Source organism: Mya arenaria, chromosome 17 (genome assembly GCF_026914265.1).
Source record: "Mya arenaria isolate MELC-2E11 chromosome 17, ASM2691426v1".
Taxonomy (NCBI): Eukaryota; Metazoa; Mollusca; class Bivalvia; order Myida; family Myidae; genus Mya; species Mya arenaria.
The window spans coordinates 35,836,683-35,965,115 of NC_069138.1; the positions used below are offsets into that span (position 1 = coordinate 35,836,683).

Here is a 128,433-nt window from a genome sequence, read left to right on the forward strand (position 1 = left end):
AAATCTATATTGTGCCTTTTTAATAGAAAAACAATATGCGGCATCTTTTTTTTTTGCAATACTTATGTGAAAAACTACAGAAACAAGATTTGTAGCCAAAAGTTCAAACATACGGTAAACCCTGTTTAATGGCACAGGGTAAACGCCAAAGACATAGAACACAAAAACAAAAAATCATTAACAAGAAACATAGAACATCAGCAAGTTGATATTATCCATATAAGGAAAATTATTATATAAATAAGCAAAATTTTCTTGAATTCCAGACGGCATTGTGTCCTACTCTGTACGCCAAGGTGACAAGAGAGGGGCAGATGTGGATTTCTATGACTTCACGTATGATGGAACAATCATTGGGGGGTACCTACATAACGGCCTCGGACAGCTCACTGATGGGGAAGTTGGGGATACAAACTTTCGCTTAGACCCCCAGGAGCTCGGGATAAAAGGTTACGAGTGGGTCGGATGGAAAAACGACACTTTAGAAGACCCTGGTCCGGTTTCTGTCGTGTTCAAGTTTGACACAGTGAGGAATTTCTCAACAGTGATGATGTTTTGTAATAATTATTTCACAAAGGATGTGCGTGTGTTTGATTATGCTGATATATATAGCAGTATTGGCGGGAAGTATTATTCACAAAAGATTGAGAGATTTTATTTCATAAGGGATACTGTGGTGGAATATGCGAGACAAGTCCAGATTAAGTTGGAACATATCGTGGCAAAATATATCAAAATTGACTTATACTTCGACGCAAAGTGGGTATTGATCAGCGAGGTGCAATTTGAATCAAGTGAGTATTCATTTATCTATTTTACTATCTTAAAAAACATGTATATTTTGCCAATGAATAGAAGCACATGCTCATATAACCAATGGATTACTTGACTTACAACCTCCAACAAGTGAGCAGGCTGAGCAAGGCTCCAATTTAAGTAAATAACTTGTCCATTTGAATGCAATTGTTTTTTTATTTTTTTCAACTGTATGTGAAAAAATGAACTATCTCCCCTTTAGAGCCAGCTGTGGGCAACTTTAGTGCAGAGTTACCTCCCATCACCACAGTTGCCATGTCAACAAAACATCCGTTAGGGGTTGATAAACCGAAGTGGAACAACAAGCCGCCCAATTTTGATGTAGATTCAGTGGATGGGATTAAACCTCATGTTTTTGATGCGGATAACTTGGATGGACCAAGAATACATATAGGTAATATAAATCTAAGGGCTCAAATTTAGCACTCACAATTTGTGAGTGAAAATTGGAAAATGTGAGTTGAGTTTTAAGGTATTCAACATTTTTGAGTGAAAACTCTAGAAAAATAGCAACTTTCAATTTGCTTACTGTTCTTTTTCTCGTAAACACACATCAAAAGATGACATTAGCATAAGGGTGTTATGCTTAGCACACATTGTAGACTGGTATTTTGAGTTCAGATTTTAGGCTGCAGCGTTTGACTGAAATCGTATCAATTTCGAGGCACAGTCGGTCATCATGACATTTAGCCAAAAAGTCACCTTTTTTTGCGCATGGATATTTAAAATTGACGATGCCTGATGGCGATGATTAAACAAATCCGACAACAAAGCTAAAATTAAATAAACCGTCCATAAAAACCGTAACTAAATGGGAGAGAAACTCCACATAAAATTAATTTATGATTAATGATGAGTGCATTTTGATTACATCAAAACTAAAGCAGCGATCTATAATGTGTCTCTTGTTTTTAAAATAGCCTTTGTTTCCTTAGAAATCAAACCATTAAGTAGGTTGACTATTGATTACATTATAGTTGTTCCCCTGACAATCAGTGTTATGTTGTGCTATTTTTGGTATTCGATGTCTGTTTCAGGTCAAGAAATGAACGACTTGTACCCAGGCGAGGATACATATGGAATTAACCGGATCAGCCAAGATGATGATGGTCTTCATAAAACGGAAGAGCAAAAACCTTTCGAGGAACAATACATTGGCATAATTATAGGGGCGTTAGCATTTCTGATAGTAGTTTTATTTGCCATTGTGATGTTTATTGTCATACGGCATAAGAAGCGCAAGCACAACAACAACAGACTCGGGATGAAACCAGTCGTCGACCATGTGACCATCAACATGAGTAACGTAAATGCGCTGCACGGGAAACTCGGGGGAAAGATGTCCAATGGCTCGATGTACAAGGGAGTGCCGACGGACGAGCTGGACGCCCATATTTGCAACGGTGGGGACAAAGTTTTGAAAGGCTATTCTGACCCTAAAGATTCCATTCAAGGTCGAAACCTTCCCGACCTTCCATCTAGTTCTGAGCTGCAAGGTATTGTCACTGTCAAATGCCCGCCTATCCCAAGTATTGTTTATCCAGGATGCTTGTTTGTTGTGTTGGATGTTTGTCTCCCTTGGTTTGTGTCTGTCCTGCTTCAAACAAGGTCATGTGATCATGTGACAAGTCCGGGGTTTACACACAGAACACCAGAGAGCTGAACACTCTGATAAGCGATGGTTTCCTCTTAATATCTTTTTTTACAGCACTGATATGGAAATCTGTCATAGTCCTGTAAAAAAAGAAATTGAGAAAAAAACAATATTTCGTACCAGGTTGTTGACATCTCTAATGACCTGTTTGTGAATCCTGGAGAGGTCACATGGTCATGTACACTGTTGTCTCGGTGCTTGTATATCTGTAATCAGCCATAAGTGTTGCTTATATTCTAGACTTTGCATGGCCAACCTTACCCCTCTGTAATACGCATTCCGGTCTATTTTGTTTGCCTTTATAATCATATTGGTGAACAGTTGTATCTTACACATGGGCCAGAATAGAGTTTCTTATGTTTTGACTTTATAACCTAAACCATGATGAGGAATTGCTCAATGTTCAAAATAGTTTCACACAGAAATTGTTTGAATGTATTTTTGGCAGAATAAATTAAAATGAGTATGGGTTTCAATAATTATTGCATTGTACTGTCATGCATTTAGCTCATTTATTTCGACATACATACTCCTCAGATATTTCCATCCTTTTTCTCTCTTTCCATGTCCGTAGGTGGTCCCTGACTTTCTCACATTTCAAACATTTTAACTGATTAACTTGGTGTATATTTTACCTCTGCTAGGAATGTTTTCTTATCACATTTTTTGCAAGATTTTACTTATAGATTCCAATTTTATAGACAATATTTTTTCTTGAATTATGAAATTCCTTGATTTTACGATAGGAAATGTTCTTGATAGACTGTTATGACTTTATTTCTTCCTTGGTTAATGGAATTGTTATATTGTACATGTCTTGGTATAAATGTGTTTCAGTCCAGTGCTTTCACTTTTGACAGGACAATGCTGTAAGCCATATTTTACCATTAGTCAGAAAAGTAAAGTTATGGTTTCCTCAATTTGAATTGCATGTTTGAGCTGCTTAGACATTATATTTCATCCCTTCCAACAAGCCAATCAGAGTCAAGTATTTTCTTATATTTCATTGCTTCCAACAAGTCAATCAGAGTCAAGTATTTTGTTATATTTCATCATTCCAACAGGCCAATGAGAGTCAAGTATTTTCTTATATTTCATTGTCCCAACAGGCCAATGAGAGTCAAGTATTTTCTTATATTTTATTGTCCCGACAAGCCAATGAGAGTCAAGTATTTTCTTATATTTCATTGTTTCAACAGGCCAATGAGAGTCAAGTATTTTGTTTTATTTTATTGTTCCAACAGGTCAATCAGAGTCTGTCTTTTGTTATATCTTTATAAAAGTACATGTATTACAAATTAAACTTATTGCTCACTGTCGCTCTCTTGGAATAAATTCATTTTATTGGTAAGAAATCAATAGTAAACTTTACCTCAAGCTCGATTTTGATTGAGAAAAGTATATCAGAAAAATCAATTATATTTTCTTATATATGTCTGATTGAACTTACCACTACAGGAACTCAGGGGTCATGTACTAATTCTGAGTCTGGCATAAACTAGAAGTGTTTAATTATCTGGGGCCCCCCTTGGAATTTTCCGGTGTAAAATCTGCTCTGTAACCACTCCTAGAAGCTGTTGGTATATATAAGCAAAGTTAGATGATTATCAATCATTAATACAGGTCTACTTGAACATTGTTATTACAAAAGTTCCCTGCTTTAGTCACTACAGGCTGCGAGAAAAATATGAACTTTTGTCTTTAGATCTGGTTAGGCAAATGTTTATTTTTTCTTACACCTACATGTAGTTATTGTTGTGTTAACCTGCAATTAATGTTGCTCAAGATAAACTTCTCTGTAATTATGTTTTGGTATATTATCATTTGTTAATGGTTGGTTTTAGCATCTTTTTGGGCTGCCCCCATGGACATGTCCAAAATGAATAATTCATGAAAGTCACAGATTGGTACTGACATCTTAATGGTTAATGGTTAGTTATTGTGAAGTCAACTTTCTGGTTCTCGGAATTTTTGTTCCTACACTAAATATTATGATATTAGAATGAATGAGTTTCAAGAATTGAAATGTTGGTAGTAAAAAAAAATAATGGTATCTTTGGTGAGTATTCTTAGTAAAAATCTTCTTGATTGGCCATATTTTCAATATAATTCTTCCGCTTATCCTTAGACACGCCTCAGTGAATCCATCCATTCTATTGGCCAATTAATTAGACAGTCCAATCAATACACTCAGATTTTACTCTATAATTTAAGTAAGAAATCTTCTTCATTGGCCTGTTCTCAATATAATTCTTCTCCTTATCCTTATAGACATGCCTCAATGAATCCATCCAATTGAAGTGATTAGACTGTCCAATCAATACACTTAGATTTTACTCTAAAGCTTAAGTAAAGTCTAAGTTTATTACTGAATATGGCCTCAGAGGAAGTAAATAATTGATCATTAATAAATATAATGTGTTTAATTATGGAGATATCGTGATACCTTGTAGTAATTCAAGTAGCAGAGGTCGTTGCCTCACCTTTTCTCCTCAAAGTACATCTGTTTCCAATCTAATTTATATCAATGATATAAGAGGGAGAGTGTGTAAAAATCTGTTATTATTAAGTGGCAAAATCCATGTTAACCCCATGTATTAATAATTTCTCAGTAACTCGTGGTTCAACACTGCTAAATTAATCAGCTTCCGACTGAGAGCCAGTTGGCTACAACACATCATTCTGAAATGTAAAGCATTTAGCCTGCCCGATCCCAGGCTATGTGAAATAATACTGCAGAATTTGATAGGAAATGTGGAAAATTTGTTCAGAAAATGCTCTAGAGATAATTTGTCTGATTATGTTTAACAAAGTCGTCTGGGGATGAAATCATATTTTTACTGTTCATTTTAAATGGAAATTTCTGTGATAATATCTCAGGTCTGCTACGTGATGTTTAGTACGGTCTTTGTAACATGATTCTTGTCAGTTCTCCATGTGCACAAGTTTTCCCGATACATACGCCAATAGATATTCTGTCTGGGTTCGTTTCCAACTTAAATTCTTCATATAGAAACTTCAATAAAACGTATTGATTTAATTTAGATTTTGAATCGAGATAAGATGTTTTATTTTCAGTATTTCGCCCTCCGTAATTTTATATCCGCATTTATTGCATGTGTATCTTGTCCTAATGCCAGCTCATGAATTTACTGCATCCACGTAATATAATATGAATGTTTGGAAAGTGATTGCAGATTGAAGGTAGAAGCTTTATTGCGGTACTTGTGTGCCAAATTACTGTGCACGTATTGTGATATAATTCACACCAGATATAATACTTTCATATAATGTATAATAAAGTGCATAATTCGATAAAACTAAGTGTTAACAATGTTTGCTGGGTACTTTATTACCTTCGTGTCTAGGAACAGATTTGACTTTTAACGATTTAATAATTATAATAAACTATGATTATGTTAAACAAAAAAATAACTTCCTCATGGTATTCTTAAAGTGCATAATTGGCAGTTTTAGAAGTTTATTTTTCATGAATAATGATAAACATGTACACTGTTCTCCTGTTAAATGTTTTGCAACATCATGATGAACAATGTCATAATTTTATATGATCAATTAAAATCTTTGTAACTTATTTACATAACCCGAATATTATTACAGACTGCAGGGACTACGCTGTGCCCGACGTGACCAAGTCTGCTCTGAAGGTGGCTCTACCCCCGGTGTACCCGCCCCAGGTCCCGACACTGCGGGGCGCAACCCTTAATCAGCTAGACCTTGCCCCACCCACGTATGATGCCCTGTACGCGGCCGCGGACGTTGTCAACCATCAGGGGCTTAACATTCCAAATCTACAGGTAACATTTGACACAATCACGTGGTTGGTTTCTTAGTTGGATAACTCTTATCTATTTGTCAGAAAAAAAAATACCCATACCTGGTGTATTTTCCAGGGTGCTACTGGCAACAGTGTATATTCCATACCCATATCTGGTGTATTTTTCAGGGTGCTTATTTATATACAAGCAACAGTGTATATTCTATACCCATATATGGTGTATTTTCCAGGGTGCTACAGGCAACAGTGTATATTCCATACCCAACGCGGAGCTGTTGTTGAGCATTGAGCTGTCTGTGGTCGAGTTTCCCCGGGAGAACCTCCGTTTTGTCGAGGTGCTGGGAGAGGGACAGTTTGGAGAGGTAAGGCCCTGATTTAGGAACTTGTATATAGATCAGTTATTTTAGAATTTAAATTAGACTTTAGAATATGTGTAATCGAAGTTTCCTCTGGCATAACCTCCGTTTTGTCAAGGTGCTTGGAGATGGTCAGTTAAGCAAGATGAGGCCCTGATTGGGAGATCTGTATTATCTGTAAATTATTAAAGTTGTTCAAGAAAAAAATGACATGGTGAACCTCTGCTTTGTTGAAGTGCTCGAAGAGTAACAATTTGGGGACTTGTTTGAGACCCATTATTCAGGAACCTTGACTTTGGGAAAACCTCTTATTTGTCATTTGGTGTCACAAGAACATCTGCGTCTTACTCCAGGGCAACCTGACCTTACAGATAGCTTCATATTAAGTGTGGCCATAAAGTATTTTAAGACCATATAAGTAGACATACATTTTCCAAGCTGTTTCCTGTATGGCTAGTCTGCTAAAAGCTTTTGTCACATAGGAAATAATGATGATATATTTATGTTCCGTCTGCATCTCTTTGTCTGCTGCCTGCAACCACTTGCCTCCAAGAATGCTTCTATATGTCAGATAAGTGAGCCTATGTTTTCTGGGATTTACACTGTGGCCATGTCAAATTTATCTAATGTTTTATTGCATTTTGGGACAGGCTTAAGAGGTGTTGATATTTTTTTTAATTAATACCATGAAATGCGAGCCTTTTAATTGACATATTGTTTTGGGTAAAGTCTACATCTTTTTTATGATCAGAAGTAAGAACAGGGCCCATATAAAAAAATATGTATTTACCTCTTGAGGTCTGAGCTATCTTTCACGTTTGTATTATGCATATTAGCTCTTGGGTTTGTGTATGGGCTGGAGGCCTTATATACTAGAAACGTTGAGTTTGAGTTTGAAATCCACTTCACATTGTAAAATTGCCCCAATCTCTCGAAACTCAAGTCCTTCATAACAGGATTAAGCTCTGTTCACTATTTTTGCTCTCATTTTTGTTATATTTTCTTCTTTAAGAGATTTTAGACTTTAAATACGGTAGAAATTCTCTTGTTGATAATCACATTTAACTAATTTTCATTCATCAAAATTAAATTTTAAGTACCGGTATGTAGTTTTGGCTAATTGAAATAAACTATATACTTAAGCCTTAGCTCAGAAATGTCGAGAAATTGGGTCCTGGTTAAAATCATTCTCTGTTGCAAATAACCTGTTCAACTGAATACACATGTTTGGCATATATAGTTATTTCAAAGATATTTTAAACAAATTCAATAATTTGCTTTTCTGAGCCAGTCTCAAACTCAGTAAAGATGTTAGGGGATTATAAAAGCCATGTCAACAATGATAATGCATTAATTCTCATCATTTGTGTGTTCCATGCTTTCATAAACCTTGAAAAATAATTAAGATATCAATGTGATTTACATGGCCTTAAGGGACTTAGGTTGAAAAAAATTCTTGATTGAGAAACATATGTTACACAATCTGGGTGTGACTATTGTATGGGCGGGCATGTTACACAATCTGGGTGTGACTATTGTATGGGCGGGCATGTTACACAATCTGGGTGTGACTATTGTATGGGCGGGCATGTTACACAATCTGGGTGTGACTATTGTATGGGCGGGCATGTTACACAATCTGGGTGTGACTATTGTATGGGCGGGCATGTTACACAATCTGGGTGTGACTATTGTATGGGCGGGCATGTTACACAATCTGGGTGTGACTATTGTATGGGCGGGCATGTTACACAATCTGGGTGTGACTATTGTATGGGCGGGCATGTTACACAATCTGGGTGTGACTATTGTATGGGCGGGCATGTTACACAATCCGGGTGTGACTATTGTATGGGCGGGCATGTTACACAATCCGGGTGTGACTATTGTATGGGCGGGCATGTTACACAATCTGGGTGTGACTATTGTATGGGCGGGCATGTTACACAATCTGGGTGTGACTATTGTATGGGCGGGCATGTTACACAATCTGGGTGTGACTATTGTATGGGCGGGCATGTTACACAATCCGGGTGTGACTATTGTATGGGCGGGCATGTTACACAATCTGGGTGTGACTATTGTATGGGCGGGCGTGTTACACAATCCGGGTGTGACTATTGTATGGGCGGGCGTGGGATACAATCTGGGTGTGACTATTGTATGGGCGGGCATGTTACACAATCCGGGTGTGACTATTGTATGGGCGGGCGTGGGATACAATCTGGGTGTGACTATTGTATGGGCGGGCGTGGGATACAATCTGGGTGTGACTATTGTATGGGCGGGCTTGGGATACAATCTGGGTGTGACTATTGTATGGGCGGGCGTGGGATACAATCTGGGTGTGACTATTGTATGGGCGGGCGTGGGATACAATCTGGGTGTGACTATTGTATGGGCGGGCGTGGGATACAATCTGGGTGTGACTATTGTATGGGCGGGCTTGGGATATTTCAAGGGAGCAAAAATGCATGTGCATTTTCTCTCAGCATTTTTGCTGCAAATCAAAGGACTCGCCTGATGTAAGCAATAATTTTTACTTTAAAATTTGGGTATCAACATGTGGAACATTGTTGGTATCTGTTTCACTGTAGAACAGATGCAACTCCTTTGAACAGCTCGAGGGGTGAAAGGGTTAAGATTCTTAGTGACACTGATCAAAGAAGCAGATACGATCTTGTCGCTTTCCCCCCTGAGATGCTTGCTCTTTGCTAGAGTCTGATGGTATAATTCTCAACAGTTCTTTAAGTGAAGTACATATTGCAGAAATTGTAATGTGATCTTACATTCATGAGTTTTTATTCAATACAAAAATGTTTGAAACAAGTTAAGGTAAATTCTATAGCGAGAGTGAACTCATTGTTAGAAAATTCTGTATTAATGGCAAGATTTTTTTGTAACACGACATTATTGGTCGCAAAAAATGATGATAATTATAATCAAATTCTGTAAAATGTTATACGCTAATTTAGTCGGAGGAAATGATCTCAGATATCATGGTAGGGCTGAATGCCTTGACGTCATGGATACAAGATGGGAGACCTAGACACCTCTTGACCACTCTTAGCCTCTGTGAGAATGTGAAAAACAGAATTTGAGAGTTACATAAACCATTGCTGTTACACAATCTAATTTTTTGCTTTAATAAGGGCAGTGTAAAATTATGCATTACATTACCACTGATATATCAACATGTTATTTTCAGGTTCACCTATGTGAGGCTGCAGACATTGGTGAATATCTCCATGACGACTATACAATGGCGCGCAATGCCAACAGGCCTGTCCTTGTGGCTGTGAAGATGCTGAGAAAGGGGGCAGATGATCGTGCAAGGTGAGAGTCAAATTTAGTTTGTGTTCATACTGATATAGTCTGTTTCCTTGGTAGAAACTAGTTAAGAAATCTCCCTTACCAGTAATTGAACCAAAAGAAGCTTTTGGTACTTGTTATACAAGAGAGCAACCAATAATTGTTTCAGCGTAAAGTTTTTCCCAGCAATCATCAATAGACTTACTGTTGATTTTATTCTCCAAACATTATTCACAGCCTTCAATAATGTTGATACTGATTGTATCATGCCACTTATTCGTTATTATATAATAATGAACGTTTAAAGAACATAGTCTTAAGATTGGTTGGTTTTCCTTTTATTGCTTCGATAATAGTAGTGTCTTAACTTTTATCACTGTTTCAAAGAAAGATTCTGGTTATTATCCTCATCGGCGATAGCTGTATATTTGATGGAGCAAGGCATACACTCTAGAATGCAGATAAACTGCTGTGTTTTATCATATTCTGCATAACATGCAGTCTGCTGTATCAACCCCCAAAAGTGTTGAGATGTAGTGATCATTAAAGTTTCTGGTTTTATGAGGCGTTACATTCTTCTTGGTGCATTTTGTTGCAGAAACAGGCTGGAATGATTTTCTTTGAAGTTAAAATTATGTCTACCTGGTATTGAGAATATGTTACAGTTGTTTGAGGACAGAATATAAGTATAAATATAATATCTTCTTGGCCTAGAGTGTAAGAGGTTCATCCCAACCCCAGCGTAGGTTTTTTGTGGAAACAAGGTTTGACGAATTTCCGCAGAACACCCTGCTGGAGGGTTGGTATGGAACTATCTACACGAGCAGCCATGGTAGATGCATTTTCCTCCTGTTCAGGTAAACAAGATAAAGTGAAAATTTATTCTTTCTTTGGAACTCTTTTGTGCATGATGGAAAAAAGTAGTTCCATACAGGTACTTTTTTATGGGCAAGATAAGGAATTCTAGCATGGCCAAATATACAAAGATCTACTTTTCTTGTGTAGGTAAATGACTTTTCTTGCATACCTGAAGTGTCTTTTTGGTCCAGTGACCAGTGTACAATTTATCTTTCACCGTCATGTAAGATCAGTCATGTGCAACAAAGATTCAATTTGAAATATTTTTAATTTAGAATTTTATGCATTTCAAATTATGAAATTTATTAATGGCAAGTTAAAATTAACAAATACTAGAAACACAAAATCATTCAAACTGTAAAATTTTGTTATCCCCCGCCTATGATATAGGGAGGGGGATATTGAAATGGCGTTGGGCGTCTGTCCGTCCGTCCGTCCGTCCGTCTTTCCTTCCTTCCGTCCGTCCGTCCGTCCGTCCGTCCATCACCTGCGTTTTCTCAGTAACTAGCCGGTATAATTTCATGAAACTTAAAATAAATATGAACCACTATACTGGAATGATGCCCGTCCCAAAAAAATTTGATTGGTCAATTGTCCTTGGAGTTATTGCCCTTGATTTTTTGAAAAATGCACATTCACAGCCATTTCTCAGTCACTAGCTGGCAGAATTTCATGAAACTTAAAATAAATATGAATTACTATACTGGGATGATGCCTGTTCATTTTTTTTTTGGATTGGTCAATTGTACTTGGAGTTATTGCCCTTGATTTTTTGAAAAACTCTCATTTACAGCCATTTCTCAATAACTAGTTGGTAGAAATTCTTGAAACTTGAAATAAATATGAACCAACATACTGCGATGATGCCTGTTTATTTATATTTTGGATTGTGTAATTTCTATATGAGTTATTTGCCCTTGATTTATTAAAAGATCCATGTTTGCAGCCTTTTCTATGCAACTAGCTGGTAGAATTTGATGACACTTGGAATAAATAAGAACCAACATACTGTGATGATGCCTGTCTATTTTTCTTTTGGATTGGTCAATTTTCCTTTGAGTTATTGCCCTTGATTTATTAACAAATCATTGTTTGCAGCCGTTTCTCAGTAAAACCAATGTGCTTATCTTATTCTTTCTGAGATTTTTTTTAACCATCAAGCACAAACAAGCCATTGTTGTCGGGGGATATCTTTTCACTGAAAATGCTTGTTGTTCTAAGGAGGTTCTTAACGTCAACTGTGATATCAAATCATTGCGCCTGATTACATCAGTGCACAACTGACACACATGCTTCGGTGAAATATGCAAAAACTGCTTTTTAAATGTCAATTTTGATATAAAATGAAATTTTAAAAAGTATTAGGCATGCATGTCCAGCACGGAGGGGAAAATCACACCCTTTAGCATAGCTGGTGACTGAACATGCCTTGTTACTAGCTCAGATTTTTTCATCCACATGGAAACACATGAAAGATACTTATTTTCCCAAGAGTAATGAATTCTGTACAGTATATTACTTGTCCTTCGTGTCAATATATTGGATTAAGGAAAGGATTATATCTTAATTTATATCTTATACTGTTCGCCCATAAATCCTAGCCTAAAAGATTATAAAATCATATGTTTTATTTAAACTGGCATCTGCTAATCAACTTACAGTATAACAAATAAATTTCTTGCCATGTCTCAGAGTCTTGTCTCCCATTTTAATGACGGTTTGATGTCGTTTTCTTCTAAATTCTCAGCGTTTTTCCCATGGTTAGATTAAACTCCTAGGGTGTGTTAAGTTATAGACTTTTCTTGCAATGTTGACTGAATTCCAGACTAAAACTTCCCGCTGGTATATTGTAATTGATAGCGTTTATCATTGACATGGCATTTTTGTCATGTGAATAGGTGCATGAAGAGTATACATGACAGCAGTTTCTGTTTAATATTGCTGCAGAATATAGTGAAATTGGCATAAAATATAAACATTATCTTTCTTTGAATTATAAATTAAACAAAGCTTCATCATTATAGATTGCAAATTGTGGTAGTCCAATTATTTATTATTAGCCTGTCCTTGTTTAAGATTCCATGATATTGTGTTCATTACGTCATGAAAAAACGTTATTATATTGACATTTTGCAGAGCCGACTTCCAGAAGGAGATCAAGATTATGTCGCAGTTGAAGGACGCGAATATTGTGCGTGTGCTGGGCGTGTGTGTCCGAGAGGAGCCGTTGTGTATGATCGTTGAGTACATGAAGTATGGTGACCTAAACCAGTTCCTGCTTGATCACGTCCCCGAGTCCCCCATGGCCGAGGCCACCAATGCTAAGACCCTAAGGTACAAACCAATAAATAATGAAAACCAATATATATTATACTTTTTTACCTTTTGTTGTTTTTTAAGGTTATTTAGATAGCCTTGGGGTGATCGTCTTTGTCCAATTATTTTGACAAAAATTGTTTAACACATTCAAATGAAACTTTGTACATATAATGCCAGAGACAATATACACATGCACAGCAAGATCATAACTTTGGCTATAATTATTGTCAAGTTTTGAAGAAGTCGTGCAAAAACTTACTTGGCCACATATTAATAACATGTACACATGTTTCTCGTGAAAAATGGCATGTGTGTAACAAGGCTCACTTCTCTGGTTCTGATAAAAGTCGTTGTATGCTCCTTGATAGTTTGAAAAAGTGAAGCAAATACTATAACTAGGCTATAACCTATAAACTGTTCAAGATAATAACATGATACATAACATTTCAAGGCCATCAACTCTTGCTTTAATATTTGTTGAGTTATGCCCCATATTCAACTTCAACAACAGGTGAGCAGCGCTCTTGTGAGACACTTTGATAGTCTTAATACTTGTCAAAGTCTTCTACGTCTCATATTTATTGTTCTTCTACCTTTTCCAGCTATGGTTGTCTGATCTATATGGCATCCCAGATCGCATCCGGAATGAAGTACCTTGAGTCTCTAAACATGGTTCACCGTGACCTTGCAACGCGAAACTGCCTTGTTGGTACAAACTTCACCATCAAGATATCAGACTTTGGGATGAGTCGGAGCTTATATAGTGCTGACTACTATAGAATTGAGGGACGGGCTGTGCTGCCAATAAGATGGATGGCATGGGAATCCATATTACTGGTTAGTGGTTGAACATAAGCATACACATGAAATACTATTAAAAAAATTAATGACAAATTTTAGCTGACTTTTGTATTAGCTGGTGGCATTCCTTCGACATAACACGTGCTCAAATATTCTTTTGTAGAAAGCTATATTAGTTTTTACGTTTGACACATATGCACAATTCAGTTTCATCAAAGGTATTAGATAGCAATTGTTTGATTAAATATTTCATATTTTGAGCTGCAGTGTTATCTATGTCTCTAACTACTCTTAACTACAGTCGAACCCTGTTGGCTCGAACTCGCTTGGCTTGAATTCCTTGATGACTAGAACTGAATGTTCAGAACCAAATGCTTTATACTGAATGTATTTATTCTGCTTGAACAGGGTTCGACTGTATTTGCAATAAAAGAAACATACCATTTTCTCTAAGGATGTATGTTTTATTAAATCTTTATACCTGACTTTAATCACAGGGCAAATTCACCACGAAGTCTGACGTGTGGTCATTGGGCGTGACATTATGGGAGATACTCACATTCGCTCGTGACCAGCCGTATGATACAATGAGTGACGAACAGGTCATCGAAAATGCAGGTCACTATTATAGAAATGACAATAAACAGTTGTACCTTCCCAAGCCAGGGAACTGCCCTAAGGAGATTTATGACTTAGTTCTGGAGTGCTGGAATAGGGCAGAGAGTGAGAGACCTAGTTTCCGTGAAATCCAAATGTTCCTGCAGCGAAAGAATATGGGATATAATCCAAAAGATGAGAAAATGAACCAGATCAAGGTTCCTATCTGCTGACTAGCAGCAGACAACATCGAAAGTGGTGTAATCTCTAAACAAGGAAGTGGTTTAGTCACTAACCCAGGAAGTGGTATAATCTCTAAACCTGAGGCTGGAATAGTCTCCAAGCCTTCTCATGAGAAAGCATTTAAAGATAAAAACAGGGTCAGTAAACCTGTCAATAAACAAAATTGGGATCCTTCCACTAAAGGTTCTCTGAACTGTGGTAATGATACTAACGGTAGAAACCTGGCTACTACTGTGCCGGACAAGGAAGGACCTCTAGTGCTAGAAAATAGTACCGCTAATGGCTTTAAGAGCATGGATAAACATGAAACTGACAAGGTTTCAACTTCGAAACCAGAGAGTGACCTACCTACATGTAAACGCTATGCTAGAAAAAATAATGGTGCCATGCAACACTTCACAAAAGACACAAAGACTTTACCTATGAACCAAACTTCATATGGATTTGATAGGAATGTGATTGGTGAAGTTAAGATAAGCAATGTAGTTGTGACAAAGCCAACAGTACAAATGGAGAATATTGTCACTAACATTTAGTTTGCTTTTGTGAAGTGGAATATATCTTGCTCTGTACTGACGATTACTTTAATTTAGGGAGAGATTGATTTTCCTTTTAAGTTAAGATTTCTTTATTTCTTATGCCACCATGTTGACTATTTGACAAACTGTGCTGAATAATACATGATAAACCTGCTGTGTAGGAAGCAATCATGTCGTGGTTAAACTTAAATACACAATGTCTTGAGCATGGTTATAACACCAACGTTTGTGAGAAAAAGTTCTCGTCAGTACAAAGCAATCTTCACATCTTTTCAATGTGGTGGCTTCACAGTCATGATCGATAGTTTCCCTGCATCTCTTTTTCTAGCCAAAGACTATAAATGTCAAAGAATGCAGGCCTGTCCTCTTAGGTCATTGTGTAATTAAAACACAATTTACGCAATCATCTGTAGTTTATGTACCAGTCAAATTTGATGTGTTCATCAGGTTTTGAGATGTCTGTAAATATCTCCGCAGTGCTGATTGTAATACTGTCTTGTAACTTTTGAAGACACAAATGTTGTACACATGTGATAAACTCTCATGTGTAATATGTATCTGAAGTGTTAAAATCTTTTTCATAATAGTAAAGACATTACTCAGTTTATTCAAGAAATTTTAAATTATGATGGTTATAAAAATTATAATATTTGTCTTTGTGCGTTTTTGTTTTAAAGTTCCACGTAAAATTAATTTATTTTCAAATATTAATATAATATAATAAAGTAATAATTACTATTACTATTCTTCCATTCTGCTATTGTGTGATATCTATTTGGGCTATACAGTATACTGTTTTGTAAATGTTGTTTTCTGCAGATTGTACATAAACCTGAATTGTATATATTTTTTTTATTCATCTGGGGTCATAATTGCTTATTTCTCTAGTCTGAGTTTGAGTATCAATACCGACAACTGCTAATCTGGATAGTTTTGAAATAAGTATAAGCAGAGTATTGATGATCAAAAATGCTGTATTCCATATGTTACATGTGACTAGCATCACTTTTATTTGGTAACAGTTTGTCAAATGAAATGGACTTTTTGTTCAATTTATTCATTCACTTCTCAAACTCGGATTCTGGACATTAGTAAATATGGGCCCTGGATGTGTAGCATTTTACATTCAGATTGTTAATATAGTGAATGTACTAGTTAAACAGTTTAATAGAAATGCCATCTTGTGGGAGAGATGGCTTGCTAAGGTGCCACATCTTAAAAGGTTAAACATGGTGTCTTTAGCAAATCTGTTTTTTGGCCTTGGGGTCAGTGTGGTGCAAACAATTTTAACATTTGCTATATGAAAACATATTTGATAACATTATATTTATATTTGAAAACAAAACATTCAAGATATTCAAATGAAACTTGGTACATATGTTGCCAGAGATATTACGCACATGTATGGTAAGGCCCATAATGTTTTTAATAAATGTCAAGCTATGCCCCTTTTTCAACTGAAAAAAAATATGTTGGTGTTTGCTCTGTTGCATTCTTGTTGATAAACCAAACTTAATATAACACATTTTATTTTAAAAGGATGCCCTGACTTTAAAAATAGAAACCAGATTTCAATTTTAGCATTGAATTGTTCGTGATCATAGTTTCAAAGGTTTAATATGGTACTTATGTTTTTCAGATATGTAGCGAATGTTTAGCATGCAACCTATTAAATCACATCTGTGTTAAAGTTTTGATATTTTTTCCAAGTATTTTATAATTATTCAAGAATATATGTGTTTTTTACTGTAAACCTTGATATTTATTTACTTTTTAATTTTTGGTTAAAATGAAATACCATTGTGTGTTATAACAGTTTTAGGACTTATTTCTAGTCAGTCTATAAATGTCCCATTTGAAAATATCAAGTGTGAATGGATTGTACTAACAAATGAATTATTTTATACTTTTCATTTGATTTATAAACATGTGTATTCATAGAATCATTTTAATGGATTTATGTTTCCACGAGGCAATGAAATATATATAGACCTCAAGAATGCTTGCTCATTGAATCTACATTTGTTTTTCTCTGAAGAGGATTTTTCGAATTGTTTTTTTTTTTGGCATGGTACATTTGTAGGTAGTTTTTAATAAATGTGAACAAATGTTTTCTTTTTTGTAAAAAGGTATAATGCATTTTTCTTGAGTGATAAAGATGTTGTCAAGAATAAAATGTATACTTGATAAAAAAAAAAATGACATTGAATCTCATTGTAACATGTATTGAAGGAAAAGTGAATGTTTATTAGTATTTTGTCATGTTTATATTGTTCATTCATTGTAGATCTGTATTGTATATGGATCCTGTTTTGTAAAAAGGGCTGTATTAAGGCTCTTTATTTGAATTCTTTGAACAAGTTATTATCTATTTATAAACTATTCAACAAATAAAATGACCAAACAATGATTTCTCATTTGCTTTCACTTTGTGTCTGTATCAGTCGGAGGTACTGACAGCTGTGTCAAAACTGAAAATATAGCTCAGAGGGTCTGTTTGAGTATAGGGGATCCATGCCCAAAACAGGGTGAAGTGGGTTAGATCCCTTTTGAAATTGTTTTCAAAGTCATTTACATTTATATTCATATCAAGGTACCTCCTACTGTTTTTGATGCCATTGTCCAGCATAAAACAATATTTATAACTATACAATAGTCTGAAGTTAAAACCTCTAAATCCTAATTTGAGAATTAAACATGAACTTAAGAACCCCTGATCTTTACCTTCAGGGCTTCTAAAAAAAACGGCAATTTGCCGGTCTGGACCGATTTTGACCAAGCTAGACCGATTTCAGTTTCAAAACGGTGAGAAAAAAATGTTCTCATTTTTTTTTATAATTTCTGTCCAAAACGACTAAGTCAGTAAAAATTGTAATACACAAACATTCTTGGGTCATTCACGCATTCAAAATTACCCCCAATAAAAGTGTCCTAGTTACCATCAGACCAATGTGACCAGCTGCTTTTTCCGCTACGCTGAACACTCTATAGCCTATCTGTAAGGCAAAGGTAAATTACCTTGTATTTTATGTGCATTAACATCGTAAATGATAATAATTAATAGCAACAAACATTCCCATGTTGAAGGATGATTCCTTCAACAACATAATATGCACTTTTATTAACGAGTTGTTCTGCTTATATGAGATGTGACCGTCGCACCAAGTCAAGATATGACCAAAGTGCAAACTACACAATTGTAATGGATGTTGCCGTGCATCAGTTTCACTCAGACAGACAAGAGTAAATGGTTGAATTTTTTTTTTATTACGATCATTATAAAACAAGATATTCCATTACACAAATTACCCGTTGGCATGATGTTACACGAGAGTGTGGTCACTGTATTGAGAGGAAGGCCGAAGGAAACCCACTTGTCCGCCTTGTGACAATTAACCCAACTGACCTACGCCAGGCCCAAGAATCCAACCTAGGACACCTTATTGAGAACCAAGTGTGCAGGTGCTATCCAGACAACCTTAAAGTAACTAGAGGATCTAATGTATCCTTAGCCAACTAAAAAAAAAAAAAATACTTAGTAGGACAGGCATGGCTATGGACATGCATATCTCGAAAAAATATTTGATCCAGTGTGCTATGTACAAGTTGTAGGGACTGTTCATGCACTTCTCAAAAGTTAATTAACCTTTCCTGAGTTAGTTGACAAAATGTGCTATGCACAAGATGTGGCCACCATAAATATATATATTTAAAGGTAGTTGAGCTAGTGTGCTATGTACAAGTTGTAGCAAACGTGCATGTGTGTATCTTTAAAGGTAGTTGAGCTAGTGTGCTATGTACAAGTTGTAGCAAACGTGCATGTGTGTATCTTTAAAGGTAGTTGAGCTAGTGTGCTATGTACAATTTGTAGCAAACGTGCATGTGTGTATCTTTAAAGGTAGTTGAGCTAGTGTGCTATGTACAAGTTGTAGCAAACGTGCATGTGTGTATCTTCAAAGGTAGTTGAGCTAGTGTGCTATGTACAAGTTGTAGCAAACGTGCATGTGTGTATCTTCAAAGGTAATTGACCAAGTGTGCTATGTACAAGTTGTGGCAAACGTGCATGTGTGTTTCTTTAAAGGCAGTTGACCTAGTGTGCTATGTACAAGTTGTGGTAAACGTGCATGTGTATCTTGAAAGGTAGTTGACCTAGTGTGCTATGTGTGCGTACAAGTTGTTGCACACACACATGCATATATCCAAAAATATTTACCTAGTGTTCTGTACAAGTTGTTGCAAACCTCCGTGCGTATCTCGAAAAATATTTTACCCAAAGTAATATGGAAAAGTTACAGCAAACAATGTTCGTAAGCAGTAATTGCGACCGTGACCTTGACCTGATTAAAACTTAAGGGCCAACTCAAGTACCATACTTGTTTCTAAGGCTATGAAGAGACGTCAGAGTAAATTATTCGCTTAATAATGAAACTGATTCGAAACAAAAGGAAATAGGACTTGGTACATTTTCTTTAACCCCCTGTAGACAATCTCCTGGGACGCCGTTGGTACGCGGGATTAAGTGCCTTTTTAGGACATACTCGGAACTTAAAGTGTAGGTACGCAATAAAAACGTCTACAAGATACTTGTTGATTTGAAGAATATTTCGGTTTAAGTAGGTTAAGCGGGTTTGAATTCATTCAATGTTCGGGTTACCATGCAACTGTTTAAGATGGGCAGCAAACAGGAAATGTTTAGCAATGTAATATGTATACATTCTATACGCATTGAACGTAAAAAAAACACTATACCTTTGAACCTGAGCCTTCTGAAAAGATAATTGTTCATTGTCGTAGGAGAATGAATTGCAATAAAAATACAATTTATGATTAGTTTAACTGTCTCGTGAACAGTCTATTATCTTATGTAATTTAATCGTATACAGTGGCAGATTAAATCAAATGGTAGCAGCAACAGCAGCATCACAGTACATTCTTAAACAAAACATCATATAAAGATTGAGCTTACCCAAGTAGTCATGGACGATTCTTGCCGGCCGGGTACATTTTGGCTTACGGTGACTGTCAGTTTCACACGCCTGTTATCAACAGTAACCAAAACCATAGATGTTAGCACATGTATTTGGAAAGAGATAAAACAATATCAAGGAACTGTTGTTTCGATATATCACGGTTCCGTTAGTTAAACTAGTGTTGAGAAGGTGTATAAGCGGCTTCGATCGACCACTCGCCCTGTATGGGAGAGGTCCCGGGTTTATAGCTCCGATCTGGCTGCACATTTTTCACACCATGTGACAAATGGCGTTCAATGAGTGACCATAACTATAAATGAACTCAATATTCTACCCGTGCAGTTTCGTCACCTTGGTCTCCATCATGTCAAGTCGGAATTTTTTTCAAATTTGCAACAGAGTATGCAACGGTACCGTTTCTGGCAGGTGTCGAGTGGATGGGTAAGCGTCCCGGTAGCTTAGTCAGTAGAGCACTCGACCTGTCAAGCGCACAGGCATCTGAATCATTGTTTGTCATTAAAATGTTGTTGATAACCATTTTGGGTACATACAATGAGATAAACAACACATCTGAAGATATTTAGTGTCTTTGATATACAAAAAAGAAACAAGGTATGTAACTCAAACTTACCCGATTTCACGGTAGAGTCAAGTTTTATGCAAATTTCTCAACCAACATATAAACAATCCATTTTTAAATAAGTGACATGGAAAGAAGAGTCAATTACCTTTAAAATGGTTGCGATATGTTGGTATAACTATATTGTCTTTAGACAAACAAGCATAATCCAATGTCAAATTTTCGTATTTTTCTTTAGTCGGAAAGAGTACAGCAAATTCAAATCTTCAATTTTCCCCGTGTAAACAGTACTAAACACAGACCTATTGAAGTTATTTTATGCTTCAGTGTACATTTAAATTAATTCCATTCCATAATATCACGAAAAGACTAACATCACAATGTTAGGAACAACTGTATCAGTCTTTAAACTAAATCCTCTTTAAATTTCGTAGGCAGCTGGCCATTTTACCGACAAGCGTCCAGATGATGTCATTGACATGTACATTTAACATCTTTGTACCGGCTTGAATGTGAGCCACACAAGCTTGGATGGGTCAAATACTCTTCTTTGGAGGTTGATCAGAAACATCTGAGCGCTGTCAGGAAAATGTCCGCCTCAAACAAAATTTTAAAGTGGATTTAATTTGAAGACTGATACGGTTGTTTCTTAAACTGTGGTGTTAGTCTCATTGTGATATTAAAGAATGGAATTAATTTATCTGTACACTGAAGCATAAAATAACTTACATAGGTCTGTGTTTAGTACTGTTTACACGGGGAAAATTGGAAGATTTGAATTTGCTGTACTTTCCGACTAAAGAAAAACACGAGAATTTGACATTGAATTATGCTTGTTTGTCTAAAGACAATATAGTTATACCAACATATCGCACACCATTTTAAAGGTAATTGACTCTTCTTTCCATGTCACTTATTTAAAAATGGATTGTTTATATGTTGGTTGAGAAATTTGCATAAAACTTGACTCTACCGTGAAATCGGGTACGTTTGAGTTACATACCTTGTTTCTTTTTTGTATATCAAAGACACTAAATATCTTCAGATGTGTTGTTTATCTCATTTCATATGTACCCAAAATAGTTTTAAACAACATTTTAGTGACAAACAATTATTCAGATGCCTGTGGTCAAGCGAGGGGTCCAGGTGTTTGATGAAACTAATCAGCTTAATTAATATCAAACTCCGGTAGAAAAACGAAGGCGGGACTCTTTCAGCGGCAAAGACTGCCTTTTGTTTCATTTAAAATGATGTTGTTAAAGAAAAGTTGCCTTTGTTTTAAGTCTTCATTTTAAGCAAACTATTGCCTTCCAACGTTGCATAAATGACGTAATTTATCACGTGGTATACACTCACTGTTCAATGTTCCCTAAAAATATTATTTAATAGCGAAAGGAGAGTAATACCAAAAACCAAGCTGCACAGTCTAAAGAGTGGTTGTCTCCCTTAGACTGGCATAATCACATTCAAATCACATTTCATACAATGCTTCAAACAATAACTGCATCGTATCTTTGAAGAGTTTTGCATTAGGTACTCTGAATTGTATTCCTCCGGCTGCATATAGAGTTTGGATCTCTAACCATTGAAGTACTTGGGGTTTACCTATTAGTTTATTATTATTTGTTTTATTATTAAGTTTCCTCAAGTTAATGCATACTTTGATAAGATTTTACTTAAAATTACGTTTTGTCTTTAATCAGGATAGTTGGGATAAGAGTGAGGTTTGTGCACGTAAACTGGTTTAACCCCCCAGTAAATCAACATTTTACTGACCTTTCCAAGGCGGTACCTAACAATCCTTGATAAACATACCTAGTTTTTTTTATATAGTATAAATTATTTTGTGCTGTTGTTCAATGTTTCTTGTTTGTGATTTTTTTGTTCTTTGTCTGGCGTTTACCCTGTGCCATTAAACTGGGTTAATGTTTCACTTTTGGCTACTGAGCTTGTTTCTGTAGTGTTTCACATAAGTATTTATAACGTTCACGTAAATAAATTAAGGATGCATTTTCAAGACATAAAAATCACACATACACCTAAAAGCAAACCACACAAAGAGCAAAAATGGGTTATCTATATATCTATTGATGTACTGTACGGATTCTAGTTTCAGACTGTAGTAAATACTTTGTTATAATTACTTTCCTTTTTGGCATTTTAAGTATTTGGGACACAGGACATTTTGTCATTTTAATATATCGTCGCTTGAATTCCATACTGTTCTAACAGCATCTCTTAGTGTTTTGAAAAAAAATGAGTTTAAGTTTAAAGTTATTATTACTTTTTTGTTTGTAAACGTTATTTCACAGACCATTTCAAATGCAATGTGTCGATGATAAATAAAAAAAAACTCTTTAACATGCAGTTATTTATTTTTTATAACATTGAATTTTATAAAAACGAAAATGACCACACATGTCACGCTATTGCTTAGTTCAATGATTTCCATAGTGTTCTAATTGAGATAGAACAGTTTGTGTATGTAATATTGTACATATAATATAATAATAATTCGAACTTGGTCGAGTTGCAAATAAATTGAAGATAAATAAACCAATCAATGACAAATCAACAAGAAATTAATTTAAGTATAAATCCATCAATCAATGACAAATCAACAGGAAATTAATTTAAGTAGGCGAATCAAATTTCACAACGCAAGCACACCGCCAACAAAAGCCCAAACAAAGCAACATAAAATAAAGCAAGTAAACATAAAGCAACAGACACAAAAACTAACTCATAACTGAACACTATTATTTTTCATGCTTCTACTTTATTCATGCAACGTATAATTTAATTACCTATTGCTTTTCTAAAAGTCTGCTAAATGGTAACCTGGAAATAGAACAAACTATGTTACAACAAATCCAAATATTAAATTCAACATATGTTAAGTTCAGACTTTTCTAACTCCTGTACAATAAACTTTGAAATTTTAACTTTATCAGAAATTGAATATAATATTTTTTCTAAGCGTCTGATCGCAAGTACCCCATAAGTTGCATGATATCTGAAGGTAAACCAAGTCTAAAGGACAATGCGTAACGTATCTTCCCTAGCTAGCTTGGACACGCTACCATAAATCAAACAACAAACTTATTCTCGGACTGTATTGTCCCAAAAATTAAGTATGAAATTAGTAGTATATACACGTGATTAACAATGATTGCTTACAAAACCAAATGATTGGAAATAATTATTATGGTTCAAGAATCAATGTTCAATTAACCCAAAACCAAGAACGCACAATCAGAAACACTACAACACCTATGCTATAACTTCGACAGGACCAGCATACAAAATGCTTATAAACCGATCTCACAATATATAAATGAAACCCGCAGTCCTATTTGTATAGTGTACGGGGATTCAAACCATTGACCCTGTTCCGTCTGTATTGCAATGATCAAGGCTTACTAAGAGGCCAAAAAGAGACCCCACGGATGTCCGAAACTAGAAGCTGTAGCGCAATGCTTCACTTTAATTCTCCTAGCCTCCAATAGTTCAGAACCCGCCCTAAACAGTACAAAAAGATACTTCAAAGCTCCCTATATGTTTTTTTTCTTTTCATAAACCTATTCTCGGACTGCATTGTCCCAAATATTAAGTATGAAATTAATATTATATACACGTGATTGACAATGATTGCTTACAAAACCGAATGATTAGAAATAATTGGTATGGTTCAAGAATCAACGTTCAATTATCCCAAAAGCAAGAACGAACAAACAGAAACACTAAAACACTATGCTTTATCTTACAGGCCCAGCAAACAAAACGCTTATAAATCATTCACAATATATCAGCGAAACCCACAGTCCTAAATGTATAGCCTTTACGGGGAATCAAACCATTGACCCTGTTCCGTCTGTATCACAATGATCCAGGCTTACTAAGAGGCCAAAAAGAAACCCCACGGATGTCCGAACCTGGAAACTAGAAGCTGTAGCGCAATGCTTCACTTTAATTCTCCTAGCCTCCAATAGTTCAGAACCCACCCTAAACAGTACAAAAAGATACTTCAAAGCTTCGCTATATGTTTTTTTTTCTTTTCATTTTTCTATGCATTTCGCTGATTTTATACCCCTAACATCACGTGACCTAAATGGAATGGTCCATTTTAACAAACCCTATGGGCGAAACCATTATATATAACTTACGTTACAGAGTAGGGGTGTCAAGTTTATCAAACTTACGAAAAGAAGTAAACTATTAAGAATACTACCGCTTTTGTATCAATTTGTGATTTACTAGCTAAATTTAGACATTTAATACTAAAACCATAACATCAATATTAAATATACGAAATCATCCTAAAGAAGCAATAACGACAACGGCGAAATCCGTATTTACCGTAAATAGTAAAATTCTTTATAACTTTCACTGAGACAGAATAAGTTGATTTTTTCATTCTTAAAATATGGAAAATAGACGTTTAATTAATTATCCTATGACTTAAAGCTCAAACGAAGTGTAAAAACGCAACTTACGTTTCAGACGACAATACTATGTACTTTGTACGTATAACATAAAAACATACGCCCAACTGAACTCTCCAGAAATGTTTACTTTCCGGGCTCCGGCCGTTATGATTCCAGGAACATTACAAATGTAGCCATCCTTCTTCTAAAGGAATGAGTTGAAAACTTATTTTCATCTAGACCAATTTTATTAATATTCTTCTTTAACACTGCCACATGACCAGACTTTAATAAAAATAATGGCTGATCTGGTTCTCTTTCAACATATTTCAACATATTAGTAAAAGCTCGTACTGGACATAAACTAGTATCTTTCATAAAAGATAATGGCATGACTAAAATTCTCTCTCTCTCTCTCTCTCTATCCATCTATCTAACTTTTAAGCATTTTGGAATTGTTAAAGAAATGAATCACGTGTCGTTGACACCATGATTTCATTGGCCAATTTAAGACTTAGAGCAGCTTAGAAGTTATGAGAGCAGCAGATTTTGAGATAGAACAGAAAGGAATGTAAAATAAATCTCTCAACATAATAGATAGACTGTTCTAAGTTAGACCAAATGAATGGGCTTAAAAAAACAATTGTAATGATATAAAAATCTAAAAATAACCCCAAAATCGACTTAGAACAGTATGGTATTCAAACGACGATATGTAATTGTATAACGATAAACCATTTCTATAAATAAAACTGGTATGATCAGCGCTAAGTTGCAGATTGATAACATGTACCAGTATAGAATCTTCTTTTTTCAGTCAAAGTTAAAGTAAGAGTATAACATCTAATTAAAGGGAATATAATATTCTATTTCTTGAATTCATAAGCCTTGTTTATAAACAGGACCAAAACAGAAGAACACACAAAGCCTAAACGTAGCTTCAACATAGAAAAACACATCTAAAGACGATTAATATTCCTGGAGAAGTGATAACACATCTAAAAATGATGTCGTCGTGGAAAAGTGATAACAAACCTATCTCATGAAGATATATTCCTGGAGAAGTGATAACAAACAATCATTGCACTTACATGTATTTATTGAAAGAAAGTGTATGAAGCGGGAAACGAGGGACGCTTACAAAGGTTGAGCGGCCCTATGTTTGTTTTAAATGTCGTATATATATGTTACTTCTTCGCCAAAATTGCATATATAAGCCATTACCCATTTAATGAATTTTATCACAAATATTCATAATACAACTTAATGAAACAAAGTTATGTCGATTTCTCTCTTTTCCTTTCTTAACCAATTTGGAATAATAATAATAATAATAATAATAATAATAATAATAATAATAATAATAATAATAATAATAATAATGATGATGATGATGATGATGATGATGATGATGATGATGGTGATCATAATAATAATAATAATAATAATAATAATAATAATAATAATAATAATAATAATAATAATAATAATGTAAGTTATCTCTGTATAGTTATAGTAAGTGTTTTTAATTTATATAAGTTACTTATGAATTATAGTACACATTAAGGTACATGACAATAATATATTTATACATGTATGTATTTAGAGGATAAACTATCTGCTTTGTTCTGTCTGTTCTGTTCTGTTCATTATAACACTAAAAACGGGAAAGCAATTATCTTGCTTGACTATATGAAGTTTTAAGAAATACTTAACCATTCGTACATGTCTTTCGATATACAATGGGAACCTGCCCAACACTCCATACAAAGCCAAAGTATTGGTTGACTGTTTCACATTTAATACCCATTTACAAAACTTTTTCTGGACTCTTTCTACCACGTCCGAATTTATATACCCCAAGACTTCAAAACCATAGTTAAGGACTGATAATACGTATGCATCAAAGAGATAAAACATTATATCTATTGGAACTTTAACATTACGGACTACCGCCATCAAAGAGTGAAGTGATCTCAACCCCTTTCCAGCTAAAGTGTTTGTAGCTTGCATAAATGCACCGCCACTACTAAATACAATCCCTAGATAATTAAACGAGCTAACAATTTTCACTTCCTTGTTGCCTTAAAACCATTTATCATCAATCCCTAGTCTTCCACCCTTCCTGAACACCATTACCTTAGTTTTATCTATGTTCACAGTGAGGTTCCATTTGCGACAGTATGAATGTAAACTATTTAGAGAATTCTGCAATCCAACAACCGCATCATCGGCAAAAAAGCAAATAAATTGAAATATGGTCAATGTTAATTCCAACGGTAAGGTATTCTTGTAAATGTATTTCAATATCATTAAGGAAAAAAGAAAAAAAAATCGGCGAGGTTATCTCTCCTTGAAACAGGCCAACGTCACTATTAAAAAAATCTGATGATGTTCCCAAGTGTTTTACCCATAGTTTCACTTCATTATACATTGATCTTACTAGGGACAAAACTTTACCATCGATTCCAAAAAACTTTCAAACTTTTATTTCTTATAAGCATAAGGCCCAATATAGGGCAGCATTAGCATATACACAAAAAATGTACAATATTACGTTCACGTGCTCACACATAGGGTACGACTATTTTATTTATTAGGTGTTTATTTATTTCCCAACTTAATAAATTTATACCAGAGTCTGTTTCTATCATTGCAATCGTAAGCTTTTTTATAATCAATAAAACAACAGTACAGCTTTTCACAGACGTACACATTAAATTATCGTCAATGTACGGTAAGGACTTTTGAGTTTACTTTCATGACTTCTTTTGTTAAGGAGGCGCTTTTCTATCTAAAACTCTCAGGTTCACAGTTTATGCCATACTTATATTTATATTAAATATAGATAGTTCGGTATAAACCCCTAGGGAATTAACATGTATATTTGCCGCTTGGACAAATGGTGTTTAATCACTTTTTGAGATAATAAATATATTAAACCTTGTCTTATCTAGTTGTTTCTCTCGCAGAAGCCGGCACAATAATGAATAATACTTATGTGAAAAACTACAGAAACAAGCTCGGTAGCAAAAAGTTTAAACATAAACCCGATTTAATGGCACTGAGTCAACGTCAAAGACATAGAACACACCATTTAAAAAAAAAAAACCCGCTGCTTTGCTGTATTTGTACTAGCGATATAATGTGACCACATTGGACGGTCCTAACCAGTTGGAGTAGTCCATTTTTAAGTCTTTTTCCGTAGGGGGTTCGCCTTATAATTTCATATTTTCAGAAAACAACATTATTATTATTATAAATCGCTGTTCGCATCATGATTATTATTATTCCTCCATCTTATTTCAATTTACGATCATGTTGTATCATTAGCTGTCGTTTTCCATAGATAAATTCACTATCTACACTAATTTCATACCCCATATTAAAAGTTAAACATTGAGCACATTTGAAAGATATAGTAATCCAAATAATAGTTGTTAATGAATACTTACTATTTACTATATCCGCTTATTCTCTTAAAGATTACTTGCTACTGAAATATATAACTTTTAAGAAAATTGAAAAACAGCGGTTTTCTAACTATTTAAAACGAAAGTGAAAGTGTTCAACAGCAAAATCATATGCCTTACTGTAAAAGCGGCAGCCAACAGTTTAACGACGTAGCGCTCTGCCCAATATCGATACACTACATTAGGTTAATATGTTGCTTAAGTCTGAGTAATGCAAATTGATAAGTAAAAAAGTTATACTTTGATTTCAGTTCAATAACTGCAATCAGAAAAAAACCCAAACGTAATTATGAGACGCGTTCAAACATATGTATACAACATATATAGGCATTCAAAGTTAGAAAAAACATTGACAGTTTTGAATACGATGCTTGTTTCATCCCGTCTGAGCGTCGAATGAACAATTCAATACAAATGATCCACGAGGAAACCTCATAATCTATGCACGAATAACCAAGATAATGCCTAATATTATCCTTACTTACCATGATCCTATATCACAGATATAATAAAGGTAATAATATGATAAAGTACATATATATAAGTACATATATTAGTTTACCTTCGAAAAGTTTACGTAGAAGTACATAATGTGTACTTCTTCGTATCATCACGTAGGTAAACTAATATATTAATGTTGTTTCTGTTCATTCGGAACTCCCCGGTCATTTTCCATCGTTATCAACTTCGGATGTATATGGACGGTTTACAATGTCAGAAATCTTTACATTTAACTACATTGTAAGTATAGATCGCGTAATAATTTCAATTAAGCAGTTAAACTGAATGACTTTACTCTTGTGAACTTTAATTATTTATGCAATAATCCACTGCACTGGCAATCAATTGAAATTTAGATAAACAAAATAAACGTTAAAACACAACAATAAATTAAAACTATTACTTAAAATTTTACTACTTCTACTGATGTACCGGCATACATTCGAGGTTGTTTTCGATGTAAAATGACCGAGGAGTTCCGAATGTAGTGTGTTTAATAAGGCATGTTTATACCCCTAAGTACATGCTAAGCTGGGAGATGATCGCGTGGAGGCTTTCGGGAATTAATTAATTGGCGGACATAACTATTATACAATAATTAAAGTATATGCGAGTTACATCATTATTGAGGATTGCTCCAGCAAATATGGTTTGTTTTCTATTTACGTCATAAATGCTACATCGGAAGGCAACATTTTCCTGCGAATGAAAATAAGTTTCCTTTTTATACACCATATTTTAAATGAAACACCGGACAGTTTATCCCACATCAAGAGCTCCGTGAGTTTGGTTTGTGGTCACCAAGCCGGACAAGTTGGTTTCCCCCGGGTACTCCGGTTTTCCCCACAACTCAAGACCACACACTAACGCGCAATATCGTGCCAACGAGAGTGATTAATATAATGTTGAAATACTTAGTAAGTTTAAACGAAGAGCTCCGCCATCGTGTTATTACCGGAGTTTGATTAGGTGACTAGTTTTCTCAAACATTTCGACAAACCTGTTTCCAATTGATTTAAAAACTAAACTCTCAATCAAACAATGGTATAGGACCGAAGGCGGTGCCCCGTAAACGGCGTATACTGTGCCATGTTTCATTGAAAATGGTGAAGAAATAGTAAAATTGTCATTGTTTTAAGACAAAAAGTTTTCATTCGAAGCAAAATATTGCCTTCCGACGTAGCATTTATAATGTAATTTATTACGTGGGATACACACTCTGTACATAACTGCTTAATTGAAATAACTAGGCGATGTACTTGCAGCGTAGTTAAATGTAAAAAAATCTGACATTATAAACATTGAAAAGTTCAAATAAAAAAACGTCTAAGGCGTTTCACGTATGTGACAACCATACATAATTTCCTTAAAATTAAGTCCAAGGTCCATAGATTTAAACAATAAAAAGGCTATATCACGATTCTCCTCACGTTTATCCTCATATGTTTCAGACTATTGTAACCTTTTGACTTGCGCCCCTCCGAACTGAAATGTATTCAGTTTAAAGTGTTGGCAGGGGGGGGGGGGAACTCATCCATATAAATGAGCAGTTTGGGCGTATTTTATTATTCTTTTTGAAATAAAAAGTAAACTTTGACGATTTTAAGGCGGGGTGGGGGGAGGGCGCCGGTAGCACCCCATCCTGGAGCCGCTAATGAATATTACATAAACATGGTAATTACATATAACTTCTTAAACACCATATCTAGCCAGCTTTTGTTAATTATCTGTAATTAATCTCAAAATCGCTAAGTATGTTTGATACAACAGCTTTTGAAATAATGACGTCTGTCGTTAAGCCAACCTTTTGAACCTTATATGGGAGCTGGTATATAAGGTGCCAGCATTGATGAATAAGCTTAACGGAACTTCTAGCGTAATTATTTCGGGCGTACCGGGGCGTCCATTGGTGATCACGTTTATTGGTATGTATATTAGTTAGTGTAGATTTTAACAGTAGGAAAAAATCGTCAAATGTAAATTAATCACGTGTTAGCTATTGTTGTTTATTGTTTTAATGTACTGGTTGCAAGCTGGGGTACCGAGCGCCGTGATATGTTCAATTCAAAATATGAACGATAACAAATGAAAAACACTTTTTTATTGCAGTGTATACAATGACTTGAGAAATAAACACTATAGTGATATTTTCAACCAGTACAATGGATTGAATGATAATGAAAGATTTGTTCATTTAATTCATTTAATGTCAAATTATCCTCGTAGACTGGCTAAACTTCTAGTACGTGCCTTTTGGATTAGAAGAAATACTATGTACATATATATATTTAAAAAAACTATTACCAATGCTATACTAGTTCAAGGCTAGAACACTGAAATTCCAACTGTTGCTATTGCTATAAATACCTTATTTGTGATTTTCAAAAATTAATATATGTCTGTTTTACATTTGTATGCATCTGTTATCTGAATTATCGTAAACTTTCTGATTGGTGACTACTAGGCCGGGTGTTATCAGCTTGATTTTTCATGTTCTGAGAAATCGTACTTTGTTTATACACAAGTCAATAATAAACAATTTACTTGCTTCTGTACTTACTTGCTTATTTACAATTTGACCTACATTCATTTTGTCACGTATGCAATGCGCCTGTTATTAAGTTTGGATCATGAAGACACAACTGACCTATTTTCTCCATATCAAAGCGTCTGGACATTTTATGCGAAATAGATTATAAAGATGCACTCTGACTCCAAAATAAGATTTGCCACAATTAATTCAATTGTTTTAATATACCAAAAAGGATAAATAAATGTCGAAAACTATGGGTTTTATGAAGGATACCGAGTTTAATTTGAATGAAAGGTTCAGAAAACACGGTATTTTTACCATATGAGAAGAAGTATAAGATCACAGTAAATCTTTTAGCAGTCACCAATCATTTAATATTTTTGCGTTTTCAGCTATTAAATACACTGTTACAATCTTGTCATCTGTAATTAATATTTTCCATAAATGCATTATTTAGTAATGAGTTAAAGGTTTACAAGTCAAAATTTATGTTTGTAAGACTTACTGTATGTATTGATTTTTAAATACGAGTGTCACTTAAATATCAAAAGCAATGCAGCGATTTAATTGACGAAAGAAGGGCAAACTTGACATGTCGCGTTCACAACTCATCCAGGGACCAATGAAAACGTTTGGAAGGTTTTTTTTCGTTGTGCTAGGTTTATGTGTTGAATAATTTATTTAACATTCTCACTTTCATGTTAACCATCATGCACGCTGATTTTTGTGTAACTTGGTCAGGCGCGTAGCTGACTGTACTCAAATACGCAGTTGCGTAATGAAATTTTGACAGGTCGAAGTTTTTGTCATGCCAAAACCCTCGAATTTGAAATAAAAACCGAAGGGCGGTAGGGGGTGAAGGGGTTGACATGCTGTCCGTTATCGATCTGCATAATCCCAAATTGGACCTAGCTACGCGCCTGTTGGTTGTTGATTTCCTTTTTTCGTTTGTTCTTTTCCTTTTTGGGTAATTTCTAAAAAAATTGTCTAAAATACAAAAATCATTTAAAACGCGTTATTATGTAACTATGTATGTTTTTATGGATTTTGTGTGTGTATTCTATATTTCTGTTTTATATTTGCATAATGTGACAATGAGCTGTTAATGCTTAAGTCAAAAAATAAATTTTCTGTTCTGTTCTGTTCTGTTGTAAGTAAATGACCAGCGTTAGATCTAACAAAAACACTGCAAGGACAATCTCCGATTCAGGTAAGAAGTTCTTAGTTAGAAGTTAAGAAGTTATGCGGCAAACGGACCGATTGTTCAAGCTCTTTTTTTGCGTCACTTTGCTTCCTTATTAGTATATTAATCAGTTATTTTCCTGTATTATTCATGTGTAATATATAGATGATAATTGGTGGCTTCAGTGTAAGATCTGAATGTATTTACCGAATGAGCACCACAAGCCATATTTCACGAGATGATATATTAAACGTGAGAAGTTGCATCATAAATTCTCGTCGGAAGGCAAGGGGAATACTTTAAAACAAAGATAACTTTACTATTTCTTCACAATTTTAAACACTTTTACAAACCATTTCACAAAACCACCGCCTGATGGAGTGCTGTCAAGACTGCCCTTTGTTTCATTTAAAATTTTGAAGATAAATAATAGTTACCCTTGTTCGAGGCAAAATATTGCCTTCCGACGTGACATTTATGACGTTATTGACCAAGTGGTATACACATTGTGTAATACGTTAGGAAATATGTTAATAAGCTGTGCGCTGCTGCTCGCCAAAAGCTCGCATATAAACATTTCATTAATTCGTTGAATAAAATTGTGTATGATATGACCACTCGTGAACGATCTTATATATACTGAAAATTCTGAACTTCTTGTTCACATAGTCAAATTAATTTGGTGAGGTTCAAAGCGTTAAATGGCTTTCTCAGACCATAATGTGTGTATACTGGGTTAACTTTGTGTTGTTACATCTGATTCTGTCATAAGCGAGGGAGGTCGAAGAATTTGAGAAAGAATATTAAGGAACCCAACCCCCAGATGTATAAGCTAGTCAGCACTCCGATAGCTCTATTAACATTAAAGATGCACTCTTACTCCCAAATAAGATTTACCACAATTAAAACAAATGTTTTGATATACCAAAATGAATGAATAAATGTCGACAACAATGGATCTTGTGAAGGAACCGAGTTTAATTTGAATGAAAGGTGCAGAAAACACGGTAAATCTACATTATTAGATTATAGAAGATCGCAGTAAATCTTTTAGCACTCACGAATCATTTAATAGTTTTGCGTATTCTGCTATTAAATACACAGTTACAGTCTTGTAATCAGTTATTCAAATTTTCTATAAAATTCATTATTTAGTAAGTAGTTAAAGGTATATCCCTCAAAATTTATGTTTGTTATATGTGTGTATGTAATGATTTTGAATAACAGTGTCACTTTAATTTTATAGTGTGAGACCCATTCAAATCTCGTATCATTTAAAAGGTATTTGTTAAAATTTAAAACAAATAATAGAAAGTACATTAAACAATGAGTTATTACAGTTTGTATATTTGTTTCGGTAAATGTTTTACTTTATTCATTTTCTGCACTCAAAACTTTTTAAATGATATCTAAATTATACGAGGTCACAAAGCATTCTAAATTCACATATTTGTGAGTCGAAAACCTAAAATTTCTTAGTACTCATTTTGTCTCTTTTTGCACCGTTTTACTTCCTGATTTGTACAATCTACCATTCATGATTGCTTGGTGTCCAACCTGTTTCCAGACGAACTCTGGCTCTTTTTGCTTCTGTTTTCCTTCTGATTTACACAATCATTTAATCATTATCTACTAGACTATAAATCGTTATTGCTCAGGTTTAAACCTGCTTACAGGCGAACCTTGGCTGTTTTTAGTAATTTTTACCCCTTGAATTGTACAATTATTCAACAATTTTAGGCTAGATAGTCAGGGATTCGCTCATGGTTTGGAAACAAAGATGAGTTTCCCAATGCATCTGAAAACACCTATATTAAAAAAGTTTACTCTTTGAAACCGACATGCAGAAAAAAGTACAATTGAAGTATAATAGTTGAAGTCGGGAGCGAACCAACGCCAGAAAACGTCAAGGAAAAACAAATAAGAAAACTGTTACCCTATCAACTCGCTCAAAGGGCATCCTACTTGAGCTGACTGATAGTTTAACCTTTATTGAATAAATTGGAAGCATCACGTTATAATGTCAGTCAACCAATAACACTTCCGTCTTTGCTGAATTTTCAATTCGTAGAATTCAAAGACAATATTTGAGCATATATCAACAATTCTTAGAGGGATCCACTCCGTCAGAATAATAGTTTTAAGACTTCTGGACTTTATTTGTTATAAAATAAAACAATCGGAAAAGTGCATTTAATAAAGCAGTTAATAAAGCATGAAATAATCCCTTTAAACCTGTTTTTAGCGAACTTTGTCTCCTTTTGTTCCGTTATACCCATTGATATGTTCAATGATTTAATAATTAAAAGCTAGACTATAATATATTGATAAGTTTAACATATATTCTCAGGCGAACAGTGGCTGTCATTGTATGATTGCATCGCAACTCGGTTGAATCAGCGTGGTTAGAATAACAAACGTATTTCAGTGTGGAAAATAACTTTTTGGACCGTTAAAACAAACAATAGTTCGTACATTCTCAGCATTTGCCCACGATTTTAAAAAAATCAAAAAATTACACAACATATCGCTCAGTGACCGAGTATAGTGTAAATTTTTCCGCATAGCCTCCGCTATGTTTTAAAAGAATTGATATGAAAATAACAAACTTACAGCGATAATCCTCTCCGAATCGAGCTGTCTTTTGCTTCATGCTATAACCAAATGTGACGTCACAAAACACGTGGTATGTCCACACTGGGAATTGGTAGTTGGGATCTTTAGGGCAGTTAATTTATAAGTTGATCAGAAGTTTTTGTTTTATATTTCATTGCCTTCAAGCTGCTGCTAGCCCGATGAGGCTTGTTTGTATAAGTTTGCACTGATTGGTAAATGTTGGGGCAAGTGAGGTGTGGGCGCCCGGAAACTGCTTTAAACCCCGCTTGATTACTTTTCGTTGTCACTGATCGTTTCAAGGCGGTGACCACTACCACGCTCACTAGTCATTTATAAATGAAGTTTACAATACAATGGAACGTACTGTGACAAACCCAGTAATCAACAATTTAAACGTAGACCTTGGACCCCTACCGTAACGGGTCTATTCAATTATGAACTAGGGTCCGTAACCAATACTTTTATATGATAAATAGTATGCAAACCATAATAGGTACACACAAGTAAGCTCGCGTTTATACCCCCTTTATATAAACCAAGATTTCAAGATTTCAAGATTTATTTAGATCATGGGTTATTACAACCATGTGATCAGAACAATAACACTTTAACAAACAATTAATTAAACATATATATATATATATATATATATATATATATATATATATATATATATATATATAAACAAAGTAGACATATATTACATACAGTTTTCTATAATAGGAAATACTAAGACAAATAAGTCGTATTGTTGTAAAGGATAATGACTATTTGACATTAAATAAAGGGACTTACAAAATATAGCCAATTTAATAAGATCTTTTTTTGCTTTTACTGTTCATTAATTGATCTAACTTAATACAATTAGAGTTACGACAAAAGTACAATTTAATATTTTTCTTTCTATCGTCTGAAAAATGTTGACATTCAAACAAGTAATGAAAATCATCACCTAAACGATTACTACTACACTAATGGCATGTTCTACGAAATCTCTCAACATTTTGACCACGCCCTACTTCAATAGGAAATTTGTGATTCAAAATTCTAAATTTAAGCAAATACAATGAAAGATTCTTCGGTATAATATCAATATATCTTTCAAACCCAAAATATTTTTTGTATACTTTATACATTTGACATTTTGGTGAATTTGAAACAATACTATACCAATTTTGAATAAATTGGTCAGATAATCTGGTTTTAACCATATTCTTAAAAACAATAACACTATTAACCTGTTGTAAATCAAAGTACATACTTAATCCTAAATTATTTAAAGTATTCTTAACAAAGGAAAACCATGGGAACTTCAAGCCAGAGGAAACATCATTGTGCAAAGAATATGCAGTATTTTACAATAAGTGACTAATTTTGCTGCTGCTCACATCAGCAGAATTTACTATTTTACGCCAAAAGGTCAAAAGCCTAGTTTTAGCTTGTAAAGATTTTGGTTTTAAACCAAGTTCACCATAAATCATACAATTAGGGGTACACTGTTTTAAATTTTAAATTACAATATTTTAACTGAAATTGGTCTAATATCTTAAGATCCTCCATAGCACATATACTAATATTGGTACAATCATTGAATTAAACAAATACAATTGTAAAGAGTAAGCTAAGTTAAGTTTACGAGATTTCTTTATAAGTGCAAACATTGCTTTACGAGCTTGATCTACCAAAAGTTTTTTAGTTTTAGTAAATTTACCATTGTAGCTAAACATAACACCAAGATACACAAACTCATCAACAATATCTACTTTAGCGCCATCATAGTAGAAATCCTGTTCTTTCAGTAATGTTCTTTTAGACTTACAAAAAACAATAACTTACGTTTTACTAGGATTAACTTTTAAATCCCACATATTACAATATTCTAGCATGGCATTCAATGTCGCTTGCAAGTCGGCGTGAGATTCGGCGAGAATAACTAAGTCATCAGCATAAAGTAATATATAAAGGCGTAGGTAAACATCTACATCATTATCACTTAAACATTCATAGGTACTTTTAGAAAAGGTTTCAAGCCCTTCAAACCTACTTGACATAAACTGAGTCAATTCATTAAGAAACAGAGAAAATAATATCGGGGAAAGGTTCTAACTTTGCCTAACACCAGCTTGACTACTAAAAAACTTTGATAATGAATTACCAACTTTAACACATGACTTAGCAATATCATACATACTATTAATTATCTTAATACATTTACCATCTATATTATTTTCTAAGAGTTTATGCCACAAAGCTATTCTATTTACACTATCAAATGCTTTCTTATAGTCAATAAAGGCACAGTAAAGTTTTCTACCTTTCATTACATAAAAAACAATCAAGATTTTCAAAGAAAAAAAAAACATGATCAATGGTACTATATTTTTTCCTGAAACCAGCATGCTCCTCACAGAGCAAATTGTGGTTAACCAGGAAAGATTTTAATCTGTTATTTAGGACAGTCGTAAATAATTTTCCCATACAACTTATAATTGTAATGCCTCTATAATTATCCGGGTCATTGATGCTACCCTTGTTTTTATAAATTGGGAAAATGATGCCTCTACTCCAAACCTCTGGAAATACACCAGAATCAAAAATGATATTAAATAGTTTGCAAACAAGTAATAAGAAAGACTCACTTCCATTATACTTAAGATATTCGTTTAAAATATTATCAAATGAAGAAGGACATTTATTGTTTTTCAAGCTGTGTACCGCTTTTCTAATTTCATCAATACTAAATACCATATTTAATTCCTCATTATTGCCCGAGATTGAATCAAAATCAATTTCTGAATACATATCTGCATCATTGGTTGACGAAGTTTGATTTAACTTGACAAAGTGTTCATAAAATACATCTTTAGAAATGCTAGACAAGGTTTTCTTCTTTTCATCGCAATATTTATTTAATAATCCCCAAAAAGCTTTGGGATCAGAATTACGAAGATTTTTTAACACTCCCTTTGAAAGTATTCATTTTCTTATTCATTAATTTCTTATAAGACTTACTATTGTTAACTAAGGAAGCAAAATTTTCATTTGTTCTATTAAATCTGTACTTATTTTTACTTTTTATATAATTAGCTCTAGCAACTTTACAATCATTATCATACCATTCTTTCTTAAAGTGTTTACGAACAGGTGTTTTATTAACAATTTTCTTTTCTAACAACAATTGAGATTTATCAGCAGCATTAGCTAAAATATTAGAAACACTATTTGTCAAATAATTAACAAATCAACAGTATACTGTTTACTAATACTTAAGCTATCTATTTCATCTGCCAAAGCAGTGATCTTTAACGCATCAATGTGACATACAAATTGATTTTTTGCATTATTATCCCATATTGGTCTTTTTATAACATCGATCATCAGTGGAATCAACAACATTTTTAACATAGTCAGAACTTAAATATAATGACATATTAATACTAAATTCTACACAAGAGTGAACATCAGAAAACAATGGATCATGTCCCTACACCTCAAAATGTACAGTTCTGGGAAATAATTCCGGCGATAACAAAACATAATCTATAAGAGTACTGCTTATACATGTACACTGACCAATATCAATATCTTTGCCTAACCTTCCATTAGCTATGTATATGTTAGCAGACTTACATAGATCTATCAAACGATAACCATAGTTATTTGGAGCATGAGTATCACGTGAAAACCTTTCAACTGAAAATCCTAGATCAAATAAATTGGCAATGGAGAACATATTCCTAGTAGTAACATCTAAGTTTTGAGATGCAAGGATCAATTTTACACAAAATCTATTAGTTTTTTAGTATGAGCATTTAAATCGCCCATTATAGCAAAGTATGCATTATCAAATTCTGTGTAAATATCGACAATGTCGCGTTCTAATTTATCAAAAATATCGATAGAACTGTACTTTGAACCTTCAGGTGGTATATAAACTGTACCAACAATTACATTACTGGTAATGAATTTAAACCAGAGGCAATTTTCATTGCCACAATCAAGAATTTTAATTTGATCAGCCAAATACTTCATAATAAAAATTCCTACACCTCCAGATTTTCTTATAAACTTTTCTCTACATATACCTTTAAAAACATAACCATGCAAGACAGGAACATCATAACTATCTAATTTTGTTTCTGCTAAACCAATGACATGATACTTGTTAATAAGATCAACAAACTCAGGGTAATCAATTTTGGACATAAGTCCACAAACATTTATAAAGGCTAGTTTCACAACTCTGGTATCAACAGACAAACAATATGAAGTATGGTCGATATTACTAGTAAAAGTGATACAATTATCATCAATACTTAAGTTTGAGGCAGCTGCATCATGTGTTTTAGCAACACCATTATTTGTAAAATCTACAGAACAATCAACAGATTTATGAAAACTGGGAGTATTAATTACAGCTTGACTATCTTGCACAGTTTGAACACATAACGTATTTACATGACTAGAATTAATATGTAATGGATAAACAGAATTATTTAAACCATTTACAAAATTCTCATTTGTATTAACATCAGACAAACAACTTGACATACATGTATGAACATTGCTAGTGGTAATAGTACAATTGATATTACTAGAACTTGTAACCTTTGCAACATTACTTGTAACATTTATATTTGCAGAATTGAAAGCGTCATCAACATTTTTATGAAAATTGGAAGTATTCACTACAGTTTGACTATCAATTTGGGATATATATGCACGTAATGTATTTACGTGTTTAGGAGTAGAACTAGTATGTAGTTGATATACAGTACTACTTGTACCATTATCAAAATTCGGAGATACATGTGAACTTTTAACATAACTGTCATAAACAAAGTCATCGGGGATTTCATCCTCCTCCTCTGGATCCTAGATGTACCTCTGCAAACCCATGTTCTTTAACATATCGTCTGTAACTTCCACACCAAGCTGATCAAAGATGTCATCAGGTGAGGACAGGGTGTAATGTTTACCCTTATACATACAATGGATATTACCATTTATAACAAAAGTTTTTTCCACTCCTGGAAGTTTCGAGACCACAGCTTTAAGCTTTATGCGCAAGGGAGTCAGGTCATCCATAATGTAGATATTCTTATAGTGCGGGTTAAGACTGGATTTGAGATTCTTCTTAAATCTGTGTATTGTACGGATTGGCTCGCGCGATACAAAACGTACAATGATTTGCTTCTTTGTCCCACGCGACTTGGGATTAGCGTAGTGACAGGCACTTATGTCAGCCCTAGTGATGACGATCTGACGAGCACTGGGAGAAATGACAGATTGGCTGAGCTCCTACTCCCCCTGCGAAACAACAATCGGGGCTTTGTTTTCCAGTGAAATAGCATGGTTAAACATGCTTAACGTTGATTCAGTCTGTTCTCTAATTCATCTAGGTCAATTCCAGACTTCGGACCACGTTTCCCAGCCATGTTAAAATGGTGGGTGGGGTAATGTCGACAAACGTTGGTTCCTGTTACAAGAAGAAACTCGTTGTTTTCGTTGATGTTTATCTTCTTTAATGATGAAAAGTATTTACCATCGATGAAATAAAATCATTAGAAGATGAATCTGTAATCAAGTTCGTCTTTTGATTTCGCCGCGATCAGTGTTTTCCCACTTTCAAAGAAAGGGTGGGGAAATTATAAGTTAGACTTTGATAGGGGAAATAAGAGTCGTTTTGACAAAAGGGGAAAATACTTTAACATGATTCATATAATGTTCAACTGGTTTCCAACCCTTCTATTCAATAAACTTAATGACATATTAATGAATGGCACTTTACTGCCACAATAGCCAAATGTTTAGGGGTCAATGCTCCTCCTCCAAATAACAACAAAAACACATTTCGTAAAGGGTTTTTTACCTGGGTATGGGAAAATAGGTACTTTTTTCCGGACGGGAAAGAGCCGAAAAAAACACACAACGTAAATGCATTTCTGTTACCACGCTATCCATTGTCTAAAGTGTTCAAAGTATTTTGTCATTGCTACATGCTTTAATACATTCTCATTCATCAGAGGTTCGATCGTGATAAATCTATCTATGTGGTACTCATAATATCATCACTCTGGTGAACGAGAATGCATGTTTAGGGAACTGACACAATTTTAATATAAATCTACTTCTTGTATTATATATCCGCTCCGATAGCACATTTTTTGTGACTATGATCTAAGAAAACTACGACAATAATGAACAGAAAATAATTGCAGTTTGAGCACATTTCATTGTTTTTAAGGGCTCGGAAATTGCCATCTTTCGAAACATTATCCTTTCTTAGTCAAGATAATAAATACACTTCTTTATCGCATTCTATTTCCGGTTTAATATAACACTCGCGATTATTTCTGTATTATACATGTTATATCACTATTAATTTCATGCAAATCGGTTAATGAATGAAAAACATTGTGAATGATAACTTGATCTTTTCACTCTGGCTCGAGTGAAATGATAACATTTGATCATTTCACTCTACAAACAACTCGGGACTACTTTTTCCATCTTTTATAAGTTTGCTTCACTTGACTTGAAAAAGTACATGTATGTACCAAGTAGATTACATGTTTGTTGTCGTCTGTAGTGCAGTAATAGACACATTCGCTGAATCGTATATAATTGTAAATATCAAATTACGCTATAGATTTAATATAACAAACAGTTTTGCGTTTGATAATAATTATTAAAAAAAGAATAAACTTACCATTTTGTGTATGAACTATTTCATGGAACTTGGACACATGTGCTAATTATAAACTTGATTTCATTTCTACCTACAAACTATAACCGCGTTCATGTATTCATTAGCATTTTGAATGTGACTTATTTCCTTCAACTGCTTACCTTCATAAGTTCAACAATTCATTTTTCTTGTTAAAAATAATGCTCAGAAAAGGCTTGTCCAAAAGCTGAATGATCAAAGATCAAATAGTTCAGATCTTCAGCCATAAAAACCTGAACAATTATAGCAGATTGAAAAAAAAACAAAAACGGGAATACTTCCGAGGTCTGCGCTCCAGCCTTTTCAAAAGCATATTCGGGCACATCCTCTACATTTCCTCTGGGGTTTTCGTGAACCCAAAATAGAACGGAAACGTGACACATTCAATTTTAATAGAAATGAAACTAATTCGCTGTCTCAACAACAAAACATCCTTCGGCTGCACAGCATGAATTCACCCCGAAAAAATTCCGTTAGATCCAGAGTCTGAGAGCGACAGTGAATATATAGATATACACTACGAAAACACTGAACACCGACTTCCGTTGATTGTATGCATACACTCTAATATTAGTCCATATTCGTTAATTTAAATCAGTTGAACTTGTTCTTGAATGTACAAAAAATGCCACATGCTCAAGTTTCATTCAATTGTCTTTCTACGCGATATATCTTTTTTAATTTCCGAAATGCTTTTGATTAAATACTTTGTTTTGTGCCTCAATAAATGTTAAAAATGATAGGTTTCGTTGATGATAGTAGGTTTTTATCTAAAAATAATTTCAATTGCAACAACCATTTCCGAAAAGTGTGGAACTTATTTAGTGGACGGACTGCTCGCGCGAATAGAAGGTAACCTTGACAGAGCAGTTATGCAGCAGTTACTTCCCTTCGCAAAGAGGCCACAGAAAGGTCTTGTCGTCAAGCAAAATTTACTCGAGCGGGGAAATATATTGAAAAATCACGATAAATGCATGAAATAAAAAGACAATTTGTTGAATTCAGTGTAAGGTAGTATTTTATTTCACTCATGGTAACAGAAAAATAATATTTCTACTCGTGAAAATATTTTTTTCTGTGACCACTCGTGAAATAAAATAGGATCTTGAAAATAGACACTGAATTCAACAAATATTCACTATTTCATTTGAATAAAGAAGTTATTTTTCATTGAAATCGCTTAATTTAATGAGGACGTACTTAAAACCTTCGTCACTTTTTGTATTTAAAACAAATTCCGTCAAGTTGAAATTTTGGCCAAGGATTGCATCATAAAAATACAAGCAAAAATAGCTCACACGTGTAGGAGCAGAAAAGAGCAGAGTCTTTTGTAGTTTGTAGGCTAAGACAAATTTTCTGTCAAAAACGTTTTTTAGAAATTAACGTAACTTACTTGTGTGTTTACATATTGTTTGTGACCCTTGGTGAACCCCTTTGAAGTTACATAATTCCTCGCCCTGCAGTATCTCAAACATATTTGAAAGGCACATAACAAATTCAATCTTTCTTCCATTTTACTAATGTTATACATACAAAGCAGTCCGGCTTTATGGAAATCATTCTTGCAGTTTTATTGACACATTGGTTAAAGATGTTGATAGTGGAAAGCTTTTTGGGGCTATATTTCTTGCGCTTAGGAAATACTTTAATTAAGCGGACCACAATTTGTTTTTTGCATAAACTATGATTATACATTTTTTTCGGAAATGTTCTTATTGCTCTATCAATCGTATCTGACTGGCAGGAAACCGTTAGTAAAAGTTGCAATTATACAATCTGGCCTGCTTCCTTATCACCAGGCATGCTGTGTCCACTAATTCAACCTTGCACGAATCTTGTGATGGCAATTTATCTAGCATTGAAATTCAACCAAATCAAAATACATGGCTATAGGCACACACTATAAGACAAAGCAAGCCGCTACTCCAAAATTAACTATCAATGAAATAACATTAAAAAAGTAAATGTACTAAAACTGCTTGGAATCTACATAGATAATGACCTCAAATGGCATTCATTAATTAACTTTTTTTGCAAAAAAATGAACTCGAAATTTCGACTTATGAAGAATTTCATGCTTTACCTCACAAATGAGATGAAACGTATGTTTTACAATGCGTTTTTACTTCGAATACTTGGCTATTGTTTTCGTATTTGGGGTAAAGATATTCAGTGTTACATACATAAAGTAAAGACCCTGCAAAGAAGGATTGCAAACGAATTTTCTTAAAAAACAACAATAAGTGATCGCAATCCAATGGATTACTGCGAGAACTTCAATGATTGACTTTTACTGGCATATACAAGTACCACTTCGTCACTTTTGTATATAGAACGCGTAATGATATGGCCCTTTGTTACAACAGAGATACTTGTTTTTGCAAACAAAAATCATTATTCACACAGATCGGCTCTAAAACATGACTTTAGTTTAACGAAAATATCACCTAATTATTTTAGGGAAAATTTCTGACTTCACACTTTGGTGGTGTGGAATGACATCCCAGATGAAATATATAAGAAACTAGAGGAGGTTAACAACATTCAGAAATAAATATAAAACTCATATTTTAAAAACTGCACGGCAGTAATTCCGTTAAATATTTTCATATTTATGACTTATTATTTTTTCATCAACAACAATGTACTACTATGTTATTATAAAAATACAGTTTGTAAACCTTACTTTTATAAATGTAATATAATTGTGCAAATGTTTTTATTTATTTTTTATATGTTTCTGTTAATAGAATGCCAGAGTGTAAATATGATGGTTTTATTGTTTTTTTATAATGATATCATAATGTGGAACCACCTTCTTGAAATAAAGATTGCATAATAATTATTATTATATTATTACATGTTTTATTAAAATTTGCTCAAACTCATACTCAAAACGTTAGCGAATACGGGCCCTCGCTTATACCGATATACGATCAGTTGGGCTACTCATACTGTAAACGTAGGTGAATACGGGCCCTCGCTGATACTAATATCCGATCGGTTGGCCACACATAATGTATGTGTTTAGAGACAATTGCTCATCATTTCATGTGAATCTATATTGCAGGTTTACATCCGACAAATGGCGAACGAATCTACAAACTCAAGTTTGGAAAACTACTTTCAAGATGAAACTTCCCATCTGACTGGTATTCAAAAACAGTGGATAGACAGAATTTACGGTGGGACAATATTTTTGTTGAACATCGTGATCACGATGTACCATATCCGCATCAAAGGAAATGTGTCTTCAGAAAAAAGTCACTTCATTCAGCTGTTGTACATTGGGGCGATCTTGATTGCGATTGGTATGATAGATGTAGATGGTGCTCCCTCAGCTTACATGTGTAGCTTGTTCTTCGTATTGATTTGCGGCTTTAACGCCACATGCCAGCTCAATATTATGTTTGCTTGTATACAAAGATACATAAGGATAAAGAGAGCACATTTGACGACAGAAGGATGGAAGACGTCATACACACAAGGTTTACAAGCCATCAATGTATTTGTTGCAGTTGTAATATTGTCTATCTTGTTTGTATTTGCAAACATAACAGCTACTGGGCCTTTGAAAGGAACATGTTGGCTGAACAAACTTAATCAGTTTGTGATGAGTTTGTTGATGAACATAACGTGGCTGTTTACGCTAATACCTCTTATTACATCGGATATCTTGCTTATATTGACATTTAAGACTCTAAAAAGGCCTGAGATGCAGCGATCGAGCTCTTTGCAAACACAAAGGAATATTCTTAAAACACTGATATTCATGACTGTATCGTATAATTTGTCACTGCTGCCAGGTCTGGTTGCAGTTCCAATTCAAAGACTCACATCCTATTTTAAAAATGATATCGTTGCCACGTTTTTTCTTTGGTTTGTGTATGTAAATTCCCTACTCAATCCAATTATTCTTATGTCTCGAATAGACAAAATTCATAATTTGATAAGACACGATATGCAATTGTTTGTAGACATAATAGAAATTCCATTCGGAGCATTTCGCAATCGATGCCGTAGAAGGATTTTACCTGCACCTGACATACCCCTGACAGACAGAGCTTAATCTGTTTCTGTTTGAATTTATCTAACTGTCAATAAGTTATTGTTAACGAAGCCTATTGAGAGTACACGGAACTCCGACGGTACTATAATGATCAAAAGCTGCAGCAACCGTTTCCTCGTAATCGACACCGAGCATGACCTCATTGCAACTGGCCCCTGGGCTGGTATTCAATATTGGTCTTAATTGGATCTAAAAACAATGTAGCTAATCGGTTTACTGGTTATTAGTATCTGACCATTATAGTGATTTAAGTCAAGGATGTATTAACATTTAAGGTTTACATTAGTTGAATATTGAACTTTGAGTACACTTGTCAGGAGGCATCTATGAATGATATGAACCTGCCGGGTATACTGTATCTACCTTTCACATTGTGTTTAACCGTTGATCATTAATATGCTACAATACTTGTCACTACGTTTGGAAAGTATGTTGACTATATATCACATTTTTATCATATATGTATGTTTTTGTGTTTGCGTAGGGGCCGGAGGCCTTTTGTACAATATTTGTACTTGCTTTTGAATAAATCGTTCATGTAAAATGCAGTATATTTCAAGGCATCAATGTCACAGACACATGTTTTATTAGTTTCATTTGATGTAGATAATTTAGAAATATGTTAAATAATTCCTTGATATTAAATGCATTATAAAAGATAAACTGGTCCAAATTTTTTGTTGTATTGTTCTTTAGGAATGCACACTTTGTTTAGAATTAGGTAAATTTACTATCTAGTAATACATTGATATGAAATGCGCAGTATTTCAAATATTGTTCTATGTTTAACAATACAGTATGTACATTTGGTATTTAATAATGGCTTTATACAATAGACGATAAATTTAAGGCGTCGGCGTCTCGTGTTGTATTGTGTCATTCTCTTAGTTGGAACTTATTTAACTTTACAACGATTGTGAAACAAGCTATTGCAACTTATAAGACCACACTCTCGTTGGCACGATGTTGCGCGAGAGTGTGGTCTTGTGTTGTGGGGGAAACCGGAGTACGCGGAGGAAACGCACTTGTCTGAATTGGTGACACCAAGTGAGCACGAGTGCTGACTAACCACTGCGCTAACCTGACAACCGTCATTGTCTTGACATGTGTACACTATGTTTAGTATTATGTAAATTTGTTTTTTTAATAATTAATTGATTGTATAACTCGTCGATATTCATACAGTATCTATTTCACCCAAGTAAATGAATAATATTTAAGGTACAGGCGCCACTTCAATCATACTGCGTTGTTCTATTCTCTACAAAGTTGTATACTATGTTAAATCATGTAGACTTGCGATTTATTAACTCATTCATATTAAATGCAGGTATTTACGGTAACGGCGTCACAAAATCATGCAGTATATTGCTTAACTATCTGTAAAAGGTGCACTATGTTAAACATAACATAAACCCACTTTTTTCAAAAAGATAATTGATATAAAATGCAGTATAGTTATGAGTTTGTTCCCTTGTTACACACAGTCTTAATCGTAACATTCACTTGCTAATTAACAATTTCTTGATACCAAATGCGGTAACCTTAAGGTATTGATATCCCCAATTCATTTTGTAATGTTTTATTCTCTTGATACAATGAAGTATTTAAGGTATCGGTGTCACACATTCATGCAAGATTGTATCGTTCTCTTGATATGTAATGTAGTATATTTAAGCATGAATTAGTTCACTTAATATTTTGGATATTTATTTCCTTTGAAACAGTAAATTACATTAAAGAAAAAGCTCGCACATGAACTATTTGATATTGATTCTGTCATATAAAATGCAAATTTTCGAACAATGTTCACTAGATTTTCGATTTATTTCTTTTTGATATAATGATACATCGAAGGATATTCGATATCACATATTTTTATTGTTATTTTAATCTATTTTCATTTTGTGCTATCTCTTGGTTCGTACAATGTTGCATTCATCGTGATAATATATGAAGGCATAGTTTGAAACCTTGAATTTGCGAAATATGCCAGATGGCAGTCTTTAAATGAATGTACAGTACTTTTGTAGAGCTTGCACTATTTTTCCGGCATAAATTATTCGTTTGCGATGTGATGGCTGTATCCGATCGCTGAGTACTTGAAAGTTCATTATCAGTGTATGTGTTAGTCTGTATTTATTCGTCATTGCCTCCGATGAGGGTTCTATTGTTAATGCTGTGATTTTTAGGCTTGGGCTTTAGCTCAACACTTTTGTAATAGTCCACAAAATTCAACTGAGTCCATTTGGGGATGAACAACATACTCCTTAGTACCGGATTTCAAAACAAATCAGTTTGTGAAACATACCTGCAATAATAATATTTGATTAACAAAATAGTGTCATGTTTATTCAGAAGTAAGACTACGTATTTTTACAGTGAGCAAATCTTTAAACACGGAAATGAAAGGGAAAACTCCTGGCAGTTATGGTTGTGACCTCATTGGAACTATATTGCATAATAATTCCATAACGTAGTACAAGGGAGGGAACTAAGATATACACTAGATTATAGAATCAATGGGGTTTCTCTCTATTGTGACAAAGCTAAATTGTTGACATATACCCAGTAGCCTTGTTGGTTAGATGGTAGAACATATATCCTATATCATTATCGATCAATATATACCCCAGATTTTGCAAACACATATTGGCGTACAGACTCCAACACTTTGGTAAGCTGGGTCAATTTTCTCTGCATTGCTTCGTATTTTGTGCAAGTTGAACTATTTTCCACCCTTGAGTATATAAGTCTTATGTTTTATGAACATTTTAATGATTCTTATTTTCATATAGCATTGCTACGGATAATTGGTCTAATAATGTAAAAAATGTAATACTCTCTTTGTTTAAGCCATGTTTGAAATAAAACACTATTACCTACACGATTAGTGTGTTCACATTCTTTTGAAATTGAAGTTGGTAGGCACAATAGAGTAACACACTATTATTAGTGCTTTGATTTATAAATGTTGGGACAAGTCTGATCTTATGTGGATGGTATTTTCACTACCTTAAACCTCAGCGAACTCGTGTTTTACTGATCGTTCCCGGTAAACCTTTCATCTATTTTAAAAGCTATTTTGACTCATCATTTGGGCCCTTAGCTTGTGCCTCTAGACAGGGTTATACTCAAAATGTTTTATTATGGGCTCGTCCCTGTAGTTTTATTTTTATGAATCATAGTTTCAAACGTTAATTCCTTAACACCTTTTTATTTGATAAAAGCTTGTCAGTCAACAGCCCTGCTTTGGTGTTACAGATTAAAGCTGCACTCTCACAGATTGATGGTTTTGACAACTTTTTTTTATTTTTTGTCTTGGAACGAGCCAATTTTTGTGAAAAAAACATGGAAACCAGTGATATAAGACAGCTGACAAAATATAAATCGCAGATTTTTATATTAAAGTTTAAAAAAATATTGTTTTATGCACTTTTCTTAAACACGTTAGTAACGGTTTAAGACATAAAACATTGACTTTCGAACGGAAATATGCAAATCTGCGATCTGATCTTTTGTCAGCAATCTTTTATCATTGGTTTGCAGATATTTACGCAAAAATTTGCTCTTTCAAAGACAAAAAATAAAAAAAAGTTGCAAAAACGGTAAATCTGTGAGAGTGCAGCTTTTAAGTTCTGAATTTTGCATATAAACACGACTTGAAAAACAACAACATGAATTGAACAACATGAGTTTTACGTACATTTTGATATTAATGACATGCTTCGATTCATGCTAACAATACGCATATTAAACATCTTGGTGCTTCCAAAAGTAATAAACATATTCAGACTCAAAATACCTTTCCTGCCTTTTCCATCAGTCCAATTTGACCCCATACCCGAGCTCAGCTCCACCGGAACAGACGAGGTCCATGCCCGTGCTAAACGTGGCATCTGTCGCGAGAAACATACAGGCCAGTCCTATTTCTCTAGGCTCACCAACTCGGCCCATTTGCTGCAAAATGACAGAATATTGACAGACCATGATTAAACACTAAGTTCTACATATCTGGGACCCGTTTCAATTAAAATCTTGTTCGATTTTAGCTGTAAGTTTTCTTAGTCTCATTTTTTTTATACGTATTTGTTTGAAATTGACTTCAGCAAGTATAAGAAATGAACACAAAGTTATTCAAATTCAAAGCAATAACACTTGTTGACCTTAGTGACGTTTCTACAGATAAAGATTATTGAACTAACGATAACTATCGGTGGTGGATACAGGAATTCAAAACTGGGGGGTCACAAATGTTCATCGGGTTTAGTGCGTTTAAAATAAGAAGATACTAGAAATGAGAGACCGTCCCATTTCAATGTTACGGTTGAATAAACACCTGGTTATACTACATACATTCTCGTACACCAGGGTGATGATGATACGCGTTAGATCCTCTGATGAATGAGATTGACTACAGACGACATTTTGAAAATATTTTAACCTGTTTCGTTATAAAAATAGAGTCTCTTTAATAATCGTACACAACAGAAATCCATTGACCAATGCAGATCGGGTATATCTAGCAAATGCATGTGTCTATAGCATCTGGCTATGAACAACTTACTCATTTGTGGTGAATCTTTTTTTTAAGAAATAATTGTTCGTTTTTAATGTTTACTTACACAAGATGAATTCCATCGTTTCACTTCATCTTCTGGCAATACTCGGCAGAAGTCGTCGTACAATGGTGTCCGTATAATAGCAGGAGATATGCTGAAACATGACGTAAGTGAAAATGTTTGTTGGCCGTTCAACACCAACAACACCAACAACACCAAATAAAACTAAAAGGGCTGCAATGCGACAAACCCAGTTTTTCCATATATGAGTTTAGAAGTTACAGCCAATTTTGTTCTTGAATGAGGTAGAAATACGCTGCAGCCGTTCTCGTTACTTTTATAACTGAAAATTCTCTTGTTAAGTATCTTATGAGTTCAGCCTCGCTTCAACATTCATACTAATTTTCGTGATTTTGACCTTGACCACATCGCTCTAAAAGGAAACCCAGTCTATAAATCCTTACTAAAAGTATTGGTCGGAAACGAATATTTTATTTTTATTTTAAGTAGCACCGACCATTCCAAAACCCCTTAAAAGCAATCCAAAGCTAGCTCTTATCATGAGCTACCTACACACCAAGTTGTTTCATTACCCATCAAGCCTAATGTAACTTTTTTTGTCGGAAACCATTTACCTATTTTTAGTAACAGTTTAAACATATTTATTTTACAACGATTGTGAAACAAATTATTACAACATTATATTAATCACTCTCGTTGGCACGCTGTTTTACACGAGAGTGTGGTCTTGTGTTGTGGGGGAAACCGGAGAACCCGGAGAAAACCCACTTGTCCGCCTTGGTGACCACGAACCAAACTCACATGTGCCCGAGCCGGGAATCGAACCCGGGTCGCCTAGGTGAGAAGCGAGTGCGCTAACCACTGCGCTAACCGGACAACCGTAACAGTGACCTTGACTTTGACCACATCGCCCTCAAAATCAATCTTTAGCTATTCCTTCACATAAGCTAACTAACTTTAACCTTGACCTTGACCCTACCACCTCAAAGGATTTCAATGCTTGCCCTTCATATAAGCTAGCTGCACACCAAGTTTCATCACTATACATCAATGCTAAGTAAAGAAATAGGGCAAAACATGATTTTATTTTTAGTAACAGAGACATTGACCTTAATCCCATCACCCTTAAAAAATCCCAAGCAAGCCCTTTATATTAGCTACACACCAAGTTGTATCATTATTCATCAATCCGAACTAAAGTAATTGGGTGGAAATCATTTTCGTATTTTCAGAAACAGTGAACTTGACCTTGACCTCACCCTCCTCAAAGGAATCCCTAACTAGCTCCTCCCGTAAGCTACCTACATATCACGTAAATGTTAACCAAACTTATTACGCGGAAACCATAAGTTTTAGGCCTAACAAGCCCGCCCTCCCAACGACATTCTCATTCTAATAACCCAGTATTTGTTGAAAACCTGGTTAAAGTTACAAATATGTTCACGTAACTGCTCATCTGCCTGAGGTTTTCCGATGCGTACCACAAAAGAGAGGACGGGTGGCAATCGCTACCGGTACAATATTAGATGGCCCGTATACGTATTATGACCCGTGGGATTATGATCAAAATTTTGACGAAGCATATTTGTAAGCATTGACAACGTGAAATGAATACTTCTGCTTATAATTCGCTTGATGAAAAGTTCTCATGCAAGCCTTAAATTCTTTAATTTATGTATATCTTACAGTAATAAAACAACGTTTTTAAAGGAGCTTTCTCGGCTTATGCGCGTTCATTTTCATAGGAATGAAGAAATAACAGATTGAAACAGGCCGCATGAAAATTGCTTTTTTTTTCAAACTGGTTGAACGAAACTATTGGCAAAAGGGGAGCTTTGTTCTAAAATGTGTGTTTGATATTCCCCATAAACACAAAAAAATCAATTATTCCGCAATTATTAAATATGATTGTATGATATATAAATCATAACTGTGTGGTGCAGCTGATAAGGCCACGGACTGCACAGCCAGTCGTTCCACGTTCGAATCCTGCCGACATAAATGTGTTTGTGTTTTAACCGTCCTCTGTTTGTCTTTGCTATTGTTATCTTCGATAAAATTGAAATAACTGTGTCAATACATAAATGTCCAAACTATAAAGGTTCTTGTGTTTGATAACAACACAATGTTTTAAAACAATATGACTATAAATACGGCGTCACGTCGCACGCCTATCTAGCATATGTTGCTAGATTGACTTTTCTAATACGTCTGAATTTAATAGAATGGTATATCCGTGCATAAAATAATGAGCTAATGTACTAACCTGTTTACGCGCACACCATTTTTCGCCTCGTCTAGCGCTAGTCCCTTTGTCATGGCAGAAACACCACCCTGATTTTTTAATGAAAAAACTGGCACATTATGCGAAAACAAAAGAACAATATAGAAATATATTCTGAAATAAAATTTAATGTGATTGAGGAGATCTTTGATATGAGTAAAATGATTGGTACAGAAGTATAGGGCATTTATGAATACATGTATAAATATATTGAAAGATTTCACATTAAAGTCCTTTTTACTAATTCAGTTATGTATGTAAAAACATTCGGTATGTTGCCATTTCATATATATTATTTAAATAACAAAAATCAAAATCATTGAGAGAAAATACAATACAAAGATATTAATTATGCAAATATTGATGATGTGGATAGCTAGAGAATATGGAAATACACATAGAATTAAAAAAGTTATTTTGTGTGTCAGTTATACATGTCAAGGAGAAATTCTGTAACAGCATTAGCAAAGCATAACCCATAACGGTAACAACGAAAATGAAATATATCATCATGACATGGTATCATTACCAATTCGGAAGTGTTGCTGAATGCGATTCAATAAAAGAAACTGAATGATATCTGAAAGAATGCGGTTTCTTTCACTGTGCGCCAATTGTTACAAAATGAACGTTACATTTACACAACCTTTCATAGATATGTATTTGCCACTATCGTTTTTTGTATATACTTAAGGGCGGTAAAATTAGACGAGAACGAAAAAGGGAGTACTTGTTTTACTGAAACATCATCAATGGCAGAGTATGGGTCATGTTGATGTTTGTAAAAGTAAGATTACATGAATCAAAATATAAATGAATATGACAGGGCAGATTGATAACAGCAAACGCGCCCTTCATATTCATTTAGATTAAATCCAGGTCTTATAACTTACTTAGGATACAACCTCATTTGCTTCCCCATTGCCAAAGCGAAATCTGAATTGAATTTCTTAATGATTAGGCTTAGAACTTGATGGTTGCATATCTGCAATTTCATTGGCTTTAAATGTAGGTTGTATTCTTAATAATGTAAATAAAGCACAAGATAATTCCATATACCTTGGTGGCGGAGTACATGCTCAGTCTTGGGTTGGAGATAATTCCGTTGATGCTGGAAATGTTGACCACGTTTCCTCGCGTCTTGTGCAGATGTGGCATCGCGTACTGAAGAGAGTGAGCGAGAAAGCTAGAGCAGAGAGAGAGAGAGAGAGAGAGAGAGAGAGAGAGAGAGAGTAAGAGAGAGAGAGAGAGAGGTACGAGTATCCACATGTACCACAACATAATAAGAACCGTGTAACGGATGTGTATTTGAAGTATGGTAGGGTATCCACAGTACAATAATGAGAAATAATTATGCCTGGTGACTCTATATTATTTTGTGTTACATATTAAATGGTTTAAAGTGACACTCTTATTCAAAATCAATACATAAATATGTTAAACAAACATAAATGTTGAGTGATAAACCTTTAACTACTTACTAAATAATGCATTTATGGAAAATACTAATTGCTGATTAGATTGTAACCGTGTATTTGATAGCAGAAAGCGCAAATATTAAATGATTGGTGAGTACTAAAATATAACTGTGATCTACGATCGTCTCATAAGGTAGAAGAAAAACGTGTTCTCTGCACCTTTCTTTTAAATTAAACTCTGTATCTTTCATAAGAACCATAAGTAGTCAGTCTCTTATTTGAACATCGAGTACCTTAATTGAATATAATACTTATCAAAATAATAAACAGTTAAATAATTTATGTTTAGTAATTGATTTCATGTCAAAAGCTGTCCGAACACAATTGGCCATTACACGATGACGTCCTTAATCGACGTCACATTCATCTTACCGGAATAAAATGTTATGAATCCAACCACAACTGTCCTTTAATTAAGATAAGTGGTCTTCCGATGCTTTCATCGCAATAATTATGTAATTGAAACAATGTAGTACGTTTATCTAAGGAAGCCCAACAGGAGCGTAAATATTTAAAGAAGAAAAACGTTGAACATTTACCCATATGATAAAAAGTATGTGTTGTTTTCTAAAGATATGAATGATTATAGTCATCACAATAATAATCGACTATTCGATGAAAATAGTGTCATATATGTTTATATATTACGGTGTCCAGATGCTATCTTCTTGGACAGTACGATTGCCTATTTGTTATGTACGTTTAAAGATACCAGCTACCTTGCACATGCCGTAATAGGCGACCAAATTGAGGTCCAACAATTCCGGAAGTCCTGTAACGACCCTTCTTCAAGAGAAACTTGGTGACCTGATATAACTATATAAACCATTTGAATATACCGGAACACACTTGGTGGAAATCCCTAGCTAGAAACAATTTACTAAGCGAGTCTTCCTACAACAAGGAGAGATGGACAAAACGACATACCAAAATTAAGCCTGTTTTAGCCAGTTTGCCAGTTAGTTGTGTTTACTGACGTTATCTAATGTGCTCCTAAACAAACAAAGACACATTCAAAATAAACACTGTCAAAAATAACGATATAAATGGAAATTTACCGTATCCGGCGTTGTTTACCAAACAGTCCAACTTGCCATACTTTTTAAGTACAGCATCTATACCATTCTGCAATATACAAAGTGAAATATTTAAAGATATTCCATATGGGTTATCTCTGGGCAGGCTTGTTGTTATTGCTTATGGTAAGTTATGTTGTGATATTTGGTGTTCGCACATATTTGTTGGCCAATGACAATCGAGGATTTACCCTATTCACTGTAGCTCTATAATATGTAGAGCAGATTTGACGGTGAATATAAATATTTATCTTCGTGGAGAGCATTTTGTCGATCTACATGATTTGGTAAAGTCGCCTTTTTTAGAATCGATCTGCCCTCTGCGCATGCGTGAAGTAACTATGATTGACAGTTAAGGAGTAACTATGATTGACAGTTAAGGGTGCCGCTGTCTCATGTGTCTAGAGACAGTTGAAGCTTACGTCATGAACCCGAATTGGAAATAGATGTGTAATCAGCTATCAAATCGTATTCACATCTATTCAGTGCACGATCATGTTTCAAATAATGTAACCGTTGGGTTCAATGAGAGTTTATAGTGAAGCAAACTTAAAATAGTACTTTGTGCTTAATTAGCTGTTAATCTGTTAACATGTGTTGAACTTCCTACACGTGGGAGGGGTATTATTTGTTCACATTTGTATTTGTGAGTGTTATGGAATGCGTTCACTGTGTCATGTATTGTTAACAATTTGCATGTTGAGTTTATCAATGTTATAACATGTTTAGCTACCTGAGATATATTAATTCCATATGTTTAAAGTATAAATGTCTGTCAAACATGCTTAAAGTCCAACACATGTATAGTAAATAATTTGAGTTCATTTTACAAGGGAGGTCACTATCTTACACAAATGCGCTGAATGTAAACACTTTTGCTTTAAAACTTACAAACTCTCCCAAAATTACAAATTGTTTTAATTGTTTATATATTTCATAAAGTCTCAATAATCTGTCCCTATGGTGCAGTAGGTCGGGTTTTACCTGCAAGTACCAGTAATCCCGGTTCGATGCATTCTGTTTCTGAAACCTTTTTTTTTGGTATCGTTTATTATGAACAAATTTACTTTTTTGAGAAAGTTTTATGAAATTAAGCTATTTTAATGAAATCTTCAATATTACAGGTTATTGAATATTAAGCTGATTAACAAACATTTAATATGCTTTTACATGATAGAATGCTAAGATAACTTACTTGATGCGGTGTGCATCATTTTGCATTTGATGTGCAATTATTAAGTAACTATGTGTTTTGTTGTTATGGGTTTTTTTTCGTTAAGTTATTAAAGACAGAAAAAGGTTATGGATATTTTCTTACTGTTGCAAAAAGCATGACTATATCATCACGTAATGATTCCATTTTACACCACCTAAAATGATCATGATTATACTATGTATAAAAATTAGGGATGGAAACCGGATACCAAATCGGACGATTATCGAATGTTCATAATATCAGTAAGGAATACATTTTTATTAAGATAATTGTCCGATAGTAAATCGAAATACATGGTCCGATTCGATTCCATTATCGATTGCAAATGGAGTCCGATTTTCAAACACTATTAAGAATCATGTCTGCGGATATGACGGTGGGTTTGGAGTATGTCGGACAAGCAACGAAAACCGTTCTGATTTTAAATACAGGTACATTCATACTCACAACATTACGCGATTTTACAAATATATATATATAAAACAAGCAAACGACCATCTGCGGTATCATTGTTTTGAAGCAATTTAGAAATAGTGGCTACATGCAGAAGGCCCATCATGTTGTTGAAGCTGTTTGTTACTTCAAGCAAAACTTTTGAAACAGGTTTCCAAACCGCCGAAACCCTTGAAACCAAAACTGACACTAGTTTGGTATCAAGAAAAACGCCCTAACTAAACGTTAAACCATATATAATACAGTTCATCCAATTGTGAAAATCAATACATGCCAAATACGCCTAATAGAATTCACGATTGACCATTGATATACATATACTTGTGAAATGGATAGTTTTAAACTAATTCTCGGGATTTAGGGTCATTTAAAAGGCAATAAAAGTTCAATTAATTTGCGTTACAAAACATTCCATAGTATTCGGTAATCTCATCCTGCTCTTTTAAAGAATTGTGATATATTAAACAGAGTGGCCTGGTAACATTAATTTAAAAGCTCTTAAATTTCACATTTTTGTATGACTGTTACAACAATGACTGCATATTAAACTAATCTTCACCATAGTTGATCCCGATGATTAAACAATACTTCATTGACAATTAGATACACTCATACAGACCCTGATCGAGCTCTGTCTGTCAGGGGTAATTCAGGAGCTGGTAAAATACTTCTGAGGCACCGATTGCGAAATGCTGCGATTGGAATGTCTATTATGTCTAACAACAATAGCATATCGTGTCTTATCAAAAAAAGAACTTTGCCTATTCGAGACATAACAATAATTGGATTAAGTAGAGAATTTACATACAAAAACCAAAGAAAAAAAGAAGCGACGATATCATTTTTAAAATAGGATGTGAGTTTTTGAATTGGAACTTGCACCAGCATTGGCAGCAGTGACAAATTATACGATACAGTCATGAATATCAGTGTTTTAAAAATCTTCCTTTGTGTTTGCAAAGAGCTCGACCGCGGCATTTCCGGCCTTTTTAGAGTCTTAAATGTCAATATAAGCAAGATATCCGATGTAATAAGCGGGAAAAACGTAAACACACACGTCACGTTCATCATCAACCTCATTACAAACTGATAAAGTTTGTTCAGCCAACATGTTCCTTTCAAATGCCCAGTAGCTGTTATGCTTGCAAATACAAACAAGATAGACAATATTACAACTCCAACAAATACATTGATGGCTTGTAAACCTTGTGTGTATGACATCCTCCATCCTTTTGTCGTCATATGTGCTGTCTTTATCCTTATGTATCTTTGTATACAAGCAAACATAATATTGAGCTGGCATGTGGCGTTAAAGCCACCAAGCAATACGAAGAACAAGCTAAACATGTAAGCTGAGGGAACACCATCTACATCTATCATACCAATTGCAATTAAGATCGCCCCAATAATGCAATCGTTAATGCTTATGTACAACAGCTGAATGAAGTGACTTTTTTCTGAAGACACACTTCCTTTGATGATGCGGATATGGTACATCGTGATCACGATGTTCAGAAGAAGTATTGTCCCACCGTAAATTCTGTCTATTCACTGTTTCGTCTAAAAAGAAGTTTTCCAAACTTGAGTTTGTAGATTCGTTCGCCATTTGTCGGATGTAAACCTGCAATATAGATGTACATGCAAGGATGTGCAATTGTCTCTAAACACATACATTATGTGTCCCTAACTGATCGGATATCTTTAAAAACAAGAGTGTTTAGACATTGAGAAACTATGTTTTGGTATATATAATATAGTAAATCAAGGAATTTGGCTTAGGAAAATTTGATACATTAACCTGTTAGGCTTAATATAGTTCTAGAAATAAGGACAAGCCGTTCATCTTCTTAGAATAATATTAGTCCAAGATATTTACTTAATATAAAGACCCAGATGTTGAGATTATACAGGTTTATATAGAGCACCGCTGCACATTCGAACATGAGTAATACAATGATTGGAAAATTAGTTTAGACTCAGTTGGTGTTTAAAATATCAAATTGGTAAATTTTCTCAAATTATGTTGGCCAAACAAGGTCAATGGTAAAAGTTTAGCTGATCTTTGAACCAATTATTCAGGATGCATCCATGGGGGCTGTGTTTCTATCGCACTGATGTGTTTGCTATCTTAAAGGGGTTAGACACCACTTATTTATCGAATCTTCTTAAATCCTTGATAAAAAGATTAAGCTAAGCTCACTATTTTTGTTTTTTCAATATTTTGCGTAATATTTACTTCTTTAAGAGGTATTAGACTTTACATAGGAATTTTCTAGATGATAATCACAATAAACCATTTTTTCATTTATCAAAATTAAATTCATGTATGTATTTTCGCTAATTAAAATAAGCTACTTAAGCCTGTAAAGCTGAAGAAGATTCCAGAAATTGGGGCAGATGTTTCCAAAATCGGTAAATACATTATTTTCACAAATCAACCCTAGAATTGTCAAAACGAGCTAGTATGAGGCCGATAATACATCATTTTAGATGATTATATAAAAGAATATTTTGTCGCTGAGTCAGCTGAGTTTACTCGCTTAAATTGCGCATAATGGTTTCCCAGGTTATAGTGTGTATATTCAGCATACGAAAGTCACGTGATTAGTACAGATACATATACCGACGTTATTTTTAAATATTTACACCTCAACTTCCATTCCTTAAATGAACTGCCTTTCGGAAATTGCGGTTATCATCCAATGAACGCAACATCTTCGGATATGTTCGGATCACGAATCATTGCATAACAATATTCATGGAAATAATTTATCTTTTTTTTTGTTTGTACTGTGTCAGCAGGTCACGTAAAAAATAAATCAACATTTTAGAAAGTGTAAATCTATGATATGTTAAATGTATTGTTGGCATTAGTGCTTCAATTTCACGTTTAAATGTGATTTCAAGTGGTTGATATTTTCCCGCGTTATTGTGACGTCATTTGATAAGCTGTTTCCGGTTACGGTCGGGTCGTTCTATTTACAGAATGGGTGAGGAAGGATTACAGTTAGGTATTCATAAATGAAATGAAGTATTTTTTTAACAATTTTTGAATGAAATAATGAATTATTGGTGTAAATATAAGTAATGAATTGCGGGATTGATGTCATCGACTCCACGCATTCTTTGACCAGCCCAAATGCGTTCATATCCCCGATAATGACATCAATCCCGAAATTCATTTCTTAAATTCCCTGAATTTACGTGGTAGAAAAAACAAGTAAATTTCAAACTGGGAAAGATACATGTGTCGTAAGTGACGTAAAATCAGTAAGTACGACTCATTACGTTGTACACAAAGATATCAATCTTATATAAGTTTTTGACATTTTTCTTTTCTTCTTGCAATTGTTTCTAGCCCTTTTAATTGTAGATACTAAACACGTGTTTTACTGTCAATTAAAAATAAATAAGCGTGTCAATAGAAAGTCATTTAAAATATATAAATTTTATGGCATGCAGTTTATATTACACATTTAAAAATAAATAAGCATGTCAATTAAAATATATAAATTTTATGGTATGCAGTTTATATTACACATTTAAAAATAAATAAGCATGTCAATAGAAAGTCATTTAAAATATATAAATTTTATGGCATGCAGTTTCTATTACACATTTAAAAATAAATAAGCATGTCAATAGAAAGTCATTTAAAATATATAAATTTTATGGCATGCAGTTTATATTACACATCTAATAATTGTTTTGCAAATTTTTATCAAAATTACCGCAAACATTTTAACAACAAAATAACTTACGAGGATTTTTTTTTATATTTCATCAAATATGTGAGCTGAAGCGCGAAATGTTCTTGTTATCTTGACACGTATTTGACAGAAAAAAACGTTTTATTTTGACCAAAAACCGAAGCCCTCAAACTTCTTACGCGTAACAAGCTTAAACTGAAAACTTTTGTTTGGACTGTTTAATAATTAAAGAGTCTTCCTGATTTTATGTGTAAATGACTGTATATAGCCTTGTGTAAGATAGCGCATGAACTGTGAAGCGCAATCGAATATTGAACAATACTTTTGGGGTTATACAAATGTATTTGTATTTGTATAAGTAGCTAAATTCATGAAGCCAAATTTCTTACTAGTAAAACTTTGTTTAAAGTGATTATTATACAGTTAATTTCCTTTTATAGTCCAAATACCCTTTTAAGCATGTAAATAGTACATAAATTATACCAAAAACATTGAGTTTTTAATCCAGTTAATAAGGGTTTTAAGATGTTTCGAGAAATTTGGGTCAGGCACTAGTATTTCGTGATTATAATACAGATAATTTCCTTTTAAAGCCCAAGCATCCTTAGGCAAATGTAAATAAAACACAAATCATACAAGATCAAAAATATTTAGCTTAGCTTAATCCAGTTATAAGGGACTTTAGATGTTTCTAGAAATTTGGGCAAGGCACCAGCTTTTCGAAATACTAAAGTAATGATTCAAATACTTTCTAAATTCGTTTTAACAGTTTACAACTTTGCATTGTTAAATTGCTCTTTAATAATCACATAACTACATTTATAATGTTGATAATGATTTTTTAACGTTTTTCACGTTAATTTACATACCGCAAATCGCTATCAGACTAGATCCAATGGCAATCAATTTCGCCCGAACAAAATACGAACACTTGCCGCTTGATATTCCGCAATGCTGATAGTACCTAAAAGAGTTTTGATTATATACTAAAGAACAATATCATGTACCTTACAGCTCTGATATACAGTGCGAAATGGGTGTGTCGACCAACGTAGACTCGTATTAAAACAACTATTATATGAATGTAACTGTGCGAGGCCTAAGTGCGAGTATAAATAAGCTTACACAACACCATGTAACTGTTTAATGCTGACTTAATTAATCAAAGGGATATACCCAAGCGTTGACAATACGGCATCTGTGTGAGAAGGCTACAGTCTGTGTTTGAATGTTTCACAGCACTGTTGTTACGGCTTGCAGTTTATATCTGTATCGGATTGTCGAGTGCATGGAGTACACTTATAACTGTTTACTTAAAGCTGCACTCTCACAGATTTAACGTTTTGACAGCTTTTTTTTGTCTTAAAACGAGCCAATGTTTGCGAAAATCCATGGAAACCAGTTATATAAGTCTGCTGACAAAAAATTAGATCGCAGATTTTTATATTTAAGTTCAAAATTTGATGTTTTATGCATTTTTCTTAAACCGTTAGTAACGGGTTAAGCCATAAAACATTAATTTTCGAACGGACATATGAACATCTGCGATCTGATCTTTTGTCAGCAATCTTTGATCAGTGGTATGCAGATATTTACGCAAAAAAATGCTCTTTCTAAGACAAAAAATAAAAAAAGTTGTAAAAATGTTATATCTGTGAGAGTGCAGCTTTAAGTAAAGTGGCTATGGACTTCATTGTCGTCAATAATACAATGACAACTTCAGCGGAAAGTTGATTGTTACTCTGATTACCTATAATGTGTTCAATTGTGCTTATAGTGATACATAATTATGTGCCATATATGTGTATATTAAGTAAAGGGTGCATTTAAGAGAATAGTGATTTAACAATATTGTATTCTAAACATGCATGCTAGCATTAATATAAGTAACATGCATCGAATGAGATCACAATTATGAATGATTGTTAGTAACAAATAATCACACATATAACATTACATGCCGGTTATATAAAATGCATCCAAGTTTGACTGTATCATTAAGCATCAAACAACATAATATTTCACTTTTTCACTAAACAAATGACACCTTCATAGCGGAGTTTTCTTGCATTGATTCCAATGATCTGTGTAACAGGGAGACAGCCTAGATGGACATGTGATTTCATATGAGCATCGGATAACAACACTCTCTGACACAGTTCATCAGTAGTGCTACCATCCTCATCTAGGACACTTAGGTAAAGCCTTGCTAATGTTCTAGTTGCATGACCAATTGGGAGGCCTGTTGGTCTATCAACATGTGATGAATACTTTAATTAAACGTCTTATAGGCTGGCAACCATACAAGACCTGTCTCGTTGTATACAATGTATGTGTGTTCGCGGTCAACACTATATTGTAATAGTTGAAGCATCTGTAATAGGTGGCTTGATATGGTAGGCATGGCATCCCTTTATAACACAGTTCTCCGACACAACTGTCTTCCACAAACAGTATGTGTAAATTGCGTCATAAATGCTATGTCGGAAGGCAATATTTTGCTTTTAAAGAAGACTTTAAACAAAGATAACTTCACTATTTCTTCTTCATCTGTCAAAATGGTCATACAACACATTAAAGTGATAAATATCAAACTTGTTTTGCAAAAAAAAACCCCACACAATGGTGAATTAAAAAAATACTTACTGGTAAAACCTATCTGTTTTTACAGAAACGCCACACTTTTCCGTGCTTTTTCAAGAGCGAGTCAGGTTGTCTTTAATAAAGAATAGGTCGTGAAAGTCGCATTTATTAACAAATAATTGTTTGAATTCTTAAAAAAAGATAACTCTTTCAATATCAAGTAACTTTTAACAACAATTATTATCAAAATTTCATATTTGTATATTTTAATTGCCTTGATCCGGAACCAACCAAGATGAATACTCCAAACAGCTGTAGTGATATGTTAAAGCTTGTTGTTCTGTTACGTTGTGTATATATCGTATAGGGTAAGTAAGGCATAGAACTGTGTGCCAGTTAACATTGTCACGTAACATTATTGGCTATTGGTCATACAACTACTGTCTCGCCATTTTGGAGTATTTACGAAATTTCGCCCACTTGGCGCGTTGTCGCATTTTTGCACCGCCACTTGTCGCGTTGTCGCATTTTTGCCCCGCCACTTTGCGCGTTGTCGCATTTTTGCACCGCCACTTGGCGCGTTGTCGCATATTTTGCCCCGCCACTTGGCGCGTTGTCGCATTTTTTGCACCGCCACTTGGCGCGTTGTCGCAATTTTGCCCCGCCACTTGGCGCGTTGTCGCATTTTTGCACCGCCACTTGGCGCGTTGTCGCATTTTTGCCCCGTCACTTGGCGCGTTGTCGCATTTTTGCACCGCCACTTGGCGCGTTGTCGCAGTTTTGCACCGCCACTTAGCTCATTTTTTTTGCATGTTTGCCGAGTATAGGCGAAAGAAAACGATAAAGTGCTACTTTCGTTTTCGCATTTTTGCCCTCGCTATGCATGCGTAAAATGTAGGGATGCAAACGAATATTCGAATATTCGATCGAACGTTTGGTATTCGAATGTCAAAATAGGTATTCGAATATTCGATGTTTTTGTTGAAATAATAAATTAATACACTTTTTGCCTACAACTGTCATCTTCGTCTGTCTTGTTTTTACAACGACCCCTAATGCCATAGGTGTGAACTTGATGACACTATACACGCGTCATATCGGATATATCGCCGGGAACTATAAACAGTCCCCGTAATTTTGCATTTACTGGCTGTTAGACAAGTGACATAAAACACATTCCAATTATTTTGGGTACATTTAAATGACCATGCCAATTAAGAGTTTAAGAGATCGGCCTTTATACCAATGTTTTGTCTTCACTGCTAATCAAGCTTGGCGATATTGCTCAAATCGCCTTGATGATACGAAGGACATGTGCTAGTTACTGTTTCCATGTTTTCAATATAACGCTCTTGCGTACAAAAATTAACTGAAAGTGTATGGTTTAACGTTTAAGGATATATGTCCTGTATTGTTGTACAATACCTAAGACAAAAGCGACGTTTAGACATGGTGTCGTTTTCTATAAATATATTTCGTAAACATCAATCCCAGAACGAGGCTGCAAGTCCCACGTTGGCGCATATCGTCATTTAACCGGGACAAACGCAATTCCCTGATCTTATTTTGCATTTTTTACAAAAATGAACGCAGAGGTTTGTATTTTTGTTAAAGATATATTGCTTTTTCTTGGGATATATTTTGTAAATGGGAAATTCAGAGGCTAATTTGTGGAACAATAAGGGTCCGTCGCGTGTACCGAATACGACCAGGAAGAGTAACAGGGCCCCCACTATTACTTTAGTGAATAATAATAGTTTACTACAATTCTTAAAGGTTCATTTTGGTGTTCGAATATTCGAATATTCGATCGAAAGAATTACCGAATATTCGAATATCACTTTTGCCATTCGTTTGCATCCCTAGTAAAATGGTATGAAGACCAATGATACTACATGTACCATTTCCGACGAAGGATTGTAGATAACTTCGAACGTCTTTCAAACTAAAATCTTAAACGGTTACCGCCCTTGAAATATTGTGAAAAACAATTTTCAATAATTTGAATAGAAAACGGTATTGTAAACATAAAAAAATCTTGTGACTTTCTTGTTAAAAAGTTCATATATGATGAACTTGAAGTCGATGGGACGGCAATGACATACGAACGTGCACATTGAATCCCGGCGACCCTTGGGTATAATACTTCAACTCCAAGGCCAATGGTTGGTGAATTTTCAGCAAATAGAAACGGTCATGGCATGATAGTCTGTTCATGTCGGCACCCAAGCGTATCAAAACCTATATGATACCCTGGGCAAACCAGCTGTAAAAATCTCGTACTCATGAATAATTAATAAGGTGAAATCCAGCCGCTTGATTGATCGCTTGAGACACACCTCATGCGGTGCGGAAATGGCGGAGAAGTTACGGATAGAAATGGCCGAGAAGTTACGGAAGTAATCTAGGTCCGAATTAATCCAAAGAGATCACGGCTTACAAATCGTTTAAGGTAGGATATTGTTAAATATGCTGATAGCTGTTCACAAAGGAGATTCTTTCCTTTTTGTTATCAAATATTTCATTGGTCAGAAAAAGCTTATCAATATTCTAGATTTACGAAGTTTTCCTAGCCAGTTTGCTCAAGGTATCTTATAGGTAATGATACCCTGGGGTGCCGTGGATGAGTCTGTTAAGCGTTCACAGACACTGCATGAAAAGCACGCTCGAGTCCGTGGTCAGCACATGAAAATGTATTGTGACAAAGTGAAACTAAACAACATGCTCTATCGAAAATTAGAATGTCAAGAGAAGCAACTAAAGATGGTTTGGTACAAATATAACTGAGCCTGATTTCTTAAGTTACATTAAAAAGACTATGAAATCATATTATTGAGTTAAATACGATATTATGAAAAACGCCGCTTTTTATTAGAATTGCAAACTTTTCTATGGAAACAAATCTAGAAATACGCGTTAAGGACGTTCGAGTGGCGTAGTGACGGTTTATTATAGAAATGAACTTAAAACAAGAATTGATTGAATAATTCAATGAAAGTGGTATTATTTGGTTTTAAATAAGTAAGATTTTGCATGAAATAGAAAAAGAGATGAATAAATTTGTGGTACATAATTATATTCTGCCAAAAAAATCTCGTATCATTAATCAAAATAAAAGTTTCACGTGCTATCGACGGTTTAGAAAAGTTGTCGTTTAAGGAGGTTGGTTTTCTTTGAAAAACAATTTACTTTGAAAAACAAAGCGAATGGACCAAATAATTTGTCGGCTTAGGGAGAATGTTTTTATGTTCAGGCGTCATTAAAACACTGTACGTGCAGGCAAGCTTATGCCTATTTTATATTTCACTTGCACTTGATAATTATAGCTACAAATTCTTAATTGTTGTCATGTATTTAAATATTGCTAACAGTTGCGTTTGTTGAAATCTAAGATATGGGGAATTCGATGCTTGTGGAATAAATTCCATAAATTTATGAATATGCCTAATGCTATCTCATTTTTGTCAACATGTGTTTTCAATGTTTGTTTCTGTTAAAAACAACTTGCTTTCTACTAGCCAACCAGTTAGTTCCAATCTTACAACATTCCATCTTTTATTCATTTATGTTGCAAGCATGATTTGTTTACCATCACCACTTCATCACCTTCAGTGCTTTGATTCTTGTGAGTATTAAAGCTTTGTTGTTTCCGATTATACTTTGGAAAATGTAGTTACTGCGATACGGCACCGTATTGAGAACCGGTATGTCCATAATGGCAACTCCTACATAACGCTCAACAACTTAAGGTACATGAACACATTCCTAAAAAACTGAATGTAGGCAGAATTTCATGAAACTTAGTACAAACAAATGTCTATGCCTTTACTTAAAAGCGGTGTATTTTTGTACTCCTGCGTGCATTGTCTTCCCTCCCATCGCCGTGTCTATTGCCTCCCCTCCAATCGCCATTGTTTACACTCCTGTGTCTTTTGCCTCCTCTCCCATCGCAGTTGTTAACACTCCCGTGTCTATTGTTTTATCTCCAATCGCCATTGTTTACACTCCCATGTCTGTTGTCTCCCCTCCCATCGCCATTGTTTACCCTCCTGTGTCTTTTGCCTTCCCTCCCGTCGCCGTTGTTAACACTCCCGTGTCTATTGCCTCCCCTCCCATCACTGTTGTTAACACTCTCGTGTCTATTGTCTCCCCTCTCATCGCCATTGTTTATCCTTCTGTGTCTCTTGCCTTCCCTCCCGTCACCGTTGTTAACACTGCCGTGTCTATTGTCTTCCGTCCCATCGCCGTTGATAATACTCCCGTGTCTATTGCCTCCCCTCCCATCACTGTTGTTAACACTCCCGTGTCTATTGTCTCCCCTCCCATCGCCATTGTTTACCCACCCGTGTCTATTGTCTTCCCTCCCATCACCGTTGTTAACACTCCCGTGTCTATTGCCTCCCCTCTTAACACCGTTGTTAACACTCCCGTGTCTATTGCCTCCCCTCCCATCGCTATTGTTTACCATCCTGTGTCTATTGCCTCCCCTCCCATCACCGTTGTTAACACTCCCGTGTCTATTGCCTCCCCTCTTAACATCGTTGTTAACACTCCCGTGTCTATTGCCTCCCCTCCCATCGCCGTTGTTAACACTCCCGTGTCTATTGCCTCCCCTCCCATCGCCGTTGTTAACACTCCCGTGTCTATTGCCTCTCCTCCCATCGCCGTTGTTAACACTCCCGTGTCTATTGCCTCCCCTCCCATCGCCGTTGTTAACACTCCCGTGTCTATTGCCTCCCCTCCCGTCCCATCGCCGTTGTTAACACTCCCGTGTCTATTGCCTCCCCTCCCATCGCTGTTGTTAACACTCCCGTGTCTATTGCCCCCCCCCCCCCAAAAAAAAAAACGATGTCTATCTACAAAAATGTGAACGAGTCTCAAGCTTAAATTTGTCACTTTGGGGCCATTACTTTGTACAAATAATAGCGCACATATAGAAGCGGACATACGTTTTGGCTGGTTTGTATCAGTTACATCAGAGTTATGACCCTCCATTTTATGAAATCAAATGGCACTTTTTTTGTTGAATATAACTATATGAAGCTTACAAAAAGGCCTTTTTACCCAAATCATATAATTTTCATAATTACGCATACTCTGTAGAATTTAGCTTTTAAACTACCCTCAGCGGGGGATGCGACACATTCAAAAGAAGTTTCTGTCTTTCCGTGCACTTGCCATTTTTATGTTCACCAGTCATGCCTGGCTGAGTGTCTGTTTTTTTGAAAGCTACTAGTAGCCCCAAATGAATTGTTATGAAATGGACTTCGCATGTACCATTGGTCTCTTTCCTTTGAAATGAACTTTACATGTAACTTTATCATCGAGACGAGATGTATATTTTCATCCAGATTGTTTTATTATAACATCGTCTCTTATCCGAAAGGATAACATTATGGCTAGGAATATGTCCATAAATATAACCCCTTGGATGTTTTTCTAAGATTTGACCTGGTGACCAAGTTTTTGACACCACCTGATCAATTTTCAAATTAATATGAAGGTTGATGAAGGAAAATCTTCTGATAAAGTTTCATGAATATTGGACCAATATAATGTCTCAAGTGTGTTCTGAAGAGTTTTTTAAAAGTTGACCTTGTGACCTTGTTTTCAATCCCATGTTACCCATATTTATAAGCAGTCGAGATTTTATAAATGGGGACATTCTGACCAAATTTGAACATTATCTGGCCAATCTGTACCAAGACATGATTCCTGACAGAAAACAGTGCCTCTTTTGACCCCAAGTGACTCATATTAATGAAACATATCCCTTCTAACATCATTAAAATGGGCAGGGGAAAACATGATGGAATTTTCCGAAATAATTAACCCCTTCATCGTTTTTTTTAATGATTTGACCTAGTGACCTATAGTTTTTGACACCATTTCCTTATTTCAAATTAATCCTAAAGTTGATGAAGGAAAACATTCTGATAAAGTTTCATGAATACTGGACAAATCAAGTGAGTTTCATAAACAAGAGGGCCATCATGGCCCTAAAACGCTCACCTAAGCAAAGGAGATGTTTTTTAAAGAAAAACAGGAAGTTTGCCGGATGGTTGTTGTTGTTGATCAATGTGACCCCTTGTTGTATGTTTGTAGAAGGTTACCTAAGGAAGCTTCCTGTAAAGTTTCATTGAATTTGGACTTGTAGTTTTAGAAGAGATGTTTTTTAAACAAAACAGGAAGTTGGCCATTTTGTTGTTGTTGTTGTTGATCAATCGTGACCCCTTGTTGTATTTTTGTAGAGGGTCACCCAATGAAGCTTCCTGTAAAGTTTCATTGAATTTGGAGTGGTATTTTAAGAGATGTTTTTTAAAGCAAAACAGGAAGTTGGCCATTTTGTTGTTGTTGTTGTTGATCAATCGTGACCCCTTGTTGTATTTTTGTAGAGGGTCACCCAAGGAAACTTCCTGTAAAGTTTCATTGAATTTGGACTTGTAGTTTAAGAGGAGATGTTTTTTAAAGCAAAACAGGAAGTTGGCCATTTTGTTGTTGTTGTTGTTGATCAATCGTGACCCCTTGTTGTATTTTTGTAGAGGGTAACCCAATGAAGCTTCCTGTAAAGTTTCATTGAATTTGGAGTGGTATTTTAAGAGATGTTTTTTAAAGCAAAACAGAAAGTTGGCCATTTTGTTGTTGTTGTTGTTGATCAATCGTGACCCCTTGTTGTATTTTTGTAGAGGGTAACCCAAGGAAGCTTCCTGTGAAGTTTGATTGAATTTGGCCAGGTAGTTTTAGAGATGTTTTTTAAGCAATTGTTGATGGACGGACTGACTGACGGACGGACGCCGGACAAAGACCGATCACAATAGCTCACCTTGAGCACTTAATGCTCTGGTGAGCTGAAAATCCTAAGATAAGACCTACTGACCTAAATTTACATGCGGTCAAGATTTTATGAAGGGGGCACTCTGACCATATATAAATTGACAGACGGCCAGAAGGATGGACAGAACATGCCAAAACAATATCCCACTCCTTAAACCTTTCAACAGGGGATTTAAAAGGAGACCATTCCCCTTTGCCTTCAAATAAAACTTAAAATAAATCATTTTCAACACGTTTTTAAAAATACAAACTTTTATTCAACAAATACAAACTTAGGATAATGTACTTAAGCAAAGTAAGAGAAAAACTAACATCAAAATGAGAAACCAAGTTAAAGTGCTCGGACTAACACTTAGTATACTAGTTTCAGGAGTTTAATAAAAGCCAATTTTGAAATGACAAAATTAAACAGTATGGATTTTTAATAATACAATTATTTTTATTATTTAACATAAAACCAAAAAATATAAATAATAAAACTTGGTCATCACATTGTTTAAAAGAAAGAAACGCAACAATGGAAGAGTTAAAGAAGCCATCACCACATACATGTACATTGAAAAAGAATTATAACTCATTCACTGCTCAAGCTGTTATGTAGAAGGATTAGAGTATTTTGTTAAAATATATATTAAGATAATATGATAAAGCTGTATGCAGGTCACAGTAGCAGCCATTCAAATGCTATAAAGGAACGAATGCATCTGGGCCCAATTCAATAAAGATTGTAAGGCTTTTAATTGTGACTTTCTAGGCGTAACTCCCTTTTTGACAAAGCCGAGTTTCAAAGGGCATTTATCACACAGATTCTTCCCAAAAAATTACGAGTGTCCCTAAGCACACTTAAGTAACGTAATGTTTAGGACTTTATAGATATCTTATTAAAAAGGGTCCCTGGATATCTAGAAACTATGACATTCTGAAATAAAATATATGGTTAATTTTTTTAATTTTCACAACATATACTTTTGTAAAGGAAACTTTTTATAACTTCTGTTTATAATTAAAAAAACGCGAAAATGAGCAATACAATAATTTTAGATTGCAATTAAAAAGCTAAAACAGTCGCTATGATTACCAAATCAGCTTTGCAATTATTCTCAAAAAAAGATGATACAATCACCATAAAGACATATACATAATAAATGATCAGACATCATGTGGACTCCAATCAATGGCTATACAGAACATGTTTCAATACAATTACTTTTATCCATTTTTAGGATTTTCAAAATTGCCTGTCAAACTTGTAATTTAGTAGAATTTGTAATGGTTATAGTAACCAATACCTGATTTATTATTAAAAGTATTCACTTCAAGTTTGAGTTCCATACAATTTTGATAAAGAGTTTTGGGTGTAGGTTGTATTTTGTACTGGATATTTAATGAAAAGCTAAGAAGCTAAGCTAAGAAAACAGTGCAATCATCAAGTAATGTGTGTATATTGAAATATTAATGTAAATAACATGTTATTTTTTGTAGTTTGCATACTTACTTTTGTCTACGTGTTACATATTATTAAATGCATAAAACGAAAACATAGAAAACACTGCAAAATATCGTACAACAGTAAGAATTCGAAAGAGAAAAAAATGCATTCAGGACCCATTTTTTGCAAAAATCTTTACACATAACACGCTTTCATTTAAAATTCAAATTAGTTACTTAAAGAAATTTTGTCAACATAAAAAAGTAGTTTATCATGTTTATCTTAAATATAACTTCTCTTAAATGTTTTAAAACTCTTCAAAATATAACACTGATTACACCAAAACAAAAACCAGTGGTTAGGTTGATTCTGTTCTAAGAAACTCAAGAATAATTCAACAATCAAGGTCATGTATTTTATAATAGTAAAAAAATAAAGTGATTTTCAAGTCCTGATAAATTTTAATGTCTGCTGGCAGCAAAATTTCTAAAAAACTCTTCCATATGAAAGTTTAACAAACTAAGCCTTTTTATGTATTTTTTTGCAAATTCTGATGCGTGTTTTCCACATTAGTACCATATTGGAAAGCATGATCTTTGATTATGTTCATACATAATTACGATGAACCAATCACATCGCTCTTAAAAGTTCAATATAACGAAAAACAATACGAAAACATGGCCAAAAACTGATTACTTATTCATAAATTGTCCATACATATTATAATTATAAGCCAAATGTTGTTATTTGGAGAATTTAACTCATGTATGTACGAACAGTCCCTTTCACATCAGCTCTACATATAGGACACTTCCTCATGGCCGGAGCGCAGTCCACGCACGTAACCAGGTGACCGCATGGTAGAAACACGATACTGACCGAGTTGTCCTGGCAAACTTTGCAAACAGTCTGTTCTCTGAGTTGCTCGTTTTCTTCTTTGATAACCTTTGGATCTACAATAAATATAGGGTTTAAAAAGGACAGGGGGGCTTCAGTAAAGGGACAGGGTGCCGAAGGACAAATAGGCACTTTGTATCGGGCAGTGAATAATAAAAGCATTATGAATTTTGAAGAAAATGTTAGAAATTGTTTTTGATTTTTCAAGTTATATTTAAGTTTCAACTTCTAAATTTGTAAAATTTATTAGAGTTTATTATCACTAATCTTATCAAAATAAAAGTAATATTTGATTATCATGCGCATTTAATTCTTTGAAGGCAGGAGGGTGCACATTCTGGTCCCCATGAGGGAAAAAGGGTGCTTCGAAAAAAAGACAGGAGGGTGCAAAACCCTAAAACAGCATGAAAAACATCACATTTTTACGTATCAAAAAATAAAACAGTAAAAAATGCATGAAAGGCAATTAAAAGAGCCCCAAAATAATAACATAGCCATTTAAATACAAAGGCAATCATTTGATCTACTTTTTGACAAACTCAAACCATGATATTTCGCCTACCGTTGTTTCATTGTTGTGTTAAATTTGCAATAACTGCCTATGGCTAAATAAAATAATTAACTACCTTAGTAATGACCGTTCATATTACATGAACATTACATTCAATCAAATAACATAATTTCATAAATAATACATTCTGAAATGATTGCCAATCACAGTGGAACAAAAATGGAACATGGGAACTGAGAAAATTAAAAGGCCTGAAATTGCTTGAACAGGTAGATGGTAACTTGGAAATTGGAATATAATCAATGAGGGGTCATGTGTATTTTTTTATATACATAAACTAGAGCTTCCCTACCTCAAATACTGATAATAATAAGAGTTGAATTTTAATTAAACTGTGTTCATGCATGCAAGAAAACACAATAGTATGTAATGTTTTATATTTGTCCCAAGACAAACTTAAGAAAATATTAAACAAAATCATTATAAATCTTTTGGGAACTTGAACAACATAAAATTCATTATAGGTACTGAAATGTGATCAACGCGCTTTGAAAAACAATAATGTCGTAGAGAATTGAATTGTAGTAAGATTGCTGAACGCTATTTTTAATAAATCAACTATTATTAGACTTTTGTCTGTAGACTGTCAGACATTACAGATTATAGTTAAATATTGTGCCAAAAATACATACCAACCACAGCAGCCTCACTAGTTTTACCACCAGCTCGATTTTCTGTTGCTTCCGGGGTAGACTCGCTGCCTTTTGGAGTGGTGTTGTCTTCAGATGGTGTTTCATTTTTCTGCCCATGCAATTCAGTCGCCTTTTGCAGAAGAATCTCACCATTTATGCTTGCATTCGCTTGAAATTGAAAGACAAGTGTATAAATACTTGATTAAAGACAGATGAAAACAGGTTCTCTTGAGTCTGTAACCTGGAAACCATTACAGCAGCTAAAACATGGGTAAGTCGTCCACTGGTAATCGTTATTCTAATGTGCACAAACATGTTAGCTAACTTTTACCATACAAAAACAATACCCAGCTTTATACAATTGCAACTAGTCAGGATAAAGCCCAAAACATCTTGGATGGGAGGCAGATACTTATACCATTATACAGGCAAGTTGTTAAATACCAATAAAATAAATGAGATTACTTGATTACTCGTTTTGTTCATACAAGATTTTTACAGAAAAAAAAATTGGGATGAAAGACTTTGAAATTTGAGTTTCTAATGTCTAACTTTCTTCCAAATATGTTCATGTAGCTAGGCAATTTGCATAAAATTTGAGCTAACTTGATTCTACTCAGTATTAAAGCAAGTTCAAATGCATGAAATTTTGATTTAAACTACATTTTTAAACACTGCATTTTCTGTACTGTCAGGGGTGTAGCTAGCCCTCTATTCATGTGGATTCATAATTGTGCTAGGGGGAACCAGGAAATGCCCCCTCAGAAAATGTTGAAAACCATGTTGCAATCTTGTGCATTCTGGGCGCTCTGAGGTGCTTTATTCAGTGTGTTTATACCACATGATAAATTGCGTCAAGAATGCTACGTCGAAAGGCAATATTTTGATTTGAAAAAAGACTTTAAACAATGATAACTTCACTATTTCTTCACCATTTTAAATCAAAGCCAGTCTACGCCGCTTACAGAGCCCTGCCTTCGGCCTATTACCAGAGTTTGATTGCGAGTTTAATTTCTTTAAACAATTCGACAAACCTTTTCACAATACGGCCGTCTGATGGAGCACTGTCAAAACATGATTTTGGAAACAGGTTTGTCGAAGTGTTTGATGAATCTAATGACTTTATCAAACTTCAGTAATAAAACAAATGCGGAGCTCTTTCAGCGGCATAGACTGCCCTTTATTTCATTTAAAATGGTGGTGTAAAAGAAAAGTTATCTTTGATTTAAGTGTTCATTTTAAGCTAAATGCTGCCTTCCGATATAGCATAATTATATGACATAATTTATCACGTGGTATACACACACTGTTATTTAGTACTGGAAAATGGACAGTTTTAGGATCATGTACTGTAGTCAACTATGCATGCAACTTTGGCTGATTTTTTTGTCAGAATCAAGTGGATTCAGCCCCATATTCGAGTAGTTTAGACTGTTGAACAAAAACATTTATATATTCACTGCATATACATTCCCTATTCATTTCAATGACATTCTTAATGATTGTAAATTGATACTGTATATCTATATATTGTAATGGGCCGGTGGCCGTATAGCAAATAAACTTTGTCATTGTAATTGTTGTTTAGATTTTATATTATATACAATTAATTGTACCTGTATTTGAAATAGAACTGTCACTATGATTTTTCTAATATATAGAAACATTGAATTAGACACTGTTAATGATATATCATGTTCTTTTATCATTTACTAAGAATTTCAACCTAAAATATGCAGCAATAAATTAGCCAAACAATTTTATAATGAACAACATATGTAAAGGTTTCCATCCATACCACCATTTTGACTCCAAACACTTACAATCTTTTGAAAGAATAGCCTCTAGACTTTCCTTGATCTGCAGTGGTGTGAAACCTTGTGTGAGAACAAACTGTGCAGCATCACCGACCAGGTACTTCTCTAGATTACTCAGTCCTGCAACACAAACATAGAATACTGAATGAACACCATCCCTCGATCCTGTAACACAAACATAGATTATTATATGAGCACCATCACTCGGCCCTGTAACACAAACATAGATTATTATATGAGCACCATCACTCGGCCCTGCAACACAAACATAGATTATTATATGAGCACCATCACTCGGCCCTGCAACACAAACATAGAATACTGAATGAACACCATCCCTCGATCCTGTAACACAAACATAGATTATTATATGAGCACCATCACTCGGCCCTGCAACACAAACATAGATTATTATATGAGCACCATCACTCGGCCCTGCAACACAAACATAGATTATTATATGAACACCATCACTCGGCCCTGCAACACAAACATAGATTATTATATGAGCACCATCACTCGGCCCTGCAACACAAACATAGATTATTATATGAACACCATCACTCGGCCCTGCAACACAAACATAGATTATTATATGAGCACCATCACTCGGCCCTGCAACACAAACATAGATTATTATATGAACACCATCACTCGGCCCTGCAACACAAACATAGATTATTATATGAGCACCATCACTCGGCCCTGCAACACAAACATAGATTATTATATGAACACCATCACTCGGCCCTGCAACACAAACATAGATTATTATATGAGCACCATCACTCGGCCCTGCAACACAAACATAGATTATTATATGAGCACCATCACTCGGCCCTGCAACACAAACATAGATTATTATATGAGCAACATCACTCGGCCCTGCAACACAAACATAGATTATTATATGAGCACCATCACTCGGCCCTGCAACACAAACATAGATTATTATATGAGCACCATCACTCGGCCCTGCAACACAAACATAGATTATTATATGAACACCATCACTCGGCCCTGCAACACAAACATAGATTATTATATGAACACCATCACTCGGCCCTGCAACACAAACATAGATTATTATATGAACACCATCACTCGGCCCTGCAACACAAACATAGATTATTATATGAACACCATCACTCGGCCCTGCAACACAAACATAGATTATTATATGAACAACATCACTCTGCCCTGCAACACAAACATAGATTATTATATGAGCACCATCACTCGGCCCTGCAACACAAACATAGATTATTATATGAGCAACATCACTCGGCCCTGCAACACAAACATAGATTATTATATGAACACCATCACTCGGCCCTGCAACACAAACATAGATTATTATATGAGCAACATCACTCTGCCCTGCAACACAAACATAGATTATTATATGAGCACCATCACTCGGCCCTGCAACACAAACATAGATTATTATATGAGCACCATCACTCGGCCCTGCAACACAAACATAGATTATTATATGAGCAACATCACTCGGCCCTGCAACACAAACATAGATTATTATATGAGCAACATCACTCGGCCCTGCAACACAAACATAGATTATTATATGAGCAACATCACTCGGCCCTGCAACACAAACATAGATTATTATACGAGCACCATCACTCGGCCCTGCAACACAAACATATATTATTATACGAGCAACATCACTCTGCCCTGCAACACAAACATATATTACTTTATGTACACTTAAAAAACATGTCAAGTAGCTTCATAAATATACACTATCAAGATGGAACACAAGCATATTGTATGATGTTCACACCTTCTTGTAGGCCAATGACTGCCACTTTTTTCTCATATGTTTTATTGATTAATTCTTTGTAGATTGTACCAAGAAAACATTTTTATAAGACTAGTACAAATTTACTACACAAAAACCAACATGCTTATCAAGTGGCTGCATTAATAGATGCTATTAAAATGGACAGCAAAGTTACCTAAAGTATCCAATGTACAAATGTGTGAATCATGGTTGTCCGGTGACCCCATACCTTTTATTAATCATTTTTAAGGGTTCAATGTATTGAAAAAGAAAATGTGAAAATCTTTTTGAAAATTATATTGCAAACAAAACATTTTGACCTTGAATGATTGCAAAGTATGTCATTTCAGACCCTATTTCAGTTGAAATCAAAAACAAAAATATAAACTGCAATTATCTAATGTGCACATTCAGTCATATTCTTTCCATATTAGTAATCAGCACATGTTACCTTTTCAAGAGATTACAAAATTATATGGGGTAATCAGGGGCCATGATAACTAACAGTCTTAGGCTGTGGTCAGACTAAAGTGTCAAAACTGCAAAAACCTCATTTCAATTCAATTTCAATAGTACAGTTATCAACATATTTTTTGTAAAACAAATGGAAAAAAGATGATATTTTACAATATAATAAAAGTGCTTTTCTAAATCTGAGTCAAGACTTGGACTTAAGACTGTTTGCAATCATGGCCACCAGACATCAACATTTAACATTATTGCCAATAGCTCTATTCAATTACAAGGCTATTTTTTTTTAATACATTAAGTAGTCGGTTAAAAGTATGAAATTTTAATCATGATTTGGAAAAGGGTAAAATAAACATACCAGTTGCGCCTGTTTGGTCCTCGAGCTAAAAAGAAATAAAATCATTTCTAAAAGAAATGGTTCCAAGATACAAAAGGTAAGTTTTGCTCTGTACTAAAAAATAATTTATTAATTTCTACATCAAACTGAAACATTTGAAAGGGATAATTACATAACAAGTGTAACTGGAATCTTCTAATATTTGAACAGATATTAAAGTGCCTTACTGCATAACAGCCACTTACACAGTTCTATTGCCCAAACTAATTTTGAGTGCAACATTGACATTTTTTTCTAATTCATTGTTTTGGAATCACGGCCGAAAATCCTGTGATGTGACACAATTGAAATCATATATTTATAAAACTGATAAATAAATACTATAAATACAATGAATGCAAGTCATGACTAGATATGTCAAGTAAGAAAAAAGGATTCCTGTAAGCAAACGATTTTAAAGGGACTGTACACCAAATTGGCACCAAAGAAAGTTTTTTTCTGTAACTAATCTCAGGACAATTATTTAATAAAAAGTTTTACTCTTTGATATCATAATTGTAAAAAAAATCCAAAATGTAAAAAAAAATCAAGTCGGAGACCGGTTTTGAACCGAGGTCGCCAAAATTGCAGTCCAGTGTTGTATCCACTGTGCTACGAACGCTTACCCTTAACGGTTGGAATATTTCAGCTATATACCTAACTAGGTAATATCACTTGATAACATCGATTAGCCAATCATGCATGAGGAATGAATTCTACTAGGTAGACATACCTAGTAATCTTTTTTAATGGAAAAATACCAAACAAACTGCAGAAAATAAATTAATTGTAAACTATTTGGTTCTTCATTTAGTAAGTTGCAATGCATTGTACACATCAATACCAAGTTTATGTCAGTTTTCAACAATTTTCTCTTTTTTTTCGCTATTTCATCATACAGAGTACATCCCCATTAAAAATGCCAAAAAAATGTTTTCACCTCTACCAAAAGAAATGACATGCACATTTAAGTACAATTTTCACTCTGGCCTAAAAATATAAGGCAACGGTTTCATAAATAGCAAAGCAAGTCGCAAATGCTTATCATACATTTCCGTATATTGTGTATTCGATTATTAATACATTATGGTTATTTTAATTGTAATCAATATCAATGGATTTCACAGTCAACAACAAATTTGTTTATCTAGGCTTAAAAAAAAACTTGGTTTGAGGGATTTTGCCAGGCAGTGTCGAGTTACCCTCAACACAAATAAAAAAATTCAGCTTCATTACATGCACAACCTAAAAGCTCATAATTTCAGCTGAAAATGTTTGGTGTATTGTATTCAAAAGATAAAGGAGGAATACAAGTATTGAATATCTGAGAGGACACAGCATGCATTATAATGACAAAACCTTTAACATAACAAAGCTAAATAGTACAGTACCTCATTTGTGTATTGAACACACAGCTGTACCAGCTCAACAAACGGGCCACCCTTCTTCTGCAGCAAGAACACACAGTCCTTCGACCAACGTGCATGCTCGATCCATACATTGTCATCTTTGTCCCAGTGACGCAGACCTATTGCAAGCAAAGTGGATGATTGATAATAGCCTTGTGTTGAGCAAAAAGATAAAACGGATAAATTAAAATTGAATGTTTGTTATTCACTGCATTAAATTACACAGAAATGATAAAATAACTCACCAATTCCACAATGGAAACACCTCACACAGTCCCCAAACCCTGAAAAGTTCAAAATACTAATAATAATATTAATTATAATAATTATAATAAAAATAATTACAATAATATTTTTATTCAGAGAACATATCTACACATTATGACATAATTACAGGTTCAACCATAACAACATCATATTTACAATGTGGCCTTTTAAGAAGAAAAAAAATCCAATTGGTAAATCATTAAACATCTGCATCATTGTTTCATTTATAACCTTAAATAAAAAAAAGGTGTATATTCATACAATTCATAAATGCATCTTATTAGACATCAAACTATTACACTTCTAATCAATACAATGTGCTAAACCTGCAAAGAAGAACCCGGCATCTGCAAGCTCAATCGGTGTATGACGGGAGGTGTTTGGCCAACCATTGTAACTGCTCTCACGTTGGATCTTCGTAGCATACTGCGGATGCTTTGGCATCAATGTCTGGATTCCTGTTAAGAGATTTATTTGGGTTAACTATGTGAACATGACATGTAACACAGTTCTGTCAGGTTTTGATTTTCTGTTTATTTCTTGATCAACCCTTCTATTTTTTGAAATGATGCGGAATTCTTGTATCTAAAATTACATGAACAATAACAATTGCTGTCACAGAGACAGCGCGCTAGATTATTCCGCCGCTTTTCAGTGTAAGGATTGAAAAGTTTTGGCAAAACATGAATAGATCACTGTTAGACTAGATTTCAATGCAATACATGATGTGCTGAGATATTAACATAAATGTATTTACATGGAACATTTTAACCAGATTTTTTTAGTCTAATAATAAAGGGCCATTATTTGCAAAATACAGTTATCTAACTTGGTTATTCATTTACATTGGGCGGTTGAATACCATTGTATAAAGTCTCAATGCAATACATCAAGTAATTGCTGAGATATTATCCTATAAGTATCTATCATGTGTTTCCGGTAGGGATAGAAAAATCCGACCCGAGGGCACGTGCGTAAGCCGGTAACAAGGCTTGCCGAGTTACCGGCCACGCAGCGTGCCTGAGGGTCGGATTTCTCGATCCGGACTGGAAAAACATGATTGATATTTTTTCTTGCATATCTAAATTTATAAAATTTGTGGAAAAAATGACGTTGCAAACGAACTTTTGTACAATTACACCAAAAAGCGCGTGCGACGTTGTTTACCGACGTCATAGAGCGCAGTAATTTTGAATAACAAAAAATAACGATTATTTATGTTCAATTTTAATTAAAAGTCCTGCAAACATATATATTTGATTGCACATTATTGAAATGGCATAATATATTATTCATAAACCATACAAAAAATGAAATAAGAAGTGGCGCGTTGTTGCATGTGACTCATCTTACATGGGGTATGTAAGATGGATTTTTCCAGCACTGGTCACATGACCGGAAACACACGTCCGGTATGCAAGAATATGTGTGCTAACATGCAAGACCTTAACCAGAATTTAGTCGCATAATAAAGGGGCAAAAAATATATAATATGAAAGATAGAGTTATCTTACTTGATTAAAGAAGAAGGTTAAATGGTTGGGAGCATGTGTGTAAAGTTTCAATGCAATACATGATGTATTCTCTGAGGTATTGACTTAAAAGTGGTAACAAGGAAAACCTTAACCAGAATTTCTATGCCTAAAAAAGGGGCCATTATTTGAGTATAATGCAAACTAGATTAATCTTACTTACTTAATTAAGTAGCTTGGATGGTTGAGTACCATTGTATAAAGTCTTAATGCAATACCTCAAGTAGTTGTTGACATATTAACCTATGTGTGCTTGCACCCAAAACCTTAACCAGAATATCTTAGTTGAATAATAAAGGCAATTATTTATATTAAATGCAAACTAGAGTTTTCTTGCATACCAGACGTGTGTTTCCAGTCATGTGACCGGTGCTGGAAAAACTCATCTTATACCCCCCATATAAGATGAGTCACGCGCAACAACGTGCCACCTCTTATTTCTTTTATTGTATGGTTTATGAAAAGTATATTATGCAATTTCAATAAAGCGGAATCAAAAATTTAAGAATACAATACTTTTAATTAAAATTGAAAATAAATACTCGTAAAAGCGCGATTTTTAAAGGAACTATTTGACGTCTATAGTGATTTAAAATTACTGCGCTTTATGAAGTCAGTACACAATGTCGCAGGCGCTTTTTGGTGAAATGTACAAAAGTGCGTTTTCTCCGTCAATTTTTCAACAAATTCATAATTTTGGGTACGCAAGAAAAAATATCAATCATGTTTTTACAGTTCGGATCGAAAAAATCTGACCCTCCGGCACGCTGTGTGACCGGTAACTCAGCAAGCCTCGTTACCGGCTTTCCCGCATGCCCTCGGGTCGGATTTTTCTATCCGTACCGGAAACACATGATAGATACTTATAATCTTACTTGGTATATTAAGTAGCTTGGATTGTTGAGTACCATTGTATCAAGTCTCAATGCAAAACCTCAAGTAGTTGCTGAGATATTAACCTATGTGTGCTTGCACGCAAAACCTTAACCAGAATTTTTAAGTTGAATAATAAAGAGCATTTATTTGTATTGAATGCAAACAAGAGTTATCTAACTTGGTTAATTAAGTAGGTTGGATGGTTGGGTACCATTCTATCAAGTCTCAATGCAAAACCTCAAGAAGTTGCTGAGATATTAACCTATGTGTGCTTGCACGCAAAACCTTAACCAGAATTTCTTAGTTGAATAATAAAGGCCTATTATTTGCATTAAATGCAAACTAGAGTTATCTAACTTGGTTAATGAAGTAGGTTGGATGGTTGAGTGCCACTGTATAAAGTCTCAATGCAATACCTCAAGTAATTGCTGAGATATTAACCTATGTGTGCTTGCACCCAAAACCTTAACCAGATTTCCAAGTTGAATAATAAAGGCCTATTATTTGCATTAAATGCAAATAAGAGTTTTCTAACTTGGTTAATTAAAAAGGTTGGATGGTTGAGTACCATTGTATAAAGTCTCAATGCAATACCTCAGGTAGATGCTGAGATATTAACCTATGTGTGCTTGCATGCAAAACCTTAACCAAGGTGTGACGCCAACACCGACGCCGATGCTTGGGTGAGTAGTATAGCTCTCCATATTCTTTGAATAGTCGAGCTAAAAATATGCGATGTTAATCTTCAATAATGACTTTGTGAAGACTAAGAATTTAAACATTTTTCAAGGGAGTTTATAATGTAAAGTATGTTTGATTCATTTACAGGTCAGCACTTAACCATATGGGCATAAAAAACCAGCACATTTAAAACAAACTTTGAAGAAGATGAATTTTCTAAATTTAAAAAAGGCCTACCCTGCTTATTCCCCTTATTTCACACAATTTTCTCTGGAGCCCCTAAAAAACCTCAAACACATACCTAGCCCAGGCCTGTTTGTCACTGATGGCTGACCGCTTTGATTGTTGTCCATACTATTGTTGACGTCCTCGCTGTAATTCAGTACTTCACAATCGGCAATTGAATCAAGAAAAGCTTCTTTCAGCCCTATTGGACCAAATGCAATAGCTGGAACATTGTACTCCGCATTTTTCTTGAAAAATTTACAGTGTTGGTTGATTCGTTTGTGAACTGATGTGGGATCATCTCTATCTGTCCATCCATATCGGCGAATGCCACAGCAATAACAGACAACACCATCTCCGTCAGAAGCATAGTAAAAGCTAAAATAACAAAACTCACATGATAAAAAACAGACGCAAATTAGTCAAATAATTTTCATACATGAGTATATCATAAATGAGGGCAATACAAAAAAGTCTGGTATCTGATAAAGATCAAGAAAACCACAATATAATAATCTTCTTCTTAAATAAAGCTCTATTATTATCAGACAACACAGCATGAATGTTTTTAATAAAATTGACCATGACATTTGATTTTTGAATTTAATTGCTGAAGTACTTACTTAAGTCCAAATATTGGCAAATGCATAGATTTACTACTTCAATATTGAATACCTTTTTCATGAATAAAATAACTTCTACATTATACATATTTCATGTTTTGTATATAAAGGCTTGACAATCATATTCAAATTGTGGTTTGGAGTAAAATGGCAAAATTAAACATGCTTCATTATTTATAACATAATTATTCATATAACATCAAACATTACATCACTTTGTTAAAGTTGTTTACAGTATAACGACGTATCGACTTTGAAATTTGAATGGAATATATATAATTTTGTTTTTTACACATTTTGTCACTTTCTTTGAACTTAACTTCATGCTCGTTTGTCGGTAAAATAGGTGAAAAATATCAATTCATCAATTAAAAGCTATCATTCTTAAGACCAAACAAATCCATATGAAAACAATGAATTTGTATACAAGAACCCTCCCCGACTCTTTAAGCACAACAATAGGCAAATAGATCAATTATCGGGTGATTGACGATGACCTCGACGACACACGTACCAATTAACGGATTAGTGTCAACATGTCCTGTGTTTTACGACAAGTGTCCTGGACAGGCAAAATACATGTAGCTGACTTACATTGGTAAAATTAAGATAATCGATTCCGAGATTTTTTTTTCATTTTTTTTATGACTTTCCGGGACAAACATGCACCCTCTGTGACTCCGTGACAGAGATACGATTTCCAGGACAATCCCGGACGTCCGGGACGTTATCACATGTATGGAACTTCTATCAAAAAATTTAATGACATTATTAGAAAAATGCAAATGAGTACCAGCCTGGGAGCATGTGAGTTTGGTTAGTGGTCACCAAGCTGGACAAGTGGGTTTTCACCTGGCACTCTGTTTTCACCCATAACACAATACCACTCTCGCGCAACATCGTGCCAACACAAGTGACTTAGTTCAAGTTAACTCAACCTTTCTTCACAATCATTGTAAAATATATAATGTTTAAGCTAACAAATACGCACCCCGCTGCAGCAAGCTTGATCAGGTATGGCTTGTTTTCCCTCGGGAAGGTTCTCAGTGTGCACAGACGCAGGAGCTCATAGCGCATGGATATCTGTGGCCTTGGTGTATTTCCCTCCGCGATTTGGGTAATGATTGCTATTAAAGGCGGGAACTGGTCAACATAGTGCACATCTATCTCAACTTTCGGAACAGGGAGTTCGTGTATCGGTAACCAAGAAACATTTCTCAGCGCTATTATTCTGGATTCCAGTGAAGTAAGCTTCTTATGACATCGTTCATCTCCTTTCACAATTTTTTCAAAAAAGTCCAAGGAAAAATCGTCTTCTACATTTTTAAATCTCAATCCCCTCATAAAGTAGCCTGGAGGAACTGGGATTACTTTCAATTTTAAGTCCTTTTGCGACAGTTCTACAAAAAAAAAAAACACAATTAATACAGAAAACTGATATTAAAGGATGATAAGTATAATAATTAAAGCATATCTAACAGATAACATTTACTTCATTGCTAATAATCAACATTGTTACCTATGAATAAGCAAACTGCAGGATAACAAACAATGACTACTGTAAAGACACTTTACCTTCATCGAAAATACTCTTCCTGCCAACTCGTAAAAGCAAACCAACACACGGTAATTTTTCATCTAAGTTATTACAGGTCCCTGTTCCATAATCTGAATAAAGAAGTTGCTGTTAATCTTCTATTTACATTAAAAATAAAGCGTAAAATCAATCTTGTAAATGTGATAAAACCCTGCAACTCAAACATCTTGCGAAATGATAAATCACAATAGTCACTATATATACGGCATGCTTCAATAAAATGCGAACAGTGCACTCTCTGTATCAGAACAATTTACTACTCAATTCCAGTACATCACCAACACTTACTCAATAATCTTAAGTCAATTATTATTCAATTTTGCTGAAGGATTATTTGTTTCCTGAAAGATGCACTATTACTCCCAAATAAGATTTACTATATTTAATACAATTGTTTTAATTAACCAAAAAGGATTAATAAATGTCGAAAACAATGGTTATTATGAAGGATACTGCGTTTAATTTGAAAGAAAGGTGCAGAAAACACGGCATTTCTACCTTATGAGACAACAGTAGATCACAGTAAATCTTTTAGCATTCACCAATCATTTAATACTTTTGCGTTTTCAGCTATTAAATACACGGTTATAAACTTGTTATCAGTAATTAATTTTTTCCATAAATGCATTATTTTTATAGTAAGACGTTGAACGTTTATCACTCAAAATTTATGTTTGTTGTATAACATATTATGTGTATCCCATGTTTTGATTTTGAATAAGATTTACAATGTAGTGAAATTATTTACCTTTCACTGTTTCCTCACTTTCAGATTCAGGTATTTCATCCAATATTTCCTTTTTTTCCTTTTGAAAATCCGAACAAAACGCATCTACCATCTCATTTTCATCATCAGATTCATTATTACTGGCTTCAATTGTACTGATTCTGCATTGTGGCCTTTCTGTGTCCAGTTTAATATTTGTAGCTTTCTCATCATGATAATTGTCTTTACCATCAACATCACATGGAGTGTCAAGATCATCTGGTAATGTAGCGCCACTTGTTAGACGAAGATCAACTACATGGCAACTCCCTTCAAATACATGGTCATCTTCCTTTAACGTAATTTGACCCAAAATGCTATCATCAAGACCCCCATTCCTTTTCTTTTGATCTTCCGAAACCAACTTGTTGAGCTCAGCTGTGTAATCTAGTTCATTTTTTCTTTTGAGATCTGCATCAGTTTCATTTATTTTACCATTCTCTTTCAAGTCAATTGAATCGGGACATTCTGCAAAAGAAATCCAGTCTTATTGAAAACAATGCCGAGACTGTTATCAGACAATAGCTTCTTGCAGCAAACAGCAGTACAATGTAATCTAAATGATAACTCATCTATCCATTACTTAAAAATCTTGATCTATCACTGGATGTCATGATTACCCCCACTACACCACCTTGTAATGAAGAATCACTGGGAATTTATAAATGTCCTATGTCGGTGAGACAGCATCAATAATGTTTAATATACCGTAGTATATAGAAATGAGGGCTATAACATCCAAAAAACATGTGTTTTTAAAAACATAGCATAGTTTTTAATTGAGTTGAACAAAATAATGTTTTGTACAAGTCAATACCTGAAAAACAAAGTAATTGAGGGAAGTAGAAACAATAGTATAACAAGGGCAGTCACAGACTGCCATACATGTATCTGCATCCGGAGTAATGGTACATGTGCACTGCACTTCTCCTAAATGGGATCTATCTCACTATTGTCTGTAAATAAAGTTTTGAAATATATACCTCAAAAACTTAAGTTGTCTAGGACAAAAAAAAATATGCAAATTAACAAAGGGCACTATATAGTTGTTTTTTTAGTGATCAAAAACTTCCCCCCTACACATCATCTCAATAGGATGATCATTAATTTTGTATATCAAAGGCACTAAATATCTTCAGATGTGTTGTTTATCTCATTGTATGTACCCAAAATGGTTTTAATCAACATTTTTGTGACAAACAATGATTCAGATGCCTGTGCTCTCAATATGGTGAACATTTGTGGATACCAGGTAGTTATTTTAAAATCCTTTAAGCAGCACAAGAGATATGGGGGTGACACAAAATATTGTCATATGACCTATGACCTCTACGTGTGACCTTGACCTTGAACTGAGCTGGTTGTAACATGCCATCTGCATATACTCAATATGGTGAACATTTGTAACATGTTATTTCAAAATCCTTCCAGTGGTTCAAGAGATATGGAGCGACACAATTTGTGATGGAAAGACAGACAGACATATGGAGGGGCAAGACAAGATGATTCCAATATAGCCAACACAATATTACTTCAAATCAAATTCTTTTTCTGTTATATTCAGATATCATATTGCAATCTTATAATCAGACAGACATGCATCTCATTTAATCTTGTAACATTGTTTTGCAACATCCTGACTCATATAAAGTAAGTTAATGCATCCAAAGTGCACTGTTTTATGTGCAGAGAAAGAATACGTCAAACAAGAGCTGTCGCAGGACAGCATGCTCAACTATATGCTGCTTTGTTTTAGATATGAATACAATTATGGTGCAATATGTGCATGCCAAAACATTAAAAAAAAAGTTGAATTAAAAGTTTTACAAGAAACACCGGAATGCGATAAAACCAGGTTTTAAATGATTGACAGAAGAACTTCAGCCTTCGTTGTGAGATTCAGTTTCAACTGTTTTTTTTTCTATTTTTAGTAACAGTGACCATGACCTTGACCAGAGGCCCCAAAATTGAATTCCATGGAAATTCTACATAAGCTCTTCCTACATATCAAGTTTGGTTGCAACACGTTAACCTTATCTTCAGTTTTTCAGTACGAAACAGTTATCTATCTATAGAAACAGTGACCTTGACCTTAACCAAGACTATTGGGGCCCCAAACACAATCCCATGAAAGGTCTCTATTAACAAGCCCTTCCAAGATCCATAAAATAGCATATTGCTGAGAAATGCCTACAATTGTGAAATTTTGGGAGCATTTTTAGTTGAAACAAGAGCTGTCACAGGGACAGCGCGCTCGACTATTATGCCGCTTTTCAGTGTAAGGATTGAAAAGTTTGGGCGAAACATGGATCACTGTAAAATTAGATAAGATTTCAATGCAATACATGATGTATTTGCTGAGATATTAACATGAATGTGGTTACATGCAAAATTTTAACAAGAATTTCTAAGTCTAATAATAAAGGGCCATTATTTGTAAAATACAGTTATCTAACTTGATTATTCAATTAAGTTGGATGGTTGAGTACCATTGTCTAAAGTCTCAATGCAATAGATGAAGTAGTTGCTGAGAAACTAACCTATGTGTGCTAACATGCAAAACCTTAACCAGTATTTTAAGTCGCATAATAAAGGGGCAAAAATGATAAAATATAAATGATAGAGTTATCTTTCCTGATTAATTAAGAAGGTTAAATGGTTGGGAGCCTGTGTATAAAGTTTCAATGCAATACATGATGTATTCGAATTTATATGTCAAATAATAAAGGCCCATAATTTGCATTATATTCAAAAAAGTTTTATCTAACTTCATTAATTAAGTAGGTTAGATAGTTGGGAATACATATCTAAAGTTTCAATGCAATACATGATGTATTTGCTGAGATATTGACTTAATGTGGTTACATGCAAAACCTTAACCAGCATTTTTAAGTCGAATAATAAAGGGAAATATTTTGCATTAAATGCAAACTAGAGTTATCTAACTTGGTTTATTAAGTAGGTTGGGTGGTTGAGTACCATTGTATAAAGTCTCAATGCAATACATAAAGTAGTTGCTGAGATATTAACCTGTGTGTGCTTACATGCAAAACCTTAACCAGATTTTCTAAGTCGAATAATAAAGGGTCATTATTTGCATTAAATGCAAACTAGAGTTATCTAACTTGGTTAATTAGGAAGGTTGGATGGTTGAGTACCATTGTATAAAGTCTTAATGCAATACATCAAGTAGTTGCTGAGATATTAACCTGTGTGTGCTTACATGCAAAACCTTAACCAGATTTTCTAAGTCGTATAATAAAGGGTCATTATTTGCATTAAATGCAAACTAGAGTTATCTAACTTGGTTAATTAGGAAGGTTGGATGGTTGAGTACCATTGTATAAAGTCTTAATGCAATACATCAAGTAGTTGCTGAGATATTAACCTGTGTGTGCTTACATGCAAAACCTTAACCAGATTTTCTAAGTCGAATAATAAAGGGTCATTATTTGCATTAAATGCAAACTAGAGTTATCTAACTTGGTTAATTAGGAAGGTTGGATGGTTGAGTACCATTGTATAAAGTCTTAATGCAATACATCAAGTAGTTGCTGAGATATTAACCTATGTGTGCTTACATGCAAAACCTTAACCAGATTTTCTAAGTCAAATAATAAATGCCCATTATGTGCATTAAATTCAAATAAGTGTTATCTAACTTCATTAAGTTAGTAGGTTAGATAGTTAGGAATACATAACTAAAGTTTCAATACAATACATGATGTATTTACTGAGATAATGACTTAAAGGTGCTTACATTCAAAACATTAACCAAGGTGTGATGCTGACGCCGATGCTTGGGTGAGTAGTATAGCTCTCCTTATTCTTCGAATAGTCGAGCTAAAAACACTGCAGCAAGCAATATTGATAGTCTTATTTAAACATCTGATACCTCAACTGTGAAAGAAAAATAATAATTACAAACCTAGTTTTTTTTCTACCCCTTTCTCTCCCAACTCTCCATTTCCACACATACTTTCTGAACATTCCACCAATGTTGGACTTAACAAGCAGGCTGAAGCCACTTTACTGGAACTTTCAATGTCAATGGTTTCTGAAAGAAAAGTACCGTCATACACCATCTCAACAATAGAAACAGTCTTATTTCTAAAATGTTGGAGGATACACATCTATACAGGATGGATTAATTTTACCTTTGATTGAAATAAGAGGATCAGACAGCTCCTTTACTACTCACCAGAGATACATACATGTAGCTAAAAGCAGTTTTTTTAAAATGGGATTAGCAAGGGTATTTTGCACTTATCTGTAAAAAGATGTTATGTGTCTTAGTTGTTTTATAAAATTGATAGTCTCTTATAACTCTTCCTATAGTGGCAATGCACTTGTATGTATTGTTTGTTGAATATACTTTTATTCATGAATGTACAATGCATTGATGAGACTGAAATCAGATAAAATACATAGCTATTTTATTCTGTGACGATGTGATCTGGGCCCATATTCACTAATATCGAGTCTGAATTTGAGACTCAGGCTCAGAAAAGTGAAATTTTAAATATTAGAAAACATCTTTAAGGGACTAGACACCAGATGATACCATGGCATCAAACTGCTTATGACACATGCATATTTCACAGATTTTGCACATCATTCCAATTTGAAATTTACTTGGGATATCTACCATGTAAATCCCAGTAAGTATTTCCCCAAAATTGGCAACGGAATATTTATCTGTTCTCATAATCAGATATTATTTTAACTGGGAAACCATTATGTGCTATTTCTAAATGGAAAAACTGATAAGACAGCAAAATAAGTGTTGCGTCTATTCTTATTAAATGATGTATAATCGGCCTATTACTAGCCCGCATTAACAATTCTAAGCTTATTTAAAGGAAATACTGAATTTGACAATTTTTGGACCATCTGGGGTCTAGTCCCTCCAATATAACTATTTTTGACAAAGTTGAGGAACTGATTGTAGAAGAGTTTAAATTTAACAGATACAGGAATTTTTAGAATAATTGCTATAACAAGAGCTATTTTACAGTTAAATCAAAAAATATACATTGCAAAATCTGTGTCTCAGACTCAAGTTGTTAGTGAATATAAATATAATCCCTGCAGATCCAGCATAATACTTCTTTAAAATATTTCCCTCATATTCTGGCCAGTTTTTTATTGAGAAAAACATTTTATTGGCCCTTGTTTCACTTAGTGTGCATTACTATTAATTCTAAACCCAGCCCATGAACATCCTGAAAAGGACTGGTGAGCTAAAAGGGATATTTAAAATCTTCCATCCTACATATTCTTAGTTTATCAAGGAGCATAACTCAGGAAATAGTTTGGTCAGTTATCGAACATGCTTAAAGGCAAATAGGAACCCTTGTATCAGCTGTAAATGATGCTTAAAGCTGCACGCACTGAACATTTTGACAACTTTTTTTTGGACTTGGAACAAGCCAATTTTTGTGAAAATGCATGGAAACCAGTTATATAAGACTGCTGACAAAAAATTAGCTGGCAGATTTATATATTTAAGTTCAAAAATTGATATTTACACCAAAATTTGCTCTTTCCAAGACAAAAAAAAGTTGTAAAAAACGGTATTTCTTGCATACCGGACGTGTGTTTCCAGTTATGTGACCAGTGCTGGAAACACCCGTCTCACACCCCCCATGTAAGATGAGTCACGCTCGACAATGCGCCACTTCTTATTTCTTTTATTGTATGGTTTATGAAAAGTGTATTATGCCATTTCAATAAAGCACAATTAAATATACAAGTATGCAAGACTTTTAATTATAATTGAAAATAGATTATCGTAAAAACATGATTTTTAGGGGAACTATTTGACGTCAATAGTGATTTGAAATTACTGCGCTTTATGACGTCAGTAAACAACGTCGCATACGCTTTTTGGTGAAATGTACAAAAGTGTGATTTCTACATCAATTTCCCCACAAATTGATATTAAATTTTAGATATGCAAGAAAAAATATCAATCATGTTTTCTGGTCCGAATTGAAAAAATCTGACCCTCTGGCACGCTGCGTGGCCAGTATCTCAGCAAGCCTAGTTACCAGCGTACTCTGATTTTTCTATCCGTACCGGAAACACATGATAGATACTTATAATCTGTGAGAGTGCAGCTTTAAAAGGTGAAGAATGAGATAGTTTTTTACCTTTTTTGGTGAATTCAAGCATAATTCTTTTCTTTCTAAAATTAAGCATGATTCTTTCCAGGCTCCAAAATATACCTGAAAACAAAAACACACATTCAAAGTAAACGCCTTCTTGACAAACTGTGACATAGTATTTCACATGTGATTCCAGAAGTTTGGTTATATCGTTATCGGCTTTCCAACCTCAAAACAGTAACTAACAGAATCATTGTCACTTTCTGTATGTGAATATGGGATTTTAACTTAGTCTTTCTAGTTTATTCTATATTTAGGTTAAAAAACAGTATTGAAACTTACTAATTTTTGTTTTTAATACGGGATTCCAGTGATGAGATTATAATCGGCAATCTGACCTCCAAACAACCGAAATCCTTTTCTTTTTCTGTGTATATATGATAATAAAGGTTTACTAAAGTATAAATACTTCATTTATTTAAGCTTAAGAACACCTCAAACCTTACTTAAATTTAGTTATTTTAGTATTTCCGGTAGATTTTGGTAGATTCTGGTAAACAGGGGGGTTCCGGTAATTCTATGGACCGCTGTGACATGACTCTAACAGAAGATCATACATTTACAGAAATTTGACAAGATTACCTTGGAAAATTTAATCTTCTTGCAACATCGAATGGCTTATGTGTAATCCATATAGCAGACCTCAAGCTGTAATCTGATGAAAAAGGAAAAAAAAACATACACATATTAAAATATATCGCCACAAGAAATTCAAGACATCTGATTTTTTAGAGTAAATTTTTTTCTCCCGCTAGATGATAGTATATAAATATTGCATGGCGTCTAGTGTGACAGTAGTCTAAAAGTGAAACAAAGACAGTATTGATAAATTGATAAATATCATTTAACAATCATATATGTACCAACTTACCGGTAAATAAGAATATACATGTACCAGTTAATATAAAAATCTATGATAGAAGAGACACAAAAATCTAAAATTTCTATTTCATAAAACCTGAAACTGTTTTATGACATTATACTAAGGCCAGAAAAAATAATCACTATATGAACATATGATCTTGTTTACTCCTTGCACAATTGAAGATAATAACTGATGTAATGGTATAACAAAATATATATCAGATGACATACTTGAGAAACCCAAAATGACTATTTTTTAGACATGCATGCAAAATGTATGTGACAGTATCATGTGACTGTATCATGAAAACCAAAACCATACTGTCAGTGTGTTGCAGTATGAGATTGCCCATGATGGGTATATGAGAATAAAACATGAGCACCCGGTTATACGGCAGACATGCCTTCTTGCTATTGATCAACTATTATGAAAGCCGTAAAGCTTAGTATGGTCAATATTGAAAACTCATCACTGCGGGGATTATGGCGGGCTTGATGGTGCAATTAACATGTGTCTGTAATTAGCCTTGCCACAGGAAGGCATGTCTGGCCCAACAAGCGAAAAAGGCCTGGCGGAAACCCTGACATTATTACTGACAAATGTTACATGTGAGAACACAATATATATGTACAATACAACATATTCTTAAATATTTAATTGATTAAGAATTATCGTGATAAATTATTATACATGTATGGTTTATATGACAAGCTACCTTAATGAGCCTAAAACATGACTTGTCTAATGCTTTTGTAAAAATCCTAAGGGGGCATAAATTTGTAACCAGTTTTTGTAAAATGTAATTTGTGTTTTCCCCCTTGTGGTTCATGCTTCATTATAACGCATTAGCTAAAAACTTCTACGCATGAAATGCAGGGTTCGTATAACGCAATTATTTGCGCAGCCAATATAAACATATAGGGAAAACCCAGCAAATATGTTACAAATAGGAATAAAGACATATAGGGAAAAGGTTTTAGTGGCACTCTTGTGTTGGATCAAGTGTCATTAATAAAACAAACCAACTTTTGGATTGTTTTATTAATGACACTTCACATCATTCATTTATTAAGTGGCGTTTATAACAAAATTATTGAAATCTTTATGAAAATGCAGACTTGAAACAATCTAGATCTGTCAATCAATATAAAATTTTCCAGTTAAGTAACAATGAAGTTAAAGTCAATGTTAAGAAACAAGCATGTAATAAAATAACTGTATTAACAAAGTATATTCAGATCAAAATCCATGTCATTATTTCAAGAGCCAGGTTCTTTATTATAAAACAACAGTTTTAGTAGCATGAATCTTTAAACAGGTATGTTTATACAATTGTTGATGTACATGTACCCAGTATAAAAATGTTCAAATATGCATTATTTTTTTCAAATTGCACAGACATATAAAGATCATGCTACAAATTGACATTATATTTATAAACCTAATATAAACATAATAACTAAAATGAAAATAAAATATATTGAAAAATATGATACATAACATTGTTAACTTAATTAAATAAAAGGCATGGCGTAATTACGAAACAAGAGTTTTAAGTTTATTATACTGATCGCTTTAACGTTGTTGATTTTTCATTTTTTCCAAGACTAATTGTTGTACTTGGATTGGAATCCAGAAAATAAATATTTTCATAACTATAATGGTTGATACCCAGTGATCATTATGATTATATTGTATGACGAATTTTAAAAGCAGGAAAAGTTGCTGGATGCATGGGAAGTTTTAAATTCCACTTGCCTTCTTTTTCAAGACAAACAGGCACTTTTTCTGTTAATTGTTATTAATAGAACTGCCGGACTGTTTTTTAAGAAGTATATTAACAGCATCACAGACCAAGAAAACTATAAACCATAGGTCTGTGAGTTGACGAAATTTTTTGGTTTAACAATACATCATACCTGTTTGATTCTTTTAAATTGAGATTATTTGTTTCCAAAAGTTTAATTAGGTTAGACAGTAGCAGCTGCTGGTCGATATTATTGACGCTAGGTCAATATATAAATAAAGCATTTCTGTTTAGCCTAAGTCACACATTCAGGATTTTTACTGCCGTCCTTGATAGGACCATTCCCGATTAAAACGTGTCAAAAGTCTGATCAAGATCCTGTGATTCGTGGCTGGAATTTCAAACTTTTATTAAAATTTGTAAAAACATTTATTTAATTACGACAACATATTGTTCAGGAGGCGTCCCGATCCAGCCGTTTCCAGCAGAATTCATCCCGATTATCCCATTCTCAATCCGATTCTGATCCGATTTGTATCTTTGTCATGGTAAAAAACGACCGAATCTGTCACGACATAGTCACGATTGTAATCCGACTAGACAAAATCGGCTGTGTTTCCCGAATGTTACGGGACGCACCTAACTGTCGGGAGTGCTTGGCCGACCTCTCCGGACCATTCCCGATCTGTAGGACTCTGTTACGAACATATACGACTGCGTTCAGACAATGATAGGACATTCCAGATCATTGAGGATTGTAATCCGACTTTTTCGCTTTTCGTGTCGTAGCGCTGTCTATTCTCAAACGGGAGCCATAATCGGCACTGTGTGAACGCCGCATTAAGAAGTCATTATATTGATAACATATATGTAGCTTAGACCTTTTAAGCAATATTTCATTTGTAAAACAGCCTCCCAAATATAATGTTATTATATTCATTATTCTTCTACTCTTTATAACAGGTTTATTTCAATTAACATTTATGTCTGTCATTATACAACAGACTCCTGCCAGAGGTAAGTACTTGTCCCTCGTTAAGTGCATGACAAATGGATTAGCATGTTTTATTGATACACAGGCACAGCTACTGATGCTTCAAGTTAAGTCAACCCGAAAAGATAGAGGTTTATTTTAAAGACAGCATTATGCAAGGCTCTAATGAACTTAAAACAAGAGGTCCATAATTGCTCACCTGAGTAAAAGTGTTTGAACTTTGTAATCAATATAGCTTGATATTTGTTCTCAAATCTGTACAAATGGTCCAAATTTCAAAACAGTAGCTTCAAAAATAAGAAAGTAGGTCAAAAGGTCACCTGATAATGTCAATATTGATATTTGTACACATGGTTGAAATTTCATAACAGAAGCTTCAAAATTTAAAAAAGGTCAAAAAGTTACAGTTAAGGTCATCCAAGCATATAGCTTTGATATGGTCAAAATGTCATAGCTGAAGCTTAAAAAAGAAAGGTCAAAAGGTCACAGTCAAGGTCATTTGAAGATGACTTTTTTTTTTCAAAACTGTACACACAGTTCATATTTCATTACTGCAGCTTGAAAAATAACATAGTACGTCAAAAGGTCACAGTCAAGATCATCCAAGACAACACTGATATTTGTTTAAAAAAACTTTACACAGTCACATGACCAAAATTTCATTGCTGTAACTTCAAAAACGAGAAAATAGGTCAAAAGGTTACAGTCAAGGTCATCAATGCACAACATAATGTCATTGATATTTGTTTTTAAAATTGAGAACATGGTTCAAATTTGTTTGATGTAGTTTCAAATAAAAGTAAGTAGATACATACAAATTATACCGATATTCATTTTGTACCGATTTTAAATAATACTGCAATGATTCTTAATCAACAAACAAACATTTAATATAACCATTTTACACATTATATTTGTTTTAAATATTGTTCTAATAAACAATGAGGTCTGATAAACGTTAAATAAAATATTTATGTTCTAATTTTCAATCTGTCACGAACATGTACATATCATATGACAACATGTACATTGTTAACAATTACATGAAGAAAGAACTAAAACTTATTTAATTGGCAAAACATGTCTGCATATGGTTATACTGTAGTCCAAATAATTGAACGTTGATGGATTTTTTTTTACAATTGTTGATATGGCAAATCCTTCAGTGATTGGAAGAATACCGTTTAACACGTCTATTATTTTAGAATTAGACTACGTTATACTGTATCCCGGAAAATCTTTTTTCGACCACAACCTATTTTCGACCGCCTCCTGAAAATGGGTAAAACACTTCTATTTTGCGTCACTTCCAGTAAAAATAAGCTCCAATAGTTAACCATAACAGTAGAACTGTCAGAAAACTTCATTTGAAAAAGAATGGGAATGGTAGTGTTAAAAAACTTATAAAGTTATACTTGTAACAACACCAATTTGTCATTTTTAATTAATGCCAATTTAGACCATTCGTTTAAAATGATTTCACATGTAAAATACTTCTTTAAAATCGTGTTGTTTTTGTTTGCCAGATCTTGCATATCTACCAAAGCCTAAAACCTATGCCCTATTGTTTTCTAAGTATAGTGCACAACATTAAAAGCGCATCAAAATATGGTATGTTGCTTATTCTAAAATTAATGAAATTTATCTACAGGTAACTATATTGAATTGCATTTGGGCGCTCAGTTAACATAAAAATATACATATTGTAGCCTAGGCAGGTTATATGAGGCTCATTCAGAGTTGGACCAGTGATAACAGGGTTCATGATGGGTGAATTTATCATTGTGTATCCATGTGAAAGCCATTAGAAGGGATGATGCATTCCTTTGCCTCTCTTGTGGTGATAAGTAACTAAAAAGTGACTGTATGGCAAATATGTAAATATTTAATTACTTTTTTTTTAAATAAAATACATTAAACATTAAACAGTTTAAACAAGTTATGCAAATTAAAATAAAAAAAGATTGTGCACAAACTTTTGTTGCGAAGTATAGTTAAAGGTCATGGTCGAAAGCATGTTGTATCTAGGTCAAATACAATATGTGACAGCCAAAATTCAAAATGTAAACAACAGACGATTGAAACAGATTTTATTTTTTTGTTTTTTGAAAGATGAATGATTGCTTTAAATGGTACACACAAACATTTATTTTTTATTATCACTTATTTATGATTAAAATGTAAATAATCCTTAGGCGGTTGAAAACATGACATAAATAAAGATGTGTTTAATAGTAGGCAATAATGTTATCGTAGAAATTTAATTTTTCAAAATTGTGGCCGCGAGGATTCTCTGCGCAAGGACCGTTCGCTACTTTTTGCTGGGATGGTGGACGTCACGAGTCTGCCATAGTAAAACAAAATCGTCAAAAGACTCGTGTACGGCCATTAAGGAGGACTAACCCTAAAACGTAGTCTGCACGTCTGCATAATGCAAACTGCGCAAAACGCTGCGTTTTATACCGACCGAACGATGCATACGTATTGAAAAGATCTAAGAAGAAACCTACCTTATGTACCTTAAAGTAATAGAGCTCAAACACATTTTGCGTTGTGCGAAAACTAATGCATGTCACGGATGCCGTAAAAATTAAATACAGTATGGATTTTGATAAACGACAGTGCGGATTTAGGCAGGTGCGTGTTTACACAATTACGTCATTGATATCTGTGTAAAACACATGAGTACACCACAGCGAACAAAATTGCTGGTTTGTAAAATCTTGGAAGAGGCTTTAAGGAAAATCCAGGAGCTGGAAATGCAAGATAATTTGTGCCTGACTCTAGTACGAAGAATTTTGGGAAGACGGTATTAAATATTTCCATAATTTTATGCATTATTTAACTATTGATGCTTGCAAATCATTTTTTTCAGCAAAGCACATCCATTTCACAGTGATTTGGTGGGAATGAGCTGAATTTTGACCTTTACAAAATTTATTGACATTTAACCTAAACTAACCTAAACAAGTTAAACAAATGACAATTGGCTTTATAATGGTAGTCCTAGTTGGGCCTCATGTTCTACAGCACTGTAGTTTATCAAATGACCATATATCTTTATACTGGTAGTCATAGCTGGGGGACACGTTCTAAAGCACTGTAGTTTATCAAATCACCATATATCTTTATACAGGTGGTAATAGCTTTGGGACACGTTCTAAAGCACTGTAGTTTATCAAATGACCATATATCTTTTAACAGGTAGTCATAGCTCGGGGACACGTTCTAAAGCACTGTAGTTTATCAAATGACCATATATCTTTATACAGGTAGTCATAGCTTGGGGACACGTTCTAAAGCACTGTAGTTTATCAAATGACCATATATCTTTATACTGGTAGTAATAGTATTGGGACACGTTCTAAAGCTCTGTAGTTTATCAAATGACCATATATCTTTATACAGGTAGTCATAGCTCGAGGACACGTTCTAAAGCACTGTAGTTTATCAAATGACCATATATCGTTATACTGGTAGTAATAGCTTTGGGACACGTTCTAAAGCACTGTAGTTTATCAAATGACAATATATCTTTATACTGGTGATCATAGGTGGGGGACACATTCTAAAGCACTAGATTATCAAATGACCATATATCTTTATACTGGTAGTAATAGCTTTGGGATACGTTCTAAAGCACTGTAGTTTATCAAATGACCATATATCTTTATACTGGTAGTCATAGCTGGGGGACACGTTCTAAAGCACTGTAGTTTATCAAATGACCATATATCTTTATACAGGTATTCATAGCTGTGGGACACGTTCTAAAGCACTGTAGTTTATCAAATGACCATATATCTTTATACTGGTAGTCATAGCTGGGGGACACGTTCTAAAGCACTGTAGTTTATCAAATCACCATATATCTTTATACAGGTGGTAATAGCTTTGGGACACGTTCTAAAGCACTGTAGTTTATCAAATGACCATATATCTTTTAACAGGTTGTCATAGCTCGGGGACACGTTCTAAAGCACTGTAGTTTATCAAATGACCATATATCTTTATACAGGTAGTCATAGCTCGGGGACACGTTCTAAAGCACTGTAGTTTATCAAATGACCATATATCTTTATACTGGTAGTAATAGTATTGGGACACATTCTAAAGCTCTGTAGTTTATCAAATGACCATATATCTTTATACAGGTAGTCATAGCTCGAGGACACGTTCTAAAGCATTGTAGTTTATCAAATGACCATATATCGTTATACTGGTAGTAATAGCTTTGGGACACGTTCTAAAGCACTGTAGTTTATCAAATGACAATATATCTTTATACTGGTGATCATAGGTGGGGGACACATTCTAAAGCATTGTAGATTATCAAATGACCATATATCTTTATACTGGTAGTAATAGCTTTGGGATACGTTCTAAAGCACTGTAGTTTATCAAATGACCATATATCTTTATACTGGTAGTCATAGCTGGGGGACACGTTCTAAAGCACTGTAGTTTATCAAATGACCATATATCTTTATACAGGTATTCATAGCTGTGGGACACGTTCTAAAGCACTGTAGTTTATCAAATGACCATATATCTTTATACTGGTAGTCATAGCTCGGGGACAGGTTCTAAAGCACTGTAGTTTATCAAATCACCATATATCTTTATACAGGTGGTAATAGCTTTGGGACACGTTCTAAAGCACTGTAGTTTATCAAATGACCATATATCTTTTAACAGGTAGTCATAGCTCGGGGACACGTTCTAAAGCACTGTAGTTTATCAAATGACCATATATCTTTATACAGGTAGTCATAGCTCGGGGACACGTTCTAAAGCACTGTAGTTTATCAAATGACCATATATCTTTATACTGGTAGTAATAGTATTGGGACACATTCTAAAGCTCTGTAGTTTATCAAATGACCATATATCTTTATACAGGTAGTCATAGCTCGAGGACACGTTCTAAAGCACTGTAGTTTATCAAATGACCATATATCGTTATAAATACTGGTAGTAATAGCTTTGGGACACGTTCTAAAGCACTGTAGTTTATCAAATGACAATATATCTTTATACTGGTGATCATAGGTGGGGGACACATTCTAAAGCACTGTAGATTATCAAATGACCATATATCTTTATACTGGTAGTAATAGCTTTAGGATACGTTCTAAAGCACTGTAGTTTATCAAATGACCATATATCTTTATACTGGTAGTCATAGCTGGGGGACACGTTCTAAAGCACTGTAGTTTATCAAATGACCATATATCTTTATACAGGTAGTCATAGCTGTGGGACACGTTCTAAAGCACTGTAGTTTATCAAATGACCATATATCTTTATACTAGTAGTCATAGCTGGGGGACACGTTCTAAAGCACTGTAGTTTATCAAATGACCATATATCTTTATACAGGTAGTAATAGCTTTGGGACACGTTCTAAAGCACTGTAGTTTATCAAATGACCATATATCTTTTAACAGGTAGTCATAGCTCGGGGACACGTTCTAAAGCACTGTAGTTTATCAAATCACCATATATCTTTATACTGGTAGTCATAGCTGGGGGACACGTTCTAAAGCACTGTAGTTTATTAAATGACCATATATCTTTATACAGGTAGTCATAGCTGGGGGACACGTTCTAAAGCACTGTAGTTTATCAAATCACCATATATCTTTATACAGGTAGTCATAGCTCGGGGACACATTCTAAAGCACTGTAGTTTATCAAATGAGCATATATCTTTATACTGGTAGTAATAGCATTTGGACACGTTCTAAAGCACTGTAGTTTATCAAATGACCATATATCTTTATACTGGTAGTCATAGCTGGGGGACACGTTCTAAAGCACTGTAGTTTATCAAATCACCATATATCTTTATACAGGTAGTCAAAGCTGGGGGACACGTTCTAAAGCACTGTAGTTTATCAAATGACCATATATCTTTATACTGGTAGTCATAGCTAGGGAGCACGTTCTAAAGCACTGTAGTTTATCAAATGACCATATATCTTTATACTGGTAGTAAAAGCTTTGGGACACGTTCTAAAGCACTAGTTTATCAAATGACCATATATCTTTATACGGGTAGTCATAGCTCGAGGACACGTTCTAAAGCACTGTAGTTTATCAAATCACCATATATCTTTATACGGGTAGTCATAGCTGGGGGACACGTTCTAAAGCACTGTAGTTTATCAAATGACCATATATCTTTATACAGGTAGTCATAGCTGGGGGACACGTTCTAAAGCACTGTAGTTTATCAAATGACCATATGTCTTTATACAGGTAGTCATAGCTGGGGGACACGTTCTAAAGCACTGTAGTTTATCAAATCACCATATATCTTTATACTGGTAGTCATAGCTGGGGGACACGTTCTAAAGCACTGTAGTTTATCAAATGACCATATATCTTTATACAGGTAGTCATAGCTTTGGGACACGTTCTAAGCACTGTAGTTTATCAAATGACCATATATCTTTATACTGGTAGTCATAGCTGGGGGACACGTTCTAAAGCACTGTAGTTTATCAAATGACCATATATCTCTATACTAGTTATCATAGCTTTGGGACACGTTCTAAAGCACTGTAGTTTAACAGATGACTGTATATACTCCGGTACATATCTATACCTAACACTGGTTTATATGGCAGGAAGTATATTGTCTTCAGCTGTGTTCTTATTCCACTGACCATACACATTTATATTAGAGATTTTGACTGGACTTTAACTTAAAAGTTGTGTTTTTTTATTAAATTCTCTTACCATATAACTCTATAAAGGTGACTTTCTCATGCACTGTAGGTCAATTGACAGATGTTCATTTTTTTAGATTTGGCCTAAAAAGACCTGTAGCAGTTAACAAGCTATTAGATGCACAATAGCACAAAATGACCACCACCACTATCACCCTAAAGTGTGTGCTTGGTGTCTGTCTACACGTGCTTGCTTCTGGAATGTTGAAGAACAAACTGTGTTGAAACGCCAACTGGTAAGACTGTGCTTTGTGTTTGTAATTTTGTATGATAAGACATTTATTGTTTCCGCCAGGCCTAAAGGAAATGTCTATGAACAAGTACAGGTCTATACACAAGTACAGGATTGAAATATAAACAACGATTTAAAGAGTATTGAGTTGATGAGTGAGAACAAAAATGATATACCCATGTACATTTACATGTTCAATAAATAGTGCATCTCATACTCTGAATAATAATTCATTTTGCTATTAGGAGTTGGTCATGGACCTTTGCCGCCCTTCATCCAGAGCCTTCCACAGAGATGGCAGATATATCGCTGCCTGGACCAACAGTTGACCATGCCGTTGAGTCCATGATATCAGTAGCAGCCATGAAAACATCTACAGAATTACATCTGCGGCCGTGCTATTAATGGATACATTCTGCACCACTTCCATGTGTAAGAATAGAACTTTCCAAGTCCTCAGCATAAGCATTTCTGTATTTAAAACGAAAAATAATTTAAAAAAAAATAAATATAGTTTTAAATAATTATATACAGGCAAAGTATAATTTGTTTCATGAATGTGTTTTTTTTTTAATTGCTGTTAAAGCAACAGTGTGCACCAGATGATCAAATTGCAAGTTTATTAAGTTTAGCAGTTATTTCATATTTTTCCATTCAAAAAGATTACTGGGTATGTCTACCTAGTAGAATTAATTTCTTATGCGTGATTGGCTAGTCGATGTTATCACATGATATAACCAAGTTAGGTGTATAGCTTTAATATACCACTTGATTGAAGTAAGCCTTCGTAGCACAGTTGATACAACACTGGACTTCAATTTGGTGACACATTTTTTTTTACATGTTTGTACTTTTTTTACAATTATGACATAAAAGCGTAACACATTCTATTAAATAATTGTCCTGAGATATGTTACAGAAAAAAAACTTTTTTAGTTCCAATCTGGTGTACAGTCCCTTTAAGGCCTTATACCGTACTTGTAGACTTATTGTTTATGATAGTCTGTTTAATCATTTTATTGTATATGGGCAACATTTTATGTAACATCACTTTATGTAAAAAGTAAGCCTTCGTAGCACAGTTGATACAACACTGGACTTCAATTTTGGTGACACATTTTTTTTTACATGTTTGTACTTTTTTTACAATTATGACATAAAAGCGTAACACATTCTATTAAATAATTGTCCTGAGATATGTTACAGAAAAAAAACTTTTTTAGTGCCATCTGGTGTACAGTCCCTTTAAGGCCTTATACCGTACTTGTAGACTTATTGTTTATGATAGTCTGTTTAATCATTTTATTGTATATGGGCAACATTTTATGTAACATCACTTTATGTAAAAAAATTATAAAAAGTCACTGTGAATATAAACAGTTTTCAAATATGTACATTAAAATTGCAGGCTGTCAGTTTGAAACGTCTCTACTCTGACAGAAGGAAGGGAATGAATACCCAGGATTGTTCCTCAGGAAAATCTCTTCAACAGGCTGTTGTCAGTTTGCATGCTCTTTGGATGGAATTACCCTACCTTGGCTTGCAGAGAATCTGTGATATAAAAGACCTCTTTTGTGCTGCATTGTGTCATTGATTTATTGTATTTTATATGTATTATGCCACTATTGTAAAAACAAATGGGCATATGTTTTAGCATATGTTTTCAAACAGACACATTTATATTTCAAACAGACACATTTATATTTTTGAATAATTTGAAAATACATTTTGTAGGTTGACTTCACACCATGAAACATTAATGGTAGGTTATATTTGACCAGAACATGACAAGTATTGTTTTCGGAGTTTTTTGGTCGAAGGTGAAGGTAATGGCTAACAGTGGTTATTCTGCACAATGAACCTTGAATTCTTTGACCTAGGACCATTAATATTTAGTGATTGATATATCAGTCCAACTCATATGTGAAAGGGACATGATGAAATTGAGCAAGAGCTTATTAGCATTGCAAATTATTATTTGTTCATTTTTAGCTCGACTATTCGAAGAATAGGTGGGCTATACTATCATTAACAATTCTGCGTTAAAGTTTTCATTTTATGTAATAAAATCAAGAGTTTTTATCCAATGGTAATCAAACTTGGTCAGACTATTTGTCGGCATGTTATCTTGAAGATGTATGAATATGGGTCATCCCTGGTCAAATTCTAGGTCACTAGGTCACATCTTAGAGAAAATATTTCCATGTCATAAATTCAACATTTTTTTCATATCTTTATGAAACTTGGTCAGAATATTTGTCTGCATACTATCTTGAAAGTTTTTTAATATGGGTCATCCCGGGTCAAATTCTAGGTCACTAGGTCAAATCTTAGGAAAATCATTCCACATCATAAATTGAACAATTTTTGTCAAATCTTTATGAAACTTGGTCAGAATATTTGTCTGCATAATATCTTAAAAGTTCTATAATATGGGTCATCCCCGGTCAAAACCTAGGTCACAAGGTCAAATTTTAGAAGAAAGAATCCCACAGTCATAAAAATTCATTAATTTTAGTCAAATCTTTTTTAAACTTGGTCAGAATATTTGTCTACATGTTGTCTTAATCATTTGTGAATATAGGTCACCTCAGATCAAAAACTAGGTCACTAGGTCAAATCTTAGGAAATACTTTCCTGATGTCATAAAAAAAATCTATGCTTACCAAAGCTATCCATATCAGTTAATAACTAAATTCAATTGTTATTTTATAAACACACATCCCAATCATGAATTTCAGATCTAACCATATTTTTCAAAAATTTAAATTTTAATTAACTTTAAAAATATTTGTGTACATGAAATCTTAGATGATAAAGTGTGTCATCTAGGGTCAAAAACTAGGTCTCTGGGACAGATCTTTTGGAAAAGCTGATGTATTTATAAAATGTTCGTTTTTCCTCACACAAATGGAATAGTTTCTGTTGATCAGGTTATTTGTATGAATGATATCTCCGATAAATATAAATATGGGTCTTTTTGGTTAAAAATACTAGGTCATTAGCTCAAATCCTAGGTTTGCAAAATTGCATTGTCAAATAAAAAATCAAGCTTTATGCGGCGTTGCCGCGTTGGCGTCTTTTTTTTTTTTATTTTGACAGGCACATTTTTATAATCTTAACCAAATCAAACCTTGTTTTGTCACATTGTGATTCTTATTCACTTTTTTATTTGATTGTTTTATTGCTTTTTACAGGCACATATCACACTATTATTGTATTTACGTCCAATTCCAAGAGGGTAGTAGAGCGCACTGTTTTACGACAGCTCTTGTTAACCTGTAAAGTGAAACCTGGTTATAAAAATGACATGACTGTGTCATTGTGTTGGCAGGCCAGGAGGAGGGCAGCATCAAATACATCTACAAACTTAGTATACAAAGTATTATAGAATTGCTTTCGGGGCCCATAGGATCAAGGTCACTAAAACAAAAAAATATTGAAACTTAATCGCACAACAAAGGCTTAATTAATTAGGTTTGTCTGTCAATCATTGAAAACTTGTTGTTTTTTTTGCATTGCAGCATTTCATGCTTAATTTTTATTTTGTCTCTTTATTGCATATTACCTTTATCATTATTGTATTCATTTCTAAGACAAAGCAGCATATAGTTGAGGGCACTGCCCCATGACAGCTCTTGTATATCCTAAAAAGAATACAATAGTGATATACCCTGATATAGGTAGTTTTGGTACATTATCACGGTTTTAATTTTAGCTTTACTGGCCAAAGATCAGAATATCTGATGTGATGGTAATGTGTACGTAGTATGTGCTTCCTAGCGCCTGTAAACAATTGCTTGTGAACACCATACAGTCTTTAGTTATGATTGTATCTCAATAAAACAGTATTTAGATATCCAATAGAGCTCGGTTCCTTTCGAAAACCAGTCAGATCTGCCCATGCATGCCTAATGGATTATCTTGAACGTCTGTGCGACTGTAAACAATTGCTTGTGAACATGGTACAGTCTTCAGTTTTAATTGTATATAGATGAAACTTGTACAGTATTAAGATATCAATTAGAGCTTGGTTCCTTTCGAAAACCAGATCTGCCCATGCATACCTAGATTATGGGCCTCAAAAGTAAAAAAAAATGCTATTTTTAGCCAAGTCTACATGAGCGAAGTCTATTTTTAGACAAGTTTACATGTAAAGTCACAAATTCATGTGAAAAATTGTTCAAATTAGGCCCCTGGGGTCATTATTGGCCACGCCACTGGGTTCACCGGTTTGGTATACTAAATTGGGAAATGTTTGAAAATCTTTATGTCTGAAACAACTATGCAGACCCTTGTTATTTTGAATAAGGATTATTTTATTGGTCTGCTACCATGGTTGTTCAAATTATGCCCCTAGGGTCAAAACTGGCACTGCCCCCAGGGGTCACAAGTTTTTTAAGAAATATTTTCAAAATCTTCTTGTTTCAAACCACAAGGCTCATATCTTTGATATTTGTTGTGGAGCATTATATGTAGACCGTCTAGCAAAACAGTTGAAATTATGTGCCCTGGGCCGGGGCCACCATCCATTTTGTCCTTTTAAAGCTACAAAAATGAAAATTTGACCAATAGTACAGTTTTGTAGCAAATTTTATTCTCCTCAGATGACCTTTACTTGGCACATATTAGAATACTAGTAGTTCATGCAACTAATCTGCTTACAACACTTTCTGTTCTCAGATGTTAAATGTGCAACGTTTTAAGCTAACTCAAACACAAAACGTGAACAATATGTTTGTTGGCTATTACTCATACATACATGCTCTGGATCAAAAATAACCACATGAGCCATGCCACTAGAGCATAGGCACTCATGGGCCTCTTGTTTTTTTTAGAAAAAAAGCATACTGACCAACCCTATTTATTTTAGAAGTTAGCTGAAACTAAGAACTTTTTTTACCTTACTTTTATATTAGATTGTGTATTGCTAAGATTTTTGCTTAAAGCTCCATTTAAGGTAACTGTTCATCTCAAATGTAACAGCTTTTGCCTTCAAACTTTTAAAATTTCATTGAACCAGTGGGTTCATCATGATGCACATCTGTAAATGTTTCTCCCTAATATGGGCTTTTATGTATGCAAACAGAACATTGAACAATTGGCTTTCTGTGTAAAGTAAACCCTGTCCAGAACATTTGTCAAATTGCTGTGTCAGCACTTGTTTGAATGGATTTATTTTATTTTCATATTATGATTTCAAATAAAGTATTTAAAAATGTTGATTTCTTGTATGAAGTGATTACTACAATCCTTATAAGGTCAACAGGAAGCTTGAAAAAGTATCTGTTACATGTATTAAGGCATGATTAAAATCATTTTTCCATTTTGCAAAAAGCAGATGGTTAATTTATACCACCTTCAGGTAGTCATGATGAACTCTTCAAAGATATCCCAGGTAAAGGTAGTCACGATAAACTCTTTCAAGTTATCCCAGGTATGCATGGTCACCTCTTAAAAGATATCCCAGGTATTCATGATCACCTCTTCAAAGATATCCCAGTTATTCATGATCACCTCTTCAAAGATATCCCAGTTATTCATGATCACCTCTTCAAAGATATCTATCCCAGGTAGTCATGATCACCTCTTCAAAGATATCTATCCCAGATAGTCATGATCACCTCTTCACAAAGATATCCCAGGCAGTCATGATCAACTCTTCAAAGATATCTCAGGTATTCATGATCACCTCTTCAAAGATATCCTAGGTAGTCATGATCAACTCTTTAAAAATATCCCAGATATTCATGATCATCACCTCTTCAAAAATATCTCAGGTATTCATGATCACCTCTTCAAAGATATCCTAGGTAGTCATGATCAACTCTTTAAAAATATCCCAGATATTCATGATCACCTCTTCAAAGATATCCCAGGTAGTCATGATCACCTCTTCAAAGATATCCCAGGTAGTCATGATCAACTATTAAAAGATATCCCAGATATTCATGATCACCTCTAAAAGATATCCCAGGTAGTCATGATCCCCTCTTCACAGATATCCCAGGTAGTCATGATCAACTCTTAAAAAATATCCCAGATATTCATGATCCCCTCTTCAAAGATATCCCAGGTAGTAATGATCAACTCTTAAAAGATAACCCAGGTAGTCATGATCAACTCTTTAAAGATTTCCCTTTGTAACCATGCAGTTGTTGCAAGCATACTTTAAAGCCCTGGTGAAGGGGAGATCAATGCAAACTGAACATGGATGGTTTGTGTGGAAATGAGCCCACTTTTTTGGTAGAAAGTTCTATGTGATTAGTTAAACAACAGGTCAAATTGCAGATGATGTTAGCAAAATGATGCATGAAGTTAAATGACAGGCCATAGCTGTCAGACTTGAAAGGAAATTCACTTGGTGGTTTAAGCGTGAACAAAAGCCAAGATCAATCAATGCTTCAGACCCTTGATCTATGTATTCTAGGGTGATTTGCAAACAAAAGTGTATAATAGTTACTGTGTACTTTCAGGAGAATTAATTTGTGGCACAGTTCACATAAGTTCCGCTTATGTTGATTTTTCCATGCAGATAAGTAACCATACTTGTATGAAAAATTATTTCTCAATTTCACCAAGCATAGAAAACTACCAACAATGGAAGTGTTTTTTGTCACAGACTCAATCATGTCATCTAAAATCCACACAATTCTTTCATATTTTTTCAATCTTCTCTTCAACTTTGGCCCATTTCAGATGAACTTTTTTCAAAGCACAGTAAAAAAGACCTTTATCATATAGTTTCTTGTAATTCCTCAGGTGAATCCAATCCGTTTAACTAGTAGTTGCTTCACATAATCCAACCTATTTTTGTATATCTTCTTAATCCAATGTTCTTGTAACTCCTCAGGTGAATCCAATTGTTGAGCTAGTAGTTTTCTTCACATAAACCTATTCTTGTAGATCACTTTCTTAATCCAATGTGACCTTTTTTCTCTAATTCCATGTCTTCATTAAACCAAAAGTTACCTATTTCTTAACACATCCAGTGAAGACTTTCTTTTAAGTCTTTACTGATTCTAACCACATTTCTTACACTTGTATAGATCCTGAGTTTTATCTGTAGACTTCAAATCAAACAACTTTTTTTTCATAGTTTTCCAAACATAACATGACCTCTTTGCTCCTCAAGTGTATCCAGGTGAACATCCAATTTCAAGTCATGATTCCAGGTGATCAGTTGATAAACTGCATTGCTTAAGATTTAGAACTTCACATCAGCTGTCACCGCCATAACTACTCATATGAAGCATTGAAGGCTGGGGCGTAGCCAGCATTATGCACTTACGCATGTGTGTAACATCAATTTGAAAAATGAAAAAATAAATATGGCAAAAAATGGCATCAAATTCAAGGGCTAAGCTAAATATTGATATCAGAATAAAGGGAAGATCAGCTATAGTAAGCATTTTTTCTCTGTGTTGGATAGCTTACTGAGCCTAAATCAATCACTTGGTTACTACAAGGTCGGCGGCCCCGAACCTATAAATCCCTCCAAATACACATCAGTGCCCAACATGTTAGTTCTATATTTCATTTTTTTTCCTTGGGGAGCCCCCCTACAGCTACAGGGATATTCCTCCTTCAACACCATCCCCCTTTCGTGCGTAACATTCAGTAAAGCCTGACTACGCATCTGGAAGGCATATACCAAGTAAACTGAATGCAGTACTTAAAAGTGACTCGCTTTTGTTTTTGGACCAAATATTAGTTTTCCCGGTAATGCATCTGAAAAAAACTATTTTTATCATTTTTTTATGTTATGAATAATGCAGAAAAAAATCCAGTGCATAAAAATTTATTTTGGTTTTTGTGGGGTTCAAACCCACGCCAGGAAAAACCAAGTAAACAGTAAAAAAAACAGCCGGCTAGTCAACACAGCCACCGGGACTTTAACAAAAATGGTGGATATGTTGGCCCCTTAAGGAAACATTCATTATATCACATGATACATTGTCAATCAACCAATCAAACAACACATCAGCCGTAATTAATTTTGAATACACGTTTGAAATTGTGGTCTTCAACATTATTTTGCTAAAGGGTTCCAGCTTTTGCTATTTTTGTTTTAACACTCCTTTCCTTATGATTTAACACTTAACAAATTATGTGTCCCCAAGCTATTACTACCAGAATAGAGATATATGGTCATTTATAAACTACAGTGCTTAGAACGTGTCCCCAAGCTATTACTACCAGTATAGAGATATATGGTCATTTGATAAACTACAGTGCTTTAGAACGTGTCCCCAGCTATGACCACCAGTAGAGATATATGGTCATTTGATAAACTACAGTGCTTTAGAACGTGTCCCCCAGCTATGCCTACCAGTATAAGGATATATGTCATTTGATAAACTACAGTGCTTTAGAACGTGTCCCCAGCTATGACTACCAGTATAGAGATATATGGTCATTTGATAAACTACAGTGCTTTAGAACGTGTCCCAAGCTATACTACCAGTATAAGATATATGTCATTTGATAAACTACAGTGCTTTAGAACGTGTCCCCCAGCTATGACCACCAGCATAGAGATATATGGTCATTTGATAAACTACAGTGCTTTAGAACGTGCCCTAAGCTTGACTACCAGTATAAAGATATATGGTCATTTGATAAACTACAGTGCTTTAGAACGTGTCCCCCAGCTATGATCACCAGCATAGAGATATATGGTCATTTGATAAACTACAGTGCTTTAGAACGTGTACCCAGCTATGACCACCAGTATAGAGATATATGGTCATTTGATAAACTACAGTGCTTTAGAACGTGTACCCAGCTATGACCACCAGTATAGAGATATATGGTCATTTGATAAACTACAGTGCTTTAGAACGTGTCCCCAGCTATGACCACCAGTATAGAGATATATGGTCATTTGATAAACTACAGTGCTTTAGAACGTGTACCCAGCTATGACCACCAGTATAGAGATATATGGTCATTTGATAAACTACAGTGCTTTAGAACGTGTCCCCCAGCTATGACCACCAGTATAGAGATATATGGTCATTTGATAAACTACAGTGCTTTAAACGTGTCCCCACTATGACCACCAGCATAGAGATATATGGTCATTTGATAAACTACAGTGCTTTAGAACGTGTCCCCAGCTATGACCACCAGTATAGAGATATATGGTCATTTGATAAACTACAGTGCTTTAGAACGTGTCCCCCAGCTATGATCACCAGTATAAAGATATATGGTGATTTGATAAACTACAGTGCTTTAGAACGTGTCCCCCAGCTATGACTACCTGTATAAAGATATATGGTCATTTGATAAACTACAGTGCTTTAGAACGTGATCCCCAGCTATGATCACCAGTATAGATATATGGTCATTTGATAAACTACAGTGCTTTAGAACGTGTTCCCCAGCTATGATCACCAGTATAGAGATATATGGTCATTTGATAAACTATAGTGCTTTAGAACGTGTCCCCGAGCTATTACTACCAGTATAAAGATATATGGTCATTTGATAAACTACAGTGCTTTAGAACGTGTTCCCCAGCTATGATCACCAGTATAGAGATATATGGTCATTTGATAAACTACAGTGCTTTAGAACGTGTCCCCGAGCTATTACTACCAGTATAAAGATATATGGTCATTTGATAAACTACAGTGCTTTAGAACGTGTCCTCCAGCTATGATCACCAGTATAAAGATATATGGTCATTTGATAAACTACAGTGCTTTAGAACGTGTCCCCGAGCTATGACTACCTGTATAAAGATATATGGTCATTTGATAAACTACAGTGCTTTAGAACGTGTCCCCCAGCTATGATCACCTGTATAAAGATATATGGTCATTTGATAAACTACAGTGCTTTAGAACGTGTCCCCCAGCTATGACCACCAGTATAAAGACATATGGTCATTTGATAAACTACAGTGCTTTAGAACGTGTCCCCCAGCTATGACCACCAGTATAAAGACATATGGTCATTTGATAAACTACAGTGCTTTAGAACGTGTCCCCCAGCTATGACCACCAGTATAAAGATGTATGGTCAACTGTTAAACTACAGTGCTTTAGAACGTGTCCCCCAGCTATGACCACCAGCATAGAGATATATGGTCATTTGATAAACTACAGTGCTTTGAACGTGTTCCAAAGCAATGATTGCTACAGTCATATGATTTACAGTCAAAATACTTCAAAACGTAATGGATGTCTTAAATTTCAGTGTCAAAGTTGGATGCTTTTCATGATGAACATAAATAAAGGATTGATAGGTATTAAAATTAAAGCAATGGACCTTTGTTTACACCTTCTAAAATACTAGTTACAATAATGCGATTATAGGGAACGTTCGCCTATTCAAAAACCGTTAAAGACTCAGAAGCAGCTGTTTATATGGAGTACTAAAATACTAAATTATACTGTATTAGCTAAATCTAAATCAAAGATAAAGTACAGTGTAGATCTTCCTTTATTTCTTAATTGTTTGATTTACCCTAATTATTTCATAAAATAATCATGGGAAAATGTGGCAACTACTTACATTATTATTTTATATAAACACAATCAAAATTGAGTTCATTTTGACAAGAGAAATTTATGATAAACACTGTCAACCTTAAAACATTGTCAACCTTAATACTTTGCTGCAAAGGCAAATTTTTCTATTTACACAAATATCTATGACGTAAATAGACCATCCAAGCACCTGCTGAAATCCGCACTGTCGTTTATCTGGCAATACTACAATCCGTACTGTACCTTAGGCTAACCCACGGATTCAGTCAGCCATTGTTATTATGTTATTTCATTCGGAACACCTCGGCCAGTATCCAACAGAAATTCTCGAGGCTTGCCGGAGATGGCCGAGTTGTTACGATTGTTGTCATTATAGGCTACTAGACAAATCGGCCCATTACCTAATCGGCCCCTAGTTGAAACGGTAATCTTTTCGGCCATTCACCAATTCGGCCCGATCCTGTAGACATTTCGGCCCCTGATACCAGAGACGTTTTGGTCCTTATTTTTTTAATAGTACATGTTAAAAAGAATAAATATGTATTTTATTAAAACTGTTACTATGAAATTGTGTCTTTGATAAATGCATCCTTTCAAGACGTACAATATAAATGAATGAGTGTCTTAACTTCTTAAGGTATTTTGCAGGTAATTAAAGAAAATTTTAGTTGTATAAACAAGGTGTTATTCGTCATCATTTTATTTGTTTATATATTTATTTGGAAGATCATTGTCTCAATTCAAGTGTAACGGTGCGCTGTAGGCGGCGGATGGGCGTTCATAGCATTCCGTTATAAACGGAGGTACGTTCATAGTATGTTTGTTAACTTGGTTGGTAATATGCAAATTAGCAAAGCCCGGGCTCTGTGTGGATTGAGAATTTACTGTATATGAAGACCAGCGGACCCCTTCAGGGTCGAGCATGCTTTTCTCTGAAGGGGTCTGTTGGTGTTTGTTTGACGTTGCACGTTACACAAGTTTATTTTATATTAAATCGGGTTTGATTTTGAATTTCCTAAGTCAGTGACCATTTCTCTAAAGACGTATTGCACTACTTTTAATTTATATGTGAATATTTCAGCATTTATTAAAACAACACTTGGTGTAACGGACATTATGACGTTTTGTTGTGCTACTCCGAGGCTAATTTATTGTATTTTAAATCAAAAATGTATATGATACTAAAACAATATGAGGTAGCATCAAAACTGTTGTCATTGGCATTGGATTAGCAAAATATGTGTAAAAATGTTTCGACTCTCGGCACTTGCTGTGGTAATAAAATATACCTCTGTACATTTGTTTGCATTATAAAACACACGCGTGTCTGACATGCATGTATGTATTTCTTTAAACCTTGCGGTCAAGGATAACCCGTGAAAGTGCAAGCACTTATTCCCAACGGGGTCCTTTGTTTTTGCTGAAGGGACAGCACGCTGAAGAGACAGTGGTGGGATACAAGGAAGTCCGGGTGCGATACCCTAGCTCTTTTTCGAAGAGACCCCTTGGTTCTTTTACATGCTCGGTGTAAAGCATCGATACACGGGGTACAACTTTCCTGGGTTTAACCAGTACTGAGTACACCACTTTTCCAAGCACTACCCTTTAAATGCCGAGCGCCAGGCAAGGGAGCTACTTGTACCAATTTTTATCGTCTTTTGGTATGACGCGGCCAGGGATCGAACCCACGACCTCCCGCTCCGTATTCTCATTCAGCACATGTTTGAAAAGGATAAATCTAACGCATAGTACGTGGTACACATAGCATCGTCACTCTGGTGAACGAGAATGATGATTATTTAAAAACGCCGTGGTTTTAAGGTTATAAAGTTAAAACTCACTTTTTAAGTTCAGAACTAGAAGTTATTGACTACCAATTGAAGTTGGGAGCTGGTATAATATGGAGCTATCGGTTTCCAAATGTTTCAGAATTCAAAGAAAAATTACAGATTAAACCTGATGATAACAATTCTAAATTCATAAGATTATGTATTTTTTAAGTATGTTGAAATATATATATGATATATATGTATATATGTCATATGTGTATATGATCTCATGCTCTTTTGTAATGTTTTTTGCGACATCAGTGTAGACGAATAAACTTGTTAACTTGTTAAGTGTCACGAATTCCAACGCCTGACACCTTTGCTTTATAGAATGTGACATTCACCATCTAGAGTGTCTGCCGCAAAAATAACAACACTTACATTAACATTATAATGAGAAAACTGGTATTTTTTTAGATATGATATACATACACTATCAGATTTTTAACCAGGTTTTTACATAGAGTCAAGGTCAAGGTCACTGTTACAAAAATAGAAAAACAGTTGAAACTGAATAACTTTAGTCAGGGTTCACATATCTTGACCAAACTTGGTATAAAGGAAGAGTTTATGGAGACCTTTCGTGGGACTGCGTTTGGGGTCCCTAGGGTCAAGGTCACTGTTAATAAAAATACAGGCTGAAGTTCTTCTGTCAATCATTGAAAACCTGGTTTCGTCGCATTGTCATTGTGGCGTTTTTTGCTTAATAATATTTACATTCACACTTCGTTCCTTAACGATGGTTGTTGTTTATCAATTGCACTTTATTTCTGTATAAAGTGCAATGGCATTTCCCATCGATATCACGTGCGTTTGTTCGATACTTCTGTCCTGTCATTGGGCGCAATAATACCAAGGGGCGGGGCATATTTACTACGGAACTATTTTTTTAATGAAATCGTAGTACAATTATTGGCAACATGCAAAATTGAAATCTGCAGTAAAGCAGTTAAAACAAAATAAGCAACGATTATTTGATTGATTTTAATGTAGATAATTTCATGATGGATGGAACAGTTGAAGAAACGTTTGTGTTTAAAAATGCTGTTAAATGTCACGAAAATGCAAAAACAGTTAGTTCAAAATAATCTCTTTAACGGGTGCTTGTATGACGTCATGGGTGATGTCATTGAAAAAGTTTTACATTAAGCTCGATTCGGGCCGCAACATAACTCGGCAGCTGCATTTTGTTTCGACGCCATTTTTTGCAGTGTTCATTCGTTTTGAAAGTGTTGTTTTTTCGGAAATTGACTGGATTACTGGGATTATTTACACACAATACCTATTGGGTAATCAATTAATTACCTATTCAGTCCTACTTTAACCATTATTTGTTTTGATAACTAATTCAAGCCTGAAAATTTTGTAAACATGTTCTTGATAAAATGTACAGCATCTTCAGCATCAGAGAAAAAAATATTTGAAATTTCTTTGTTTTTTGCATACGACATAGTGGAATCATGTCCATATAAGTCGTATGTTCTGAATAAAATCGACAGAAATAACTAAAAGTTCGGAGGAGTTAGTCGTTTTAGACATAATTTAGTGCTTTTAATAGTCAAAACAACTGCAGAAAAAAAACTATTTGGTAAACACATCAGCTTGCCATGAAAAGACAACTCAGCAGAAAATGTGTAAGTTATATGACTTTTGTGGTTTATTTCCTGTTTTGGTATTTGTATGCAGCTACATTATATATTCTAAAATATGTTTTTGTGCAAAAGTTTGCATCGTTGACCAACTTTCGGTCAGAAATCAGGTCGCTCAGCCTTCATTGTTATGATGCGGGCCCTGAAAACGCATATGTAAAACAAAAAAACGGCACGTGAATTTACTGAATAATGACCGTTTTCTACCGATAACGCCCGGGTTTTTGCGTTTTAATACACCACGATAACGGACCGAAAACACACATTGTATGCAAAAATACGTATTCATAATATTCTTGACCTTGAAAAGATAGAAACATATAAATAAGGAACTATTTTATCTGGGCATTCATTGTCGTATACAATTAGGTTACGATAGCTGTTCTAATTTACCCACCGTTGAGAACAACGAGAGAAAGAAAAGAGAAAATGCTCTTGAATAATCAATTTATTTTAGCAGAAATGTAGATTTAAATGAATGTAAATATAAGTATTAAAATTCGACATGTTGCATTTTATCGGGGTATGGTATGCAATGGCGCAGTTCAAAATGTTGGTGAAGTCCTTCGGACTCCACCCATTTTGAACAGCCCCATTGCATACCATACCCCGATAAAATGCAACATGTCGAATTTTAACCCTTAAATAAAGTCTTATCCATCTGAATATGCATCTCAAGAGGAGATTACTTCAAAGCAAGAAAAGAGCTAACTACAATGTAGTTTGTCTGCAAGCCATGCAGTGCTAGAAAAGGACCGAACAGTCTCGAGTCAGTGATTTTATTTTCAGGGGCCGAAATCTCCCAGGGGCCGATTTGGTAAGAGGCCGATTCGTCTCACTCCGGCAGATACCAATCAATAAATGTCCTATATATTATGTAGTGTGTGTGGGTATACAAAGACTGTTTTAACATCAAGAATTGGCAGAAAGCATATTAAAATAATAATTTAAAAAAAACAAAACAAAAAAAAAACGCACAATCATTGTATACGCCGTGAACCTGTTGTTGGGGCCCTCTTGAAAAGGATGGTAATACAATGAGTGCTTTAACATCTTCATGAAGCTTAGAAAATAAAAAAAAATGCCACAATTTTACATTCGGATTTCCTTGGCCATTTTCCATCGAAAAAAACATCGGATGTATAGGGACGGTTTACAATGTCCGAAATCTTCATACTTTACCATACTGCAAGTAGATCGCGTAGTTATTTCAATTGAGCAGTTAAACTTTATTACTTTATTCTTGGGAATCTTAATTATATATGCAATACAACTTCACTGGCAATCAATTTAAACTTAGTTATTAAAAATACACCTTATAAACACTTATCAATACTATTATTTATTTTTTACGAACTTCTTTTACAGATGTACCGACATGCGTCCAAGGTTGCTTTCGATGGAAAATGGTCGAGGAGTTTCGAATGATACAGTCTATAGACAGTTGACCAAATTAAATGCAAGATAACAATGATTTATAGTGCTACACGACACCCTAACACCATATATTGGAAGAAAGCTTCACTTGTGTATTAAACATTCAACACCGTTAGAAAAACAGTGACGTTTCTCTTTTGAAAAATAAAAGTGGTTAAACGTAACCACTGTGTATTCGTTAAAATGACCATTTACGATGTACGAGGACAAACAATGCGGTAAAAATGTTAAATTTAAAAAGTAGTTCAAGTAGTTCCAACAGGTTAAGCATGTTTTTGAAATCACAAACCATTTAGCTTCGAAATCTATAGATAACAACGGCCAGTAAGCCAATGGTCTGATATGGTATAACTATGCTTTGATTCATTGGCATGTGTTAATTAAAAAAAAACATGCAAAAATGAGAAGAAAACGCCGAATTTGTGTTAATTGCCCTTCGATTGTTTTCGATGAAAAATAACCGAGGTGTCCCGAATGGTTGATTACATGTTTTTACCGAATAATGTTTTTTCTTGCGGTTTGACGAGTGAACATCTATACATTATTACCGTGTAAATGTTTCGGAATGGGTCTTTCATTGTGCTTCGACGATTGAACACAAGGATATCCCCTAGCATTAAATACGGCGCAGAGAACTGAACCGTTCTGGCAAGTTTTAAGTATAACTCACGCAACTATTGTCAGCCTTGATCTTTATATCGCGCCTTTATTGTGTTCATAGTAATTCAATGGGTTTGAAGTGTAGTGAACAAATGTGTCAAAAAGCATACTGAAAAATATAATAGACACGAATTGTGTGCCTTAAAGGATTGCGAAGTAAGTCATTCCACATCCAAGTTTGGTGCAAAGACAGACCAAAAACAGGAACTGCCACAACTGTATCTGTAATGTGTTTTTGTCATTCAATTTTAGGCTGTGCTACAGACTTTAATATTGGCGCAAATCGCATTCAAGAATCAGATCTTGCTATTGACATGACATGTTAATAGAATAAATGCGCCGGGGTTACAAAGTGGGACGTATGGTGTTATGCATTTTAAAATAGTGCGAATTAAAAGACCACTTAATTTAAATACGTTCATGAGATTGTAGCGTCAATATGAATTTGAAAGCAACCCAAATCTTTGGTGAGCAACTGAGGGAAAAGGGTAAATATAGATAATTACAAACAAAAAATGGAAATGTGTTGACTAAACGACACTCCCTTTTTTACCTACAACAAATAGTCAAAACGTCCTCAGCAAACACCCGACGTCTATACGAAGTCGTTCGACGTTGGATTCTGGTCATGACGTGGCCGACCAAAATACCACATCAAGGCGACGTGGAAATCCTGACGTCCGTGCAACGTGGATATGTACGACCTCGTCTCGACGTGTGATACTCGCCGGGCGCCTGTTGAAATTAATTTTCATCTAGCATATCATTCTCGACACCACACCGTTGGCGTGCCGAGAATGCTGGCATATATGGTCTCCATAAAATTGAATCGAATTAAATTTCCTTTTAGTTTCAGGGGTAACAATGCAAAAAAATAAATGCTGAAAGCAACGAATTAGATGAAGACATCTAGGACCACAAGCTGCTGGGCCAGAAGATACCCGAGGAACTGGCACATTGGAAAACCTTAGTGTTAAACGCAACTGGTGAAAGACGGAAAGTATTTGACGTTCAGTCAATATCCTACAAGTTATTCGTTATTCTGAGAAGTCGAAATATTTGTTTTGGACTGGACAATAATTACTTGGGTGGTTTCTTCGATAAGTTGCTTTAAGAAATAGTTTCATGTATATACTTTTAATTTATGCACTCGCCGAATGGGCTTTGCTCGAGTGCCAGTATAGATAAACGTAAACACCCACCCACCCTTAAAATTTATAATAAACTAAGTTTCTTTGACTTTGAGCTCCGAACATGCCCGCATCTGGGCGTTTGGAAAAAGTCTAAATATAGCATTTGTGGAAATGGATCTACGTCAAAAATGGTCGCAATTGCGACGTCGCCACGACGGGTTTTGACGTCAAACGACTTTGAAGAACCCTACAACATCTCACGTCGGAGTCCGACGTAAACACTGTATATTTTAAAACAATTGTGAAGAAGCTATGATAGCTTATACTTAGTCAATCTCGTTGGCACGATGTTACGCAAGAGTGTGGTCTCGTGTTGTGGGGAGAAACCGGAGTACCCGGAGAAAACCCACTTGTCCGGCTTGGTGACCACTAACCAAACTCACATGCGCCCGTGCCGGGAATCGAACCCGGGTCGCCTTGGTGAGAAGCGAGTGCGCTAACCATTACGCTAACCGGACAACCAAAAATATCCGACGTCCGACGTCGAAGCGACGTCAAATGGTTGCTGGGTAACAATACCATTGAAAACAATGTTCATTTATCGTTCTACTTACAAAGGTTTATTATTTACTGCTATGAAACTAGCAAATTGTATAAAAAAATCCATCAATCTGCATTACCTATTCGTTGGCAATGACATAATAATAAACACTGCCACTAGAAATATAAATATTTCAGCATTTCCAACTCCAGACAAATTTATACACATTTACACCAGCACCACAAGAAATATTTATTACTATTAGCAACACCACCAGCCGTCCGATCATATTAATAACTATTATCAACACCACCACCAGAATTATAAATTACTATTATTAACACCACCGTAAGAATTAAAGTGAAAATGAAGACTCAAAACAGAGGTAACTCGTTCATTTAAAATGTTATCTTTGTTTATAGTCTTCATTTTAAAAAAGGAAAATATTGCCTTCCGACGTGGTATACACATACTTGATATGCACCAGTCATTTAAAACCACGCCCCCCCCACCCCCTGGGGAATAGCGGGGACTTTGTCTTTCGGTCCAGCCAACCCCGGGTAAAACCTCCGCCCTGCGGGGACGACCAGATGGTAAAATCCTCGCCAAATGCCCCCGCACCCCAGGGACCCTAAGTAAGGCCCATTCCCCGCTATATTTTTGCAAACACAAAACCACCGCATTCACCCGGCTCTGCGGGGCCACCTGGAAGGTAAAAACACGGTCCATTTCCCCGGCTATCCCCGGTATACCCCCGTACCTTGGGGGCGTGGTTACAATTGACTGGTGCATTAAGAGGAACGCGTGATGGGATTTAGCACAAAGCATATTGCACTTGAAAAAAAATCGCTATCAATTGAATTCCACTCATATTAATTAAAAAAACCCACACACATTCGTTATAGAAAACATAGATAAAAAGTCAAATCAGCAAATGGAGCTCAACAATATTGAATATATTAACGTTTGCACCTACGAGGAATATTGAATTTCTAAAATGTGCTTAGAAATGACAAAAATAGATGTAACAGCAGTTTAGCGTAAATACACGGGTTTTTTACATACATTGTATAACAAATAAAAAGAAAGTTTTCGCACAAAGCAATGTCCAACAACAATATTGGAATAATCAATACGCTGATTGGATTTTTTACCCTCTTGCGATTCGATCAGCAAAACCCTTTAAAATGATACAAACAGTATATGGGGTCACCGGGATTATCGCAAATTGGCAAGCGGTTTTACCTCTCTTATAGATTCAAACCTATTTGAAGAATATTAGAATGCAGTGAGTAACACAACTTTAACACAGTTGTTTACCTTACTTTATATTTTGTCATGGTCCATAAGTAGTCTAAAATAATAGACGTGTTATACGGGATTCTTTCAATCCCTAACGTCTAAATGGGTTTGTGCAAAAACTTGGTGGGTTTGAACAATATTGAAATTGCATTTAGTGAAGTATTTTATGTTTGAAATGGATAATTAACGTTTATATTCATATTTTACCATGGAAGTACAAAGCTATTTTGCACAAAACAAGCATTAAACACATGATCTACCTTTCCAATAAAACGAAATAAGACCGACACAGACCACAACTGTGCCAAGCGGAACAACTCGACTCAATCGTAATAACCCGGCCACCTCCGACAAGCTTCGTGATAGACCTCGTAAACGCAATCGGAACTCCTCGGCTAGTATCAAGATATATATATATATATATATATATATACTGAACGCACGTGCGGCCTCGGATATATACGGGTCGTAAGAAAATAGTCCATCATGGCCGACCAAGAAGATGTTCAAACAACCAAGAGATATGTTAGTCCAAAGACAGAATGAGGAGCGAACTTTTACCACTTATTTGTGTGTAAGTGTTATTTTTATACTTTTGTATTTTAATAAAATATAAAAATAGTTTTAAAAGAGCTAGTAATGAGAAACTAATTGGAAATGGGGGCGTGCTAAACTGCTGACCGATTAGCTGACCATATAGGAATAGAAGAGATTTGCTGACGAATTGCTGACCATATAAACAAAGAAGGATTTTTATTTTTTAAGTTTTTCTGTTTGTTATGTTTGTTTTCAGTGTTTTAATGTTATATGAAATAATTAACTGAATTGACGAATATTCTTTTTTGTTATTCCAAGAGCGTTTCGTTGCAGATAGATGTCTTTTTATCAGTAAAAGATAGAAAGAAAACTGTCTACATCCAGGCCACACCACGTGGAGGCGCTCTTACCATGGCCCATTTTTTTTTTTGAGTGAATGAGCTATTGAGTAGTGATTGATTGATTGAGTGAGTGATTGTGTGAGTGAAAGAGTTATTGATAGTGAGTGATTGATTGAATGAGTGTGCTAGTGAATAGGTGCAAGCGCAATTGCCTGAATAAAAGTCACCTAATATATATATATATATATATATATATATATATATATATATATATATATATATATATATATATATATATATATATATATATATATATATGTATAATGTATCATAGTCCATTTTCCTTATATGTTAATTGGTCAGCTAAGAAATTGGTCAGTAACTTTTCAATATCGAGTTTTCCTATACGTTACATTGGTCAGCTAAGAATTTGGTCAGTAACTTTTCAATATCGGGTTTCCTTATACGGAATATTTCCGTTTCCAATATTGTCCCTTTCCTATAACATTTGTCAGCTAAGAATTTGGTCAGTAACTTTCCAATATCGGGTTTCCTTATACGTTACATTGGTCAGCTAAGAAATTGGTCAATAACTTTTCAATATCGAGTTTTCCTATACGTTACATTGGTCAGCTAAGAATTTGGTCAGTAACTTTCCAATATCGGGTTTCCTTATACGGAATATTTCCGTTTCCAATATTGTCCCTTTCCTATAACATTTGTCAGCTAAGAATTTGGTCAGTAACTTTCCAATATCGGGTTTCCTTATACGTTACATTGGTCAGCTAAGAAATTGGTCAATAACTTTTCAATATCGAGTTTCCCTATACGTTACATTGGTCAGCTAAGAATTTGGTCAGTAACTTTCCAATATCGGGTTTCCTTATACGTTACATTGGTCAGCTAAGAAATTGGTCAGTAACTTTTCAATATCGAGTTTCCTTATACGTTACATTGGTCAGCTAAGAAATTGGTCAGTAACTTTTCAATATCGAGTTTTCCTATACGTTACATTGGTCAGCTAAGATTTAAGAGCTCCTCTCTATCATTGAGTAAAAGTTAACGGCATATAAAATAAGTTAAAAAGACAACTATAAGTTTCAATGTTAAAATAACAAAATCAATTTGATAATAATTAGTCTAATACATGTCCGTAACTCGTATTACTTTTTCATTTATCAACATATATCAGGCCATAAATCGGGTTAAAGGTAAAAGTACTTGTCAATAACATATCGCTTACATAACAATTAGATATTTAGTCAAAAATTAACAATGTATCATAGTCCATTTCCAATATCGGGTTTCCTTATACGCTACATTGGTCAGCTAAGAATTTGGTTAGTAACTTTTTAATATCGGGTTTCCATATATGTTACATTGGTCAGCTAAGAAATTGGTCAGTAACTTTTCAATACCAAGTTTTCCTATACGTTACATCGGTCAGCACTATGCAGTGAACCGTGAAGTTGACTGACCATATAGTCATTTTGGTCAGCTAAGAAATTGGTCAGTATCTTATGAATGATGCATTACTTTGTCATCAATATGCACTGAACCATGAAATAGAGTGACAATACAACAATTGACCCCGAGGCTCTTGGTGCAAATTGTGACAACTCGATAGTCGCACAGTGTTAGCGTTCTTATCTTTACAAGATTTTAAGGGGCTTCATGGACCATACAAGTTAATGAATAAATATAAATTAAAAGCGTACCCTATTAACACTGTGTACACAGTTTCACCATTAATGCTTTATTTGTTTATACTGTGTGAACATTTCATTACGCTGTATGCACAACGAATTACAATTATTTCCTTAAAAAATTAAAGGACCTGTAATTACCCATAATATGAGTAAGTCTACTATAATGCCTACATAACAAAATTATTATGTATTTAGTCAAAAACATCATAGTCCATTTTCCTTAAAAGTTACATTGGTCAGCTAGGAATTAAAAGGACTTGTAATTAAACATAATATGAATAAATATAATATAATGCCTAAATAACAAAATTAAAGGTAAAATATTTGTCAATGACATATTGCTTACATAACTAATTTAAAGTATTTAGTCAGGAATTTAACATTGTATCTTAGTCCAATTTCCTTATATGTTACATTGCTCAGCTAAGAATTTGGTCAGTAAATTTTCAATACCAAGTTTTCCAATACATAACATTCATTAATTCTTAGTGGGTGGGGTAAAGTCTTCTTTCATTTGACAGATTCTAATATAGTAAATAACAATTTTGAAGCTCCAGCGATCAGTGGCAAACAAATAAGAAACAAATACTCTATTTGATTTTTTTTAATAACAAATAAGTCTGAATCTGACTTTACTTAGATCGATAATAGGTTAGACTTTCTTTCTCAGTGTATTTAGTAATTTACCTCATACATTTCATATCATTGACTTTAATTTTAATTATTATTATTAAAATTTACATTCTTTTAATCAAGGATGTATGGTTTATATGTCCGTGAGTGTTGGTATCGAACAACTTAATGTAATGGCACAATTGAATGCCTCGGCCTGCTCACTAATATAGTTCTCTAAATAAATTAGATCTTCATTCTATTGGTTTAACAAAATGAGTTTGAACACATAAACAAGCACACATTTCTTTCAAGACTAAATTCTATGATATCCACCAGTGGTGGTGATGCAGAAACATTGAAAAATGCTGACATTTTTACTGTGCCAATGAAATGCAGACATTTAACTTTTAATCTTATTGTCATTTTCAGAGAAGAGTATGGTACCAGAGGTACAGCTGACTCTGATTCCCGGCTTCTTCTAATGAAAAAAGGCAAATGAGGTAATGGTTGTGCTATTTTCGAAATTCGGACAATAATTTAACAGTCAAGTATCCTATTGGTTTAAGCCCAAAAGTACCTGCATGTTTATACAATTAACCAACAAGGATTGACAGTATTAAAATATCAACATTGTAGATGAATTTAAACATGATAACAATTTCATTTCATATTTTTTAATTTACCAGTAGTCCAGAGCTAAAAGCTGCTGTTCTTCTTGGTCATTCTTCCAAAGCCCAAAGGAGTAATTAAATTAAATTTACACATATAATTAATTATATGGCTTAAAGCAATAGCAAAAAAATATTTTCCAAACAATTGAAATCTGTTCTATTATGTGTGACCTTATATGACTAGTTGGAGGAATTTTTACCAAATTTTCAAACTTGTATATGAAAGACTGTGATCTGATATTATGTCAGCAGTCTAATATCAATGGTTTCCATACATTTGCACAATAATTGCCAATTGGCTCGTTTAAAGATAAAAATAAAAAAGGTGTCAGAACAGTAAAACTGTGAGGATGCAGCTTTAAATTGGTGTTGCACTTATGTTTTGTGAATACTTTTCTGTTGTTGTACCAGCTTTTAAAATAATTGATCTAAAAATATAATTCATATTATTGTTGTATTTTCTGTTTTCTATTTCAGGCACTGGAATCCGAATGTAATCAAAAATGCCATTGTATGAGGATTGACCTGCAATGCATGGAAATCATCTAACACAACTGCAACGCCTACCTTGGAAAAATGAGTGCAAGATGGAAACAAAGCATTCAGTGGAACATCTTGTCATCTCAAATATTTGATGACTTACATACTGATGTGAAGTTGAAGATAAAAGTCATCTGTTGGTCCGTGATTAATAAATAAATCCGAACATATATTTTAAAAGGGTAATATGGTAAAGGATATATCTACGCTTAAAGTGGTTTTCCTATATTATGGAGGGAAGATAACTACAAAAACAGAAACAGATGGCATCGGCAGACCAAATAAAGGAGAACTATTTTATTCAGTTCAATTTTTAAGACTTTAGAAAATCCGTTAATAGGGCACATCCTTGCAAATGCCATATTGTAAACTGGGCTCTTTAAAAAGTGAAAAGGTGAAAGTGGTCTAGAGGATAAGCCTCAAATTCAACGTTGTGAGTTCAAGACCTCCAAGATACTTTCTCTTGACCTCAGGAAAAGGATGTCCATACTTGTTTCTACTTAGGCAACAGATTTTGTAAGCTTCCAGCTTGCATAGCAATCTGATAAGGCATAAAATGAGATACTAGCTGACTTGCAAACAGTTTTTCCATTTGTGTTTATTTATTTTTCAGTCTGTTGGAATGTTTATTAGAAGTGATGCGCATTGCTTACTGCAACCACAATTTATTTTCTTTATTAAGTTAAATTTAACGAACACATAACATGACTTGTGTTTTTACAGATGCATGTTTATTTCGTTGATTGTATGAGTTTATTTTCTCAAATGTTGTAATAAAAGTTATTCTGAATGACTGTCCTTTTTTGTTTGAAGAAAATGTGTTGAGGTTTTGGCATAGCATAGTGTCATCATCATCATCATCATCATCATTGTTGTGTACAAATAAAACATTCAAAACAATGTATTTAAAACCAAACTGTCAAGCCAAGTACTCAAAGAGGCACAAGGATATTGCTAAAGAGACCAGTAATACATTTAGACAAATGAAATGCAAAGAAAGATCTATAATTCTGACACATGGTAATGCTTTAAATAGTCCTCTCATTGTGTGTTTATGGTTAAAGTGGAGACATACAGTATTTTTTATAATGAAGACTTAAATTTGTATGGCAACTTAAAGCCATATATGGGGATTAAACGCCAGAAATATTGTGAAGTCTCCCAAAAGACTCAATGCACTTAAAAGGGCTTTGCACAGAAATGAAAGTAAAAATGGGAGCAAAACCTAATTTATCATTAATTTTACATTGAATTGCATACAGATGGCTCTGTTATTACTTGACTAATATTAAAAATAAAATTAAGAGACATGTTGATCCAAACTGTAATTATTCTTGTTTGCATTTTATGGAGTTGGACATAAAAGAGTCATTTGGTGAAGAGTGATCTAAAGGCTAATTATTCAAAATAGATTAAGTATTATTGAAAAAAGTCTGGTATACATTGCTGAAATGCTTAGTAACCTGGCTAAATATTTGTTTAAGGCTTTTATTTACAAAAAAATAAACCAGTTGAGTATCTTATCAGTTACTCATTTGGTGTTGTTGTTTTAAATAAAAAATGACAATTTACTCAAAGATATTGAGACTAATAATTATAGATTAAGACAAATATAATTTGTGAGGAAACTTCTAATGAGTGGGTTTATCCACAGCT

At 34.4% G+C, this 128,433-nt stretch overlaps 4 protein-coding genes and 1 long non-coding RNA gene across 7 annotated transcripts in view; 3 read left to right on the forward strand and 2 right to left on the reverse strand.

Annotated features, from left to right (window-relative positions):
- The window catches only part of LOC128223822 (discoidin domain-containing receptor 2-like), a 67,683-nt gene extending 49,979 nt beyond the window's left edge, over positions 1–17,704 (forward strand). The window contains exons 6-14 of one of the 2 annotated variants that reach the window (XM_052933241.1): positions 267–794; positions 1,019–1,210; positions 1,854–2,312; positions 6,092–6,288; positions 6,500–6,631; positions 9,834–9,961; positions 12,932–13,129; positions 13,717–13,951; positions 14,413–17,704. In XM_052933241.1, the coding sequence (XP_052789201.1) occupies positions 267–794; positions 1,019–1,210; positions 1,854–2,312; positions 6,092–6,288; positions 6,500–6,631; positions 9,834–9,961; positions 12,932–13,129; positions 13,717–13,951; positions 14,413–14,745 (2,402 nt within the window). In that variant the 3' untranslated portion in view covers positions 14,746–17,704. The remainder of the gene's footprint in view (positions 1–266; positions 795–1,018; positions 1,211–1,853; positions 2,313–6,091; positions 6,289–6,499; positions 6,632–9,833; positions 9,962–12,931; positions 13,130–13,716; positions 13,952–14,412) is intronic. The other variant, XM_052933242.1, reaches the window with a different exon arrangement.
- Positions 17,705–50,198: 32,494 nt separating this feature from the next.
- Positions 50,199–54,401, reverse strand: LOC128223436 (17-beta-hydroxysteroid dehydrogenase 14-like). The gene is made up of 2 exons (XM_052932717.1): positions 54,303–54,401; positions 50,199–50,336 (listed from the first exon to the last, which is right to left on the reverse strand). The coding sequence occupies exons 1-2, from the start codon at positions 54,399–54,401 to the stop codon at positions 50,199–50,201; spliced, it is 237 nt and encodes a 78-aa protein (XP_052788677.1).
- Positions 54,402–67,768: 13,367 nt separating this feature from the next.
- Positions 67,769–68,869, forward strand: LOC128223437 (uncharacterized). Its single transcript, XM_052932718.1, has 2 exons — positions 67,769–68,514; positions 68,863–68,869. The coding sequence occupies exons 1-2, from the start codon at positions 67,769–67,771 to the stop codon at positions 68,867–68,869; spliced, it is 753 nt and encodes a 250-aa protein (XP_052788678.1).
- Positions 68,870–70,833: 1,964 nt separating this feature from the next.
- Positions 70,834–98,984, reverse strand: LOC128223991 (uncharacterized). 2 transcript variants are annotated; one of them, XM_052933554.1, is made up of 15 exons: positions 98,853–98,984; positions 93,319–93,391; positions 92,722–92,796; positions 90,495–90,623; positions 86,549–87,034; positions 85,779–85,871; positions 85,195–85,603; positions 83,657–83,958; positions 80,593–80,724; positions 80,245–80,283; positions 79,982–80,118; positions 78,573–78,597; positions 75,946–76,059; positions 74,123–74,290; positions 70,834–72,975 (listed from the first exon to the last, which is right to left on the reverse strand). In XM_052933554.1, exons 3-15 carry the CDS (start codon positions 92,768–92,770, stop codon positions 72,779–72,781), a joined length of 2,280 nt encoding a protein of 759 aa, XP_052789514.1. In that variant the 5' UTR covers positions 92,771–92,796; positions 93,319–93,391; positions 98,853–98,984; the 3' UTR covers positions 70,834–72,778. The 2 variants fall into 2 exon arrangements, with proteins under 2 accessions (XP_052789514.1, XP_052789515.1); XM_052933555.1 differs by having other exon boundaries at positions 98,862–98,936.
- A 22-nt stretch (positions 98,985–99,006) lies between these two features.
- On the forward strand, positions 99,007–103,702 carry LOC128223992 (uncharacterized). The gene is made up of 3 exons (XR_008259413.1): positions 99,007–99,151; positions 103,157–103,315; positions 103,557–103,702. It is a non-coding gene; the product is annotated as an uncharacterized LOC128223992 (long non-coding RNA).
- Positions 103,703–128,433: the final 24,731 nt, after the last annotated feature.

Excerpts from the sequence above, each read along its gene's own strand:
- LOC128223437 (XM_052932718.1), top strand. The coding sequence starts at position 67,769 with ATGTCTGTTGTCTCCCCTCCCATCGCCATTGTTTACCCTCCTGTGTCT.
- LOC128223991 (XM_052933554.1), bottom strand. The coding sequence starts at position 92,770 with ATGCTTAATTTTAGAAAGAAAAGAATTATGCTTGAATTCACCAAAAAA. Across the intron at positions 80,725-83,656 it reads GACAAACAGGCCTGGGCTAG|GAATCCAGACATTGATGCCA; the intron begins GTATGTGTTTGA and ends ATCTCTTAACAG. Across the intron at positions 80,284-80,592 it reads TGCCGGGTTCTTCTTTGCAG|GGTTTGGGGACTGTGTGAGG; the intron begins GTTTAGCACATT and ends TGAACTTTTCAG.
- LOC128223436 (XM_052932717.1), bottom strand. The coding sequence starts at position 54,401 with ATGCCACATCTGCACAAGACGCGAGGAAACGTGGTCAACATTTCCAGC. Across the intron at positions 50,337-54,302 it reads GCATGTACTCCGCCACCAAG|CAAATGGGCCGAGTTGGTGA; the intron begins GTATATGGAATT and ends GTCATTTTGCAG.